The 142,493-nt window shown below is 46.7% G+C and overlaps 9 protein-coding genes and 1 non-coding gene across 13 annotated transcripts; 6 read left to right on the top strand and 4 right to left on the bottom strand.

Moving 5' to 3' along the window:
• LOC8058752 (flavin-containing monooxygenase FMO GS-OX-like 2) lies at positions 46,486-62,422 on the top strand. Its single transcript, XM_021451423.1, has 7 exons — positions 46,486-47,035; positions 47,756-47,826; positions 47,927-48,079; positions 48,271-48,353; positions 61,497-61,632; positions 61,768-61,941; positions 62,058-62,422. The coding sequence occupies exons 1-7, from the start codon at positions 46,486-46,488 to the stop codon at positions 62,235-62,237; spliced, it is 1,347 nt and encodes a 448-aa protein (XP_021307098.1). The 3' UTR covers positions 62,238-62,422.
• LOC8058751 (respiratory burst oxidase homolog protein F) lies at positions 64,747-83,226 on the bottom strand. Its single transcript, XM_002464917.2, has 14 exons — positions 82,467-83,226; positions 68,348-68,462; positions 68,218-68,266; positions 68,027-68,137; positions 67,467-67,847; positions 66,957-67,343; positions 66,777-66,872; positions 66,560-66,675; positions 66,319-66,421; positions 66,011-66,178; positions 65,794-65,925; positions 65,575-65,703; positions 65,387-65,465; positions 64,747-65,054 (listed from the first exon to the last, which is right to left on the bottom strand). Exons 1-14 carry the CDS (start codon positions 83,002-83,004, stop codon positions 64,945-64,947), a joined length of 2,514 nt encoding a protein of 837 aa, XP_002464962.2. The 5' UTR covers positions 83,005-83,226; the 3' UTR covers positions 64,747-64,944.
• On the top strand, positions 74,181-79,119 carry LOC8058750. Of its 2 annotated transcripts, XM_021451424.1 has the most exons (4): positions 76,450-76,989; positions 77,309-77,390; positions 77,500-78,183; positions 78,282-79,119. In XM_021451424.1, the coding sequence occupies exons 1-4, from the start codon at positions 76,894-76,896 to the stop codon at positions 78,500-78,502; spliced, it is 1,083 nt and encodes a 360-aa protein (XP_021307099.1). In that variant the 5' UTR covers positions 76,450-76,893; the 3' UTR covers positions 78,503-79,119. The 2 variants fall into 2 exon arrangements, with proteins under 2 accessions (XP_002467523.1, XP_021307099.1); XM_002467478.2 differs by adding an exon at positions 74,181-74,866 and having other exon boundaries at positions 75,962-77,390; positions 77,500-78,481.
• LOC8058107 (probable xyloglucan galactosyltransferase GT19) lies at positions 84,311-86,064 on the top strand. Its single transcript, XM_002467477.2, has one exon. It carries the CDS (start codon positions 84,519-84,521, stop codon positions 85,869-85,871), a length of 1,353 nt encoding a protein of 450 aa, XP_002467522.1. The 5' UTR covers positions 84,311-84,518; the 3' UTR covers positions 85,872-86,064.
• Positions 87,094-87,164, top strand: TRNAG-GCC. The gene has a single exon. It is a non-coding gene; the product is annotated as a tRNA-Gly (tRNA).
• LOC8058749 (flavin-containing monooxygenase FMO GS-OX-like 2) lies at positions 87,223-89,590 on the bottom strand. Of its 2 annotated transcripts, none has more exons than XM_021451422.1 (7): positions 88,942-89,590; positions 88,662-88,732; positions 88,432-88,584; positions 88,225-88,322; positions 87,986-88,121; positions 87,710-87,883; positions 87,223-87,593 (listed from the first exon to the last, which is right to left on the bottom strand). In XM_021451422.1, exons 1-7 carry the CDS (start codon positions 89,480-89,482, stop codon positions 87,414-87,416), a joined length of 1,353 nt encoding a protein of 450 aa, XP_021307097.1. In that variant the 5' UTR covers positions 89,483-89,590; the 3' UTR covers positions 87,223-87,413. The 2 variants fall into 2 exon arrangements, with proteins under 2 accessions (XP_021307097.1, XP_002464961.1); XM_002464916.2 differs by having other exon boundaries at positions 88,240-88,322; positions 88,942-89,587.
• Positions 104,436-107,996, top strand: LOC8058748. 2 transcript variants are annotated; one of them, XM_021451670.1, is made up of 5 exons: positions 104,436-104,899; positions 104,990-105,085; positions 105,217-105,306; positions 105,388-105,712; positions 106,589-107,996. In XM_021451670.1, exons 3-5 carry the CDS (start codon positions 105,217-105,219, stop codon positions 107,722-107,724), a joined length of 1,551 nt encoding a protein of 516 aa, XP_021307345.1. In that variant the 5' UTR covers positions 104,436-104,899; positions 104,990-105,085; the 3' UTR covers positions 107,725-107,996. The 2 variants fall into 2 exon arrangements, with proteins under 2 accessions (XP_021307345.1, XP_002467521.2); XM_002467476.2 differs by lacking the exon at positions 104,990-105,085.
• LOC8058747 (translation initiation factor IF-2) lies at positions 113,513-114,862 on the bottom strand. Its single transcript, XM_002464915.2, has one exon. The coding sequence runs from the start codon at positions 114,758-114,760 to the stop codon at positions 113,798-113,800; it is 963 nt and encodes a 320-aa protein (XP_002464960.2). The 5' UTR covers positions 114,761-114,862; the 3' UTR covers positions 113,513-113,797.
• On the top strand, positions 128,102-134,981 carry LOC8058105 (oxysterol-binding protein-related protein 1B). The gene is made up of 10 exons (XM_021451159.1): positions 128,102-128,811; positions 129,919-130,272; positions 130,689-130,776; positions 131,356-131,783; positions 132,349-132,504; positions 132,705-132,872; positions 133,674-133,814; positions 133,888-134,124; positions 134,215-134,328; positions 134,523-134,981. The coding sequence occupies exons 1-10, from the start codon at positions 128,431-128,433 to the stop codon at positions 134,718-134,720; spliced, it is 2,265 nt and encodes a 754-aa protein (XP_021306834.1). The 5' UTR covers positions 128,102-128,430; the 3' UTR covers positions 134,721-134,981.
• LOC8058104 (protein NRT1/ PTR FAMILY 6.3) lies at positions 137,001-141,375 on the bottom strand. Its single transcript, XM_002464914.2, has 4 exons — positions 141,055-141,375; positions 140,679-140,896; positions 140,001-140,581; positions 137,001-138,144 (listed from the first exon to the last, which is right to left on the bottom strand). Exons 1-4 carry the CDS (start codon positions 141,176-141,178, stop codon positions 137,280-137,282), a joined length of 1,788 nt encoding a protein of 595 aa, XP_002464959.1. The 5' UTR covers positions 141,179-141,375; the 3' UTR covers positions 137,001-137,279.

The raw sequence follows: 142,493 nt of genomic DNA, 5'->3' as shown, positions 1-142,493 counted from the left end.
GGGCATAGGCTGGTCAGTAGCAATGTTAGCGCATATGAAGTTTTTTCGGTCAAGGCTAGTTTTATAAGATTACCTAGACTAGTTCCGTTGATAGCCTCTATTTGCATGTGGAGAAGTTGGTCTAGGATGTCCTTCCTCTCTCTCGCCACTGTCTCAACTGCTAAGGTCGTTGCCTCCAAGCCAGAAAACAAGTTTCGCTTCGTTAGTGGAGTAGCCTTTTTAGCTTTGGCTCCATAAACAGCACCACAAGTGGAGCTGAAGCTATTTTAGAAAAATATTTAGCTAAACAACTTCTCATGGAAGATAAAAGGGTGAAATATCCATAATACCTTTCTCTATTTTTTTCTTTTTTCTCTTTTCTCTTCCATTATGTATTTCTATCGTCCCTCCCCCTTATCATCTTCTTCATCTAGCCACCTTGTGTTTCCCTATACCACTCTATTGCCCCGCCCCATCCATCATTTCATTGTCAACTCCACCCCACCCCATGCCCCCAACACTCCACCCTACCTAGCCTTCCGACTTTGCCCTAGCACCTCGGTCAAAATCCTGCTATTGTGTCTGTCCCACACACATGGCAAAGGGGTATTTTAGGGCTAGCCCACAAGTAAGGATGACAAAGTCGAGAAAAGTCTTATTTTTCAACTCCTCTAGCTTCGGTAAATCTCTCTCGGTGCGACTTCAAGAGCTTCGTTCATAGAGCCATTTGACGTGCCCTGTTGGCAAAATATAGTGTAGAATTGCTCCTAAAGCTACCAGACAATCTCTACCAAACGGGGCCTAAGTGTGTTGTCCATGTGATGCGCGTCCACTTCTATGCACATGCTATGACTCAATTACATGCAATACTCCTCTCATCAACAACAGTTGAATCAACAAGCTCCCGAACAACTGATTTATCAAGCTAGATCATGTTTGACATGCCACTGTCGTGTTATCTAAAAGGCAGAAGAGGAGATAAGCCTTTTAGCACATTAATCTTAATATGCCATCATAGGTCCCACATACTTTCTCTTTCCCACCTTTCCTTCCCTCCTCATCTTATCTATACTAACAACACCGAGGCACCACTGCCCTTTGTGCGTGAGATTCTGATGCACGCTCTGACCAATCTGCGCTAACAATCGCTGTGAGCACACTAACACTTTGTGCCCCTTACGGTAGGGCACCATCGACGTGCGAGTGAGTGCTATCCACCCCTCTCCGTCCCACTAGGACACTACACAACACTCCATGCCCCTATGCCATGCAACTGTGGACATGCGCGTGAGTGCTCCCTGGCCCTCTCTCTTCACACCGAGACACTGCCACAACTTGTGTCGAGGAATCACCCACACTAGTGTTAGCTTGCTATCGCATGCTCGCTCCAAGCCCCCTTGCCTGGCCGCAGCCACCATGCGGGTGAGCGCTTTATGCTCCCACACTACGCTTGACTCCAAGCCCTAACCGCGATGCGTGCGGACGCTTAACGCTCCTGCTCTAGGCCACTTGATTCTAGACTACCAGTCGCACCATTAGACACTTCGATCACTTCCCTTTCTTGTCCACCGATTTCTCCAAGTTGTCACGATCCATCACTCCACCTCCATGCCCTCCCCAAGAGCCGCTAGATGTGATGACAAGTTTTCATAGAGGACCGTACTTCTATGTATAGTCGGCTATAACAATGAAAATGAAAGAGGCCGGCAATGAGTAAGACTCATAAGTTTCTCATATTTTGTTCAAGCTCGCCCTATGGGATGAAGAGGTAGCTCTTGTGTTTCTTCTTTCGTTTAGTAGTTGGATTCGCATCAATCCACATGTCTTGGGATAGATTGGAGTGAAACTTGAATTAACACATGTGGTTTGAGGTGAATCCAATAATATTCAAACAATAATGTCTAAGAAAAATAATGCTGAAGTGTGTGTCGATGTGGAAGTGGAACCGTTGAGGTGCCTAAACAGTTAGTTACTAGATTGAAGCAGCACGGCCTAGCCTAGCTCGTTGTTGTTGTTGGTTCACACCGTAGAGGAGTCCAGGGAGGACGAACCGAAGCACTCACAAGATTGATGTGAATCGAACAGCTAGGAGACAGATGCGCGTGCCTGTGCCTGTCGTTGTGCTCGTGCAGGGTTTGGTGGTAACCGCCAGAAAGTGCAGCACGTGCACGTCGCGAAATACAAGTGTCCGGCGCGCGGCGTGCTATTGTTTGCATTGCCGGCGAGTTGCAAATTCACGGAGCCTGCCAGCGCTTTCGTACGTACGGATACATTTGCTTCCAGCTTTTGATTCCCTGCCAGCTTGAGACAGGAATGGAATGCACGTTCGTGAACCGGACGGACCACAGGAATCGCGCGCGTCATAGGGATGCAGATCTGCTCAGCAGCATAGCATCTCGTCGTGGTTTGGTGGCAATGGTCAAGGGGCGCGGATCGGAGAAGATACCGTACGGGCATCAAAATATTTCTCCGCAGATCCACGGGCTCGCCGGCAGTCAGCAGCTTGTCTGTCGCTGACAGGCCCCGGGCGACTAGTCAGCACGCGCACGTCGTCGTGGTCTTTGGCGGTTTTGTCGGTGCGAGTACCGCACCGGGCGTCCGGGCGTCTGCGACGCGTGCGTACGTGGCGCTGACGGTGAAAGCCAAGCCGCGGGCGGATGCGGCAGCCCCAGCGGCGCAGCCCCCACCCCAACAACAACAAAAAAAGGTCAGCGGCCGGGGTGGGCGGCGCGCACAAGTCACCGCAAGCTCCGGCTCAGCGGGCGGCGGTGGTACTCTGGAGCTATGACACGTACTCCTATGAATTACGTGTGGGTCTGCCTGATTTTTTATTTTTCTCAGCGAGATGTGAGTCCAGGTCAAGCGAGAGCCGGCAATCCACGCGGGGACGGGACGGGACGGGACGGGCGGGGCGGGCCAGTCCATCCCAGAATTTACGACGAAATCAAGGAAGAACTGGGGCCTTGTTTAGTTCCAAAAAATTTTACAAAATTTTTCAGATTCTCCGTCACATCGAATCTTTAGACACATGCATGAAGTACTAAATATAGATAAAAATAAAAACTAATTGCACAGTTTGATCGGAATTGACGAGACAAATCTTTTGAGTCTAGTTAGTCCATGTTTGGACAATATTTGTCAAATACAAACGAAAAAGCTACCGTATCCATTTTGCAAAATATTTTAGAACTAGAGCAATGTGGGGCGCGAGAATTTCTGCGGAAGCTTCAGCCCGCCGAATCCAGCGACGTCGTGGTCTCGTGGATGGATCGTAAGACGTCGTCTGTGGCACGAAGCATACCTCTCTCTCTCTCTCTCTAAAAATTCTGTTTATTATATTAGGAGAAACATGAAGTATAGACTCAGGCTTTGTCGGTGCCGTGTTTGACAACTTGATTTGCTTCATTTGTTTGTTTATTATATGAATGTTTCATACTTTGACAGAGATCGATACAGGTAGGACGCGACGCTGCATGACTTGACCTCCAAGAAAGACAGGACGACAACTTTATTAAAAAAACTAAGGCCCCTGATATAAAATTATGCTGGTGGGGTTTACTAGTTGACAGTCCCTCCTCTTTTACAAATCACACGTAGTTTTGTCCTAAAAATCAAACATTACCGTCTTTAGCAATTTTTTTTTAAAAAAAACATTATAGATTCAAAGGATAGGAATTTTATATATATATGAAAATATTTCTTATCGTAAATCTAAAAACATAAGCCTTATGCCATGAATCTCTATAAGTTTTGAAATATATGATGGTAAAAGCAACATATGTTTGACTTAAGACGAACCAGCAAAGATAACACGAAATGTAAAAGCGGAGCGAGTAATCATAATTTATCATTGTTTACGATTTACCACGTCTAAAGTTAGACAAGTTTGATTAACTTCTTGGTGCTGTTGAGGCCTTGTTTAGTTTACCCCGAAATCCAAAAAGTTTTCAAGATTTTCTGTCACATCGAATCTTGCGGCACATGCATAAAACATTAAATATAAACGAAAACAAAAACTAATCACACAGTTTGACGGTAAATCGCGAGACGAATCTTTTGACCCTAGTTAGTCTATGACTGGACAATATTTACCACAAACAAACGAAAGTGCTACAATAGCGAAATCCAAAATTTTTTCACATCTAAACAAAGCCTGAGTCGTTAGTGTGGCAAGATTCTCTTTCATTGAATGAGGCTCCGTATTTTACTACTCTTGTTGCCTCTAGACGGACGGAGTATAGTAACACCGTTAAATAATTAGGCATTTTTCAGATTAAAATTAAGATTAATACCAGAGCATAAACCATGACATATAGATGAAAAAGATTAAACATGTAGATTATACTAGCATGACAGATCAATACAGATACGACACTAGCATAACAAGACGACATACACCATAGCATAGACATGATAGATTCAGAACGCGTTGCAGATATATCAAACAATATGACTGATGTGATTTAATAACGTGTATAATACCTGCCGGTTGTAGGCGTAGTAGATGTTCGTGGTGTTTTCACGATGTCCTCAAAGTTGACGTCGAAATCATTATAGCTGGCAAACTCTGGTACCGCTAAGGCCTTGTTTAGGCCTTGTTCAGTTCGCAAAAACTTGTGAAAAACGACACTGTAGCACTTTCGTTTTTATTTGACAAACATTGTCCAATTATAGAGTAATTAGGCTCAAAAGATTCATCTCGCGGTTTACAGATGAACTGTGCAAATAGTTTTTGTTTTTATGTATATTTAATGCTCCATGCATGTACCGCAAGATTCGATGTGACGGGGAATCTTGAAAAATTTTGCGAACTAAACAAGGCCTTACTTCCTCAAATATTTTACAAAAAGTTTCAGATTGCTCGTCACATCGAATCTTACGATACATGTATAAAGCATTAAATATAGGTAAAAAATAACTAAGGCCTAGTTTAGTTACCTAAAAATTTTGCAAAATTTTTCAGATTCTCCGTCACATCGAATCTTTATCCGTATACATGGAGTATTAAATATAGACGAAAATAAAAACTAATTGCACAGTTTGGTCGGAATTGACGAGACGAATCTTTTAAGCCTAGTTAGTTCATAATTAAACAATATTTGTCAAATACAAACAAAAATGCTACTATTCATATTTTGCAAAATTTTTTAGAAGTAAACAAGGCCTAATTACATAGTTTGCATATAATTTATGAGACGAATCTTTTGAGCCTAGTTAGCTTACAATTGAACAAAATTTATCAAATACAAACAAAAGTGTTACTATTCACATTTTGTAAAATTTTTTGCAAGTAAAAACAAGGCCTAAGTACGCGTACGATGCCTTATGCCGGTGGCGTGTTTGACAACTTGATTAGCTTCATTTGATGTTTATTATATGAATGTTCCATACTTTGACAGAGATCGATATAGGTAGGACGCGACGCTGCATGACTTGACCTCCAAGAAAGACAGGACGACAAGTAAGAAAAACTAAGGCCCCCTGATATAAAACTAGGCTGGCGTTTACTAGTTAACAGTCCCTCCTCTTTTACAGATCACACGTAAGTTGTCCTAAAAATCAAACATTATTACCGTCTTTAGCCATTTAAAAAAATCATTATAGATTCAGAGGGATAGGAATTATATTTATATATATACACTAGTAAAAGTGCCCGTGCGTTGCAACGGAAAAAAAATAATTTTAACATCAATAATAAAATCATAAATTATCAAAAAAGTTTTTATTAACAATGTAAATGCTATAATCTTGAATAAACTTGTATTGAATCAATTAGGACTTTTAGTAAGAGATAAACACTAACTACGGCAGATCTAGTATTGAATCAATTAGGACTTTAAACCTAGACAATACTAAAACCTGGATAGTACTTTGGAGTAGTGTGCAGGCCGTGTCGCGTGCGATGGATGAACGTCAATTTCTTAGTTTTTCTAGTCTATGGATGGATCAGATTCAAATTTGGTGGTTCAGTTCAGCTGCAGACACAGTCTGCACACTTTGGATGAGCAATAACATGATCCAACGCTTATGGTGGCTGGAGCCATAGGCGATCAAAATTCATCAACGGATTCACCGTGGCACACATGGACATGGTATATTCTGTTATGCAAAAATCTCAATAGACACCGATCAATCTATATGTCCTTTCTGGAGTCTTGATAACGAAGACTTCGGAGAAGAGTTCTGCACTAAGATTCGATCGCTTGTTGACAAGAACACAACCAAAAGTTACGACTTTTGCAATTCAGAACGCCCTATTTCAAATCAAATCTCTTGAAAGATGCAGGTGAACCAATAGATTGACTCCAGGACGACAGTTTCTATATGTACGTGCTCAGAATGTTGAGCAAGGACACTCTGGTGTTGACCAACGCTTGGAACACCTTCTCGCCACTGCCGTCGTCGATGTTGGTAATGTAGCGCTCCAAGTTCTTGTGCCGCTCGAACGCCGCCTTCCGCACCCTCTCCTGGGGATTCATGCGCGTCTCGGACCGGAGCTGCACGGTGGAAGCCTCGTCCTCGTCGTCGCCCCTGCCGTTATGCTTCTCGGCGAACCGCCACTTGGCACGCGACATCCAGCGCACGAGGTCAGCCACCCACCATATGCGGTGGCGGCGGTGACCCACGGCATGGAGGCGACCTCGACGACGTGGGCGGCGACGGCGGAGTTGGAGAGCGAGGAGAGGCCCGAGAAGACAGTCGTCGGACGCCACGATGATGGTGCCGTCGGCGAGCACGGCCGTCAGCGCCACGGTGTTCGCAGGGAGGCCATCGGGGAGCGGCGCGTGAGGCTTGGCGGCTGTGGCGTGCAAAGGCAGCCGTGAGGCGTGGGAGGTCGCGCGTGCGACGCGGACGCCAGCCTGGCCAGGTCACTGCGGCAGCGCGGGTCTCGCCTCGAGCGCACGAGCGTGACCAGAGCCTGGCGGAACCGCGGAAGCGTCCGTGCCAGATGAAAATTGGACAACTTGCGTCTAAATCAATATGGAGTAGGAGTCCTAATATAGGTGTCGAGGGTATCGGTAAGGGGTACCCTCAGCGATGCGCATTATGAGATTGCCCGTACGAAGGTTGGGACCCTCAATTCGACGCTTTAATCTTACGTACGCGCCGCCATCGACGGTCGCAGCCTCGAAGACGGAAATAGCGTCGAGCGAATCGGTCAGGGCTCGAGCGACGACTACCGTCGAAAACGGAAGCGGGCTCGAGCGAACCGAGAGGCGTCGAGCGCCAGGACACTGTCCGCCGCCTGACGCGCGCACGCGGGCGTGAGCATTAAATGCATCTGACGCTTCCCACCTAACACACGGGTCACGGAAGGCGTGATAGGGAACAAGCTTCTGTCCCATCGTTCTTTTTGCAGCCTTCCCACCGAACGACCCAGGGCGTGTCAGGACGCAGGAAACAAGGATGGAACGTCTAATCGGGACCCCCTCGAGACACCCAAGGTCAGCGCTCCAGATATCAGCATATTACGCGGCGCCCGACCCTCGACCGAACAAGGTTCCTTCCCAGGGACAAGTTGGGCGTCGACTGACAACACCACAGCTGCCCCGCCGGATCCGCCACCATACCATACGAGCATGCGACCTCAGAACCAGCACAAGGCGGCTGGCAGGGCAGCACGCAGGAGCACGCGTAATCATCACCAGGCTATCAAGATGGGACGGCTCGAGGCCATGCCGTACGGAAGCCTCGAGTAGGTCAGCGCTCCATGTGGCTATCGATCCCTACTCTAACATCTACGCATGTACCCTGTGTCTCTCCTTGGAGCTATAAAAGGAGAGACTCAGGAATAGAAGGGAGGGAGATCACAACACAAGAACACACATACACGTAGTAGAGCTATACACTTCATACCACGCTTGTATTCACCCCTGTACAAGCACTTAGGTGCAAGATAATACAAACTCTCTCCCCCCGCTGGACGTAGGGCCTTCTCTTGCCCGAACCAGGATAAATCTCTGTGTCTTCTTGCATCACCATCCGGAAAGGGGAGCACGCATACAAATTTACTCGTTGGTGTGACCCCCCGGGGTAAAAACACCGACAGTTGGCGCGCCAGGTAGGGGTCCTGCGTGTTTTTCACCGATTTCCCACCACTTTCCGGATGGCTACTCTTGCCTCGCCGCTTCCGCGCTCCACGGTGATTTGGTTTGGGAGTCTCGAGTTCGTGTCTACGGGCTCCGGCTACGACATGATCTTGCTCTCAGTCAAAGGACCAGGAGGAGTCCGCGTTACGCCAGCACGGTTGAAGGCTCCGAGACGCCCTCACCACCACGCCTCCCCGCCTAAGAAGAGGCGCGGGCAGCACCGCCGCGGCCCCTCTGCTTCAGCACGACCAACAACTCGTGCAAGGCAGGATGTGGACCACGGGTCGGCAACACCGTGTGACCGAGCAACAAGCACGACGGCTCAGCACCGCGCGACGACGGGGGGAGACGCGTCTCGCGCGCCCTCCCCCACCGCAGCTAGGCTACTTCCACACGGGTTGTTCTCTCCAAGGGCGGCACTGCCGTTCGGGTTGGATAACGCCGCGGCGTCGCTCGCCAAGGCGACATGCCCAAACGCCCAGACGTACGTAGAAAGACCAATGGTCCTCCCACGTAGCTCTGAAGCACGACGGCCGGCGTCCGAGGTGCCGGACCTTTCCCGAGTACGAGGCCTCCGCCGTCTAGGCCCCGGACGATACTCGATCACCTCCCTCAGGCAACGATTGCTGGAGGAAGGACGTGGGTGTTTCCATGCCGCCGAACCGGACTCCGACTCCGAGACAGACAGCTATGACCCTACGAGGGAATGCTATCACGTCGACGGGGCGGCAGAAACCACCGACGAGGCACGGGATGCTGCTGCGGGTGGTCGAGCCCCCGCGGCGCAAGAAGACCCCAGGACGCCTGGGAACGACGGACGGCTCGACCCTCTTCCTCAGGAAGATAGAACTGCGCAGCTCGCGCAGCTGCGGGAGCTCAAGATGAAGCTCGACGAAGATCGCGAGCGCCTCGTCCTGCTCGAGCAGATCCTCGAACAAGACCTGCCCTACCCGCCGGGCGGAAGTGTCCGCAGACGCGCTCGAGAGGTACATCGACAGATCGTCGGTGACGCAGAGGCGGAGCAACCTGTCAGCCGTTTCCCTCGAGCAGGGCAGAATGTAGTGGCAGCGACGATGCTACTACGTAACATGCCAGAACCATCAAATTCCCAGGCCCGACGCATTCGAGATGAAGTTCAAACATTGCTCCAGGTGGCAGCAGTTCAACAAGCCAAGAGTTCGGCATCTCGACGACGAGGAGCTGCCACAGAGAAGCGCGACGAACAGCCTCTAATCGAAGAGGAGGTGTCAGTCCAGCAACAACCTCCCCCTCGAGGTAGAAAGACCGCTCTCATCCTCCCTGCCGACAATCAACGTCGACACGACGCGCGACACGACATCAAAGAAAATAGACGCCGCCGGCACGGAGACGCGGAAGAACGTGGTTATAGCGCGCACCGCGGTGGGAGGTACGACAGCGATGAGGACCGGGTGGCCCCCGAGCCACCGGGCCCGCGGGTGTTCAGCAGGGCGATTCGCAGCACGCCCCTGCCTAGTCCATTTCGACCCCCAACCAGCATCGCGAAGTACAATGGAGAAACCAAGCCAGAGCTATGGCTGGCCGATTTCAGGCTGGCTTGTCAGCTAGGAGGCGCTCGAGGGGATGATCGAGCCATCATCAGACAGCTACCCCTTTTCCTCTCCGACACCGCCCGTCGATGGCTCGAGGAACTCCCTGCCAATCAGATTCACAACTGGGTTGATCTGGTCAGAGTCTTCGAGGGTAATTTCAAAGGGACCTACATACGGCCAGGGAACTCGTGGGACCTCAGCAAATGCAAGCAGAAGTCAGGAGAGACTCTTCGGGAGTACGCTCGACGTTTCTCGAAGCAGCGCACCGAGTTGCCACACATCCCCGACCACGACGTCATCTTGGCGTTTGTCTCGGGCACCACCAGTCGAGACTTGGTGCGGGAATTAGGCCGCAATCGACCTCAGACCGTCGACGAGCTGATGGACGTAGTAGCTAACTACGCGGCAGGGGAGGAGGCAGTCGGCGCCTTCTTCAGCTCAGAAGGAAGAAAAGGCAAGCAGCCCGTCAATGAAGGTGGAACTTCCAGCCGAGGCCTCAAGAAAAATAAAAAGAAGCAGAAAGTGCGGCAGTTCCACCAGGAAGATTCAGGTGACGACCTCGTCGCCGCCATGGATCGAAAGAAGCCGCGAGGCCCTCCGGAGGGAGGCATCTTTGACAAGATGTTGGAGGAGCCGTGCCCTTACCATAAGGGAGGCGCCAACCACAAACTCAAGGACTGTCGTATGCTGAGAAAGCATTTCGACGGTCAGGGGTTCAAAAAAGATGCGCGTGATGACTCCAAGAAGGAGAAGGCTGGCGGCAAGGAGGACAACAAAGATGACGACGGCTTCCCCGCCGTCCACGACTGCTACATGATCTATGGCGGGCCTTCGACTCAGTTGACCGCGAGGCAGCGCAAAAGGGAGCGTCGCGAAGTCTTTACAGCAAGAATGGCGGTGCCCCAGTACCTTAGCTGGTCGAGCACTCCCATCACTTTCGACCGAGAAGACCACCCTGACAAGGTAGTCGCCCCAGGCGTCTACCCGCTCGTCGTCGACCCCATCATCATCAACACCCGACTCTCGAAAGTGCTAATGGATGGTGGCAAGCCTCAACATCATCTACCTCGAGACCCTCGACCTCCTCGGCATCGATAGAGGACGCCTCCAGCCGAGCGCCGGCGGTTTCCATGGCGTCGTACCAGGGAAAAAGGCACTGCCAGTAGGTCGAATCGACCTACCGGTCTGCTTCGGCACGGCGGCCAACTTCAGGAAGGAGACCCTCACCTTTGAGGTGGTTGGGTTCCGAGGCACGTACCACGCCATCATTGGGCGCCCGGGCTACGCCAAGTTCATGGCTATACCCAACTACACATACTTGAAGCTGAAGATGCCTGGTCCCAAAGGCGTCATCACTGTCAGTTCCTCCTTCGAGCACGCGTACGAGTGCGACGTCGAGTGCGTCGAGTACGGGGAGGCGGTCGAGAGCTCCACCGAGCTCGTTGCAAAGCTCGAGGCCATGGCCGCTGAGGCTCCAGAGCCCAAACGTCATGCGGGCAGCTTCGAGGCGGCGGAAGGAACTAAGAAGATCCCGCTCGACCCCAACAACTCCGACGGCAAGGTGCTGACGATCAGCACCGACCTCGACCCCAAATAGGAAGCCGTGCTCGTCGACTTTCTCCGTGCAAATGCTGATATGTTTGCATGGAGTCCCTCGGACATGCCAGGCATACCGAGGGAAGTCGCCGAGCACTCCTTGGAGATTCGAGCCGGTTCCAAGCCAGTGAAGCAGCGGTTGCGCCGATTCGACGAGGAAAAGCGCAAGATCATCGGCGAGGAAGTCCACAAGCTTTTGACGGCCGGATTCATCAAGGAGGTTCATCATCCTGACTGGTTAGCGAACCCTGTATTAGTTAAGAAAAAGAATGGGAAAATGAGGATGTGTGTCGATTATACTAGTTTGAATAAAGCATGTCCAAAAGTTCCCTTTCCATTACCACGCATTGATCAGATTGTCGATTCTACCGCAGGATGTGAAACCCTTTCTTTCCTTGATGCATATTCCGGCTACCATCAAATAAAAATGAAGGAGTCCGACCAGCTCGCGACCTCTTTCATCACGCCTTTTGGGATGTATTGCTACGTGACCATGCCATTCGGGCTTCGAAACGCCGGAGCCACGTATCAACGTTGCATGCTCCACGTTTTCGGCAAACACATAGGGTCGACGGTCGAAGCCTACGTCGACGACATTGTCGTCAAGTCAAAGCGACGAGGAGACCTGATCCAGGACCTCGAGATTGCCTTTAGCTGTCTACGCATCAGCCAGATCAAGCTCAATCCCGAGAAGTGCGTTTTCGGTGTACCTCGAGGCATGCTCCTAGGCTATATCGTTTCGCAGCGCGGCATCGAGGCCAACCCCGAGAAAGTCTCGGCCATCACGAGAATGGGGCCGATCCGAGACGTCAAGGGTGTATAGAAAGTCACGGGGTGCCTGGCGGCTCTGAGCCGTTTCATCTCGAGGCTAGGAGAAAAGGCATTACCATTATATCGACTCCTAAAGAAGGTCGAGCGCTTTTCTTGGACCCCCGAGGCCGAGGAAGCACTCGAAAAACTGAAAAAGACGCTGACCTCGGCACCAGTCCTGGTTCCACCTCAACCTGCGGAGCCGCTACTCCTCTACGTCGCGTCGACGGCCCAGGTCGTCAGCGCGGCGGTGGTGGTCGAAAGACAAGAGGAGGGTCACGCGCTGCCGGTCCAAAGGCCAGTCTATTTCGTCAGCGAGGTGCTTTCGGAGACCAAGGCGCGTTACCCCCAAATCCAGAAGCTGATCTACGCCGTAATCCTTGCCCGCCGCAAACTGCAACATTACTTCCTTGGTCATCCTATCACGGTGGTCTCTTCTTTCCCCTTGGGCGAGATAATCCAGAGCAAGGAGGCCACGGGAAGAATAGCTAAGTGGTCGGTCGAGCTCATGAGCGAGACTCTCACTTACGCGCCTCGAAAGGCCATCAAATCGCAAGCCCTGGTAGACTTCGTCGCGGAATGGACGGACTCCCAGCTTCCCCCAACTCAGGTCCAGGCGGAGCTGTGGACAATGTATTTCGACGGGTCACTCATGAAAACTGGGGCCGGGGCCGGCCTACTGTTCATCTCACCCTTGGGCGTCCACATGAGGTACATAATCAGGATTCATTTCGCCGCATCTAACAATGTCGCAGAATATGAGGCCCTCGTCAACGGTCTCAAGATCGCTATCGAGTTAGGAGTCCGACGCCTCGACGTCCGAGGCGACTCCCAACTCGTCATCGACCAGGTAATGAAAACCTCGAGTTGCCATGACCCAAAAATGGAAGCATACTGCAAGGAGGTGCGTCGACTCGAAGACAAATTCCACGGCCTCGAGCTTGTCCATGTCGCTCGACGCTACAACGAGGCAGCCGACGAACTCGCCAAGATTGCATCTACCAGAGGCACAGTGCCGCCTGATGCATTCTCGAAGGATCTTCACGAGCCATCCGTCGACCTAGGCACGGGGGCTGGCGTCGACACCACCATCGCCCGACCAACCAATGCTGTCGATGCGCTCTTGATGGAGGAAGAGGTGATGGAAATAGAACGACGACCGGGTCGACCTTTCGATTGGCGCACACCGTTCCTCGACTGCCTTATCCGCGGTGAGTTGCCAGAAGACAGGACAGAAGCTCATCGTATCGCTCGACGGGTCAAATCATATGTGATCTATGGTGAAGACAACGAGCTATATCGACGGAGCCCGACGGGGGTCTTACAACGTTGCATCACCATAGAGGAAGGCCGAAAACTCCTCGACGACCTGCACTCGGGGGCTTGTGGCCACCACGCCGCCCCACGGACCCTTGTAGGAAACGCTTTTCGGCAAGGCTTTTACTGGCCAACGGCCGTGGCGGATGCCGTCGAGCTCATACGCTCGTGTCATGGGTGCCAATTCTACGCCAAACAGACGCACCTGCCCGCCCACGCTCTCCAGATGATCCCCATCACCTGGCCGTTTGCAGTGTGGGGGCTCGATTTAGTAGGACCCCTACAGAAGGCGAAAGGAGGGTATACCCATTTGCTGGTGGCTATCGACAAGTTCTCCAAATGGATCGAGGCTCGACCCATCACCAACATCCGCTCCGAGCAGGCCGTCCTTTTCTTCTCCGACATCATCCATCGGTTTGGGATCCCCAATGTCATCATCACCGACAACGGCACCCAGTTCACTGGCAGAAAGTTCTTGGATTTCTGCGATCAGCATCACATCCGTGTGAACTGGTCCGCAGTAGCCCACCCTCGAACTAACAGCCAGGTCGAGCGTGCCAACGGCATGATTTTGCAAGGACTCAAGCCAAGGATCTACAATCGATTGAAGAAATTCGGCAAGAAATGGGTCGAGGAGCTTTCCTCAGTCCTATGGAGCCTAAGGACAACGCCAAGCAGGGCCACCAAATACACCCCGTTCTTCATGGTCTACGGCTCTGAGGCTATCCTCCCCACAGACCTCGAGTATGGGTCACCTCGACTCAAGGCTTACAACGAGCAATCGAACAAAGAAACTCAAGAAAACGCGATCGACCAACTCGAGGAGGCTCGAGACATGGCCCTCCTCAATTCTGCTAGATATCAGCAGAGACTCCAACGCTACCACGACAAGCACGTGCGCAAGAGGGACCTCAACGTAGGCGACCTTGTCCTACGACGCCGGCAAAGCAACCAAGGACGCCACAAGCTGACCCCACCTTGGGAAGGCCCGTATGTGGTGGCCGAGGTCCTTAAGCCAGGAACGTACAAATTGGCGGACGAAAAGGGGGCAGTCTTCACCAACGCATGGAACATCGAACAGCTACGTCGATTCTACCCCTAGAAGTCCTAGACTTACGATCCTACATTTTGTACGAAGACTTTGTAAATGAACGCATGAATAAATAAAGTCTTTCCCTCGAGCGGCTTCTTTCTGTACCAAAAATAGTTACGAGTTATAGTCTCGACGTCAAAAGGGGATGCCGACCATGACCCATCATAGTCCGCACCCCCTCGGGGGCTACCAGAGGGACGACCCCTCCCCAAGCGTCGAAAAAGCCAAGAAATTTTCTTTTCTTGCTTGGTAAACCTTGCACGGTTCGAGTAGCCAAGGCACCTCGAGCCCCTCAAAGGCCAAGGGATAATGAGCCGGAAAACTCCCACGCCCCTAGGCTGCGGAAATCGAGTTGTTTCTGACGAAGGATCGAGCAAGGGATACAAACGTAGGAATAAAGAGAAACAAAGGAACCTCGAGCGGAAAGACAAATAAGCAGTTAACAATTACGAAAAGATACTATATCATGTAACAGCAAAATTAATAAAGTATCGTACAAGGGGCCTCAAGCGCCCTGAGCAGGCTCGCAGGCCTCAGTCAACGGCACGATCCTCACCGCCCTCACCTCCGCCCGAGCTAGCCTCAGGAGGGAGCACCTCAGGCTCGAAGAGCTTGGCCAACCTTTCCCCAGGAGCCTCCGCGTCGTCGATCAAGGCATGGAGCCTCTCCTCGTTCTCCGCGTCGGTCTTGGAGATGTCGGTGACGAAGCCATGGGACACCACCTCCATGTCGTAGGAGAAGCCTGAGCAGACAACCGCCATCGCCCGCTTCACCCCGATGTGGAGGGCATCCCGCACCCGATCTCGCAGCGTTGCGCCTATGTAGCACAACTGGTCGATCAGGGCGTCGCCTCGAGCGTCCTCCCTCGACTCATCCATAGGCTCGACCTCCCAAGAGGTCGAGAGATCGCTTATCGCCGTCCGCACTCGACGGTTCAAAGCAACCTCAGCCTCGAGATGAGCCTTGGCGTTGCGAGCCTCGGCTTGGGCGGCCAGGAGTTCGTCCTTGAGCCCTATAAATACCAATACAAAGAAGCTTTAGGAAAAACTCAAGCACACCTCGAAAAGGAAATTCGACAAAGGGAACATACCTTTGATGCTCTCCTCTAGAGCCGTGTTCTCGCCAACCAATCTGGTGTTGGCACGCTCGATCTCTCTGTTGGAGCGCGCCAGCTCAGTATTGGCGACGCGGAGATCTTCGATCACCCTGCCAGCCTGAGCGACGGCTCCACTCTTCTCCAGCAGTTCTCCCTTCAGACGCTCGACGTCGTCAGAGAGACTGCGGGATCGAGCTCGCTCCATCTCGAGGTCTTCGAGGGCTTTCTTCTTTGCGTCCTCGGCGGCACCCCTGGCGACCTCATTGTCCACGTACGCCACCTTCATCTTCTGGAAGGTATCGCGGAGGGAGTCCAGGTCGGTTTGGAGAAGGCCCTTCTCCTTGTCCAGGTCCGCGATGATGCTCTTGTGGGACAGGGCCTCCTCCCGGGCTCTGGACGCGGCCTCCTCGACCGTAAGAGCCCGCTCCCGTAGCCGCACCGCCTCCTCCTCCGCCTTCTTCGAGACCTCTCGGGCCTCGGCCAAAGCAGCCTCCCTCACCTTCTTCTCCTCCTCGAGTGCTATAAGATCTTTGTAAGCTTTAAGCAGCTTTTCCTGCGACTCGAGGAGTTGATCCTTGAGGAGGGGAAGCTGCTCCCATCCGCCCCTCGTGGCATGTATGAAGCTAGACTTGATGCGAGAGGTCTCTTTCATATCCTGCGAATCAGGGGTCAGGGGGATTAGAACACAGAAACCCGAAAGCACCACAAAGATTGGAGCTCGAGAAACACTTACAAAATAAGCTGGCCCAAGCCCGTTGTTGATGACGTCCGATAGGAGCCCCACCACGTGTTTCATCCAAAGGCGGAGCTCCTCGACGTGCTCCCACTTCTCGACTTCCTTCTTGTCATCGAGGAAGATATTGGGCTCGGACGGGTCGCTGGAAGCTCGGATACGAATCCGATCGGGGCACCAGTTCTCCATCTCCCGATCGGCCCGCACCTTGATGCCGCGGAGAAAGTTCTCGACGGTCTCGAGGGAACCCCCGTGGCGCAAGAACAGGTCGGCGAGGCAAGGGAACCGGCCGTCGTCGTCCACCGTCTTCCACGTACCGTCCTTGCTCCCAGACGACCCGATCTCATCCTCCTCAGAGGGAAAGCGGTCCTCCCATGCTCGACGCTCCCGGAGGAACCCTGGGGCGATCCCGTCCATGCCGTAGAGTGTCCTCTTGATCTCGGACTCGGGGTCGGTGGGGGTGCGCATCATGCAGGCGAGCGCCACCACTCCGTCCGCTCGCCCCGACTCTGCCCGGATCGCGGCAGGCGCCCCCGGGAGGAGCCACGCTGGGGTGGGAGGTCCGTACACCGGCAAATTTCCCTCTTGATCGCCGGGCTCTTGCGACGCCAGTGGCGCCGGTTCGGCCAAAATTTGAGGTGGGGGCTCGAGTGGCTCGTCCTCTTGGCCCCCCAGCTGCTGTTGCTGCCCCAGCTGCTGCTGCCGCTCCTCCTGCTGATGCTGCAGCTGCTCCTCCGGCTGGGGTCGCTGCTGCTGCTGCTCCAGCGACGGCTGCGTCGCCTCGCGCTCCCGCCCCTCCTCCTCCGCCATCTTCCTTTGCGCCTCGAGAGCTCGAAGGCTTGCGGGCCAGGGAGTTCGTCCCGCGACGTTGGGAGTCGACGCTTCTTCCTCCATAGGTCGAGCGCCCCCAGACGCTTCGTAGCCATCAGACGTATCGCTGATGGTGATGGGTTCCCCCTCGACCCCCAATCGAGAGGGCTCGGGGGCTCCCTCTGACGCTCGCGTCTGGGGGGCCGCATCATGAGTCGGTGGTGGCGGAGTAGGCGCGGGACGAGGTGAAGCCGTCTCGACGCCGGCTGGAGGTTGGGTGCTTGACGAGCCTACAAAACAAATGGTAAGGGCCAGACGTTATGATAACCGACGTAAGAATATCGTGACACCCAGGAATTAGCTACGAACCTGGTTCCGTGGAGGCGGCACCCGTTCTGAGCCTCTTGGCCATCGATGGTTGGGCCTGCTCGAGGGTCCGTTTCAGCCTAAGGAAAAGTCGGCATGTGAGGAAAGGTGAAAGAATGGGGGGACAAAGACCGCAACAACAAAAGAGCTTACCCCACGGGCAGAACGGCTCGCCTTCTGCCACCCCGACCAGCGGGCCTCGAGCCACACCGCGTCGGGGCGCTAGGCCCCTCGAGGGCAGAAACTGGCCTAGGTACGTCGGTCCCCGCCTGGCGGGCGCCGGGACTCGCGCTCCTACGGCCGGCGTCTCCTTTCTCAGAGGCCGCGGCGCGACCGCGAGTTAGCGGCCCCGACGCCTGGGACCTAGCCGGACCGCTCTCCCTGGGCGCCGGGGGAGGGCACGGTGCGTCTTGGCCCGCCTTGAGCGCGGAAGGAGCGTCGGCCCGGGGACGACGAGATCCGCTCGGACCCTCCTCCGGCGCCTCCGTCCGGGGGGCGTCGACGTCACCTCGAGGCGGGCCCTCGAGGATCCGATCGAGGCGCGACGCCATCCCCTCGGAGTCGTCGCTATCCTCGTCGTCGTCATCGTCATCGTTGGGGGATTCTTCCTCAGGTTCCCCCCTCTGCCTGGATTTGGCTCGACGCGCCTCTAATGCTTGGCGGTCGAGGTTCTTCTTCTTCGCTCCCTTCTTTACGGAGTCCTTGGCAGACTTCAGCTTTTCGGCGGATTGGCGCCGTTTGTCGCGATCGACCTCGTCCTCCTTTACCGGAGGCCTCGAGGACCGGACATCAATTCGACCCTGCCAAAACTAAGGTAGACTTAGAAAAAAGAGAGGGAATAAGGGAAACCCAGAATCGAGGATGTGCGTAAGAAGAAAGCGTACCAGATCGATCGAGCCTGCGTCAGGTCTCATGGGGAAGCCGTTGACATGCTCCGGCTTAAAATCACCGGCAATTGCGGCCCTGACTCGGGCCGCGACTTCGTCGTCCGCCGGAGGCTCGCTGGACATCCGACATGCCTCGAGGTCCCGAGACGAGACGCCAGGGCCCATCTCGTCCATCCTCAACGGTCGTGACATCAGAGGGAGAACTCTCCGATGATGGACGGCCGAGAGGACGAGGGCGGCGGTCAAACCTTCCTGGCGAAGCTTCTTCAGGGCGTCGAGGAGAGGGTCGAGCCGAGGCTGATGAGCTTGGACGACGCCGTACGTCCAGTCCGCTGGACGCTCCAAGATCAGACGGCCCGAGTAAGAAGGCAGGAGGTTGTCGTCGTTCCGCAGGTAGAACCATTGGGAGTCCCAGCCGGCGTGGTTGGTCGACAACCCTACCGGGATGTACTCCCGCGGCCGGTCCGTCTTCCCCGTCTTCTGCACCAGATTAAGGCAACCCGCCCGCACGGGCTTCCTTACGCCCGTGGTTCCGGTGGAGGCGTGAAACAACTCGCCCCTGTAGAGGTGGAGCCACAGCTCCCAGTGCGGCATCATCCCCAGGAAGCCCTCACACACGGCGGCGAAGACCGCCGCTACGGTGATGGCGTTCGGAGAGAAGTGCTGGAGCTCCACCCCATAATGGAAGCAGAGGGCTCGCATGAAGCGGCTTGGAGGCGCGCCCAGACCGTGGCGGTGAAACTTGGCGAACGACACCACGTAGCCCTCGGGCGGCTGAGGCACCCTGTGGCTCGCCGGCGGCGCGATCCACTCTGGCGACGACAGCGAGGTGCGGCGGCGCAGCAGTCCCTCCTTCTCAAGCTCCAACAGCCGGCGCTCCGTCATCGACGACGGGCGCCAGTCGTCGGCGGTGACGAGTCTTACAGGCATCTCGGCTAAAGGGACGGTGGGTTCGCTACAGCTCGAGGGGGCGTATGCGCGTGAGAAGGCAAGAAGGCAAAGGCAGCGAAGGAACAAGAGCGAGAAGGCGGAAGGGAGAGGAACGGCGGTGCCGCGACGGCGTATTTATAGGCAGCTGTCCGCCAACGGACAGATCCGAGAAGTAAGGTAACTCCCCCCATAAATGCGCCGCCTGACAGTCCTCTCTCTCTCCTCACAGGCCGGACTCTCCGAATTCCTCGCCGATACGGTGTCGTAACGTCATCCGCCTAAAAAGGCGCGCCCAACGGGCAGAAAGGCGAACCGCCACGGCCGCTTCCTCCCCTCGCAAGCCAAGGGACGTAACCACAAAAGTCTCGAGAGGTCGATGGCTGGCCCGCCGAAAGGGTTCGACAGCCGATCTCGAGCGCCAGAGTCAGGGATCCCCAGCGAGCGGTCGAAGATCGAGGCCTGCCTCGAGGACTCGCTGGCGATGTTCAAGGTAGGGTCGAGACAGTCGAGAGGAATCCCCCCGACGGGAGGCATCGAGCCGCCGGTCTCTATCGAATGAGACCGGTATCCCCGACCACGTCGACCCTGCTTTAGGAGGACGCCTCCGGGCTACAGCTGACCCCCTCGAAAGGGGCACAGGTTCTCACTTGAACTACCCGCTAGGAGCTCAATTTGGGGTGGAAGACGCTCGCTCTATCGAGAGTACGTCGAAACCCCCGGGCAAAAACGAGCCAGTCAGAACCTTCCACCACTGGTGTCGAAAGCGTTTCTGCGAATTAGATAACATAACCCTCGAAGGAGTCAAAAACTCCTCCGAGGGCTCGGGGGCTACCCCCGCGGGGTCGCTCGCGCGCCCCCACGAAAATTCGACCGTAAATCAAAACCTCCATTCGAGCGCTAGCGCTCAAATGGAGGCTCGGGGGCTACTGTCGAGGGTATCGGTAAGGGGTACCCTCAGCGATGCGCATTATGAGATTGCCCGTACGAAGGTTGGGACCCTCAATTCGACGCTTTAATCTTACGTACGCGCCGCCATCGACGGTCGCAGCCTCGAAGACGGAAATAGCGTCGAGCGAATCGGTCAGGGCTCGAGCGACGACTACCGTCGAAAACGGAAGCGGGCTCGAGCGAACCGAGAGGCGTCGAGCGCCAGGACACTGTCCGCCGCCTGACGCGCGCACGCGGGCGTGAGCATTAAATGCATCTGACGCTTCCCACCTAACACACGGGTCACGGAAGGCGTGATAGGGAACAAGCTTCTGTCCCATCGTTCTTTTTGCAGCCTTCCCACCGAACGACCCAGGGCGTGTCAGGACGCAGGAAACAAGGATGGAACGTCTAATCGGGACCCCCTCGAGACACCCAAGGTCAGCGCTCCAGATATCAGCATATTACGCGGCGCCCGACCCTCGACCGAACAAGGTTCCTTCCCAGGGACAAGTTGGGCGTCGACTGACAACACCACAGCTGCCCTGCCGGATCCGCCACCATACCATACGAGCATGCGACCTCAGAACCAGCACAAGGCGGCTGGCAGGGCAGCACGCAGGAGCACGCGTAATCATCACCAGGCTATCAAGATGGGACGGCTCGAGGCCATGCCGTACGGAAGCCTCGAGTAGGTCAGCGCTCCATGTGGCTATCGATCCCTACTCTAACATCTACGCATGTACCCTGTGTCTCTCCTTGGAGCTATAAAAGGAGAGACTCAGGAATAGAAGGGAGGGAGATCACAACACAAGAACACACATACACGTAGTAGAGCTATACACTTCATACCACGCTTGTATTCACCCCTGTACAAGCACTTAGGTGCAAGATAATACAAACTCTCTCCCCCCGCTGGACGTAGGGCCTTCTCTTGCCCGAACCAGGATAAATCTCTGTGTCTTCTTGCATCACCATCCGGAAAGGGGAGCACGCATACAAATTTACTCGTTGGTGTGACCCCCCGGGGTAAAAACACCGACAATAGGCGAGACCCGCACCCACTTCACGCGTGTATCTCCACTTCGCGCAGGCGCCGCACGATGTTGTCGTGTCGACAGCGAGCCCACCAACCGCTGCCGGTGGCGCGAGCGAGGACTTCAACGAGTTGGACATCTGGAGCGCGTTCGAGCCTCCCGAGCCGGCGAGGGCGGGCTAGTTTCTAGCCGCGCGGAAGACGTCGCCGGTGAAGCTGGCCCGAACGGCAGGGCCGCGCACGGGGTCGCTGACAGATGAAGATCCCGGACTGGTCCAAGATCTTGGGTAGTGAGTACCGATCTAGCTACCACTACGGTGCAGGAGGCGTCGCGGACTGGTCGGAGCTTGACGACAACGAGGACTCTGTGGACTGGGTGCCACCCCACGAGCTGGTGGTGGGGCGCCGCTGAGCCGTGTCGCTGTCGCTGAACGGGGTCGTCGGCAAGATGCTTAAGGTTCGGGACGCGGTGTGGAAGGAGACCACCAGGTAAACAAAAAAAGACAAGAGGGACATATGACAACACTATATGGAGACGGAGACGGTAAAGAAAAAAGTTAGCGTGGGTGACCGATAGAATAGTGGGCAGACTGAAATTTTTACAATTAAATATTAGAGATAGATAAATATAAATATAAACATATTTAAATATAATTTGGAAGGGCAGACTAAAAATATCCAGACAAAAAAAACTGAAATTTTACCTCTTTATTATTAGAAGACGGGGATGCGATCAAATTAATCCGAATTTGAACAGTACAAATGTGTTATCCCCGGGATCGTGAGGACGGGAATGGTTGTCTGTTCCCCGTCCCCGTTCCCTGCTCCCCACCCGGCTACACGTTCTAAAGTGAGCGGATGCACGGTGAATCAAGCGAAGGCCTGTCTAAGGCCCATCTGCAACTGGTCGTGTATATATATTGCAAGCAACCCTAAAAATCATCACTTCCCAATCCTATCCACACATAAGCCGCCGCCGCCGCTAGCTTCACGAGCTGCCAGCCAACTACTCTGTTTCTCTTCCTGGGACATTTTTGCGTGAGAGTTGAGGGGCAGGGCAAGGGCCTCAGCAGCGTCGGCGGACTGTGCTCGCACGCCATACTCGTATCTCAAGCTCTCTGCATGGCCTACAGTGTGCTCCTTGCAGGGTGCTCCATCTTGCAGCTGCTCTCGGAGTCGCAGATGTTGACGGTCCTTAAGTATCAAATTTAATTATCAAATAAACAAAGAAAAGGATCCAAATGAAATCAACATCTAGACTTAGGGTTTTATCTGACAGAATTCCACGAGTTTTGGTGTTTGTCTATTTCTGCAGGGGTTATCAGGAAATAAAGAAGAAAGGCCCACATGTCGGGATTACATAGAGATATCAACGCACTGCGCAATTTTCTACCATCTAGAAGACTCCAGAAGCCACGGGAAGGAAGCGGAGGCCGAACGGGGCCAGGCCCAGGGCGCCCGCCCTGGTGACCTGGGCGCCCGCCCCCTGTTGGATGCCAATCAGGACTCTCTTCGCACGGGATGTTCCACCGACCTATTGGATCAAGGAAAACATAGTACCACCTCGCCTACCGACCCAAAAACGCATAGAGGAGGAGGACTATATAAGGAGACCCCCTGGCCCCTGGAGGAGACAAGAAATTATCATAGAGATTGAGGGGTGCCCTCGAAGGAAAACCTCTTCTCTAAATAATATTTATTTTTAGGCTTAGCAACCAATGTAAAGTAGAAATACATCTTCTAGTTTCTACTAGATTGAGAGAGATAGAGTGGAGGTGTGGATCGGAGGAAGGCCGGCCTGTCGGTGTCTACTCCGAGTTGTACCTGCGGGATCAAGTCTCCTAACCCGAGGCTTGCTTCTAAGATTCTTCAGTAATTTGACTTCTAATTCTAGTAAGTTCTTGTTTTATTGTTCTTTGGTTTATGAGTTTACTTTAATCCTCTTCCGGTTGAGTACTAGAGTAATCACTTGCTAGCGTAAACGTGGTGTTTAGGCTAGGGTACTCATAGATATTCCCTGACTAGCTGGACCGTGGTAGTAGCGAGGAACGTGACATTTCCGAGTTACCTTTGTATCCCATATCTTGTTAGCAGGACGGGTAGGGTTTATAGGTGCGGGTCGAACATCCTTTGTGTTGTCTAGATTCCGTGAGCCTCCCCAATAGAACAGTAGATCATCCTTACCAAGGTTAGAACGAGACTACGGTTGCAGTCTTCTCTATACATCACTCACATCGAGAAACATTCTTTGTAGCCTAAAGGGACAGTAGCAATAGATTTGGTTAGTCAGATGCACCCTTTCTCCCAGTGGTAAAAATATAAATATGATAACTCTGGATAACCTCCCGGGTGAAATGCTCACCGATATTTGTGCGCTTGCGGATCATTTCCTTATTGCGTTACCAAATATCAACAAGCATTTCTGGCGCCGTTGCCGGGGAGAAAGACGGTTTGCTGAGATAACTTTGAGTCTTGCTATTATCTTGTATTATACTTTTATACTTTTATTCTTTTATCTTTTTATATTTATGGATAACTTAAATTCCATACCTATTATTGAATTCTTTGCACCTTCGGAGACCAGCCATAGACCATGGGAGTCAACACGTCCTGCCCCTAATTATGATCTGTGTCCGGAGTTGATTGCAATAGGTCAAAACCAACCCTTTTCTATAGCCGAGGTCCTATCTTTTAATCAAGAAGATAATGCACTTTTAGCTACACCTAGGGAATCTGTTAATCTTTCTATAAATTCTGGTTTAGACCTAGCCCTACAAGACCATGTTTTTCCTAGATATTTTTACATTGGTCTTAATCATATAACCTTTGGTAGAGTCTTTCTTTCTTTAATTTATTAGTAAAGGAAGGTATGTCTTCATTCGTGGATATCCTTCTTGTACTAGTCTTCATAAAAATATCCTAGAGACAGAGAAGGAATCATCTCCCAGAAGAGGAAAGGAAGTTTCAATAGCCGATTTCCAAACATTTCAATCCCATAATTCGGCTATCCAACCCATCCTTGAGATTAATAATTTCCACTATGCTCTTTCTCTTGAACCTCCCGATAATCCTATGAATCTCTCTAGACATCCCATGCATAAGAAGGAGGATCGAGAAGAGCAACATCGATGGTTAGAGGGCATTAAAAATCCATGTGCTATCACCATTGAATGGATAGATAAAACAAACTTGAGAGACAATCCTAGAGGAATTTTAAGCATTCATGAAGAATCATCCTTGGAGTTTGAGAATGAGAGAAACAACAGTGAGCATGGAAGTTATTTCATAAATACCTCATCAAGTCCTTGCTCATATAAAACATCTCCCCAATCAATCGGTCTCTCCATCATCACCACATTTGAGATCTCCAACCCCCTCTTCCTTTTTATTTATAAAAACTTTAAAACGGCGGTTGTCGATGCATATGTCTATAATAAATATTGCAGATCTCGTTGAGTTGATCTTGATATAGGTCAGCGTTGGACGGGAAACCACTTCGCCGACATAAATTAATGGTTTCCCAAGGACAAGCTTAGCGTCCTTAAACAAGCACTTATCAGATCGTAACATGAACTTCTAATTATTTGCAACATTGCCTTGTGTATTGAGCATATGAGATAATTGTAGAAATATTCCTTCGGGTATTCTTGCCACTAACCTTTCCAGGATTGGAGCAAGAAGATCGGATGAATGACAAGCGCAAGGTATGCCCAACCAATCAACATGCAACATTGAATTAAATTCATCCAATCTTGAATTTTGCAAAAATTCAAGCTTGGGGGAGTACTTCACATAAAAACATCCTTTGCCATGTTGCTATGTTGGTTGTCCTTACCTTTGAGACATGCTCAATTTGTTAAATACTAATCACACTACTTCATCTCCACTTAAGTAGATCTTTATAAGCCATCATGCTACCTTTGTTTATCCTAGTAAGTGTTAGTTTGGAAGTACTGTACATACTTCTATTGGCTTTTTAAATTAAGCGTGGTGCTTAGGTTAAATAGCCTCCCTTAATCTGATTAGACATGGAGTCTAGTTTGGTTACTGAACTAAAAACTGCTTGAGTAGGCATTGGTATATTTTGTCGGACTAACCCCTGCAGGAAAACTTTCAATATCAACCTGGGAAGTCCTGAGATAAACTCACATTGGAGACAAGGAGAGGGACACATGAAGTTTAACAATTTACACGAGGAAGACGTAGCTCATAAGAGATGATCCATGGAGGGTGCCACAAACACGATGCACAACCGCTAAGAAAGGAAAGCTTCTACAAGGTGATACTGTACCGCCACTCTTCAAGTAAGGTAACATTCTAAGGTACTTGACTATCACTTTTATAAGCTTCTCCTTGGTTCTAGCATTCACATAAATAAAGAGACAAACATGTATGATTTATAACTCTAAATTAACCAACCCAATTAATTCAACATGATTAGTCCTTTAATCTTTGTTCTTAGTACTACCTTCGTGATCCTACACTCCTAATCATATAAGCTAAAATGTTGCACATTCAATCTTTGGAAGATATAAACAAAACATAAATATAGATAGATTATCTTTCCATTAGGTTGAGCTATATGATCTGACAAATGTTTCAAATCCTACACTCATGATCCTATCAACTTTGTCTTGCTCACTATGCTTAAGGTTAGAGAAGAACAAATACACTTTTGGTTCTGTTGGTGTTTTCCACCAACAGGGCCCATGCACTTGATCTCTGCCTTGTCTCTATGAACAGGTACACTTCAAACAAAACATGGAGGAGTTTTACAACTCCCAGATTCCACCAAGTGAAGAACCGGGATCTACGAGCACAAAACACAATGGAGATCGGACACTTAGTTTTCCAAAGGAAATATTGAAGAACCTCTGTGTCCGAGTTGGTACCTTGTACGCTCCAGCAAACTTCATGGTGATAGAGACTGGTACTGAGGAGAGGGCACCCATCATCTTAGGGAGGACATTCCTAAACACCAGAGCTGTCATCTACGCTAATGCTGCCAAGATCAGTCTCTACATCAAGGGGAAGGAGGAGACTTTTCTTCAAAAACAAGACTACACAAACTTCAGAGCAATCCTGACATGAACCAAGGAAGAGGACCAACAGGAGGAACAGGAACAAGCAAATGTGGACCGAGTCAGCTCAAGGAGGTCAAGATCGTCGACTCAAGTCACCTTTCTTGATCAAGAAGGACGACCCTGGTGTTCCAAGCATTGAATGCACAAACAATGGATACTCTTTTCAGAAGACACTCTACGACACCGGATCTGACGTCAACATAATGACCGCAGTCACTTATCAGCTCCTGCATGGAACCATGCTCCTACAACCAACATACATTCGGCTCCAGGTAATTTTCAGGTCATTAACATGGGAGAAGACGAGTATGATACACCCACCATCCTTGGGAGACCGTTCCTCAACACTATCAAAGCAATCATCTACATTGGAACCGGAGATGTCCACATGCACTTCCCCTCTGGGAAGGTACGCCACTACTTTAATGATTCTAACTATATAGTTGAAGATTTTAAGCAGGTCAGGACAAGAAGAAGACAACGCAACCACAACCAGAGGAGGCAAATCATCAAGGACGGATGGGTAGACTACGAAGGAGAAGTAATAAGGTCTGAAGACATATAGCTTGAACAGAACTGTCCTGAGGAGACCGTTAGCGCCGAGTCAGGTGTGGAGAGAGAAGATAGTTATACACGAAGAGGAGGCGCCACCGAAATCACCGACTACGCCACCTAGCGAATCCCAGGACGACTGAGAAAATGGAGAGTCCCGTTCGGAGGACTTAAAAACACCGAACGCCTTGCCAAGAGGTAAACTTGGTAGTTATCCTTTTCCTTTCAATTATTCAATTATAGTTTGCTTAGTTAATCAGGTTCATGCTATCTTGAAAAGAAAATAAAAATGTTAAAAAAATAGTAAGCCCCATGTGAGTATGCTCATGGCATAAAACCCATAAGTACATTCACTGTGGTGGCATAAAAATAAAATAAATAAGTTTTCATCTTACAATAAAAATATAAAAATAATAAGTGCATGATCCTGCTAAATAAGTAACATTTATTGAGGAGGCTCAACATGATAAAGGCTAGATATTTATGCTAACACTTAACCAGTTCCACAAAGCTTTGTTGTCTATTTGAGCTCCACATAATTCAAGGATCAAAGAAGACTAGCAGACGGAGGACATCCTAATCGCTGTCAGGGTGCTGCCGACTTTCAAATACACCTCCATCACCTGCTAGCTACATGAGAAGAAATTACGTCAAAATCCAGCTTGGGGGAGAGCACCCACATTTATCCAGCTAAGTATTTCTACTCGCGTTTATACTTTACTCAAATGATAAAAGATGTATAATCATGAAAACCCAAATAAAAATTTTGTGCTTTTATATATATATATATATATATATATATTTGCTTAGTTTGCTAAATAAATAAATAAATAAAGTTTGCTATGAACACTCATGATAAACTCTCACATGGAAATGATGAATGGTTGCTCTGCCATGACTAGTTCTTAAAATTGAAATCTCTCTCAAGTTTAGGCATGACTGTTATGAAGTAAGATTTGCTCTAAACCTGAACTTGTAGGAAGAGTACTTGATCTAAAGTCTAAGTTGTTAACGGATATGATATGGGAAGGTTGAGCTGCTGTTTATTTGTTCCTAGAGATGCTAGAATTCTGGAGAATTTTATCTTTGAAAAATCTTTAAAATAACACATGATGAGCTCCTATATGATGAGAGTTTAAATTCCTACCACAGCCGTATATACATGCTTGCTAGACTTTGAGCCACATATTTACTTTTTACTGCTTATGAGCATTGAGTGTGGTCAAGCTGTGTAGACCCTTAGGAGCTTGTCATGTGATTAAAATCAAGATTCACTTGCACGTTCACTCATACATGCTACTTCTACTCCGAAAGTACCATCCACATATATCCACTCATTTCCATCTCCACATTCACCCGAAATTATTCTACTCCTAATCCGGGAGAGAATAGCCAAAAATATTTTCCAATCTCTGTTATTCCCTGTGAAATAAATGCTCCAGTTATTTTGGTTACTACCACTTGCTACATTATTTCAGGAGATGAGTGCTCTAAAAAAAAGAAAGAAAAAAAAAGAGAGAAGAAAAAAAAATACGAGGAAATAAAAAGGGGCAAGTGCCCGGAACCTCGAAGAAAAAGAAAAAAGTGAGACGAGAGGTAAAAATGGACAAGTGTCCGACAGTAGAATTAGAGGTACAAGATACCCACCTGAGAGGAAAGAAAAAGAAAATATAGAGCATCTCATTATCCTCAAAAAGCTTCAAAGTGCAAGAAAGGTATGTATCCCCTCAAAAGAGCAAAAGTAGAATTAGACTTTCACCACTATTATCACCATCATCACCATACGCCATTCATTCGCCACACATGCACATCTTGATTTGACTTATTGACTTGTTTCTCTGGATCCATGGTTTGACTATGCAATAAATGTCTTGTAAGTATGTATTAGCTGTCTCCCACCTATGAGCTCCAGATATCAGAACCTTATTAGAGTAGGGTGAGAGAGAAGGCAATATCACTATGCCTCATACCAAAAATACCACATACTTTGAGAGAAGACATGTACCATTACTGCCTTGGTAAGGATCCAGAAATACCACAAAAGAGAGATCTGAGAGAGTCATATAAGGAATCTCTGAGTTTTATTTGAAAAATCTGCAAAAACCCCAGAGCTATAGCTGATCAAGAATAAGAGACATGGCGCTTGACTTGACCGTTCTATCTTTTAACTGCTCAAGACACAAGTGACGGTTACAAGCCCCATGGTGAAAGGTAAAATGAGTAAGTTTTAAGTCTTAACAGTTTATTCTAACTCAGAGATGAGATCTTGCTTGAATGCGTGTGTACTTTTAAGGCATGAAACCACTGCAGAAACTCTTGAGTTCATCCTTGATCAGGGACGAGCAAGAGGTAAGCTTGGGGGAGTTTGTTGACGGTCCTTAAGTATCAAATTTAATTATCAAATAAACAAAGAAAAGGATCCAAATGAAATCAACATCTAGACTTAGGGTTTTATCTGACAGAATTCCACGAGTTTTGGTGTTTGTCTATTTCTGCAGGGGGTTATCAGGAAATAAAGAAGAAAGGCCCACATGTCGGGATTACATAGAGATATCAACGCACTGCGCAATTTTCTACCATCTAGAAGACTCCAGAAGCCACGGGAAGGAAGCGGAGGCCGAACGGGGCCAGGCCCAGGGCGCCCGCCCTGGTGACCTGGGCGCCCGCCCCCTGTTGGATGCCAATCAGGACTCTCTTCGCACAGGATGTTCCACCGACCTATTGGATCAAGGAAAACATAGTACCACCTCGCCTACCGACCCAAAAACGCATAGAGGAGGAGGACTATATAAGGAGACCCCCCTGGCCCCTGGAGGAGACAAGAAATTATCATAGAGATTGAGGGGTGCCCTCGAAGGAAAACCTCTTCTCTAAATAATATTTCTTTTTAGGCTTAGCAACCAATGTAAAGTAGAAATAGATCTTCTAGTTTCTACTAGATTGAGAGAGATAGAGTGGAGGTGTGGATCGGAGGAAGGCCGGCCTGTCGGTGTCTACTCCGAGTTGTACCTGCGGGATCAAGTCTCCTAACCCGAGGCTTGCTTCTAAGATTCTTCAGTAATTCGACTTCTAATTCTAGTAAGTTCTTGTTTTATTGTTCTTTGGTTTATGAGTTTACTTTAATCCTCTTCCGGTTGAGTACTAGAGTAATCACTTGCTAGCGTAAACGTGGTGTTTAGGCTAGGGTACTCATAGATATCCCCTGACTAGCTGGACCGTGGTAGTAGCGAGGAACGTGACATTTCCGAGTTACCTTTGTATCCCATATCTTGTTAGCAGGACGGGTAGGGTTTATAGGTGCGGGTCGAACATCCTTTGTGTTGTCTAGATTCCGTGAGCCTCCCCAATAGAATAGTAGATCATCCTTACCAAGGTTAGAACGAGACTACGGTTGCAGTCTTCTCTATACATCACTCACATCGAGAAACATTCTTTGTAGCCTAAAGGGATAGTAGCAATAGATTTGGTTAGTCAGATGCACCCTTTCTCCCAGTGGTAAAAATATAAATACGATAACTCTGGATAACCTCCCGGGTGAAATGCTCACCGATATCCGTGCGCTTGCGGATCATTTCCTTATTGCGTTACCAAATATCAACAGCAGACCACGGACGTAATCTCCAATGTCAACGGATCTACTGCTAACCAAGTCCTAGCCCTTTTCTCTGTATTTTCTTTGGATTTGTGAGAACGTGACTAATGCTTGTTGCCTGATACAGTGAATTATTCGTGCTCTGATTTGCCCATTTGCTTTTTCGTATGTTGCCTGATAAAGTGAATTGTTCATGCTCCGATTTGCTTCTCCCTTACGTTTTTGGTGATTCACATGTTTCTTAAGTTGTGTCCATCGGCTTGTTCGGTTGCCCAAACCCGCGATACAGAGGAACGTATAGGAGTACAACATTAAAATAAAGGGGCATTTGGTTACCGGACATGCAAAGTGGCGCGCATTAGCTGAAAGACACTTTTTCATGTAACACTCACCACCAAAACAGTTGCCATTTGTAAACCATAAAGCCAATGGCTATGAAATTTTAACAGCAACAAGATATGATAGTTATCTACAAATCATCTAATACTCACTTCCGTAGAAAATCTTGTTAAGGACATGATATCATGTCCACCAGCAACCTTAACAGCCATGATTTGCTGGTGGACATGATTTCGTGTCCTTAACGGGATTTTCTATGGAAGTGAGTATTAGATGATTTGTAGATAACTATCGTATCTTGTTGCTGTTAAAATTTCATAGCCGTTGGCCTTATGGTTTACAAATGGCAATTGTTTTGGTGGTGAGTGTTACATGAAAAAGTGTCTTCCAGCAATGGTCACCACTTTGCATGTCCGGTAGCCATTTTTCCCTAAAATAAATGAATCCTACATGGATACAGGAGGAGCGGTGGCCGTGTGTGGGGCAATTGGACAAGTATAAATATGCCAGACCAAAAAAAATCCAGACAAAAGCCGGTACAGGCAAGATGCCAGACGAAGGCGGACAGCGCGAGCGAACAGAAAAAAGGCAGAAAAAAAGCAGACTATATATATATATATATATATATATATATATATATATATATATATATATATATTTCTCGTAATAAATCTAAAAATATAAGCCTTATGCAGTGAATCTATATTTTTTTTGAAATCAATAATGGTAAAAATATATATGTTTGACTTAAGGCAAACTGGAGCAAATAATCACAATTTATTATCATTTACGATTTACCACGTCTATAACGTTAGGCAAGTTTGATTAACTTCTGGTGCATTGTTATGTGGTAAGATTCCTTTTCATTGAATGAGGCTCCGTATTTTACTACTCTAGCTGCCTGTAAACGGGAACCGGGTACGGAGTATTTTACTACTCTTTTTTTTTTTTGAAACTGTATTTTACTACTCTTGCCAGTAGAGGACTAGAGTGACATATACATAAAGGATGACAACGGGAACCCATAATGATACGGAGTAGGTACAAAACTCAAACCCTGTGAGCACACACTTATGAACGAAGGGTCTGTTTAGATCTAAAATTATTTTAAATTTAGACAGTGTAACATTTTTGTTTATATTTGATAGATATTATTGTTCAACCAGGGTCTAACTATGGTATTAAAATATTCATCTCACAAATTATAGATAAACTGTATAATTAATTATTTTTTATTTATATTTAATGTTTCATGCATGTGCTGCAAGATTCAATGTGATAAAGAATATTGTAAAATTTTGAAATTTAAAAGACATCTAAACAGGGCCTATACATATGCCCAATACGGATTTCTACCTGCAGCTGTAATTTGTACAGTTTGACATCATCCCTAGCTAGGTATCATCTTACGGCGCTGGATCGACCTGAGACACTGCAAAATCACGCGATGGCGATCTCACAAACTTCAAACTCAAAAGCAGTTTTATTAAGAGAAACATACAAGATGGAGTGAACTAAACAAGATGGAGTGTCGAAAAGTAAACTTTGGTTTTTCGATGTGCCAGTGTCGACGACTCCCGAGACCTTGGCCTTGTTTAGTTCACCCCGAAATTTAAAAAAAAAATTAAAATTTTTCGTCACATCGAATCTTGCGGCACATGCATGAAGCATTAAATATAGACGAAAACAAAAACTAATTACACAGTTTGTCTGTAAATCACGAGACGAATCTTTTGATTCTAGTTAGTTCATGATTAGACAATATTTATAAAATAAAAAGGAAAGTGCTACAGTAACGAAATTCGAAATTTTTTCGGAACTAGACAAGGCCCAGTGTCGAAAAGGCATTTTTTGGCCTTGGCCACGGCGCGTATACCGGCCGGCCGGTCGCCAGGACCGACCGCCACCGGACGGAGCGCGGAGATCCTTCAAAAATAGCAAGGTCGACCCGGCGCACATGCCTCCGATCCAAACGAGGGGCGGGGCGCTCGACTCGATCTGCTTCAATGCTTATACTAGTACACTATACTACTCTTGGTGCTGTGCTTGTGGTTGGTCTCCGTTCCCGGCGAATTAGGAACAACTGACATGCGCGCATCGTGCATGGCGATGATCTCGCTGAGTAGCCTGATGATAAAGTAACTAAAACCTCGTGGGCGGCTCATGATAGTGGCAATTCAATAATGCTTCGTCCTTGCCAGTGCCATCCTTTCCTTCGTTACCGTATCGTTGCCGTTGGCCGTTGCCCCCGGCCAAGCGCCGGCCACTACTGTCGGACCCCCCAAAAAAAAAAATACTGTGGATGCTGTACGTACTTCACTAGTATTTCGGCTACTGGACCCTGCCGTGCCCACTGCTAACTGATATGGCCTTGTTTAGTTGCTAAAAAATTTGCATTTTTTTTTCAGATTTCTCGTCACATCGAATCTTTAGACACATACATAAAGTATTAAATATAGACAAAAATAAAAATTAATTATACAGTTTGGTCGGAATTGACGAGACGAATCTTTAAGCCTAGTTAGTCTATAATTAGACAATATTTATTAAATACAAACAAAAATGCTACAGTATCGATTTCTAAGACCATAGTCGGGTACATGCGAAAGTTACTCTGCGTGTCCTTCAAAAACATAAGTACAAGCAGTAATGCCTTCAACCTGAATCAACCAGGTCCTTCAATTCCAGCAAACCAGGTTGTTTATATTATGGCACACGAGCGCGCGTGGGCACGTATATTGTTACTGCTCCATCTATTTAAAATTATAAATCAATTTTTTTAACTTTTCTTGAAATATAAATTTTACTTTGTATCTAGATGTTCGTATAGCAAAAGTTATGTAAGTAGAAAAGTTAGAACTACTTATAAATTAGAATGAAGGGAGTACAACTGGCTAGAGTTAGAACCCTAAAAGACATGATCTTTTCCGAGGGATATCCTTAGAATACATAATCATTAGATAATAATATTGTTTAACCTATAACTAATAATAGAATTACTTATCAATCTGCATGCTTTTCTTTATTTATTCTTAATTAACATAATTGACATAGTCGATACTCTGTAGTCACTATTTAGTTTTACAATAAACTTATAAACTATCTATAGTTTTTTTTTGATATATCCAAAATTTCCTTTGTAAGACATATATTTTGAATATGCATCGCTAAAACCTTAGCTTAAACTATATATGGTGGCTTCTGTTGAGGCTGTATTTTATTACATCATGATTCTATATTTCTATTTTATTTTTTAATCTTATTAGTTACTACCGAGTTTTTTATTCTTATTATGAACTCTCCTTTTGTATTTTATTGAAAATAAATATTTTAGCCGTAGATTGCACTATATAAGTACTACAATGCGGTAACCAAAATCTACATAACGTAATTTAGAATCAGTGGTAGAACTTGAAGTGAGATAGCAATACTACTCTCCAAAGAATATTAATATTTAAGCCTTATAATCACTGTTTACTCTAAAATGATCTCTAAAAAATAGACAGTTACAGTCACCTTTATTTTACATTTTAACCTTCCCTACTCAAAATTTTTGCATTATTAATATTGTACTACATTAGCTAAGACCTATTTGGATGTGTCTGTTAAAGTTTATTACTCGTCACATCGAATGTTTGGACACATGCATAGAGTACTAAATATAGACTATTTATTAAATTAAAAACACAGCTAGAGAGTTATTTGCGAGATAAATCTTTTGAACCTAATTAATCCATAATTAGACACTAATTATCAAATAAAACGAAAATGCTACCGTACCTGTTATAAACTTTAACAACCTCGAACAAACACCCCTAATTGTCTCTATCCGGCTAGCGTACTTGTTTTGGCCGATTCGTGTTGCATGTGTTGCGTTGGTCGGTTGAACGGCCGGACTGGTGAATTGACGCCGACTTGCGGTGTCTAGCTGATGTGGCTCCTGGCGTAGCAGGACCGCCGCTTTCCATTGGATTGGACGTCTCAGCACGCCGGTCTTTCCTTAGGCCTTGTTTAGTTCCGAAAAATTTTGGAAAATGAACACTGTAGCATTTTCGTTTGTATTTGACAAATATTGTCCAATCATAGACTAACTAGACTCAAAAGATTCGTCTCGTCAATTTCGACCAAACTGTGCAATTAGTTTTTATTTTCGTCTATATTTAATACTCCATGCATGCGTCTAAAGATTCGATGTGACGAAGAATGTGAAAAATTTTACAAAATTTTTCGGGAAGTAAACAAGGCCTTACTTTTCTCCACCAGGCACCAGCGGCCTTGATTAACAGAAGCCCAAGCTCCTTTTTTTTAAAATAAACCAGATAGAGGATTTATTCAATTGTTGTTTATCTTATATACATTTAATAAAACAAGAGAAGAACACAAAATAACAACAGCAGTCCACAAAAAATGGCAGAGCATCATCAACAACCACATACCGTTTATAATGCAGGAATTCTCACAGAAAACAGTAAAAAAAATTCACGCACTACAAAAGTGATATATATATATATATATATATATATATATATATATATATATATATATATATATATATATATATATATATATAGAACTATTTCTCTGTAGCTAGCTATAGAATAAAGATATTCTATAGCCAGGCCGTCCGACCGAGCGAGTAACCTGTTATGTGCACCAAAATCATCTGACTAGCATATGTATCTCTCAGCTGCATACGTCCCTCCCCTTCATTACTAATTAATACACTCGAGCATATATATATATATATATATGGTTAACAGCAGCCGGCCGAATCCATGCATGGGCTATGGTGGATATATATCGCGAGTTCACGACGCGGCCGAACGAAGCACCGTACGGCCGCCGGGCCGGCGCGTCGGACGGCCGGTGGGATGGCGAGGAAAATTTTAAGTAACGTGGTTTGATTGACATTCTCCTCCTCCCTCTCCGGCCAACTGAACGGACGGTGCAGTGCAGGTAGCTGGCACCGAGAACGCGCGAGCCACTGGCTACTTTTTATTTCCGCACGTTGCGCCGCCTGATCACCTGATGCCGCGCGCGCGCGCGGTAGTTGCATTGCCGGCGTCAGCACGCACGAATTGATGAACCATTCGTACGTAAAGTAAAGAAGCTCGTTTGCGGCATGCAATATGCAAGGAACGCAGTACGTGACACACACGATTTGTAAGACTTTGTTTTTCGTTTTTTAGAACCCGTGCCTTCCAAACTTAATGGTTCGACCAAAACCAGTTGCGTCCTGCATGCGCTGGAAAGGATCCAAGCTGTGTCACGATGGGTCAGCACAGCACTATTTCAGAGCCATGGTTCCAACTTCCAAGCTAGCTAGCTGGTGATGGAGTATGAGTACACTACAAAAGCAAGCTACGTCAGAGCTGCTAGCTGTGTATGTACTCCTACTACACATGGGTCTTGTTTAGTTCCGAAAAGATTTCGGATTTCGATACTGTAGCACTTTCGTTTGTTTGTGACAAATCTCCTACAACTAAAAAGACTAAAGAGAGGACAACGTCTTGGTGCGACATTTGACCCTCGCGGTTTCGTCCCGCCTCCTGCGACGGAAACCGCGCTCCCGCATCAGGCCCGGCTCTCTCTTCCGCCAAAAAAAAGAAACAAAATCGCGCTCCCGCATCCTGCCTCCCGGAGCCCCACCTCACGGGCGCCGCCTCGCTGGTCTGCAGGTGGTGGACGCGCCTCGCGGGCCGCCGCCTCGCCGTGCGGGACTGGGCCTTCGTCGCGCACCGCCTGCCCTACCGCTTCCTCGACGTGGCCGACCTCGACCTGTTCCCGGCCTCCATCGCCGCGCCCACCGCCGCGGTGCCACACGCCTCCCCGCTCCTCACCTGCGGCGCCGTCTCGCTAACCCTAGACGCCAGCGCCGACCCGCCGCTCGGCGCCTGCCGTTTCGTCGACAACGACGCGCTCGACCGGGGGCTCGCCGCCGTCGCCGCGAGCTTCCCCAACCTCCGCCGTCTCTCGGCCACCACCGCCTCCTCTGAGTCCGACGGGCTCATGGCCATCGCCGGCGGGTGCCCGACGCTGCAGGAGCTCGAGCTCCACCGCTGCACCGACCTCGCCCTCCGCCCGGTCTCCGCCTTCGCGCACCTCCAGATCCTCCGCATTGTCGCGGCAGCACCCGCGCTCTATGGCCCCTCCCAGATCCTACTCGGCGCCCCCTCCCAGATCCTGCTCGATGCAGATCGCTAGCATGTGGAGGCTAAAGATCTCAAAAAGAGGAGGCCCATGGATGCAGACGGTGAGTGAGTTCCATGGCCGGCAGGTGTGGGAGTTCGACCCTGACGCCGGCACCGACGAGTAGCGCCGTGGAGCTGCTTCGCCGGGAGTTCACGGAGAACCGCTTCTGGAGGAGGGAATCGCAGGATCTACTCATGCGCATGCAGGTAATAGATAAGACGATATCTCTTAGTCATGCGAGAGCTGATTTGCTTGGTCTTACCATAAACTTGATTCAGTGATGTTTTCTTTTTTTGTATTTTTATTTAATGCAGGTGTTGGTTTTGATATGCTCATAGAGATGCTAAAGTATATCTGCCCTGCAATAGTTGTTCAGATATGCATCACAGTGCAGAGCAAGAATCTCCCTGATGGAGTGTTTTGGCTAGATGGCATGGGCAAGCAGGACCTAAGATGATTAACATCGATGTTGCCTCTTGCCTCGACGTGAGTAAATGTTTTCTCCTATAAAACTTATATGCTTATCAAATATCGAATATCATCATCTACTCACTACATACTGAAATCCCTTGGTTTATGTTTGGTTGCAGAGGAACTGACCATTAAGAACGCTTTACTGAACGTAGCAACAGAAGTATGTTCAGTTCCATTTGGAGAGAGAGGTCATGCTTATGGGGGAAGAGCTCATGATGCTTAAGAAGTATGTTCAGTTTCATTTGTGAAGTATTTGGCTTACAATTCTCTTAAAATAGAAGCAACACTTGCTGGTCAATTATTATTTTTTTGCATTTTCATGCATGCATTGGTGAAATAATATCAGTAATGTATATACATTTATTTTCCTCTTACTTTCTTTTTTGACTGAATGACTACTTGAGTTTTAAGTCCTATCTAAATACCGAGCTGGGGTCACTGTGCCAATTCTAAAACATGCAATAAAGCTATTATGTGCTTCACATTATTGTAGTATCTTTTCAGACGTGACCATACTACCAGGGAGCCGGAACGCCGCCACCAAGGTCCGCTACCATGCCGCCATCGAGGATCAATGCCAAGCCATCGCTCATGGATCCCGGTTCTCGCCGACCACTAGCATCCACGTCGATGTCCCCCTGGTGTGCTAATCCCTTCTCTTCCCTTCCTGTTTTGCAAAACCGAGCACCTAAACCCAACCTATGTTATTCTTTAGATTACAATTAAGTATATTTGTCTAGAGCAAACCGACCTATGTAACAGCAGCTCGTAGAGCTAAATAACAGTTCCAAGTTCAGTACTGGTGCGTTAGCTAATTTTTTTTTCTCATGCAGTTACTAAATCCATTCAACCCTGGATAGGATGGCATCACCGTGAACTTTATTTGTGGATAGCATGACACGGAGATGCGGCAGAACTTATTTGTGGATTTACTAGCGCACGAAAGAAATGGATATCGAAGATTTTTTCCTGCCGATATTAAACATTATCTTGGTCGTATCACGAAAAGGTCTATGAAGTAGAATTTGTGAACCTATAACGTCGTGTTCTCCGTGACTGTGTTTGATTTCACGAACTTTGCTTCTTTAAGTTAAATGTAACTTTATAGTTGGTATTTAAGTTTTATTATAATATTATTATCTTATTGTGCGATTCATATATTTTAAATAAAAAATGTTAGCTATCCCGTAGCAACGCACGGGCACGCTACCTAGTATTATCTAATTATGGACTAACTAGGATCAAAAGATTCGTCTCGTGATTTACAGATAAACTGTGTAATTAGTTTTTGCTTTCGTCTATATTTAATACTTCGTGCATGTGCCGCAAGATTCGATGTGACGGGAATCTTGAAAACTTTTTGAGGTGAACTAAACAAGGCCATGGCCATTCGAGCTCGAGCGTGAACGATTTCTAGGTGCACTGTGCGCGCACCAGACAGCTGGCAGCTGCACACGCTACAGTACTCGCCGAGCATGCCACTGTTCAGCGCCGTCAGATCTGACGTGTCGCCAGATCACCGTCGTGCTCGCGTGCAGCTAGGGGGCTACCAGAATGCACGTTCCGGCCGGCAGACTTGCGGTGCAGGCGTCGCGCTGGACGTGACTGGACTCGTCGTCCTGTTGCGTACGACACTACATAACGTGTGAGACTGTGAGTACATGTACATTGAGCTTGTTTAGTTTCAAAAAATTTTGCAAAACAGACACTGTAGCATTTTGTTTGTATTTGACAAATATTGTCCAATTATGCACTAACTAGGCTCAAAAGATTCGTCTCGTCAATTTCGACCAAACTATGCAATTAGTTTTTATTTTCGTCTATATTTAATAATACATACACGCGTCTAAAGATTCGATGTGACGAGAAATCTGAAAAATTTTATAAAATTTTTTGGGAACTAAACAAGGCCCATGTATGGGCCAGTGGAAGTTGCAGCTACGGCATTCTATGTCCTCCCAGTCCCAGCTGGCAGGTTGATGCATGCATGATGCCCGACCGAAATCGGACGCCGAAAGCGAGAGAGGACGCACGGTGAGCCAGGCAATCTTGCGGGTTAAAGCAAACACGCCCACGGGCCACGGGCCTCGGCCCACCACCACCATTGATGCTTCCTAGCATGGGAAGCCGAAAAAATTGTAAAGGTGGTCATGCTTGGAACAGTCTCTGAATATTATTTGTAGAGGCGAGTAGGCGACTCAATTATCTATGTATAAATAGTAGGCCCCTTGTTTCTTCTTAGGATTTTTATAGAGATGATTCTACAAATCTAATATAGACATGGCTCGAGAACTTAGCCATCTCTAAAAATAGATTTATAGAGACGATTGTTGTTACCAGCCGCCTCTAGAAAAATAGCAGAGGCGGCTATGCACTAGTCTCTATAAATCGCTGATTTGTAGAGGCAAGAAACTAAAGACGGTTGGTATCCTAGCCGTCTCTAGAGTGAAAATCTATAGTAGTGCAAGCCATGCTTGGAGCGCTAGTTACACCACAGTAAAGATAGCATTCCACGGTGATTTTCTCATGACAGGAAAACTATTCATCACTAAATCATAGTCACTGCACTCAATTCATAGTGTTTTGCAGGGGTCTCATAGCTTAATGATAATGTGGTACTTGTCATCGAGACCACAATCGTCATAAACTATTCTTCTGTCTTGTTTGTGAAAAACTTCATGAAAATGTTTTTTTACCATAACCTTCATGAAAAATGTTGGTTCTTTATAGTTTTTTTCGCTGATTTTCTTTTAAAAAATTGCTTATACTATCCTCGTAAGCATGACCCACATGTCATGTTGGGTCCCATTATATTGTCACTTGTTATGCAGTTCGACATGCGTTTTAACCAATGATTTTTTAAGAAAAATGTTGAAGGCGCACCCATATGTTAATATATATTTATCAGTATGTTAGAAAGGTTCCAAGGCACTTGCTCCCTCTATTTTGTAATATAGCGCATTCTGGTATTTGAAAGTTGTACTGAAAATAAGGGATTATAGGGACAAAAACAATTTTCCAAGGCACTTGCTCCCTCTTTTCTTTTATTTCTCCCTTCCCTCGTCAGTTTCAGTGTGGCCTGCTCTTTCTTTTTTTTTTTTTGGGGGGGGGGGGGGGGGGGGGGGGCCTTAGCTCGTTCGCAGCCTCCTATGCGAATTTGCCGCCGAGGCCCATTATCCGTTACTAATAGAAAACCTCAATCCGAGCCTGCCTACGTCACAGTTTTGGACTACAGCCCAATTGTTTCCCTGCTGACAAAAATGAATCAAAATACAAGTCTATAGCAGGATCGAACAGTGACCAATTTTTGGACTCACAAGAGGCAAAACCAAAGGTTGATTATAGTTGACACAATTTTATAATCTATCCCTAATACTTAATTGTGAAAATTTCAGTCTGCCTACTATTTTTCTGTCCGCCACCGACCGGTTATTTCCATGGTTTGGGTCAACCGATTTTTGGGCCTTTCGATTTTGGGCTTGATTGGGCGCTGAGAGCTGATTGTCGGCCGTCCGATTTGGACACGGTTCGGCGCTCAGCTGATTGACAACACGCATGTAGGCGTGCTCGACCGGCTGTCGACGGTACTCTGCCGCGGCACAACCATGTGCGGACAACGAGATAGCTAGCAGTCTGGCACTGGGCGCCCTGCTCCTCCTCGAGGGTGGGTACACTTGCACGCGGATGCGAATGTGACGATGGCACAACTCGTTCACGGATGTAGCTGCAGGAGCTCGACCTTCGCAGGCTCCTTGTAAAAAAAAAGACGTTCGCACGCAAGTGCGGCTGCCCGACGTGGTGCATATGAGCATGTAATCCCAGCTCGTAATGGTGACCAGAGGCCTCGTGCTGCCACACACCAGCGATGGAGCTCTGCCCTCAGTTCTCCTCTTCCTCTGATGTCTGATTTTTTTTCTAAAATTTGTGCATAATTTGTAAATATTTTGACATATATTTCTATGGTATCTGAAATCCATAGAAATAATTTGTAAAGAAAGATTTGGTATATATTTGTATTATCCTCAAATTACACCACTATGTCCAATAAATTACACCAAAAAAGTCATTATAAATACAATAATAAGTCAGTGTAAATATAGCTAAAAGATAGTTTAAGTATATGAAAAAAATTCAGTTGACAAGAGAGGCTAAAACAACTGAATGTCATCTAGATAGATCTTTTTTTTACCGTCTCCATATAGTGTTGTTATATGTCCTTTTTGTCTAATTTTTTTTGTTTACCTGGTGGTCTGCTTCCACACCGCGTCTCGGACCTTGAGCGTCCCGTTAACGACCCCATTCAGCGATAGCGACGCGGCGCGGCGGCGCCCTACCACCAGCTCCACGGAGTCCTCGTCGTCGTCGAGCTCTGACCAGTCACCCCCCGCCTCCTCTGCCAAATCTATATCTATATCTCTATTATATATATATAGGTAATAGAGATATAAATATAGATTTGATAGTTTTTTCTTCCGTTGCAACGCACGGGCATTTTTGCTAGTTTAATACATGATAAAAAAGATGCCACGAAAATTTAAGTCCATGGAATCTCCTTCTGATCTATAATTAAAAGTTTTATCCGGCCTACCTTCTCCATACAAACTCAAAATGAGATATTTTTTTTTCTAAAATTTTGTAAACCACACTCTATCATAGTGGTGCTTATCTGGTTCTTTTTTGTTGTCTCGATTGTTCCTGTGCTTGGGACTTGAATGGGTCCAATTGTCTAGCATGACTTCAATAAATACTTCCTCTGTCCCAAAATAAGTGATGTTTTTTTACTTTCAGACATCTTCTTTGACCTTTCATCTTATTTAATTTTTTGTATAAATATTATCTATTTTATGACTTATTTCATCATTAGATATACTTCAACAATGATTTATTTATTTTATAATTTATACAAAAATTTTGAATAAGACGAATGGTCTAATAAAATTTCTGAAAGTAAAAAAACGTCACTTATTTTGGATGGAGGGAGTACTAGTCAACCTGGTGCACTCTTGCCTTGGTTTATTTTGAGAAAACAAAATCCTTCCAACATACCTAAAAGGTTCATGGAGAAAATAAAAATGGGGGGTAATCCTTTGCGCCAAGTGGTGTTCATTTTAGAGGAAAAAATACAATTACCCCTTACTAGTTATGCTTATGCCCATGGATTGCCATGGGCAAAACTAAGATCCCGCTATATCATATATTCGTCACAATATCGGCACACTAACCCTATCTATACCCCTTAGGTTTCGTTCCAGGGCTTAAGTGGTCGTGACATCTATTTGTTTTATCTCATCAAAAAACAAGGGAAAATAACATCATATTCATCATAAATAAAATGAATTATGCTAGATATTTCATACATTGTTGCTGCACAAGGATTGCATGTAGAATGGTAAAGTTTATTTTTTTACATGAAAATTTAATATAACATCGTGTAAATGAGATGTTCCATGATTATTTTTATTATTTACATAGTACTTATGAGATCTTATATGGTATATTTTAGATTGTTTAAATAGTATCTATGTGATGTTTTTTTTTAAAAAAATCCTCTACAACATGGCTTTTTTCTCCCTTATGCTTTGTTCTATATTACATTGATGTTTCATATTATGTTATTTATTTATTTATCTTTCATTATTCACGTAATATTTTGGCTCCAAGGTATATTTTAGATTGTTCGAGCAATATTCGTGTGATGTCTTTTTTATTGCCCTCTATTACATGCCTTTTTTCCTTTGTAATATGTATGTGTTCTCTTATGTTTTATTCTATCTTTTATTAATCTTATCTTTCTATTTAAGCTTTATTATTTTATTTGTAATTATTTGCCCCTATTTTACTAATATTATAATATCATTCCATGAATCTAATATTTTTATTCTTCTAAATCTAGAATATTGTTCTTTCAAACATAGAACATTTTTATTATGAAGGTAGAATATTGTTTTCAAAACTTAGAACATTTCCTCTACTCTATAAAAGAGAATGTTCTACCTTAATGAGGTAAATGTTTTGAAGGATTTCTCATAAGAAACACTATGGTGCCATCATGATTTTTGTTGGATGCCTAGTTTGTAAATTACGAATTTAAGTGTTAAAAATATTTTTCAAATGGTGATATGAGAAAATTTAGACCCACTTGCAACGTGTGCCCTGAGAGGATGGAAACTGATCGGCACAGTGCAGGAGGCCAACCTAGCCAGACGCTAAGAGCAAGTTCAATAAGCATGGTTATAAGCCAAATTAAGTTTGGCAATAGATTAGCATAACAGATAAGGCATAAAAATAATCGAGTCTCTTCTCTTAGGCCCTGTTTAGTTCCCCACCCAAAAATTTTTCATCCATCCAATCGAATCTTTGGACACATGCATGGAATATTAAATGTAGATAAAAAAATAAACTAATTACACAGTTTAGTTGAGAATCGCGAGACGAATCTTTTAAGCCTAGTTACTCCATGATTAGCCTTAAGTGCTACAGTAACCCACATATGCTAATGACAGATTAATTATGCTTAATAAATTTGTCTTGCAGTTTCCTGACGAGCTATGTAATTTGTTTTTTTATTAGTTTCTAAAAACCCCTCCCGACATATCCGATGTGACACGCAAAAAATTTTCGTTCCCAATCTAAACAGGCCCTTAGTCTAAATACAAATATTTTATTCTATATGAGACCCACTCACTTTCTTTCTCAATGTTAGCTATAAAAGAAGAAGCTATGGTATATTATTGTACCTACACTAAGAGCCCTTGTTAAACTGTTTATGAAACATGCAGGCAGACCACACCCCGGCCCGCCACTACTGCAGGGAAGCTGGTTTCATACGGTTGTCAAGGGCAACTAGTGATGGCCAAGGCATATGTCCGAAAATTTGCATTTTTGATGTGCTAATCCCAGTGATGGGTAAAGAACCATTGCAGATAATACGTTATAAGAATCGAGCTCTATTACCATCCGTCTCTGATAATTTAGGTTACAGACAGCTGTCTAATCTAACAACCTTGGCAATTATGAAGCATCCAACAACGAGTAAAATTATAAACAGTCTCAGTTTTTGTATAATTGTGATGGGTGAGACGGATACATCACCGTCTCAGTTATGAAGCATCTAGCGACGGATAAAATTATGAACTGTCTCAATTCTTTTATAATTGAGATGGGTGAGTATCCATCTCAGTTATACATATAACACATGACGATTACATCACCCGTCATCTTTGTATTGCTCTGTATTAGTGGGCCTCGCTCATGGAACTGTGTAGGCAGACCACCAACAATAAGAGTCCGCTGCTTATGGCCGACCACTAACCCGAACCGGCCTCACCATGCGCGCCTTGCCAGCGTCCTTGATGCCATGCACTGTTCCGATGTCGGCCAACTTCCTGTACTCCACTATGGCGTAGAAGTGTGGAACATGTCTTCCGCCTCCAACCACCATCCTGCGTGCCTACCACACAGCAGGTAGATTTTTTGCTCTTAAGGGCACATGCTCTCATTCTCTCATCCACTGGATTCGCTTTGAGAAGTGTGCAAAAAAAACATATATTTTAAAGTAGTTTCGCATTGAGATATGTGTTTACACATTTTCTAAAGCCAATCCAATGACTATGAGAGTTCGCATTGAGATATGTGTTTACACATTTTTTAAAGCGAATCCAATAAGTGGGAGAGTGATGACACCTTTAGCCACCACGCAGTCCCAGGCTGGCACCACGTCCGCTTGCTGCATGGCCTCCAGGCTGCCCTGCACCTTCCATGGTCTCGTCCACTATATATATTTTGTGATGATTGTGTTGTGCCACGCCAACGTCGGGCATCAGCGCGTTGTAGGAGACGACGACGTCCGACCAGAGCCCCCCCGGCCCCCGCGCATGACGCGCGGATCAGCTCCCTGACCTCCTCCAAGCTAGGCGTCGGTTGCGGCGCTAGACCTTGGTGCCATCGGCGTTTGGCGTCTCGCATGCCCAGGATCCGACTGGGGTCCCGATAATAAACACTCGAGCAGGCGACACGCGACAACCCTATGTGTAAGCCTACTTCATCATCAACACCAACCCCTATGCCGGCCGGACCACCCTTCACTCATGGAACTGTGTAGGCAGACCACCAACAATAAGAGCCCGCTGCTTATGGCCGACCACTAACCCGAACCGGCCTCACCATGCGCGCCTTGCCAGCGTCCTTGATGCCATGCATTGTTCTGATGTCGGCCAACTTCGAGTACTCCACTATGGCGTAGAAGTGTAGAACACGTCTTCCGCCTCCAACCACCATCCTGCGTGCCTACCACGCAGCAGGCAAATTTTTTGAACCTTAAGGGCACATGCTCTCACTTTCTCATCCACTAGATTCGCTTTGAGAAGTGTAAAAACACATATTTTAAAGTAGTTTTGCATTCAGATATGTGTTTACACATATTTTTAAAGTCAATCCAATGAGTGTGAGAGTTCGCATTGAGATATGTGTTTACACATTGTTTAAAGCGAATTCAATAAGTGGGAGAGTGATGACACCTTTAGCCACCACGTAGTCCCAGGCTAGCACCACGTCCGCTTCCTGCATGGCCTTCAGGCTGCCCTGCACCTTCCATGGTCTCGTCCACTATATATATTTTGTGATGATTGTGTTGTGCCACGCCAACGCCGGGCATCAGCGCGTTGTAGGAGACGACGACGACGTCCGGCCGGAGCCCGTCCTCCCCGGCCCCCGCGCATGACGCGCGGATCAGCTCCCTGACCTCCTCTAAACTAGGCGCCGGTTGCGGCGCTAGACCTCGGTGCCATCGGCGTTCGGCGTCTCGCATGCCCAGGATATGACTGGGGTCCCGATAATAAACACTCGAGCAGGCGACACACGACAACCCTATGTGTAAAGCCTACTTCATCACCAACAGTCCAACACCAACCCCTATGCCGGCCGGACCACCCTCAGCTCAAAGGCTCAGACCACCGCACCCGCCACTCGCGTCGTTCCAATTCCCAACAATGCCCACTCCACTGCTGCTCCCCATGCCGTCGACGGCTCCCCTCCGATTCGCCGTCGTCGGGGCGGGCGCGGCGGGCCTGGCGGCCTCCCGCGAGCTACGCCGCGAGGGCCACACGCCCGTCGTCTTCGAGCGCGCCGCCGCCGTTGGAGGTACCTGGCTCTACACGCCCCCCGCCCCGCTCGGCGCCGCGGCGACTCATAAGAACAGCGGCTCCAGCAGCCTCTACGCATCGCTCCGCACCAACGTGCCACGCGAGGCCATGGGGTTCCTCGACTTCCCCTTCGCCGCCGCGGGCTGTCGCTGTCAGGACCCCCGCAGGTTCCCCGGACACGAGGAGGTCCTCCGGTACCTGGAGGCGTTCGCGCGGCGGTTCGATCTGCTCCGCCTCGTCCGCTTCGAGACGGAGGTGGTCAGGGTGCGGAGGGGGAGCGACGACGGGAGGTGGGCGGTGACGTCTAGGAAGCTTGGAGAGAAGGGGAGCGGCGCCGGCGAAGACGACCAGGAGGAGTTCTACGACGCCGTCGTGGTTTGCAATGGCCACTACACGGCGCCACGCATCGCCGATATTCTCGGTAATATATATATCGCCACAATGCTTAACAGTTCGATCACACGGCCGGAGCACAGCTAGCAGTGCTTCCAAGCCGACTACGCCGGCCGGCCCCGTGCATGGTCTCCGTTGCCGGCCACCTTCGTGGACCGGCCGGTGATCTGCTGCCCGGAAACGAGTCGGCAAATAAAGCACAGCTGAGGAAGGCCGGCCCTGGCCTCGACGACTCCATCATCCACCATCCTTTAACGACGTCCGCAGCTCGCGCGCCGAGATAATAGATAGCTCGTTCACAAGATGCATAAAACGCTACAGTATTGCAGGACGCGCGTTTAGACTTTTATAGACCGCTCTTTTCACACTCCTCCTAACGCTACAGTGTGTTTGGATCATCCATGAAAAGCGACAGAGATATTAAGGGCCTGATGCCTTCAAAATTCCAAAAGTAATTTAAAAAATTTTTCATCACATCGAATATTACGGCACATACATAGAACATTAGATATGGATAAGAAATAACTAACTGTACAATTTAACTGTAAATCACGAAACAAATCTTTTAAGTCTAATTTAGTCCACGACATTGTTTGTCAAATACAAATGATAGTTCTATAGTATTTTAAAATAAAAAGATTTTGAATCTAAACACACACTAATTAAATTGTAACAAGTTCACCGTTTGTCCAGTTTCTACTTATTGGGTATGTAATCAGTTCGTTCTTACACTTTGGAACTTCGGCAGGAGTAGATGCTTGGCCAGGTAAGCAGATGCATAGCTACAGTTACCGTGTGCCGGAGCCATTTCTCGACCAAGTGTGTGCTTCTCCTCTCGGTGATGACGTATATATGCTGCCGTTATGCATTCACATATATATGGTTAACACGAAGACTATGTGCTGCAATGAAATGAAAGGTAGTGATCATAGTCGGAGCCTCGGCAAGTGCATTTGACATTTCAAGAGACATCGCATGCGTAGCGAAAGAGGTCCATGTCGCCGATAGATCAGCACCACCTCCCACATGTGAGAAGCAGCCTGGCTACGATAATCTGTGGCTTCATTCCATGGTAATCCAGCTTCATTTTATATATCCTGGCGAATCACTCCCTCTTTCAAATTATAAAATGTTTTGTTTTTTTCTACCTGAAATATCTTATATATATAGTAGTTTGTACGTAATAGACTGGGTAGCTTATATATCTAACGAGAAGCTATATCCTATACTACCATGCATTGTTGGAAAACTAATGCTCTGCAGGTTGACCACGCACGGGAGGATGGAAGTGTGGTGTTCCGAGATGGCAGCTCAATCAGAGCTGATGTCATCATGCACTGCACTGGGTACAGTGATTAGTATCCCTAGAATCCTATTTACTATGTTGCAAACAAAAAAAATAAAAGCACGGATGCCATCTTAGGGCCTGTTTAGATTTGAATTTTTTTCTCAAAGAGAAAAAATTTTGTGAAATTGGGGCCTCGAAACTAAACGGGGCCAAAAAATTTTGGAGCTGCAACTGTGCACGCACTTCCACAGAAGCTTACCAATGACAACTGCAAATGCATGCAGCCCAAGTTGTGTCAGAAATTTTTTTACCAAACTAGACACCTAAAATTTTTCGCGTGTTCTGACCACAAAAATTTTTACCACTTTGGCCAAAAAATTTCAAATCTAAACAGGCCTTTAGTATTTAATAATGGAGGTCAAAACGAGTCTCTACGTTAATTCTAACCTCACGAGACGTGCTATAAGGTCAGTCTCAATGCATAGTTTCATAGCACAGTTACCAAGACTATAAACTAGGTAACCGAGCCACATGAGTTTCATGGAGATGAAACTTCTCTCTCATCTGATGAAACTCCTTTATTTAATGACCTTGTCAAGTCAGCAATTTTGCTTAGCGCAAGTATTATGGCCTTGTTTAGTTCCCACAAAAATTTGCAAAAATTTTCACATTCTATGTCACATCGAATCTTTAGACGCATGCATGAAGTATTAAATATAGACGAAAATAAAAACTAATTGCACAGTTTGGTCGGAATTGACGAGACGAATCTTTTGAGCCTAGTTAGTCTATAATTAGACAATATTTGTCAAATACAAACGAAAGTGCTACAGTGTCGATTTCCCAAAAAATTTCGGAACTAAACAAGGCCTATAGCAGGCTGTAAGCCGGCTAAATGTTGAGGTGGAGGAGAGAGAAGATAAGAGAGAGTAAAAGTGGGTTGTAAGCTTACAGCCGGCTCAGACACAAAAACCAAAAAACTCTATGAGACAGACAAGTGGACCATGTATTAATAGTGATGAGCTAACCATTATAGAAGTGGGCTGCAAGAAGGCTGTAAAGAAACCTTACAGCCAGCAGCTGGCTGTATTATTATCCTTGCTCTTACGTGGCACCCTGTTTAATGTGCATGACACTCTCATGAAATGCATTGAGACTGGCCTAAAAAACAAATCCTAAGGATTCTCATAATAATAATAGTAATAGTAATAGTAATAGTAATAGTAATAGTAATAGTAATAGTAATAGTAATAGTAATAGTAATAGTAATAGTAATACTAATACTAATACTTTAAGCATATCCTCTAATCATTATCGCTATTAATAAAATTAGATCTATTTTTCTTTATAAAAAATACCTACCTCTGTTATTATGAAGATACATGAAGCAAATGTCTAAATTTGTATCTAAACTGCCCACCTCTTCCATATGAAATATAATTTAAAATAAGCCCCTAATTTTATATCTTTTCTTACTATTACTAAACAGAGACCCAAACCATATTAATCGCGGTGAGACGCGCTAGGAAAAAAAGAGATAAATCCTAAAAATAATTGCAATAATCATAAACATATATGACCTTTAATCTGGTATACTCTAATGATCTCTGCTAATAATAGCCATTAGATGTCGTGTTATAAAAAATGGCCACTTCTACCCATTATGAAAATACATAAAGTAACCTCTATATTTGATTTCTTTAAACTACCCGTATCTGCCATTACGAAAGATAACTTAAAATAACCTACTATTTGTTTATCAAAATTGCCCACTCTACCATTATGAAACATAATTTGAAATGATCTAATGGTTTCATATCTAAATTATCCACATATGTTATCATGAAAGATAACACAAAGTAACCCGCTGTTGACACTAGCTAACACCACTTAGATACTAGGTTGTCATCCCCAGCATGGTGCCAGAGTGTACAAAGGTATTTATAAATGTAAAGGCTTTCTAGAAAATAATTTATTCTATTCGCAAGCGCACAGATAAAACACCTCATTGTAGCATTTCACCAGGATAAGTATTCCAGGTATCGTTATTTATAATTTTGCTTAAGAGAACAAAAGAGATGAAATTAAGATGAGGACAAAATCTATCAAGGCATAGACTAGAGATAAACTTGCAAGAACATGATTACTAATGAGAAACTCGTCACACAGTCACTTACTTTAGCAGGGGGTAAACCATAAAGATAATAATAATGAATTATAAGTTTCAAGGGTAAATAACACAGCGATTAGAAAATAGACTACTCCTCATATATGTATGTGACGTCGGATTAGCTAGAGAATGGATTCTAAGTTATCTACTATCTACTAAGTCATAATCTACTCTAGTTATCTACAAGATCATATATAGCATAAAAGACTCTTCATTCATGTATAAGGAACATTGCTAAAGTAAATCAGAGCATCGCAAGACTTACTCCGCAATACAAATTCTGCCTGTCCTATCAGCGGAGGGTGGACTATATAAGAATCAACTAAGCTGTCACTATCGCGAACTACCACACGACTCGGCCAATAGGATACATTTGCATATAAATAACATCTAAGCACCACGCTCACATGTGATCTATCACCTAACTCCCTCGCGTCAAGAGCTAAGCGCTTTGCAAACTTATACATAAACTCATTATCAATCATAACTAATCAAATATAGAACTAGAGCAAACTAAGAGCATAATAAATAGAGACATAATGCAATTAGAACAAAGAATTAGAGAAAGATATGAATAATATCAATCTTTATTACCGAAGATCCAAATCCAGAGCGTAGTGCTCTACTTCTCTAATCGCTATCTAATCAAACCTCTAAACTTGAAGGATTAGGGAGTAGCTAATTCTAATTCTCTGTGGGAGAGAAGCTCTAAAACCCTAACTTTGATGGCTACCTCTGATAATGATTTCTCCTCTCTCCCCCAGGGGTGGAGAGGCCTTGGTTATATAGTCCTTTCAAGTGAATGTGGGCCGTTGGATCAAACCGACATTGATTGTATGGTTTAGATTCATCCTTTAGGTCGGTGGAGCGTAGTCCCGAAAGAGAGTCCTAATTGGACTCTAACCCTGGGCGGGTGCCCAAGGGGGGTGGGCGGGCGCCCTGCCCCCGAGCCCGATCGTGTTCTCGTTCGTTCCCGTAGCTTCTGGACTCTTCTAGATTGAGGAAAATTGCGCGGCACGTAATTATCTCGTTGTAAACATGACATGTGGGCCTTCTCTCCATATTCTCTGATAACCCCCTGCAGAAATAGATAAACACCAAAGCTCGTGGAATTCTGTCAGGTAAAACCCTAATTCTAGATGTTTGATGCATATTGATCCTTTTTCATGTTTATTTAATTATTAATTTTAGTACTTAAGGACCGTCAACAAACTCCCGCAAGCTTACCCTTTGCTCGTCCCTGAGCAAACAGCTAAACTCAGATGGATTAGGAGTTGCTTCGTTGTTTTCTTTCCTGACAGGCACACATGCTTTTATAAAATTCTTCCAGATTAGATTGAAGTGTTATGGAGCTTAGTACCTGCACTTAAGTCTTAAGTAATCTAAAAACAAAATAGTTAAGTCAAGCACTATTCCTCCTGTATATACTTCACCTTTGTTCTAGAGTTTTTTTATAAGTTTTCAAAATAAAACTCAAAGTTCCCAGCAATGATTTTCTCAAGTCTCTCTATATGTGGTATTTGTGGATCCTTACCAAAATGTCACTTACCTATAGCTAATGGAATATTTAAGTTGAGCTCATAGGAGTGAAAAACAGCTCATACATATGTTGTCTAATCGAGCCATGGATCCTAAAGAAACTCAGCATATAATTAAATCAAAATGTGCATGTGTGATGGTGTAAATGATAGTAATGGTAAAAATGTATAAGTGATAATAAAACTTACTTCTCATTGCTCCTCATATTGCTATCTCTCCTCTTCTTTTTGATCTTTGCTTTGGGAGAACATGGGCTATCTTTTTCTTCTCTTTTTTTCAGGTGGGTAGTAGATACCCCTAATTCTACTATCGGACACTTGTCCATTTTTTTCCGCTCAAGTGGGTATCTTTGTACCCCTAATTCTACTCCGAACACTTGTCCATTTTTACCTCTCATCTCACTCTTTTTCTTTCTTTTCTGAGGATCCGGGTACTTGCCCCTTTTTATTTCCTCGCATATTTTTGCATAACCCATGCCTCTTCTGCATTGAATCTTTTAGAGAGAGAATAACAACATTTGGGACAGTGAGTGATAATATATATATTATTATTATTTTTTTAGCAATTTTAATGAATGGTGGTGGGTGGTGTAGTAGATGTGTGCAAGTGAATATCTTAATTTAACCACATGAAAGCTCCTAAGGGTCTACACAGCTCGATCAAACTCAATGTGAATAGTAAAAGATGGTATAACAAGTATGGCTGTGGTAGGAATTTTGTTATGCTAGGAACTCATCATGTGATTTGTAAGTTTCCAAAATAATTCTCCACAAATTAGTGTAGTAGAAACAAGATAAATAGCAGCTCAAACTTTATATCATGCATTTCTCTTACCTAGACTTTAGTTTTATGCTTCCCAAAGATAGTAATTTCAGTTTTAGTAATTCCTGGAAGATCTCTAATATAGAAGCTAGGTACTTGTAAGTAAGCAAACAGAGCAACTATTCATCATTTCCATCATGCATTTTTTTGGTCTTTTTATCTTTCTAGAGATTAACACTTATCAGATAAATAAAGCACACTTATCTACACACTCTTTTTATTTTGTTTTCATGTTTATAAAATGCAGTAAATTAAAGCAAAAAAATATTTATTAGATTTTCTAAGTTTTTCTTTTTAAGTAAAATACTAAAACAGAAAAGAATAAATAAGAAGAGCAAATAAAAACTTACTTGATAAATTGGGGAGGAACTCCCCCAAGCTGGATGTTGATGTCAGTCTTACCCGATGTTCCAGAACCGCATCATGGTTGTGATGTTGTCGTTCATTCTTGTTGTATCTTGTCTCAGCTCTTGTGCTGCAGTGGCCTGGTCCTGGTTCTATTTTTGTTGCTCTTCCAGGAGTCGTCCATGTTCTGCTTGCGTGTTCTGGATGTCGAGGAGAGTGTTGTCGGTACGGGTGAAGAAAGTGCCGGCCTCTTGGTAGTAGTCGTTCGTGAAAGCGTAGGAGGCGTCGGAGTATTGTCCTGCATCAAATTGGGGCGGAGGTCTGGATCCTGAAGCTCCATATGGATCAGTGTAGTACCTGCCCGTATGGAAAGGCGGGTTTGTCCACTGGTGATCTTGGCTCTCCGGCCATGTCTCTTCTGTTGGCTCTTGTGGTTGCGCATGTCGAACCCATGGGTCTCAAAGGACTCGGGGGTTGTAGTCGCAATAATGCAGGTGTGCTGCTTCTTCTGGTCCGGGATCAGCTCCATACCATATGCGTTCTCGATGGGTGGTCATCCTTTCAGATGCCACTCGTTGTGGAGCTCTCTGATTCACCGGTGTTGCTGCAATCTCAATCAAAAAATTTTGAACAACGTAGAGGCCAAGGTTCGGGTTAGGTAACCAAATCTTGCCTTTATCATCATATAGCATATACATTATGTTCCCCTCTTTCTTTAACATCTGAGCTTGTCTAAATGTGTCATAGCCATGATAAATTCTTAACTCATCTATGAATTCCAACGATGAGTTTTCTAGTAAGTGAAGATTAGAGGCTAGACGAGTGATAAGTGAAGTACATCCTACTGGTCCCTGAAGACTGGGTACACTAAGCCAATGAGAAACTAAAAGTGTAACAGGTGAAGTGGGTACTTTATTAATAGCAGCATATAAAAGTTGCAAATCTCCTACTCTTACTTTCCTAATGTCATCACGATAGAAAATATTGTACCCAAGCCATTTGTGAAACATCCTAAGAGTGGAGTGTTCCATGTCACTGGTTCGGACTTGACTATAAAAATTATCTCTAGATATTTCTCTCCAAAACTGGTGTCTCTCAAAGTTAGGTAGGTCGGAGTCAATGTTCAAGATGCATCTTGAAGAGAAACCAAGATGGTTGCTTAGTTCTCTCCAAGATAACATAATCTCCTGTTTGAACATCCGAAAAACAATTCCCCCCTCATAGTATTGTAAAGTGCAAAGAAATTCAAGGGTGAGAAGACGAGAACCCAGCTCAGTTATATTCCAAAAATTTGTCCAACCTATCATCTGGAAAATTAAGTCGAATTCAGTGTCCATACCTGTTTCTTGTAGTAAGATTGAATCAAGAGTAGGGGTGTGAATGAAATATTTGTTCTTCAGTTGCTGGTAGACTTCCTTTTCCCTTCGGGTCTTCAGTCCTAGGTCTCCTATCTTGAGGAGGACCTTGACTGGCTGATTAGATGAAGATGACGGAGCTTGTATGGGTGTCGGGTCGATGCTCATCTCTGATGGGTGTGAGGAGTGTCGGGATGAACTCCTTGTACCTATGTTCTTGAGAGCCTTCCCTGCGTTCTTCACCTTCTTAAACATCCTGTAAACAAAAGTTGGCAAAAACACAACTAGTGGAAAATGTGAGAGAAAATGTTAGTGGTCAGCTGTCCGGAATGTCAGTAGTCCAGGGGTTAGTCGTTCAAGACAAGTTTTTATTTTGGCAGAACCTCCCCCTAAACAACTTTTACTTCCGCTTGGACAGCGGGATCACTACTTACTAGGTGAAACTCACTCTCTCACTCAAAAACTACCAACTTCTTTCTTCCACTCTTCTCTTCCTATCTACTCTCTTCTCACTTCACTACAAGAGCTCCTTCTCTGGAAACTGAAACTTGCGTGGTTTTCTGGAATGCTTGTGTGAAGAAGATGGAGGTAGAAGGTGGCTATTTATAGGAGGAAGAGGGGGCAGGGCGGGCGCCCTTGGTAGGTGGGCGGGCACCCACTTGTGGTGCCCATCCTGGCTGCCCTTTCTCCACTCCTTTCTCTACTTAATTCTCACGCAAAAATAATGGATCAATGGTGGTGGTTGGCCGGTGGAAAAAGTGCTGGTGAGTGGAGTTATGTTGGTGGATCAAATAATGTGATGGGATGTGTGTGAGGTGTGGTGTATGACATGTAGGACCCAAGGAATGTGGGTCATGCTTCTAGAAGGTTGCTATAATTAAATATAATGCAGGAAAATCTATGAGAATTGAAACTTATTTGAAATGATAATGAAAAATATTTTTGTACCTCCACAATAATTAATAAATATGGGTTGTTACACACTATAAATATTATTTATATGGGGCTTTTTATTATTGTAATAATGCTATGAATATATATGACTAATGCAAGAATTAATTATGCAAGAATTTAAATATGAGAAAATTAATAATGCGGAGAAATACCGATTTACCTCCCGGTGAGGGTTTGGGATTTTTAGGTCCCCCAAGCTAGACCTCCAAATCTTTTAATCTTCTGAATTACCTTCCTCCGGAGATGGTGTCTCCAGTGGTTCTTCATGAACTTCGTTCACTGTAGAGTCTCTCTCTGGTCTGGGTTTGAATGTGAAGTGTTCTTCTTGTCCATTTATGTTGAACTTGATTTCTCCCTTCCCGACATCAATGTGGGCATTGGCAGTGCTCAGAAATGACCTTCCAAGGATGATGGACACTTTTGAGTCAGGACTCATGTCCAGTACTACGAAGTCTACTAGCACTAGGAAATCTCTGATCTTGACTGGAATGTTCTCGGCAATACCCAGTGGGTGTCAAACCGATTGATCCGCTAGTTGTAGGCACATTGATGTTGGTTCTAGGGTCGCATGCTCAAGCTTTTTGTAGACTGATGCTGGCATCACACTGACACTTGCTCCAAGATCACAAAGTGCATTGTTGAAGTGTTGGTTTCCGATCGAGCAATCAATAGTGGGGCATCCTGGATCCTTCTCCTTCCTTGGTGGTATATTGAGGATGGCCGCACTACATTCTTCTGTCAGGTTGATAACCTCAGTGGTGGGCAGTGGTCTCTTCTTGTTAAGAATATCTCTGATGTACTTTGCATATGTAGGTACCTGTATGGCATCCAGCAGAGGTATGTTGACATGTAATTTCTGAATGACCTCTACAAACTTACCAAACTACTCATCCGACTGCAGTCCTCCGTTTCTTCTAGGAAATGGCAAATAGTTGGTGTCGTAAAAATCTTTCCTCATTTCTCCAGTTCTTGGTGGTTGTAGCAGATCTTCTGCTTCAACTGGGCTTTCTTCTTCTATCACTGCTGGTTGCACTGGTGCTGATGTTCTTTGTTTCTCTTTTGGGTATGGGGGATCTCTGGTGGCTTTGCCTCCTCTAGTAGTTATGTTCTTTACCTGCTCAATGTTAGTAGCAACAGGCAGTGCAGTAGCTAACTTTATTAATTTAAGCTCTACCCTTTTATTAAGAGTGTTTCGCTCATCAAAGGCAGTTAATAGAAAATCCATTTTATTGTGTATATCTTTTAGAGATAATTCATTTGTATCTAGCCTTTGTTTAACTTCATCATTAATTTTTGTTTGTTGAGCAATTATCTCTTTTAATGAAAGTTGCTTGAAAGTATTACCTGAATTCATACCTTTGCTATTGGGTTGACTCGAGGTAGGCTGATATTTGTATGTTGTCTCAATGACCCTTTGATCTTCTTTGAACTTGGCCCTCTGGTCAATCCAATGGAGCAAATTTTCTATCTTAGTTGATAATGCATTTACTTCTTCTGGTATTTCTTCAATTTGATGACATTGTTGAGCTTCATCTTGGAACCAGCTTTGGTTTTCTGCTATCTTATCCAAAAGTATCTCTGCTTTTCTAGTTGTAAGCTCCAAGAATGATCCTTTAGCAGATGCAACTAGGCACTCACGAGCCTTCTGGGTTAATCCATGGTAAAAGGTCTGCATAAGTAACCATGTGGCCATTCCATGGTGAGGACAATCTGATATGTATCCTTGAAAACGCTCCCATGCTTCTGAAATGGTTTCTGTCTTCTGCTGTTGGAAACTGACAATATTTCCTCTTAAGGCAGTTGTTTTGCCTATAGGGAAAAACCAGCTTTCAGTGGAAAGGCACATGAAGATGCTAGTACACTGAAAGGATCAAGATGCCCAAGAGGGGGGGGGGTGAATTGGGCTTCTCTAAAAATTTAAGCAACCTATAAGCTCCAATTCAACCCCTTGTGCCTAGTGTGACCTAGAGAGAGCTACCGGATAAAAGTCTTGCAACCTAGTTCCAATCCTATTCTAGCATGGCAATTCTAAGAATGTAAAAGCACAAAGTAGATGCTAGAAAGTAAAGGAGTAGTGGAAGAGAGTGCTCGGCGATGTTTTGCCGAGGTATCGGAGAGTCGCCACTCTCCACTAGTCCTCGTTGGAGCACCCGCGCAAGGGTCTTGCTCCCCCTTGGTCCGCGCAAGGACCAAGTGCTCTCTACGGGCTGATTCTTCGACACTCCATCGCGGTGAATCGCCCAAAACCGCTCACAAGCTTGACACGAGCGACCCACAAGAACTCCGGGCGGTCTTCGTGCCTCCAATCACCACCGAACCGTCTAGGTGATGGCGATCACCAAGAGTAACAAGCAAAGAACTCTCACTTGACCCAAACAAGGCTCTAGAGAGTGGTGGATGCACACTTGACTCTTGGAACTCACTAGAGAAGGATTCTCTCAAGAAATCACTCAAATCTCAATCCTCTCTAGGCTCTTTCAACTCTCTTGCTGCACAACAAGTTTCTCTGATGTTCAAATGGGCAAGAGAGCTCTCATGGACGAGGTGGAAGAGTATAAATACTATCCACGAACTCCAAAGGTCGGCCAACCGTTTTCCACTGAAAACGGGGTCACCGGACGCACATTATGTTGCACCGGACGCACTGCACCGAGCGTCCGGTGCTTCATAACGGCTAACTGTACTTCTCTCTGACAGGTCACCGGACGCTAACTTCCAGCGTCCGGTGCACCGTCCGTTGCTTGGGGAAACTTTACAAGCTCCCTGCGCATGGGACCGGACGCTACCCGGTGCGTCCGGTGCTAGCGTCCGGTGCTCAGGGGAACTTTGCAAGCTCCCTGGGTATGGGACCGGACGCTACCCGGTGTGTCCGGTGCTAGCGTCCGGTGCCTAACCCTAAGCACCACACTGTTCTAACGGCTAGGGACCTCACCGGACGCACTCACAGAGCGTCCGGTGCAGCGTCCGGTGCCCCTTTGGGCACCCAAACTTCGTCGAAACGCGATCGCTCCAAACCGAAGTTTGTTCCTCTCGATCTAAGGACTATCTCAGAGCTGCCTAGTGCTAGGTTTACCAAGTGTGCACCACACCTAAACCTAAAGCCTTGCCTAAGTCAAGCTACTAGATCAAAGCCCCTCTTAATAGTACGGTCAAAGGAAAACAAAGTCCTAAACTACTCTAAGTGCCCTTCTTCACCATATGGCACTTAGACCTAGTCTAGTCTTGACGATGTCTAACCATCCTTTGAAAACCGAAACGATTTCCACTATTAAGTAGGCATGTACGTCCCTGTCCATCGAGTACCTATATACCATGACCTTACCTATGATTTTGCCTCTGCAAAACACACGTTAGTCATAGTAATCAATAATGTCATTAATCACCGAAATCACTAGGGGCCTAGATGCTCTTTCATACACACTTGCAAAATTTCTTAGAAATTGGAAGCACAATCCACATCAACGGAGTTGACAAAGACGTCATACTGCTTCGTCTTTTTCCATTCTCACTAGAAGGAAAAGCGAGGAAGTGGTTCTACACTCATCAAGATAACATCAACAACTGGACGAACTTGTCAGATAAAAGACTCTTCATTCATGTATAAGGAACATTGCTAAAGTAAATCAGAGCATCGCAAGACTTACTCCGCAATACAAATTCTGCCTGTCCTATCAGCGGAGGGTGGACTATATAAGAATCAACGAAGCTGTCACTATCGCGAACTACCACACGACCCGACCAATAGGATACATTTGCACATAAATAACATCTAAGCACCACGCTCACATGTGATCTATCACCTAACTCCCTCGCGTCAAGAGCTAAGCGCTTTGCAAACTTATACATAAACTCATTATCAATCATAACTAATCAAATATAGAACTAGAGCAAACTAAGAGCATAATAAATAGAGACATAATGCAATTAGAACAAAGAATTAGAGAAAGATATGAATAATACCAATCTTTATTACCGAAGATCCGAATCCAGAGCGTAGTGCTCTACTTCTCTAATTGCTATCTAATCAAACCTCTAAACTTGAAGGATTAGGGAGTAGCTAATTCTAATTCTCTGTGGGAGAGAAGCTATAAACCCTAACTTTGATGGCTACCTCTGATAATGATTTCTCCTCTTCTCCTCTCTCCCCCAGGGATGGAGAGGCCTTGGTTATATAGTCCTTTCAAGTGAATGTGGGCCGTTGGATCAAACCGACATTGATTGTATGGTTTAGATTCATCCTTTAGGTCGGTGGAGCGTAGTCCCGAAAGAGAGTCCTAATTGGACTCTAACCCTAGGCGGGCGCCCAAGGGGGGTGGGCGGGCGCCCTGCCCCCGAGCCCGATCGTGTTCTCGTTCGTTCCCGTGGCTTCTGGACTCTTCTGGATTGAGGAAAATTGCGCGGCACGTAATTATCTCGTTGTAAACATGACATGTGGGCCTTCTCTCCATATTCTCTGATAACCCCCTGCAGAAATAGATAAACACCAAAGCTCGTGAAATTCTGTTAGATAAAACCCTAATTCTAGATGTTTGATGCATATTGATCCTTTTCCATGTTTATTTAATTATTAATTTTAGTACTTAAGGACCGTCAACACTCCCTATATTTGCATTCTGTTTACACACATATGTCATTTTTTTACCGAATTAGTAGGGGAATCCCCAATCTATTTTTTAAAATTAAATGAAAGTATGATGTTTACATTTACATGTTGAAAGTAACACCTTTAATTTAAAGTAATTTAATTTGTATCTAAACCATTGACCCATTCTGAAAAAAATAAACAAACAAAAATCTCCCATTGACATATAAGTACAAATATAAGATAGTATATAAATAAATTAATGTCGATCAAATATGCCATATATTTCTTTATTACACATCCTACACCACTACATTGAAAGTAAGCAAAATATATGCCGCCTCTATTAAAAAAAATACTATATGCCACCATGTAGACCAAGTACATATGCATTGATGATGTTAAATGATGTTTATTTTAATCGCTATCAAGCGTGCAAAAATGTTCCCTTGACAAACCACACATCAATGAGGCTGATAATTTATTTTAAGTTACATTAGTACTCCATGAACAATTGCTTAACATATGGTTGAAAACTTGTGATAACTAATAAGATCAAAAGTTGAAAGCCACTATATAAATTCATGATGACACATAAAGGGATGTAACAACTAGGTTCCAACTAAATACATATCGCACTAGAAATAAAAATAAGACACCCTAGAAACTCTAACTAGAGGTCTTTAATTGAGCCTCTACATCAATTTAGATGTTTCATCAATCATGAAAATTATTCCTTAATGACTCATATATGAATGATACAACAAACTGTCTAAAGCTATATTCAAGACACATAATTTATATATATATTAATTTTAGATAAATTTATTTTAACCAAAACATTTGACAAATCATATTGATAGTACAATTGTAAATCATTATATTTTATAGTAAAGCAATATTAAATAAATATGATTCTTTGATAAGGAAATGCAAACATCTTGAGATCTTGAGAAAAATCGAGGAAGGTTATTGGAGACCAAAGGCTGCTATCATTTCCTGGTTTTTAATATTTCTTTGGAGTAGGTAGTGATCATAAGGCACAAATTATGCTCTTAAGGTTAGCACCGATATGCATCTTAGATCTCACTTGAAGCTTTACCATTGATCTCGAACAATGTGATGTCAGTTTAAATGGCCATTTATGTTATCACGCTATAGTTAAGAGTGCAGTTTGTAACCTAGTTTTAGCAAACTACAAAAGGAGAGTTAATAAAGATGCAATAAGCACAAGAGTTCCAACTTAACCCAAGGATTGAAAAAACTATAGCAACTAATAATATCAAGATTTGAAAATCAAAATCTAGATTCATAACGATATAAGACTATGTCTTTTAAATTCCTAGCCTGTGTGGGAGCACTTTGTTAATGAATAGTGTTGTGCTAATTTCGCTGAATCTGATAATGTGCTTCTTGCATTTATGTGTTGCCTAGCTACCTCTTTGACTTCCCTTTCCTTGGAGATGACAGCACTATCACTGTGGATGACAACCATGTCAATCCACTATACAAGCATGTTTTCCCACCGGAAGTGGCACCTCAACTGTCCTTCATTGGATTGCCATTGAAGGTCAGTTTTTCTGCAAAATGTCATTCCCCACCGGTTTACACATGCATGCACGCACACAGGCACATGCGCTCGTGCACACACGCACACATTTTGTGGTGCTCTCTAAGATCTGAAACCTTAATTTGTTCCAACCAGGCTATTCCTTTTCCACTAGTTGAACTCCAAAGTAAGTGGGTTGCTGGAGTTCTATCTGGATGGATCAAGCTTCCATCTAAAGAAGAAATGATGGAAGATGTGAAAGCTTTTTATTCAAAACTGGAAGCACGTGGATGGCCTAAGAGATACACACATAACTTATCACATTGTCAGGTAGATGTCTATGAATACTTGGTTAAACTCTGTGACATGATCACTATCCTGAGTTCTATTGACATTTCATAGTGTACATTTGAATTTTGGGTCATACGCATGTTTTATATATGTAGTTTGAGTATGATGATTGGCTTGCTGAGCAATGTGGCCATCCACCGATCGAAGAATGGAGGAAGCAGATGTTCACTATTAATTTAAAGAACAAGATAGCTCGTCCTGAGAGTTTTCGTGATGAGTGGGATGACTATCATCTAGTGGCCGAAGCAAATGAAGATTTCAAGAAATTCTTGTAAAATCTTTTCCACTAATGTAAAGACCCTAAGAAGGCATTGTCTGGGTTCTTGAGCTCTCCCTGTCAGAGAAAGACAAAGAGCACGCATCACTAGTAAAATTGAAGATTGTTGGAGTGTCTAGTTGATTCGACCATCTCAAGTCTAGTGCTCACATTGGAGCCTACCTTGAGGATTAGTCCTAAGTTTGTGGGCTTTAGAGTAAGAGAGAGAGAGGAGCGACACTTCTAGCACTCGCCTCAACATGGATTAAGTGATCGACAAGTCAATAAACCACAGAAAAACATTATATGTCATTCTCTACTTTGTGGTTTACATATCTCAACACTAGCTTCTCACTAGTACTAATCTTGTGCTTGTGTAGTTGCTCTTCTGCTAATGTAGTTGCTTACTAGTATAGCTTGTAGTTAGCATTTAGCGTTTGCTCACCACTATGAGTATGTGTAGAGGAGCTCCCTGTGCTTCCCACCAGCTCAACACCCTAGTTGGTTACTAGTTTACTCTTTTGTTAGGGTGCTAGGAAATGGTTAGAGAGGTCTAGTCATAGCTAGATCATTACTTCACTTCCACAATTAAATTGCCTAGTCTTTACAATTAAGTTTTAGAAATAACTATTCACCCCCTCTAGTCGACCGCCTTGGTCCTACAAGGCATTTAAAGAGCATGTTGCAAGGAGCTTGATGTAAAGTATGTATGGTCGATATGTGTGGATATTGCCTTTAGAACTGCATACGGACGATGTATTCTATTTGTATTGTACTTAAAATAGTTTGGTCTTAGAGTGTTTTTAGGCTAGAAAGCTTCTCTTTAAACAGGGCAGGATATGCTACGAACAAAACTAACTCACTATGGGTTCACTAGGAAATCAGGCTAAGCCTAGGTATAATGTTGGCTAAGGCGCTTTTGTCCAGTTCAAGTAGGAACCAAAGATTTGTAAAGAATTTGAGTTGCAATAATCTATAAATGATCTACAAACTACATAAGACCAACCCTACCAAATATAAAGGCCAATACTGATTTAGGGCACCCACTCGATCAAAAATAAAATTAATCTACCATTTATTATCTTTAGTTTCTACCTTAGAACAAGAACCAAGAATCAATCTTGTTTCAAGGGTGTTTTAGGTAGCTTGCCGACCTTAGAACAACCCTAGATGCCCCTTTTGATAGTAGGGTTGGCACTTTTATACTGAGAACCAACAATCTGAATCGAATTATGTTGAACTGAGTCAAATTCTCAGTTTTTAACTTTAGCTTCACTTCCTGGTTCTTCAAACCTCGATTCTTGGCTATAGTTTTGGTTTTAACCCAAACTAATCCGAGGAACCGTTTAGACCAAGGGATGTGATGACCACCGAACCAACATGGCAACAACCTGTCGACGCATCCCCGTCCCTATGGTGGGTGCATGGAGTGGCTACAGGCGGCGGTGGGTGCATGGAGGAGTGGCAAGAGGGCAGTGACGCGCACACAGGGGGAGACGCTAGAAGGCGTGGGTGTTGGCATGGCTCATAGTCATAGGTGGGAGGCGCGACGCCCAATGGCTCAGCGAGATCTTTTACTATACAAGTCCGCACCATCTACTCTAGCCTCTCATTTTGCCATGTCACCTGTTATTTTTCACCGTACAACCTTTATCACACCGTCAAAAAGCGGACAATACAACTACCCTTTCTAGAGCCTTGGTTCCTGCGCCGCATGAGCTGATCCTGAGGATCCCACCTCCCTTCGACGTGCAGGGGCACCGAAAACCGAGAGCAGGGCGAGTGCCCCCGCTCCCTTCTCATTTTCCGTGTCCCGTAACCCTCCTTTTCTCCACATCGCGTAGTAGTGGTTGTGCTGCACCAGCAGAGGAAGGAAGATGAGATATGATGGATATACACGACATGAGGACCTAGCAGCGGCAGCCCGGTGGCGCATGCCGCGCACCTCCACCATGCGGCGGCCTTGCCCCGACTCACTCACCAGCATGGAGCTTCGCCCAGACACCAAGCTTGGCACTGGCAGTTGGCACATCACCCAAGTGGCTTACCTGCTCGGCCCAACACCTTCGGGGGCCACTCTTCTCGGTTTAGTTTTAACCCAAAAACTATAGTATAAAACAAAAACCGAATAAGTTAGTTTCTAGTTCTGAAAAACAGACCGCCTCTTTATTGTTGAAAACAGAAGTTTCTAGAAACTGATCAAAAGAAACCGAACTTTCAGTTTAAATCAATTGCCCAGTCGTACCTGACAGGCTCCATCCAAAGACACATTCTTAGGCTTTCCCATAGACTGAAAAAACTGGGTTGGCTGGGTTTTGATTATCAAGCAATTGGTCCATGCTAGCACCTGTGGTGTGCGTCCAATCTTTACATCGACATCTAGTTAATTTGTTACATATAATTTTTGAATCATTGGGAGTAGCTAGCATGCAAATGATTGGATGAAAGCAAAAGAGGAGGAAATCAACCTAATTCCGAGGACTAAGGCAAGTATGACTTGTACATCATCAGGGCATGCAGACTTTGACTTCGTTTCAAATGACAATTTGCTGGTTTAATCACAGGTCGTGGCTCATCATCAGTGCCACATTTGCCAAAAATGTATTCTAGCAGGCACATGCTTTTTAGAAGACAGAATCTTCAGTGCCACTTTCTGTTGAGACGTGTTCTTGCAATTGACAATCCTATACAAATCTAGAGCTGATCTATCTGTGCTAATTCTGTTATTAGAAATGTTCCTTGTGGAACACAAATCTCGTGAATGTTCTCATATTCACTTTGTGGCAGAGCTTCTCCAGTTGTCTTCCCAAATCGTCTGGACCACAGTAGAAAACCCCTGTCAATGCATTCAAGCTCAATTTAGGAGGAACACAGAAGCAAATGTTTCTTCTTATAAGCTTCTTTTGCTAGGTTGCCCTAATACAGATTACAGAATAAGAAAATTGCTGAGTGGGTAGGAGCAAATTTCTGCAGCTCCTTGGGACATGAAGATGAATGAGAATATTGGCATGTAACGGACTAGCAATTATACTTGAAACGTTACGGCCAAACAAAGTCACTAAATAGATAAAGAATGCACTTTATTTGCCTTCCTCATCTCTAAGTTTCATTCCATTTTCAGGCAGGGAAATACTTAGTTTCTAGGCATGAACAAGACAGTACTCTTACCTATCCTCTCCCCGATATGCCTTCTTGCAAGACCATGGAGCACTCTAGGCCAGTTTGGCCTCGAAAAGTGCGTACGAACCTACAAATTGAACAACTCTGTTTAACGTTCCACATTCTACAATCAAAGATATTAGGCGCATATATGACACTTGTCATGCGTAGTTGCCTTGGAAAGTAGATACACTTACCGGAGTTTTAGAGATGATATCAATGCCATGGCGTGCAAAATGAAGTGCTTGAATCACACTTATTAGCATCGACCGCTTATCACCTTCTTGGTAGACACTTGTCAGATAGTTATACATTTCTATCACACCCTACAAGCACATGAGTGATGTGGTCACATGGAGTACTATTTCTGAAGAAGATATGGTCGCTGTTTAATTAAAGTGGTTATAAAAGTGAACCTGCTTGCTATCTAGAACTGAAACCTCTTTCATGATATCCCTGAACCACTCAAAGGATCCCTGCTCTCTTGTCACCCAATAAAAGTAGGCCTTCTTCAGTCGGTCGGAGTGATAATTTAGGCTGCCATGTCCCTGAGATAGTTCAGATAATAAATATGATAAATCTTCAGCTGATAGAAGTATATGAAATTACATACCATGCAGGTGCAGTCATTACCTTATCTAATCCATTGGCAATGTCTTTAAGAACACTTATGAAAGGCGTTGCTCCTATTCCAAGCCCAATTAACAAGATAATTTCATATTTGGAGTGATCCTGTGATGCTGCACCGTAGGGACCATCAAATAATATTTTGGGCAGGCTGGAGTTGCTGGAAAGCAGTGCCTACAAACCTCAAAACATATATTTTAAGTATCACTGTAAACTTGCAAATAATAGCATTATGAATAATTATTGTTTCAAGAGTGTCTGAGAAAAAAAAATAGTTGTTTCATTGAAGAGTGGGTAAAGAACTGGTGCTTTACCTGTTGGAAGACATTATACATTTGGTAGCTCCAATCACCAAGAGATCTTATGTGGATGCTCAAGTGATCATCATCTGGAGCAGATGTAAGGGAAAATGGGTGCCTGAGACAGTTTGATAAAGTAAATCTAGAATTAGTAGAGGTAAGAAGGATGCATTTCATTCAAGTGACAGCAGGAAATTAACTAAACATTGGTGCAGCACACAGTGACTATATAATCAGTAGCGATCTATCTTCTCACCATTCAAACTTTGATACTTCTGGACATTGGACAAATACATACATTCCACTTCGATATTGAAAACCTGGAGGCTTTGTCACCTTGAGGGCAAGTACCTTCCCTGGATAAGTTGTTGCCTGTAAAGGAACAGAAAACGAAAAAACAAAACTAAGATTGAATTGACATAACAGCTCATATTTTCATTGAAAAAAATAGTATTTGTTGCAGATTATCACACATTGAGGATCTTGACATCAAACACCATAGATCTGACCATCCTGTAGAATCGTTCTCCAACGTAGATCACCACAGGAATTGCGACATACATCCATGTCTGATACATGCATTTTTGTGGCAATCAGAGGGGCATAAGCATACTGAGCTTGATTTATTTATTTAATGAGCAGTATTATATTACCGTCTTCTCTGCGACATCCTTTGCTAGGAAGAGGAACATGGAATGCACGATGAGGAGAACATAGACGGCAATGAACACATGGTGTGAGTACCAGAAGGAATTGAACCCAGCAAACTGTCTGACAAGAGGCGGCAGCGTTCCTGGATTCCTTCTCCAAGGACTACTAGCAAGCAAGAATGCGATCAACATTAGGACCACCATTGCTATACCAGTTATCCCCTCGGTTGATGCCACTATCTCCAGGTAGGATGGCTGGTGGTACCCAAAGTCAGAAGCAATTGTACGTCCAAAGAAGGTCTTTTCTGCTCTTGCAATCCTTGGGAAGTCACATGCCAGGTGGATGCCTCCATGAAGGATTATACCGATCACAATACCCGCCGCAACAAGCTAAATTAAAAGATGAGCGTTAAACTCAGATCATCAGACCAGTAAAGCATGACACAACACAGTTGAAAAAGGATTACACACACACACACACACACACACACACACACACACACACACACACACCTTGTGGAAGTTAATGTTGTCATTAAATGGGATGGCCGAGTTGATAACACGGCTTCTCCTGAGCCAAGTGACTGTGTTGCGGCAAACAGGTAGGAGCACAATGGCCATGTTGAGCTTGAGTGTCTCTGCGGCCCCCTTGGCCGTCGACAGGCAGTACCCCATTACCTCAAAAGCCAACCGCTGTCTATACTGCATGAACTTCCATGTGAAGAGTGCAGCACATGCCATGAGCCACAAGAAAACCACAAATATACGCCTCCATTGAGCTTGGAAGAAGACTATGGTTGCAGTTAGTATCTGTTGGCTGCATTTTATTGGCAATGGTATTGCCCAGCAAGTTGGTTGGAGATCCCTTGACAGGCCCTTCCTCATGACATTCATCTGTAAATTGAATTTGAAGACACACGTCTTAATTTGCTATCACCAAATTCCAAACTTTTGTATATGCCATCAATTGTATTTACTAACATGGGGTTCCGTACCGACATAATGATGATAGTAGCATAATTATACATGGTTATGCATGAAGAACTGTTTGTTTTAAATTACTAGGAAGTCACCTGAATGACTCCTTGGCCTGTCTGGAGCTCTTCTAGGATCAAGTTTGTGTATTCAGTGGCCTCATCTTGGTTTAATGTGAGCTTGTTCAGAGAGGCACTGAACATAATTGCCTGGTAAATTACAAGCACATATGGAGACGTGTTAGGCTCACAACAATAACAAGTAAATTTTCATCATAGATGACTTCTACCTGCTTAATATGCTTTTCTGTGATTCTGCTAGTTGAGTTTCTGTCGCAGCTGCAAAGATATGCTTGTGTAAACATTTCTGGTTGATCAGCGTACTGTAAAGAGTTGGGGATCACAGTTCAGGAAGAATACCTATCCATTGCTATTCTGATGCCATGACTAGGAGATCGACCGATCGACCTACTGGAGTTGATATTTAGATTGACCGGGAGAGGATATACGGATGAACTGTTAGATTCACTCTCACCTACAGAAGCAAGTAAATTGTTTGAATGAAGATCCAGGCCTTGTTTAGTTCCGAAAAGATTTCGGATTTCGGTACTATAGCACTTTCGTTTGTTTGTGACAAATATTATCCAATTATGGACTAACTAGGATCAAAAGATTCGTCTCGCGATTTCCAGGTAAACTGTGTAATTAGTTTTTGCTTTCATTTATATTTAATGCTTCATGCATGTGCCGCAAGATTCGATGTGACGGGAATCTTAAAAACTTTTTGCTTTTTGGGTGAACTAAACAAGGCGCCAGTAAAAACAGGCGGCTGCGTACTCTCTTCCCGTGCCCCCTGCTCCACGCCTCCACCTACCCCCGCCGGAGAGATGTCCGCTGCCCCAGCTAGACCCAGCAGTAGCCGCCACTTCCTCGATCAAAGGTCAGTCCCTAGTGGCGCTCGTCGTCGTCAACGGCGAGGAGAGGGATGGCGCGGCGACAGGGACTAGGGACTAGGGAGAGGGGGCAGAACCGCAGAAGCCGGCGACTCGCCGTGCTTGACCCTAGCGACGGCAGCAGCAATCTTGGTCCCACGCAACATCAAGGCTGGGGATTTCGGGTCGGTGACCGCAGGCTCTAGCCGCACCCACCGGCCACCGCGGACACCTACGCCCTCGCCGCCTCTATCCATGACGAACAACGGCTAGTCGTCCGTGGGTCGGCGGTGCTCGAGCCGCCAGTGACGAGCACTACCACAAACTTCTTCTTCTTTTTTACAGAAGAGTCAAAAACGGTTTTGACTTTTAAAAATTATTTAAAGTCATAAAAATAAATTTTAATATGGTCTAAGGTCTGTTTGGTTGACACTAGTAAAGTTTAATCCCATCACATCGAATATTTGGACATATGTATGGAGTATTAAATATAAACTATTTACAAAATTAAAAACACAGAGTAATTTGCGAGACGAATCTTTTAAGTCTAATTAGTCCATAATTGCAACTAACTACCAAATAAAACAAAAGTTTATACCTATTAAACTTTAACACTCTTAACCAAACACCTCCTAATACCTATAGCACTGAGGACTAGTGGACCACGCAAGTTTAGCCACGAGAATTTGAACGCACGGATCCATTTTCTTCTACCACCACAATATAGTCACTTATGGATATTTATATGATTATGTAATTTTGTATTAATACGTATGAATTTCATAACTAATATTTTAACTCAAAAACGATCTGTCCACATCAAGGCTTATGTAAAAAATTAAAAAAATATGAGAACTTAATGTATAAATTTGGGTTCGTAAATGATCTAAAATAACATCGACTCTAAAGTTTTAGATCTCATGGAACGCTACAATTTTGATATAACTATTGTCTTCGTCTAACTCTTTTTAAAAAGATTATTTTTTTAACGTTATGAGTTTATATGTGTTATAGCTATTTTTAAGGGTGCTTCTAGTGGTTGACTTCGTCATCCATCCTTGAAAAATGATTTCTAAAGGATGCCGCTTAGAAGTCATATACGGTTGACATAAGCAAATGTCTCCGAAAATTATTCCTGGAGGTAATTCTCTAAGTCCCAAATATAAAATCTCTCCAAAAGCATATCCCGAGTAGTAATACTCCCCCATTTATTTATCAGAGTTATCTTACCGAAAAAAATTCTCAAAAAATTAGAGTAATCTAAGCTAGGGACCACTATTTTCATCTTTTACCAAGCACATGCGGCTCCTCTCGCTTGTCTAATTAATTTAACCGTCTGCATATAGTTCCATTCATTGGCCGAATTAATTTTTCCTTAGTCACTGCGCACGACTCTATAAGAACTATGGAGTAATCAAGAAAGAGGTATGGGGCAGCCCCATTATCCACTCTTTGCCTGTGTTGAGATTACTTTTGGCAGCATTAAGAGCCATCATCCAGTGGAGAATCCAGCCAGAGAAATGACGCAGGGTGAATTTTTACTATGAAACTTTAAGTAACCAACGACAACATCCACGTTAAGGCCATAAAACAGCCAATAAGAATCAACGTTACTTTTTAATATCAGAATTATCAATAATACATGTTTTTATGGAGAAATACAATATAGAACCTGTCAATTTTGAAGCTATTGTTTGAACAACTTAGGGTATTTACAATGCAGACTTTATCATAGAGTCTAAAGTTATTTATTACCTCGAACAATATGGATTTAGAGTCTAAATAAGACTTGAAGTCTTATTTTTTTCTACCTCTTTCTTCAATAAATATGTTTACATATCAGCAAAATACCATAAAATAATATGTAATTAATTGTCTTAGACTCTGTGACAGAGTCTTGTATTGTGAGTGTCCTTAGATCAACCACAATAAATATAGACTAAGCAGTTCGCTTTTGTGTCAATGGACAAAACGAGAGCCTAGGCACGGGTGGGGCAGCCAGCTGCGAGCCACGCCACTGTGGGAAGCAAGCGGCCGCAAGAGCTCTGATCGGCCAGGGCTCTAGGGCAGTGGGGCCTGGTCACTGAGCACCCAGGGAATGGCCAAACGAGATACGAGGATGGTGAGGGCGACTCGGCGAGTGCGAGCAGTGAAGCCACGATGTCGCGTCGTTCTCTGTTTGCGTTAGGAGCTAGAACCATGGAGCGGCACAACAGGTGAGTGCTGCCACCTAGGTACTTGGCGCATGCCCTAGTCCTTAGGACTGCCTAAGTCTGTTGGGCTTGGGCATTGGAAATGGTCGTGGCCTATGATGCTCTTTAGTCTCCACTTTTGAATAGTCAAACTGAACCAAAGCAAGCAACCAGCGTCACCGTTGTATTCAACCTCGTCGCACCCGAGTGCTCGGCCACAGGGACCTAGGGCGGCCGCCCTAGCTCGCTCCACTGGTGGTTCCGCCACTGCCATCATCTACGTTCCTTTGAACAAAAAAAGAGCCATAATCTACCTGAGCAAACTCGTTTTTGTTGAGGATTAATTATTAAGATGATACTGTTTAATGAAAGCCAATTTTATATAAAACGGACATAGAAAGAAGCCCTTTACTCAAGGAGTTAAGGGCATTTGCATAAGCACGTCTTTTATGTGGATATCCTACTATTTATTATATTAATTTGTCTTAAATTTCTATAATAATATATGTATTCGTGGATGGAGTGAGTAGCTCATTTTTATTTTTTGTGTGTAAAAGTACGTCTAAAGAAAGACAAAAAAGGGTCAAAGCAAATAGAATACAAACTTATAAAAAAAGAGGCTCTCTGTCAAAAGAACTAACCAGCGTTAAAGGATGTTTGGTCGGGGGTGATAAAATTTAACAAACGGACCTTTTTGAGTAGTGTTCAATTATAGACTAATTAGGCTCAAAAGATTCGTCTCTCAAATTATTCTCTAGTTATTGTTTTAGTTTTGTAAATAATATATATTTAGTACTTCATGCATGTGTTCAAACATTCAATTTGATGGGTGATAAAAATAATCCCAACAGCGAACCCAAAAAAACATATTCTTCCACATCTCCTGCCTTCGCCTTCCCTCCCGCGCTCGCACAAGCATGAGGCTGGCCGGATCCCACCGCGTGCCGTCTAACCGCTACTGCTCGCCTCCCTCCCCGCCTCGCATCATCGGACGTCGGGTCCACCTCGCCATTGTCCCTGCGCGTTCGGCGAGGTCCCTCCCATACACGGCCTTCTAGATCCCGCCGTGCGCCGTCCAACCGCAGTCGCTCGCCTCCCTCCCTACCCTGTCGTCGTCGTCCTGGGGTAGAACTACCGTCATCGGGTCAACCTCCCTCCCCGCCTCGTTATCGTCAGTTCCACCTCCCTTTCCCTCTTCGCCATTGTCGGATGTCAGGCCCACCTCGTCGTCGTTCCCTGTGCAGCCAACGAGGTCCCTCCCACTATGAGATCGCCTCGCTGAGCCGGCCAAGCCCCACCGCGTCGTCGCATGCCCACCTTGCTCCGCCAGAGAATGCATCGAGAGAGAGGAGATGCATTTTTGCATTCCGTCGCGGCTCGTATTAAAAATGGGGGAGTCATATGCGTCTTCCATCGGAGCTTGGATTTGGATAGGAAAACCACTATACATGACACATTTTGGGTGTGTTTTGTTTCCTAGCTAATTTGTAGCTTGGCTAGAATCTTGGCCTAGGTAGCTTTAGCCTGTTCGCATCAAGCCAACCTCTGTTTGTTTGGTTGTTTGTACTGTATCAACATGACTAGTCTCAGTCTCTCAGAATATGTTTGGTTGCTTAGTTTATTTTGATATAGTCACCTCTTCTCTAAATTGGAAAGGTTATCCCTTTGGGTGATATTTGGATAGTGAGTAGGATTGAGAAATGGATATATGTTAGGTTATTCAGTAGTGGGTTAAGGATCAGAAAATTAGCGTTATTGTGTTGGGTTAAGGTTTGGGTTTAAGTGGGCCCCATATTCTTTCAATGAAAAAAAAGAAAACAAAGGCTATTGCCTGGCCTTATCCATTACCCTGCTCATAGCTAGGCGGGGACAGGTAAGCAGACAGACCATGCACCAATCAAGCTATATGGAAGTAATTGATTGTGTTTGATTTCACGAGCTCCTCATCGGCCTACACTGCAAGGCGAGCGCGGGAGTGAGATGGGAGCTGAGCAGGTCTGGTGAGCGCGGGGTGTGCGATGGGAAGTGAGGAGAAGCGGAGCAGATGCATGAGCGATGCAACGACGCGAGCTGGTGGTGTTGTGGCCGGGTGGCGGCAAGTAAATGGATGCAACATCGTGAGCTGATGCATCGGTGATGCAGCGACGAGGATGAGGACCGCGACACGGCTGTGCCTGCCTGCTGCCCCCGCCTCCCCATCTACCACGCCCACGCCGTGCCTGCCAACTACTGCGTGGCCGTGGCGGAGCCGTAAGTCGGCACAAGTCAGCACACTCTCTTCGTCTCCATCAGCGGACCGAGCCGCCGTTGTGGAGAGCGCGAGGTGATGCGCAGGCGAGCGGTCCATACTCCAGAGGAACATCGGCGGGGACGGTGCACGGGTGACTGCAAGGGACGTGAGTGGAACAGCAAAAAATGACCCTCCCTACGTTCTTCTAGAGCCTTCAAAGTTGCTAATCTGGGCCTAGCTAGAGACTATCAAACACCCGAGAGGTGACTTGCTAGAGCCTGATTGAGAGTTAGATTGAGAGTTAGGCATACAACTAAACAGACTCTTGTGTTTGGGTCATGTTTTGGGTAAGCTGTTGAAGATATTCTTATATGGACATCCTTCTATTTATTGTATCTTAAAATTTCTATAATAATACATGTATTTATGGATGGAGTGAGTAGCTCATTTTCTTTTTTATGTGTAAAAAAGTCTAAAGAAAGCAAAAAAGAGAGGGAAAGCAAATAGAAAACAAACTTATCTCCCACAACTAAAAAGAACAAAACGTGGATACTTTTTTGTGCGATAAAATTTTGGTTCGTCCGTCTGTCTACTTACGGTCCCGCGACTCCGTGCTCTGTGCGCCGATAGGTGGGACGTGCAATCACCCCCAATCACCGGCAATCACTCTGCATAGCACGCGCCAGCCTGGGTACTTTTTAACCGCAAACCAAACCGAACCGAATTATCGGTTTATTCGGTTTTCAGTTTCGATTTCGGTTTTTGGTTCTGCATTGTTCGGTGTTCGGTTTCGGCCGAACAAACCGAGATATATGAAACAGACCAGAAATGCACAGCACTCCGTCGCTACCCACTTCCCAGACCCCAGCCCGCCAGCCCACCAAGGCCCATCAAGGCATCAGCCAATTCCTGCGAATCTCCAAGGCCCCACGCCCCACCCCATCCGTCCGGCCATCCGCTGCCCATCCCGCCGCCCGGCAACACGGCAGCACCAAAACGAAACCCTAAATCCTCGTCCTCGTCCAGGCGACAGGCAAGGCCGCGGCACCCAGCACCGCGTCGGCGGACGGCCCAGCACGGCAGCATCTCCGCGCGCCATGGCCTCATCCCGGAACCCCGATGCACTGGCGGCGCCGGCGCTGACTCCGGCGCCCGCGGCGGTGGCGCAGGCCCAAAACCCTAGCATTGCCCCCGGCGACCCGCCGTCGCCGGAGATGGAGACCACGGCGGAGGCTCTCACGCGGGAGGAGGTCCTCCGGCGGCGCCGGCGCCGCGCGGCCCGGCTAGCCGGTGTATACCGCCGGCTCTACTGGGCCATGGCCGAGGAGGTGCGCGCGCGGCACCGGCAGTACGTCTGGGACCTCGCCCGGAGCCCACTGGAGGCAGAGCAGCCGCCAGCCCCTCCCGGGGTGCCCATCCCGGCGGCTGGGGAGCCGCCGAGGCCGGCGCCGGTGCCGAGGAGGAAGAAGTGCGGATTCACAGGGTGCAAGGTGCGGGCCATGGCCACGACCCGCTTCTGCCACTCCCACGTCCTCTCCGATCCCAAACAGCTGCTGTACAAGCCCTGCGCGTACATCACTAAGAGGTTCGTCTCTTCTCCCTACACTACAAGTGATTTGGAAGAAGGTATTCGTGGATCTTGGTCTGATTAGGGTTACTGATTCCGTCGCCTTTGCTAGTCTGGATCTGGCCAGCTAGTCATTCAGGTTTATTGTTTCTGAAAGGGGATGCAACCTCTATATCTCCGTTGTGGGTTGAATTGCCATGCTTCTCTGGAGAAATCTTTGAGATGACCCCCCATTTGTGCGTTTTTGTATATGTTAATGACTGATTGAGACAGATGGGGCCATTAAAGATGCTACTGTATTTGTGGTGTTTTATGTGTCATTTTGTGATTTTATTTCGAGGGAATGTGCTTTTTGAATTTCATTCAATAGTGCTAAATAGGATGTGTAGGCTCCAGATCAGTTGTTCCATATGGACACTCTGACACGTCCCTCGTATCTGTTCATTGCTGCATAGACAAGTGTTTTCATTGTAGGTGTTGCCTAAATTTGTTCAAGTTGTGCAGCATAAATTTGTGTGCTTGTCTTTTCAGTTCTAGCTTATCTCTTATGGATAGCTGATGTTGCATTTCATAGAGTTCTCCCAGTGCACTATACGAACCTTACTTTTAATAGCAAGCTATTTTATAATTTAGCAGAGTTGGATCGATCAGTTTCAGCAAATAATGTAATGACACAAGCAAATAATGTATATGGTTGTTTTTCTCTGTCTAAGTGAGTGATACATGTTTGCTAATGAAATATGATTTCCTATCATCATCATCATCATCAAGTTCCATCTAAAATAGGTTGTGATTTTGAGTAAGCACCTCAAATTGGACGTGCTTTAATGTGGTTGTATACTTCATTCAGATTTTACTGTTTGTGGGTTTTTATTTGCATCGCTTAACCTAATTATAATTTGAAAGCTCTGTTTCAAAGGCGTCCCCTAGGCGTCCATGCATACCCAGCTTGCCTTGGGGGGGGGGGAGGGTCTTATTATGCCTTTCTGCTTATTTTTACTTAGACCACCAATAGCATAGTAATTTTTTGATATAAGTTACTAATTCATGAAGTTTTCTTCGCCTTAATTGATTTTATCATGAATGTTCTAACTCTTGCCCCTGTTTTTCCAGTGGGCTACAGGGTGGGCTTGTCACCTGTGGTAGGCCAATCATAAAGTCTGCAGCTCCCTCCCTCTGTAATATTCACTTGCAAAGATGTCAGAAAAGCATTGCACAAGCTTATAGGAAGGTTGGCTTTAACCCACCCCTTACAGGCAAGGTCACCCCAAAGTTTAGTGTTTTGGTTGCTGAATGTGTTCGTCAGATCCAAGACAAAAGGAGAAAATCACTGAAACCTACAGCACGACAGAAATGTCCTAAAGATGGAAATGTTGACTGAACCATACCTCGATGTACATGTGTGCACAAACTTCATGAGATTATTGTTCTGAGGTTTATACAAAGCAATGATAACGTACTCTGCCAGATTACTACAGTCAGTCCTGGTTGAATGATATGAATAATGGAAGCTTGCATGGTATGCATGAGTTGAAGGTTTAAGTGTCATTGGAAGAATGGATGTCATGGGAATTGTTGTCAGTAGCATAGTTGAAATGAAAATTGAATGAACAAGCTCGTGGGAGAATCAAGTATCAACTGCGAGAGTGTGCAGCGTGCAGTAATAGAATCTTGAGGAGTTCTATGTTCTATTATTTAGCAGGCAGTCTTTTATCATGAGTTTTTGTGAGTTGCTGAACATGCAGCAAGACTGCATGGTTGATATGGTGGTGTGTTGAACATCATCGGCTTGTTGGTAGTATTATGCAGCCTGCATGAGAACTGGTGATTGCCAGCATCAAACCTACCTACATGGGCTCATATGAAAAACTTGACCACTCCTAGGATATCACTGTTCACATGTTGATATTCCATTTTGGAGTTACACAGATCCAAATTGCAACCCGTATAGGTAGCTCGGAGGGAAATTGCGCATATTCTGGAGGAAACAGTTGCCAAATTGAGATTCAGTACAGGCGCTTATTGTGTGCTTTGCAGAGAGATGTATGAATGCAAGATTTGTACTTCCATGGCTAATGGACTTTGCACAATATGAGATGCTACTTACTGAGAATGTCGCGCATCATGCACCAAAGTTAGAGGTTATGAGGATACTGCAGTACACATTTATGTTTATAGAATTTCATGGTGTTGCACAAATAATTACCCTTTGTGGCTTTATGGATTGTAGCTGATAAAAAATTAAAATCTCGCTACAATGTATAGGTGTATTAGATTATTTGGTTGCAGTTAAATGGCTGTAAGAACTCAGGTCTGATAAGGGCTAAGGCGACATAAGAGCATTTTTCCAGACATCATATTTTTGCTGTTTCCTGTTAGATGTTGCAATATGTAAATCAGTGAATGGCATTTGAGTTTACTTCTTGCAGTTAAATCAGTGATGTTGCAATATGCCCACAGACCCGCACCCGTGGAGGAGTACGCCATGGCGGAGCAGGCAGAGGCACAAGTCCGCTGGCTGCGCCTGCACTAACAAATCGAGGTGAGTTCTCATGCACACACTTGAATGGACACTTTTTGGTGCGATAAAATTTTGGTTCGTCCGTCTGCCTACCTGCGGTTCTGTGACTCCGTGCTCCATGCGCCGGCAGGTGGGACGTGCAATCACCCCCAATCACTGGCAATCACTCTGCATCGCACGCGCGACTCTCCTTTCTCCCCAATTGTCACGCAGGTGGGCTCCAAACTCGCGCCGCCAGCCGGCGTCCACAACCACATCCGCCTCCACGGCCTGCACCCCACCGCCTCCGTCCGACTCGCTCTAAGTCGCAGGCTGCAAGGAATTGGCCTTCCTCAGACGTCGCCAGGCTTCAACGCAGCCACCGTTCGACATCCGCAACCGGCCGTGTCTCCGCGATCTCCCTCGCTGGTCATCGAGTCCGAGGCTCCACGTGCCCCATCCCTCCTATGGCATTGTCTCCTCAAAACCTCAGGCAGGCAGCGGCAGCTACATGGAAACCCTAGCCACCGCCGCACTCCAGTCATCGTCATGCACAGGCCCAAGGGGAGCAGCGGCAAGTCCACGTTCTCCCTCCAGTTGGTGCGGGGGCGTCCTGCACTCCTGCCTCCTGGAGCACCGGTCGCTGCAGGTCCCCAAGGCGCCTCTTGGGCCACCAAGCCAGCCCCGCCGGCAACTAAGGCCGCCTCGCATGGCCACTGCCGGTCGTCCACGCCACTGCAGGCCCGCCCTCGTGGAGGAGTACGGCCTTCGGTGACAATGAGGCGAAGAACAGGTCACAGTAGAGCGATACCGACGAGCCCGAGGCCAAGCGCTGGTACAAAAGCCCCAGATTTCGCTACTCATTCAATCACAAGTTGAGCCGTATTTTCTTGTTTCTGGAGCTCATATACATGTATCTGCCTGATCTGGAAGGAGGACGGTGCATCTGTGCCCAGATGGACAGCGATGCACGCTCTCCTTCGATTTGGCGCCTGTGCAGAACTGCAGATGGGTTACTGCTATTTGTCTCTTTACGAGTTGATTGTCAATATGTGTTTGCACTTACTTCTGCACTACCTACTTATAAAAATGCTCAATCTCTGTTAATTCACATCAATGCGTTTTTAACTGAAGTAATTTTTTTATTAATTTGATGAATTTGGGTTTAAATTTACACTGCAGGATGGAATTTATGCAAGTTAACATATTCTCTTTAGCATGTTTCAGAGCAAAATGATGACCATGAGACAGGATATTCGATTGATTGGCCATGAAATTTGACATGACTGGAAAAATAAAAATCTAGCTGGTCCGTAGATCTGAGCAAACGATATGAATAATTACTTTCCTACAACATATATAGATGATCTCTTTGTGTACATGTTCATGCCCTGGGCATTGAGATATAGAAGGTATGACTGGCAGTTTGCTTATTCTCCTTATGAATACATACGTCGGTTTATTTCCAATTGTGTCAACAAGGGTGTCATTCTGCTTTTATTTTTCCATGGGTCTCATTCAGCTTCTAATTTTCCATGAAATTAGCTTTTAGCGCTATGCCGCTATGGTCATCTTATATGTCTTATGTATCTTTAGCATGTTTTTATGCATGGTTATGAGATGAACTTGTCCCGATTTCACATTGGACATGGGGTGCTCAATTATGTTAGTGCCAATTCCAGCTTTGTCTTAGATAGAAGCATTCATTTTATTTTATTTTTCTAATTACTGTTCAATATTCTTCCTAGCTTACGTGTTCCAAATAGATCAACCTATTCTGCTGTGAATTTATCCTTTTTAAATTTTGCACGAAAATTGCCTTCTGTTTAAATGACGCACAGCTTGACCAGTATTGTTGAGTCCATAGCATGGCAACACGACAGATTGATGGTGATGGAGGGACCCGTTTCATTTTGCCATGGACGTCTGCGATTGCCTTCCAAACTCTATCCTGCTGGCTTTTGGAAGAGCGGAGATCTTGGAGTTGTTTTGCAGTAGTATGAATCCTCACTATGCAGCAAAGTGCCGTGTTGCAGCTGCAGTCCACTATGCATCAAAGTGTCGTGTTGCAGCTGCAGCCTACTCGATCCACTCCCTCCGGTGGGTCCCAAACCATTAATGCTTATGGGTTGGATTTGAGATATTATTATGTGCTCGAACTATTATTCAAACTCAGGGATTCCCAAAGGCATCGCTCTATTGCGACCCATTCTTCGCCTCATTGTCACCGAAGGCTGTAGTCCTCCACGATCTCTGCTCTTTGCTGCATAGTAGAGCCGGCAGTATACACTGGCTAGCTGGGCCGCGCGGCGCTGGCATCGCCGGATGACCTCCTCCCGCGTGAGGGCCTCCGCCGTGGTCTCCATCTTTGGTGACGGCGGGTCGTCGGGGTCAATGCTAGGGTTTTGGGCATGCGCCTCCAGCGCCACCGCCGCGGGCGTCGGAGTTAGCGCCGGCGCCGCCAGTGCATTGGGGTTCCGATATGAGGCCATGGCGCGCGGAGATTCGTATAGGCAGGGGCGCAATTTGGGGGTGGTTTCTTCGGATGTAGGGGATGGATTCTTTGTGGCTTGGTGGAGGGGTGAATGCTTCGACAGCCGACGATATGAGATCCACGTGAGGTGGGGTGTCGAAGTAAAAATTAGGCCTTGTTTAGTAAAAAAAATATGCAATTTTTTTCAAACTTTTTATCACATCAAATCTTACACACGTGCATGGAACATTCAATATAGATAAAAAATAACTAATTACATAGTTTGTCTTAGAATATGTTTTGTTGTTTGGTTTATTTTGATACAGTTACCTCTTCTCTGAATTAGAAAGGTTATCTCTTTGGATGATATTTGGATAGTGAGGAGGATTGAGAAATGGATATATGCTAGGTTATATAGTAGTGGGTTAACGGTAATGATATAGACAGGGTGTCTGAACGCGTCGAACGCCCCACCTACTCTTTCGGTGCCATCCACTTTTCACGATATCTGTCTACTCGTTTCCTCTCTCCTTCAGTCTTTCTTCTCCGCTTGTATCGCCTCGTTCTCTCTGTCACTCCCCTTGCTCTTTCCACCGCTCCGCCTCGCTTGTTTTATGTTGCTCTTCTGCGCCGTCATCGGGACACAGAGGCAGCATGCCTATGCACCCGTTAACTCGAAGCGCGCCCCACGCTGCCTGTGCAGACTTTTCTCATATTCTCTCGCGCCACCGCGCTCTCCACGTACCCACCAGAGAGGAGGACGACGACGGCGGCTCCGGCGAGGTAGGTGACACATGGATGTGGATCTAAGGCCTTCTTTCTTCTCTGGATCTAGATCTGAGGCCTTTTTCCTCTTCTAGATCTGCATTTGAGCCCTCCCCCTAACTCCTTCCTCATCATCCCCTGCTGCTCCTCCTCTCCCGTTTGGATCTAAGAGATGTGGTGGCGTCTAAGGTTCCAGTGAACTCTTGATGTTCAGCTCTCGTGTTCGTCGAAATGGTTTTTTTCCAGTGTTGCAACAGGCGATTTGGGAATGTTGCAGTGGTATTTTTTCTGTTGCAAAATAGAAAATTCTTTTTCTGATGTTTCGTTAGTAATGCTTTGAGATGTTTACAGTTGTTGCAACATCATTTTTTCGATGTTGCAGTGGATGTTTTTTAATGTTGCAGATAGATTTTTTTTATGTTGCAGTGCATACTTTTCGGTTGTTGTATTATATGTTTTTTGATGTTGCAATAGCTTTTTTTTTTGTATCAGCAGTTTTTTTTATTGTTGTAGCAAATTTTTTCGTTTGTCGCATTAGATGTTTTCCAATGTTGAAATAGCTTTTTTTCGTTTGTTGCAGCTGCTGGACGGGCCGTGGGCTATGGGGTACGACCTAGTGGTGGACGGAGATGCTGGGGGTCGACGAGGTTGACGGTGGGCAGATCTGTGCGCGTGGGGGGCAGGGGCGTGTCCCTGGCGTGGCGAGTGGGAAAAGGACCGGTTTTCTTTCTTCCTATAGGGCGGCGAAGGTGCTGGAGGGTCGGCGAGATTGAGGACGGGCGGATATGTGCGCGTGGGGGGGGGGGGGGAGGGGAGGGGGAGGGGGTGCAGGGGCGTATCCTCGTCATAGTGAGCGGGGGAAAGGGTTTGCTTCCTTTCTTCTTCGTATAGAGGCGGACAAGATCGGATTTGCATCTCTACTTTTTTTTTCCTATCCATGCGGAGGGTGGGTGGAGGCGTGTATAAAGAATCAGCGTCTGTAGCGCCCGGATCGGACGTCCGGGCGCTAGCAGTACCGTTTTTTTCCTATCCATGCGGAGGGTGGGTGGAGCGTGTATAAAGAATCAGCGTCCGGACAGTAGCGCCCGGATCGGACGTTCGGGCGCTAGCAGTACCGGTGGGTTAAGGATCAAGAAATTAGCGCTATTGTGTTGGGTTAAGGTTTGGGTTTAAGTGGGCCTCATATTCTTTTGATGAAAAAAAAGAAAGCAAAGACCGTTGCCTGGCCTTATCCATTACCCTGCTCATAGCTAGGCGGGGACAGGTGAGCAGACAGACCATGCTCCAATCAAGCGGACCGAGTGTTGTTGTGGAGAGCACGAGGTGATGCGCAGGCGAGTGGTCCATACTCCAGAGGAACACCGGCGGGGATGGTGCACGGGTGACTGCGAGGGACGTGAGCGGAATAGGGACAAGAGCTCAGCCAAGCTTGGTCAGTAAAAAATGGCCACTCCCTGCGTTCTTCTAGAGCCAGGAGAGAGCCTTCAAAGTGGCCCAGTCCTTGCGTTCTTCTAGAGCCAGGAGAGAGCCTTCAAAGTGGCTAATCTGGGCCGAGCTAGAGACTAAAACAGGTAACCAAACAGCTAAGAGGTGACTTGCTAGAGCCTGATTGAGAGTTAGGCATACAACCAAACAGACTCTTGTGTTTGTATCATGTTTTGGGTAAGCTGTTGGAGATATTCTTATATGGATATCATAGTATTTATTGTATTAATTTGTCTTAAAATTTCTATAATAATACATGTATTCATGGATGGAGTGAGTATCTCATTTTCTTTTTTTATGTGTAAAAAAAGTCTAAAGAAACAAAAAAAAGGGAGGGAAAGCAAATAGAATACGAACTTAAAAAAAAGCTGTCCTGCGCGGTCAAAAGAACTAACCAGCGTTACTCCTCCGCGACCTCGACGCGAAATGATGAAGCACTCCTCCCTCCAAAGCACTCCACCTCAGCTCCCCCGTGCTGTCGCGCTCGATGAACTCCTCCATCGACCTCAGCGACTGCGCTCGCAGCAGCCTTGACCTCCCGGCGGCTTCCACATCCAGCTCACCGTCGTCGCTGCACGCATGGAAAGACGTGCTGCGCGACCACACGGCCGCCGGCGACGTCGTCGTCGTCGTGGAGTAGTCATCGTCGTAGACGTAGTAGTCGTCGTTCCCCTGGAAGAGCACCTGGATCTCAATGTCCGATGAACTCCCAGAACTCGTCGACGACGGGCAGGCGCTCAGGGACGCTGCCACCGCGTCGCCGTCGCCAACAACAACGTTGGACACGAACTGTATGGAAGGACTGCGGGCCGCCGGCCAGACTGGAACTGGAGAAGTGCCTGAAAATCCAGGCTCTGACAGCGGTGACGAACTTGGTTGCATGGCAGGGTTCTTTGAGCTAGAGCTGGGTTCATGGGAATGGGAGGATGCCATTATGATTTGGAATGCATACGATGTGCAGGGAAGCTCACACAGTTTCTAGCAATGGTTGATGTGTCTGTGCTACTTTTAAGGGTTTAGATTTGTGCAAGAGTACAAGAGCAGGGCTGGTCATTGTGCAGTGGTGGTGTGGTTGGATTATTTGGTAGGCCGGGAGAGGGTGTGCGATGGTGAGGCGAGGTGGAGTTAGGAATTGACTCGTGATCATGCGTATGTGATAGCTTTTGGTTGGCCCAAGCTTATCATTGGATCGTCCCATGTCAAGGGGCATGGCAGCTAGGATCATGATGTGCTGATGATTGTTGATCTGTGAATGAATGAATTAGCGTTCTCCGTGCGGGCTCAGACTGGTTCAGAGCTCGGTGGGTCGTCATTCTAGCCTAAATGCCTAATGCATCCATCACGCGAACGATAAAATGTGCATGCTTGACATACAAATCTGTAAGAACCCTGGTGCTTCAATTAAGTAGGGGCTATGCAGAAACAATGGGTCGGTCAAAAGCTGGTTTCAGCTGTGGGTTTTAAAACCAACACTACACCGTAGATTTTATCCGTCCCTACCACCCTACCGACCCATTTCTAGGGATTACCCTTGAAAAATCATTTTTGGAGGTACCTGTTTATTTAAAAACAACAAACCTTGAAGACCGATTGAAAAATGTTCTTCTAGTTGAACTATAGTCAAGTTCATCTTCTCAAACTTCAAAATGGGACAAAGTCCTCAATTAACTCTCAAAATTGTTTAATTACCTCACTGTCTTAGTTAGAAATAGTTTCCAAGATAGATTTATCTTTTCAATTAAAAGTTTTGATAAACGCATGAAAAGGAATTCTAAACCTTAAAAAATATTTCTAAGCTTCTAATAATTTCGAGGAAAAATCTAGATATAGATTGGGACACATAAAACCAAATAAGATATGTAGAACTCATGAAAATATTTGTAGATGCTTCTGAAATTGGATTGAGCTCTTGAAAATGAACAAATATCCTAAAGCATTCTAGTCAATCAATGTCTAATTGCATTTTAAAAAGCTTTTCACAACAAAAAACATGAGATGCAACCACCATAATTTTTTTCAACATTAAGGCAATCGACATGACTGTATGTAGAACATGTTAAACAACAACGGTGTCCATGGTAAGGGGTTGTTTGGTTAGAGGTGTTAAAGTTTAGCTCTTTCGTTTTATTTGATAATTAATGTCCAATTATAGATTAATTAGACTTAAAAGATTTATCTTGTAAATTACTCTCTAGCTGTATTTTTAATTTAAAAAATAGTTTATTTATAGTACTTCATGCATGTGTCTAAATATTCCATGTGATGGGTGTTAAAAAGAAAAAGAAAAACAGGAGCAACCAAACATGCCCTTAGCCACATGGACTTGGGCTAAGATTTGCAAAGCCTCTAGCGAAAGGCCTATGGTGAAATCTACGCCATCGATCCACAAACTTGGTTTCATTCCGTAATTCTCTCTCTTCAATCCCCCTGTCGGTCCGAATCCAAAAATGGTTAATCCCCTCTTCATCTTCCTCCCCCTCCTCAGCGTCGCCGCCGGCACCGACGGGCCGGACCCATGCGTAGGCCGGCGGATCCACATCCGCAGCCTGCCTCCGCGCTTCAACACCGACCTCCTCCGCCACTGCGGGGCCGACGCCTTCCCGCTCGCCGACCCGTCCGCGGCGGCCACCTCGACCCCGCCCTGCGAGTCGCTCGCCAACCACGGGCTCGGGCCTCGCACTCACCCACGCAGCCGGTCTTGGTACCGCACCGACGCGCGGCTTCTGGAGGCCTTCTTCCACCGCCGCATCCTGGAGCGGGACTGCCTCGCCGACGACCCGGCCGACGCCGACGCCGTGTTCCTGCCCTACTACGCGGCTCTCGACGCCCTGCCGTACGTGCTCGATCCGGGCCTGCTCGACGAATCCGCGCGGCACGGCGTGGCGCTGGCGGAGTTCCTGTCGCGGGACCAGGCACGGATCCTGTCTCGCCGGCACGGGCATGACCATTTCCTGGTGGTCGCGGGGTCCGCGTGGGACTACGCGCAGTCGCCGAGCGTGGAGCCGAGGCTATGGGGCTCGACGTCGCTGCTGCGGCTGCCGGAGCTGGCCAACTTCACGTTCCTGACCCTGGAGTCCCGCACGTGGCCGTGGCAGGAGCACGCGATCCCGCACCCGACGTCCTTCCACCCGTCCTCCCTCGGCCACCTCCGCGCCTGGCTCGCCCGCGCGCGCCGTTCGCGTCGCGCCACGCTGATGCTCTTCGCGGGCGGCGCCTCCCGCCCGTCCCGGCCCAACATCCGGGGCTCCATCCTCTCCGAGTGCGCCAACCGCACCGACGCGTGCGTCGTCGTCGACTGCTCCGGCGGCAAATGCGCGCACGACCCGGTCCGGTACATGCGCCCCATGCTGCGGTCCAAGTTCTGCCTGCAGCCGCCGGGGGACACGCCGACGCGGCGCTCCACGTTCGACGCCATCCTCGCCGGGTGCGTGCCCGTGTTCTTCGAGGACCTCGCGGCGCGGAGGCAGTACGGGTGGCACCTGCCCCCAGTGCGGTACGACGAGTTCTCGGTGCACATACCCAAGGAGGCCGTGGTGTTCGGCGGCGTCCGAATCGTCGAGGCGCTGGAGGCCGTGCCGGAGGAAGAGGTGCGGAGGATGCGGCGGCGCGTGCTGGAGATGGCGCCGAGGGTGGTGTACCGGCGGCACGGGAGCACGCCTGAGCTGAGGGAGGCCGTGAAGGACGCCGTCGACCTCGCCGTGGATGGCGTGCTGCAGAGGATCCGGAGGCGGACGCGTGCACTGGAGGACGGACTGCCGGAGAGGATTTACGCGCAAGAGGAGGATAGCGTCGACATATAGGATCAGGAACATCCTCTTCGGCTGCACTGCATCAGGACATTATTATGATGATGCTGTGTTCCAGGTCCAAGAATGAAACAGAGTGTGTACATGTTGCTGTTGTATTGGAGAAATGAGATTTGTGTTCCCTGTAATTTGTACTAGTTCTATGAGGCCTTGTTTAGTTTCCAAAAAATTTCAAGATTCTCCATCACATCGAATCTTGCGACACATGTATAGAGCATTAAATATAGATAAAAACCAAAACTAATTGCACAGTTTGCATGTAAACCATGAGATGAATCTTTTGAACTTAGTTAGTCCATAATTGGATAATATTGATCAAATAAAAATGAAAGTGCTACAGTACCGAAAATTTTGGGAACTGAATAAGGCCTGAGTTAGTATGGAGCAAAGTTGCTGTCTTCCTCTGATGAATGGCATTTTGTACAGTCTATACCTCGATTCACCCAAAGGAGCCATGAAATGAAATCATTTTTGAACCATGAATGGCAAGAACGAAATAAAATGAAACATCCAGCATCAGGAAACACATATTCACCTTTTACAGAATGAAAGAGTCCAGTTCTGTCGTTGCAAATAATGTTGAGATGATGATAGATGGCATTGCCATTGTGCGCGTGCTCTGTGTTCACTTAATTGTACAGCTGATGACTTTGTTATTGGCGCATCAGAGCTTAATTGGCACATGATTTAGTTGAACTAGATGAATTCTCCGCGCGTTGCTGCGGGATTTTCTTAACAATAAATCATTATACACATAGCACTACTATGCGGTATTTAGTCTATTATGTATATACACATATGAATTTGACTTGCATGTATTTTATGTATTAGATCTAGTAAAAAATTACTAAGCTAATAAAATAAAAACTAATATTTGGTTACATTATAGAGGAATTAATTGGTAATGAAACAAATAATGTATGTACATGACTTGTATGTGAATATTAAAGATTTAAAGTATTTCACATGATATAGATGACATGTTTATTTTTTATAATTAATATGGAATGACATGGACTTAGTGGAGAATGATGTAGACATATTGCATGAAGAGATAAAATACTCAGTGGATCACTTAGTGGAGAATGATGTGGACACCTTGCATGAAGAGAGAATTCATCTAGTGGGGTTTAGTTTTATAAAAGTTATAGGCAGCTAAGTAGAGATAATGATAATTACATGATTATTATTAATAATATAAAGGAAAGACACAAAAGCACCAGTGGTCTAGTGGTAGAATAGTACCCTGCCACGGTACAGACCCGGGTTCGATTCCCGGCTGGTGCAAAACTTATTTTGTTTTCTTTTTGTAACCTTTTTTTTTTTTTTTTGCTTATGTTGTTTGTTGATGACCAATCCACAGTTTACTACAAGATTGTTTGCTCTCTGATACACACATCGATCGAATGATCAATGAAATGCTAACCCAGAAGTGTGGCCAATCCACATCACTTAACTTATTAAATGATTATGCATATTGCAGTTGAGATCGGCCCCAGGCATGTCAAAAAAACATGGGATGAGAATAGTAAGATTTTACAAGAATTTCTTGAAGTATTCATTTGCTTCGGCCACCAGATGCTCGTCATCCCATTCATCACGGTAGCTCTCAGGACGAGCTGCCTTGTTCATTGCATTAACAGCATACATCTGTTTCCTCCATTCTTCGATTGGTGGATAGCCACATTGCTCAGCGAGCCAATCATCATACTCAAACTGCACATAAAGATATGCATATATATTCAAATGTATCAACAGTGAAATCTTAATACAAAACGATTGTGGTCAGGTAACAAAGCTTAACTAAGTATTGACAGACATCTCTAGGCTACCTGATGGTTTGAAAAGTTATGTGTGTATCTCTTAGGCCATCCAAGTGCTTCTAGTTTCAAATAGAAAGCTTTCACATCTTCCATCATCTTGTCTTTAGATGGAAGTTTGACCCGTCCTGATAGAACTCTAGCAACCCACTTACTTTGGAGTTCAAAAAGTGGAAAGGGAATAACCTGGAAAGAACAGGGGTTGTTGGAATGTTTAAGATCTTAGAGCTTCACAGGGTAAGTTACAGGTGCATCTCAACTGGGGCAGCAATTTGCAGCAAAACTGACCTTCCAAGGCAATCCGATGAAGGACAGATGAGGTGCCACTTCGGGTGGGAAAATATGCTTGTATAGTGGATCGACACGGTTGTCATCCACAGTGATAGTGCTGTCATCTCCAAGGAATGGAAAGTCATACAGGTAGCTAGGCAACATACAAATGCAAGAAGCACATTATCAGATTAAGGTATTAAGGCAAATTAGCACAAAATGTCATGTTTTTGTAGGAAATGGGATGGCAGTGATACTGCAAATCGCTATACCCAGTGCAGTGCATGATGACATCAGCTTTGATTGAGCTGCCATCCTGGAACACCACAGTGCCATCCTCCTGCGCATGGTCAATCTGCAGCCCCCCCAGCATTAGATTTGCCACGATACTATAATACTGTGGCAGCTCCTCCGGTAGATAAAAGCTATCATATCTTGATTCACCAGGATAAAAGATAGTTTACCATGGAATGAAGCCACAGATTATCATAGCCAGGCTCCTTCTTACAGGTGGAAGCTGGTGCTGATCTATCAGCAATATGGACCTCTTCCGCCATGCTTGCGATGTCTCGAGAAATGTCAAATGCACTTGCCGAGGCCCCAATTACGATCACTACCTATCGTTTACAACATATAGTCTTCGTTAACCATGGGAATGCATAATGGGAGCATACATCACTGGGAGGAAACACACTTGATCAAGGAATGGCTCCGGCACACGGTAATTGTGGCTATGCATTTGCTTTCCTGGCCAAGCATCGACCCCTGCCGAAGTTTGAAAGTGTAAGAATTGATCACTGAAGGTAAAGAGCATCTGGAATTTGCAATGGCTGTAAATTGTCCAAACATTGCAAGCACGCACAGGAAGAGAGAGCCGTGGAGTTACAGGTCAGGCACTTTATTCCAGAACCTATCCGTGCTTAAGTAGCTCCAATTAACGCGATCACAGATAGATTGCGTAGTGCCGAAATTACCGGGAATGACGGCGATGCGTGGCTCCGTGTAGTGACCATTGCAAACCACGACGGCGTCGTAGAACTCCTCCTGGCCGCTCCCTTTCTCCCCGAGCTTCCTCGACGTCACCGCCCACCTCCCGCCGCCGCCGTCCTCCCGCCTCACACTGAGCACCTCCGTCTCGAAGCGGACGAGCCGGAGCAGATCGAACCGCCGCGCGAACGCCTCCAAGTAGCGGAGCACCTCCTCGTGCCCCGGGAACCTGCGGGGGTCTCGGGGGGAGCCCGCGGCCGCGGCGCCAGCGGCGAAGGGGAAGTCGAGGAAGCCCATGGTCTCGCGTGGCAGGTTGGTGCGGAGCGACGCGTAGAGGCTGGAGTGCGTCGCCGCGGCGCCGAGCGGGTCGGAGGACGTGGCGGGCGGCGTGTAGAGCCAGGTTCCCCCGACGGCGGCGGCGCGCTCGAAGACGACGGGCGCATGCCCCTCGCGGCGTAGCTCGCGGGCCGCCACCAGGCCCGCCGCGCCCGCGCCGACGACGGCGAGGCGGAGGGAAGCCGACGGCATGGAGGGCGGGCCGCGGGGCCAGTGGGCAGCGGAGAGCCGTGTGCAGTTTGGGATGTGTTGGAACTTGGAACGAGTGGTGGGCGTACGGGGGAGGGGTTGGTGTGTTTGTTTCCCTCCTCCTTGGCTAGTTGGCTTGTTGCCTTCCTGAGGACGTCGTCACGGCAGTATCGCCGGCCACCAGTCGGCGAGACGATTGCGTGAACGAACGAAGCGTAGTGCCTAGCGCCCGTCTCGTGCCACGTCTGCTTTGGCGTTGTTCCAACCATCGCCATCGGAAGAATCCCCGCACCGCACCCGTACTGTAGCCAGCCCAGCAACGACGTTCCAGAGCGCAGATTGGCCATTGTATGGGCTATGCCGAAACAGGAAACACTCTGGGCCAACACGAAGAGCCATTGTAGAGCAAAACGCCCGCGAGAAAGCAAACAAAACTTTGCGGTAGCTAACTAGAAAACGGTTTTTTAGCTAAATTTTCTAAGTCTCGGAGCATCTCCAAGGGCCTCTCCAAATCAGTTTTGTATTTGGTAATTTACAAAAAACCACAAAAAGGGGGCTTCAATGGTTTTGCAAATGAGTTTTGTATTTGTGCAAACTTTACAAATCTTCCTCCCAACTTGGCATTTATGCAGAGGACTCTGGGTTTGGCAAAATAGAGTATGCCAAGTGAGTTTTGCAAAGGCACTTGGAATATGCATCTTTTTAGGCTTTGCATTTTGTTTTGAGACTTTGCAAATAACCTCAAATGCAAAACTGATTTAGAGAGGCCCTTGGAGATGCTCTCATTAAGAGTGTGTTTGGTAAATATTCAAATTTTTTATTAATTTTTTTCGGATTCAGAATCTCGATGAATGTTTTAGACTATGAATCAAAATCATTTGACTGGGCTAGTTTTAGCAGCCGATTTTGGCTGCCTGAGATATAAATCATGATTTTTCTTTCATAACTCATCTGATCTTGTGGAAAACCTGTAAGTTACATAGGAATAAGTTTCTTACTGATATAAGACAACACCCTCTATTTATATGAGAAAGTCATGGCCAATTGACGAATCGATTTAGACAATCAACAAAAAAAAACTTATATACTTTACTTTTTATCTTTTACCTAAAGCTTTTCAAACTTCTTTGTCATCTAGCACTTCTCTTGACCAGATTTGCTGGCATTTTAGGTGACCTTGTTGTATGTCTCCCCTCACAGGTCTTTCCGAGAAGCGTTCACGAATATTTCGGCCAAAGAACGAGCGCCAAATCGGCCTTACCATTTAGTCCTACATCGCTGCATGTATCAAATGTGTGCAACTCGTGTGATCTAGCCCTTCTAGTATGTGACCAAAACTCGTATCAACACACTTTTCGATGACTTCACTAGAGAAGAAAGCAAATCAATCTCCTAAGATGGCCGACGGTACGAAGGATGACCCTACAAATTGAGCAATTCCAAGCACAACTACTATGATGGCCAACGGTACGAAGGATGACCCTACAAATTGAGCAATTCCAAGCACAACGTAAAAGCCTTCGGCCCATTAGCTTCCTGAGGTGGTTCGATGCTAGAGAGAGAGAGCGATGGCCCAAGCTACTACTGATCTAGTATGCTCTAGCATGTGTTCGAGGTGGATCGGCAAGGAGTTCTCAAGAAGATCAAAAGAGCTAGCTTTGAAGCTTTTCATCTGAGGTAAAGATTGATCAATCACCCTTAGATCTAGTATTCCACATGATGAATGCTAAGATGAATTTCGATGAAGCAAAAAACTTCCTAAGACACCGTTATGCACGAAAATCTTAGCAAAGAAACTAAAATTCTTAGTTTTTCTTTGAGATGTTTGGCTTTTCGAGAAACAAATGAGTTATGTATCACCTAGCCAACAAAAAATATCCAATTTAGCGACCGAAAATAATAAGCCAACTTAGGGGGTTTACTACTATCTTACTGATGGGTACTTTCACGCAGTCGTCGGTTTCCACCACACGAGTAGATACCAATACAACAACAATGCATGTATCTTTTGCTCATAATATGGCATTGCCAAACCCTCCTAAGACTCCATTAAAGCTAGAGTTATAAGCTAATAGTATGTGAGTACTTTTCACAAATCAGCAATCTGGCTCCATGGGATGAAGCTCTAAGCGATTTAAGGAAGATTTGCATGTTGCTAGAGGAAATGTTGGGTGTATATTTTGAAACGGTTGGGAATACCTATTCCAAAAAGATATCCTTCATATTTTGATTACATTAAAGCTTTTTATGGTTGAAAAGTGTCTAAGTTTTACAAATTTAGTGCTGAAGATAATAAAATCACAATGGAGCACATTAGCATGTCACTTGCACAATTGGATGAAGCTAGAACCATGGAGCATATGAGGATTCACATTTTTTATTATTATCTCTTAGGCCTTGTTTAGTTCGCAAAAATTTTCAATTTTCCCCGTCACATCGAATCTTTGGTCGTATACATGGAGCATTAAATATAGACGAAAATAAAAACTAACTGCACAGTTTACCTGTAATTTGTGAGATGAATCTTTTGAGCCTAGTTACTCCGTGATTGGACAATGTTTGTCAAATAAAAACGAAATGATACAGTAGCCAAAAACAAAAAATTTTGCGAACTAAACAAGGCCTTACTAGTGCTCCTTTTTTGTGGTTTTCATCTTTACAACCTTGTTGTATTGGTTCTTGGGTAAAGTTAAGACAAAAAATTCCATGAGCATTTTTACAATGGAACTATTGAGCTTAAATTGCCTAATTTGACATTGGTTAAGCAAGAATGTGATGAATCTATCCTTGATTATATTAAAAGATCAAGATATACTAAAACTGATGATTTAATTTGAATTTTTTTATAAAAAATCACTAGTAGGAATGTGCACATATATACGATGAATTTCTTGTAATGACTAAAAAAGATCATTGGTACCGATTTGTCATGAACTTGTTGGTAAGTTGTGGGGCTACTTTATGTAAAATAAGCTAGTAGCCATCTAAATGGGGATCCCGCGAGAAACAGGGACGATCAATGGTCTATCGTCCGTGTCCGCATCTCTTACCAGACCTAACAAGGAAATGGTTCCATTCATTCCCGTGGGGTAAAAAATATCCCCATTTCCATCCTCCAATGGGATAATTCTCAGATCCCATTACCATTCCTAACCCCCAAACTATTTTATAAACATTATTACTTAATTATTATTTTTTTAAAAGTTAGGGGTAGTAATTGTGTGCGGGCATAATTTCATTTTGTAGCATACAAATTTATTCTTGAGGCAATGGTATGGAATGATAATACCTAGCGAACACTTAGAGCCTTTTGATACTAATGCGTGCAATGCTGGCTTTAGAACTCTTTCCTAGCTCCAACTTCAACTCTTTTGGAAGAATCCTTCTAAATGTTTTGTTGAAAGAGCTGTTTTCAGTTAAAAAAAATAGGGGACCGGAGGAGCCCTTCAAGATGAATCGTGCCAAAACCCCCCTATGCAGGGGCGAAGCTAGCATCAAAGTAATGGTGTTGGACCGCTAAAGGAAAATACCAAATGTACTTATTATATGTGGTGAATATTAGCTAGTTTATTGATAAAACTTTTGTGCACCCAGGTTCCAGTGCACCGGGCAAAATGATGGGGCCACTGCCCCTAAGCCAATTATCTTTTGGTTTCATCGGCGTGTCTGAGCTGGAGCCGGACTGACGACTGAGTATGCCAAACAAGATTTTAATAATCATTGAAATTTCTAAGAGGGTGTAGATATTATAATATTTTTGTTTTATTTGATAATTATTATCTAATCATAGACTAAATAGACTTAAAAGATTCGTCTATTAAATTACTCTCTAACTATGTTTTTAGTTTTATAAATAGTCTATATTTAGTACTTTATGCATGTGTCTAAACATTCGATGTGACGGCGGTACACTTTAACTCATGAAAAACACCCCCTAACTCTCTTTTTGCAAGACATATACGTTTGTCTTCAGATACAAGTAGATTGGTAGATGCATTTCCAAATTGTAATAAAACATAATAATTCAAGAAAACTTGTAGGTTAGTTGATGCAAAATCCGTGCTTCCGAATCCTCCGTGCATTCATTAATTAATTAGTCCGCCCATGACCGTATTTGTTGGGTACCATAATAAGGGATACCCAAATCAGAGTAACGAAAAACGAGAAGGAACATACTAATTACAATCATCAGGGCCTCGGACGCAAGTTCCGACTCGCCCGACCCCTCAGGGCCTCGGACGCAAGTTCCGACTCGCCCGACCCCTCAGGGCCTCGGACGCAAGTTCTGACTCGCCCGACCCCACAGGGCCTCGGACGCAAGTTCTGACTCGCCCGACCCCACAGGGCCTCGGACGCCAGTTCCGACTCGCCCGGTCCCGTCCAAGCTCGGGCACCGGGCCCCACTCCACCTGGTCAACAAGACTTCCCCCGACGTGACGGATGTGACGGCCCCCATGACGCGGCAGGGCATGGAGACGACTGTTCCAACCGCCCCAGTCAATGTGGCCTTACCTCTGTCACTATACACCCTTACCCCTGTTCACTGTAGCACATTATCGCACAGTAGAAAGGGAATGGGCGAGGTAAAGCCGCACCACTGTTTGTGGTCATTTCCCACTGTTGACAGGATATGCAGCAGTGACCGGTGATCCGACCCCCGCGACCCCTACAGGACTCGGTAACCCTCTACAGGAGCAGCCATGCCGTCGACCATCCCCCAAGGACGAGATGGACAGGCCTCAACAGGGTCGGACTGTGTTTTCACCCCTCAAATAAGAGAAATCTACTCATGTAAATACCTGGCCTCCCCTTGAGACTATAAAAGGGGAGCCAGGGTTCACAACTGAGGGACAGGTCCAGAACACGCACACAACACTCTTTCGCAGAGCAGCAGCCCGCACTCTGTCCACACCAAGCCGAGACCTGGGACTTAGCCCTCTCTCGCAACCAGCTTGTACCCCCTACTACAAGCACCTTTGGGTGCAAGGTTATACAGAATCCACCACTACACTGGACGTAGGGCTTCCTTAGCCCGAACCAGTATAAACCCTCTGTGTCTCACTTGCATCACCATCCAAGCTTGGTCAGTCACGCAGATTTATACTTGTTAGTGCCTAGACCGCGAGTTTAGACGCCGACAGTTGGCGCGCCAGGTAGGGGCCTTCTGCGTGACGCTCTCCAGTCCCTGCTGGGGAGGTTTGGATGGCAGACGGATTTCACCCGCTCCGTCGCGGCACCATCATGATGTTTGGGAGTTTGGAGTTCATGTCCCTCGGTTCCGGCTACGACATGATCCTCCTCCCGCCACGTGACAACGTCGAACCTAGCCCCGAGCCGATCCCACCACACTCAGGGCGTGGGAGACGTTCGGGACACCATGCGGGGGGCCCACGGAGGGGGCGTCAAAGATCTAGGATCTCCGACCCCACCACTGAGGTCAAGGTCCGTCCGGTCTTCCCCCCGCATGTTCCTCATCAGGTCGCCCGCTCCTCCGGTCCAGCCGGCGCTAGAGGAAGGGCTCGCGGGGCATCAAGCTCCGCTCCTAGGATCAACAGAGGGTCATCGCGGCCCCCCGTCCCACCCCGTTCAAAGGGGAAGGCACGGCCCGCGCCCGTCCCCCGTAAGGGGGACAAAGGGGCCTCGACGTCCCGTCCTCCTCCACCAGCGGATGACGTAGCAGCAGCGGCACCTCCCGAGTTACCTTTCGGGCTCAGGAACGCCGCCGCTACCTACGCCTCTTCCGTAAGCACTTCATTAAGTGCGTACGCGGAACTTCCCGGGCACCACTTAAGGTCTACACTGGACCTCGTCTCCACACCGCCCGTCTCATCCTACCCAGAGGACCTCACCTCGGGCAACCGCTGTAGCCGACGCCACAGAAATCGTAAGGACCTGTGAGGGATGCCAGTTTTACGCTCGGCAGATACATCAGCCCGCCCAGGCCTTGCAAACGATCCCCATTACCTGGCCTTTCGCCGTCTGGGGCCTCGACCTAGTCGGGCCCCTGCAGAAAGCGCCCGGGGGCTTCACCCACGTGCTTGTCGCAATCGACAAGTTCTCCAAGTGGATCGAGGTCCGACCCATCACAAGGATCAAGGCCGAACAAGCGGTACTATTCTTCACGGATATCGTCCATCGATTCGGAGTGCCAAACTCCATAATCACCGACAACGGCACACAGTTCACCGGACGAAAATTCCTACAGTTCTGTGACAGACACCACATACGTGTGGACTGGGCGGCAGTTGCTCACCCCAAGACCAATGGTCAGGTCGAGCGCGCCAATGGCATGATCCTCCAGGGCTTGAAGCCCAGGATCTTCAACCGCCTGAACAAGTTTGGCAAAAGGTGGCTCAAACAGCTACCGGCCGTCGTCTGGAGTCTGAGAACCTCCCGAAGCCGAGCCACGGGCTTCACCCCGTTCTTCATGGTCTATGGGTCGGAAGCCATCCTCCCCACCGACCTGGAGTACGGGTCTCCAAGGGTACAAGCCTACGACGAAAACAGCGGCAAGACGTTCCAAGAAGACGCGCTGGACCAGCTCGACGAAGCCAGGGACGTAGCCCTCCTGCACTCCGCCAAGTACCAGCAGGCCCTCCGCCGATACCATGCGCGGCGGATCCGAGGCCGAGCATTTCAAGTCGGCGACTTGGTGCTAAGGCTCAGACAAAGCAACAAGGGTCGTCACAAGTTCACACCTCGCTGGGAAGGACCCTACGTCATCGCCAAAATCCTCCGACCCGGGACCTACAAGCTCGCCAATGAAGCAGGGGAGGTCTTCAAAAACGCATGGAACATAGAACAGCTACGCCGCTTTTTCCCTTAGAACTTTTGTAAAAATTTCTCATTTGTTCGTCACCTTGGAAGAATAAATGAAAAATTAAGTCATATGGTCCTTTTCTATCAGGGAGCCTCGGACCTGCCCAGCAGAGTCCGAGCCTCCCTCGGGGGCTACATAGGGGGGAACCCCCGTGTCAACTCCAAATCTTTTTTCTTTTTTCGTGCAAGTCAAAAGAACCCCGACCCAAGGTCTTCCCCCTTTTTTCTCTTAGAAAGTTTCAAGAAAACCAGAAATTCGCCCCACAAATCTTAAGGCATGGGCCCTAGGAAAGGTCAGCGCTCACGAGCAAAAGACCGCTCCTACTCACCTTAGATTCGGGGGATAATTCGGACTTCTAAAAACTACTAAGGGAAAAAAGGAAAAGGACTTAGGCTTGGGGTTTCTGGCTATCGCAAGTAGCTTACCCGACCTCGCGCTGCCGAGGTCGGATCGGCATAAGGAAAAAGAAAATAAGACATTCACGAAAAAAGATCAAAGAGCAATTACACAAATATCTACATTCAACATTAAACGTTGTATAATACAAGGCCTACTGGCCCCAACACCCAAAAAAAAGAAAAACTAAGAATTCTATGGCCTACTCAGGTCCTTGACCCCCGAGGGGGGAAGCTCCGCCTCATCATCAAAAAAGGCAGCCAAGGCGTCTCCAGGGACAGTCGCGGCGTCATCGAGCCTCTGCACCTCGTCCTGGGTTTCTACTTCGTCGTCAGGGAGGACGTAGCCCTCACAAACCGCCGGCAAGTCAATGCCGGCCTAGTGAGAGCTCACCACTGCCAAGGCCTTCTTTACCCCGGTATGGAGCGCCTCCCTCATCTTCTCCCCAGCCCGGGAGTAAAGGGCCTCGACCCGACTCCGCAGCGACGACCCCGACACCGAAACCCCGAGCCCCTCACACGCCGAGGTGACCACGGCTTCAAGAGCCGAGCGGTCCGAAGCCTCAGCGTCGAGGGACTTTTGCGGGGCCTCGGCAGTAGAAGTCGCCTCGACCACCTTCCTCTCCAAATCTGATCGAAAAACAGAACAAGAAACAGGAAGTCAGGAAAAGCTGACTCAAAAAATATAAAGGGGGTCCAGGGTAAAGGGCGCAAGTCTTACCCTCGGCACGCTTCTCGTGCTCCGCCGAGCTCTGATGCTAGCGGGCCACCTCGCTTAGAGCCCCGGACAGGTCGGTCTGAGCTTGGTTCAAGGCAAGGTCTTTTTCGGCGAGCAAAGCTTCAAGCCGAGCGACCTCACCCTTGTACCCCTCAGCTGCCGCTTTCTGCGCCTCGGACTCTTGCGTGAGGGCCCCGATCCTCTCCTCCAGGGGGGCGACCTTGTCTCGGGCCTCCCGAGCCTCGGTGGCCAGTGCTGAGCACTTCTGCCGAAGGTCGGCAGAAATCTCGCACTCCTTCGCGAGCTCTCCCTCGGCCGCCTCCCTGGCAGCCCTCTCCTTCTCAAAGGACGCCCAAGCATCCTTCTCCCGACGGAGAAATACCGATTTCTCCTGGGAGGTAGCCTTGAGCGCCTGCAAGATCAGAGGTCACACAGGGGGATAGTACCGCAAGGGTAAGCACAAAACTATTTTATAACACGGATAAAAACCTTACCTGAGCCAAATTATACATATCGCGACCCACGAGCTGGGTAGCTCGGTTGAGGGCCTCGACGCCGGCGCGCCCACACGCATCCAGGCCCTGCCAGAGATAATCCTCTGACGGGTCATCCAGAACGAATCTGGCTCCTCCCTCGGCATCGCCAAGGTTGGGCCAGATCATGGGACTCTTGCCCCATCCAGCTTCTTCCTCCCTCCCCACCGCAGGGGCCTCGGGCGCCGCACTGGACGCCACGAGGGCTCGGCTTTCCTCAGCATGCGCAGGCCGGGCCGCACCTCCGAGGTCAGCGTCCTTCGGCCCTTGGGGCTTCGGTGCCCCCGCGTCTTGCCCCTGGTGGCGCCCCGCCTCTGCGTAGCCTGGAGGCGGTGGCGACGCATGCCGAGCCGACCCAGGAGTCGACTGAGCCCCCCTCTTCACAGCCTTTAGGGGGGCCAGCTCCACCGAAGGAGCTTTTTGCTTACGGCTAGGGGAACAAAGTCAAGTCAGAAGAAAGAGAAAAACAAAAAATCGACAGAAGAATCAGGAGTCCCATCTTTACCTCGCCCGGGGAGCAGATTTCCTATAGGAGCCCGGGGCTCCTTGCGAGTCCCCCACAGCGCCAGGAGCCGGCGGACGAACCCCCGCCTCGACTGCCGACGTCGCAGGGGGCGCTGGGATGGCCTCGACCTGCGACACCTCCGCGGGGGTACCGGCTCCCGTCCCGGATATTGGGATGGGCTCGGCCGGACCCTCCGGCGCTACAGACTGAGGGGTCTCCTCCGCCTCGGCCTCCGACGCCTTCTCCCCCTCTTGGAGGCCCACGGGGGCCGAATCTTCACTAGGGGCGCCGCCCTCGTCGTCCACAACGATTTGGGGGACGGGCTGCCCGCCCCCTGGAGTCTGGGTCCCCTCGCGGGTCTCCGACCCACCTCGGGCCTTTGACCCCTCCGGGGCCTCGATCCCCCCGGCAGGAGGGACTGCGTCGTCCTCCTCCATCAGCTCGTCGAGCCAGTCGACGTCGCCGCCCCCGCCCTCTATCTCCGAGACTGAAGTCTCAGGAGACGGGGGCGGGGCCACCCCTGCCTTCTCGGCTTCACGGCGGTTCTTGGAGGCGACCTCCCGTTTCTCCGCCCTTCGCGCCGCCTTAGCTTTTTTGTCTTCCTTGACCTTCTTTTGTTCTTCGTTCCGGGCTCGATTCTTGGCCTGGATCTCCTTGTCCTCTGGGACAGGGGGTGGGGAGTCCTTGACGGCCCCGATCCCCTACGGAGCAGGAAGATCAACGAGGAGTCAAGCGAAAGAAGAAACGAAAGCAAAAGATCAAAATAAAGAACACCTTCTCACCAAAGAGATATAGCCCTTTTCAGGGCGCATCGGCACCACCCGGGAGTTCTTCATCTCCGGGTGCGTGGTCTTCTCGACCCGGGCGGCGATGTCCGAAGCCGATATTGGCTCGGCTAACATCCTCGTCCCTGCCCAAGGGACGTCCCGGGTCATTTCGAACATTGGCACCCGGCGCTGCGCCAGCGGAAGCAGGCTCCTCTTGTGGAACGCCGTTGCCACCGTGGCCGCAGTAACTCGGGCCTCTCGCAGCTTCTGAAGCCCCGCAAGAAGCGGGGCGAGCCTTTTCTGCTCCTCGGCCGGAGCGCCCCACGCCCACTTCTGGGGGGCCTCTGTCACCATCTTTCCGGAGTACTTCGGCAGAAGACCACCGTCATTCCGGAGGTAGAACCACGCGCTCTGCCACCCCAGGTTTGACGATGGCATCGTGGTCCAAATGTACAGTCCGGACCGTTGCTGGCGAAGCTGCAGCGTGCAGCCGCCGGCCCGCAGGGGGATCTTCTCCTTCCCCACATAGCGGGCCGACATGTCCGCCTTGAAGAGGTGAAGCCAGAGGTTCCAATTGACAGGAACCCCCATGAACCCCTCGCAAATCGTGGTGAAGACGGCGGCCTGCATCACCGAGTTTGGGTTCAGGTTGTGCAGCTCCACCTCGTAGTAGTGGAGGATGCCCCTGATCAGGCGGCCGGCCGAAACCCCGAACCCCCGATCTAGGAACGACAGGAAGCACACCACATAGCCCGGAGGCGGGTTTGGCTCCCTGTCGTTCGCCGAGGGAACGATCCATTCCGGGAACCCGACGTCCTTGAGAGGACGAAGAATCCCGGCCCTCACGCGCGCCTCCAGCGCGGACTTGGTCACGTTGCTGGGCGGCCACGCCTCGACGCCGGCCATGGCTCTGGGAGGAAGAAGGAGGCCTGTGCGATGGAGGTAGAAGAGACGGCGGCAGAAGAAGGGGCAGGAGGCAAAGTTTTTGTGGCGCAAGAGCAAGAGGAAAGAAACCAAAACCCCAGCGGCCGCTTTTATAGAAGGGAGCGAGCCACGACCACGCCCCTGCGAGGAAGGCCAAGAGAGAGAGAAAGAGAGCAACCGTCGCCCACTCAGGTGAAAAACTCGAAGCGCCAACTCCCTCCGATTCCCGCGCCCGCCGCACGCACGCATTAAATTCGCAGGCGAAACGTCCCGTCCAAACCGGGGCGAGACGGCACAGCCGTTTCGAGTCCCCACGCACCGCGCCTCAAAAGGAGCGCCCTGAAAAGTTATGACAGGGCAGTTCCTTCCAAGAGACGCGGCGCCCGACCCCCCGCTGGCTAAGCATCGCATGGAGGTCTCTGTCGGGCGTCAGACTCCGTCTCGCCCGACCCCAACACGAAAGAACGGGTCTAAAGAAAACCTTTTAAGGCCCAAAATCCCCAGGCCATGGCCACCTACGTTCCAGAGGTTTCGAGACTGACCTGCGACACAGGTTCGAACAGTCGCCTCAGGATAACTGAGTGAGGGATGACTGGAGATGAGCACGATAGAGGCCAAGGTCCGAACCCTACAGGGAGTCGGCGCATCTTTGCAAGTCATATCCGAGACCCATGCGGGTGTCACGAGAGTGGGATCCCATCGAGGGAGGCATCGAGCCCTCGGGACCTAACGAACGGTTCCGACATCCACCGTGACTACCCTCGGGTACCTTTTGAGATGTGCCCATAAGGCCACTAGCCGACCCCTATCGAACGGGACTCGGACATCCACTCGGATCTACCCGCCTGCAGCTCCCGGGAAGTGTCGTCACTCGCCCACCGAGGGTAGGACGGCACGACCCACCCCTCCTCCGAGTGAAAGGAAGAATGAGGGACGGAATTACAAGACGAGAAAGAACCTGATCGACCCTCGCGGGGAAAGGGCTCGGGGGCTTCCTCGCACCATGGGAACAGACACTACGTGTAAAGAACACGCAAACTATCCCATAAAACACTCCAGACTAAAGATGTCAAGGGGTAAAAGCCTTTGAAGGAATAACACCATTCCCCCAAAAGGCTCGGGGGCTACACCCGGCGGGTGCGCTCACGCGCACCCCCCCCGGCAACAGTAAAAGGCTCCGAGTCGACTACGGTCCACGGGGAAAGAACCCCTAAAGAGGTGACCTCACCCCTTCAGAGGCTCGGGGGCTACTGTTGGGTACCATAATAAGGGATACCCAAATCAGAGTAACGAAAAACGCGAAGGAACATACTAATTACAATCATCAGGGCCTCGGACGCAAGTTCCGACTCGCCCGACCCCTCAGGGCCTCGGACGCAAGTTCCGACTCGCCCGACCCCTCAGGGCCTCGGACGCAAGTTCCGACTCGCCCGACCCCTCAGGGCCTCGGACGCAAGTTCCGACTCGCCCGACCCCACAGGGCCTCGGACGCCAGTTCCGACTCGCCCGGTCCCGTCCAGGCTCGGGCACCGGGCCCCACTCCACCTGGTCAATAAGACTTCCCCCGACGTGACGGATGTGACGGCCCCCATGACGCGGTAGGGCAAGGAGACGACTGTTCCAACCGCCTCAGTCAATGTGGCCTTACCTCTGTCACTATACACCCTTACCCCTGTTCACTGTAGCACATTATCGCACAGTAGAAAGGGAATGGGCGAGGTAAAGCCGCACCACTGTTTGTGGTCATTTCCCACTGTTGACAGGATATGCAGCAGTGACCGGTGATCCGACCCCCGCGACCCCTACAGGACTCGGTAACCCTCTACAAGAGCAGCCATGCCGTCGACCATCCCCCAAGGACGAGATGGACAGGCCTCAACAGGGTCGGACTGTGTTTTCACCCCTCAAATAAGAGAAATCTACTCATGTAAATACCTGGCCTCCCCTTGAGACTATAAAAGGGGAGCCAGGGTTCACAACTGGGGGACAGGTCCAGAACACGCACACAACACTCTTTCGCAGAGCAGCAGCCCGCACTCTGTCCACACCAAGCCGAGACCTGGGACTTAGCCCTCTCTCGCAACCAGCTTGTACCCCCTACTACAAGCACCTTTGGGTGCAAGGTTATACAGAATCCACCACTACACTGGACGTAAGGCTTCCTTAGCCCGAACCAGTATAAACCCTCTGTGTCTCACTTGCATCACCATCCAAGCTTGGTCAGTCACGCAGATTTATACTTGTTAGTGCCTAGACCGCGAGTTTAGACGCCGACAGTATTGTTGGTTGATGTCACGTGCATCTGTCCACCGTGGCTCCCTAAGTCCATCAGTAGTATTATCACTGGCAGGTGGTGCCATTGGATCATGTTTACTCTACACCTGTTCCAGTCAAGGTAGAGGAGGTTCTATACCAGTGTTCTATACTAAAATGTCAGTGGTTGGATTATTAAAAATAAAAAGAATTCAAATCCAATAGCTCTGTGGTCTGTAGGCTAAACTAGTCAAGATTCAAACTATGCATAACGCACGTCCTGCTAAAATTCTAATGTGTCATTTTCGTTTGGTGCAAATGCAACAAGCACGACTCAGTGCACTTTGTCTATGCTCTGTAGTCTTTTTTCTGAGACTCAGTACAAACGTATATGCTTATATTTATAGACATATACTTAGTCTATGATCGTATTCCTAGATATGAGACTGAACTAGATTGATAAATGTTGATACGAGCACATTCGAAAAACTGAACTAGATTGATAAATGTTGAGATTGACAAAGTCACTGAACTATATGTTCTCGCATTCAATGATGACTAGCTCACTAGACTTAGTCATGCTAGACAGTACATATTTATATGCCGATGGACACAAAAATTAAAATACTTTTCGGTCAAAACACGAGATCTTGTATAGGTAGCTACATATACAACACAATGTAAAAAAAAACAATTATGTTATCGGAACAATTTGCTTACAGAACAACCATATACCAAGACATTACATAGTACGTTTATATTTATACTATCTTAGACTGTGTTGCATAAAGTCTAATATAAACTAAAACTAATACGAGCAACAATCACACATATTATTTTCTTGCCCCTTTAAGCCACCCCTTTTCTTTTATGATACACTTTTTGTAGCTGTCAATGATACAACATTTGACCTACCTTTTGTCAGAGATGAAACGAACCCACTAACCAGGTAAGATAACAATGCACGTGGTATGGATTCTGGCCCTGATGGGCAGATTACTTGTGGCCCCTTTTTTTTTGGCGGGTAGAATAATTGTGGCCTTGTGAGGTCGACAGCCGCTTGGAACGACCGGCCAGCCTGAACTGTTCTTTAAACTTGTACTGTAATAAATAGAAGGAGCCAACTAAACAACGGTTACCTCTGAACCAAATGATTTTATATAGGAGATATAGATACATAACCGATCATCTAGGTATTAACCATAGAGATGGACCGATGTGATTAGGCGAATGTGTGAAGTTTGAGATACTTCCTTCGTCCTAAAATAAATAGTATTCATATTTTTTAAGAAAATTTGACCGATCATATCTTATAACGTCATCTATTTTGAGATAAAAGTAGTATAGATTATGCAACCCATCTGAAATTCTGAGTGGACTGGGTCCGGTGGTCGACTAAGATAGAAATTAAACTTGGAAGTCAAGCCTTCGTTTCGAGCATAGAAAGTTCCTCGGTTTCTATGTACTGCAGTAAATCTTTTTATGTGAGTAGTACGTGACACTTCGTAGTTTATTTCTGCTATATATATTAAAATAAAAATAAAAAAGGACGTTGGACCCGGTTCTGTGGATCTTAGGTCGTCTACTTGGTGAAGCAACGGGAGCTCAGTCAGGAACACGAGGGGCTTTTTGGGCAAAGCAAGCATCCCGCCCCCCTAAAATTTGTTCAGATAGTACAAAACCATTCCGGTATTCCTCTATGCCAGCCTTTCCTGTCCTGTCCTCAGCCACTTGATTATTTCTGCTGCTGCTGCTTTTCTTTTGTACCGCGTACCATGTAGGAGTAGGAGTATTTGCTACAGTGGACCATACCCATCAGCCATCGCTATCAGTGTTGAAGCTGCAAATCCAAAGAAGCAAATAAATAACTCTAACTACAAATATCTCGATGACGAATTATATTAATTATTAAGATAAAAAAACTAGTTGATGACAAAGATTATGAACTGTAGTGACTTTCGGGACGCAGATTTGAGCCAGATTTATCCATGGGCTATCCATGGCTAGTTAAGATTTATTTATATCCGCACACGTATTTCCAATCCAAATACTAGTAACAACCAACAACACCTACTTTCTTGTCCGGAATTGTGATTCTTGACCACAAAGTGGCAGACTTGACACATCTCCGTCTCCGTCTCCGTCCCCAACCCCACCTCGCTCGCTCCTTCCATGCATATGCAGCTGCAGCCAGCAGTCACAGCTAAGCAGAGCCCAAGAAAGATTGGACTAACGAGAGGAGAGGTATCAAATCCCTATCTCCATCCCCATCTCGGCCACTACCCATGCTGCATCAGTAAAAATCATAGCAGGTGAAAAAAAAAGGCATGTGAGCCGAGAGAGAAACAGGAAAGGAGGAGGAAGAAAAAAGAAGCCGCAGGGGCTGCTGGGCTGACGCTACGGACAGCCGCCTGCAGCACCAGTATCCAGCCGCGAAAGAATTGGGAAGATCCGAGACCGAGTTCGACGAGGGGAGGCGCGACAAAGAAATATCGCCACGGAAAGGTTTCCTTCCCCCCCCCCCCCCCCCCCCCCTGTTTATTATGCGCAATAATCCTCTCTTTTTATGGTCTTCCTGTTTGTCTTGTATATTAGAGCCTTTTCCTGTTGCTTCGGTAGCTAAGAAGTGGTTGTTGTTCTTCACGGGGACAACAGAAAAGATAGGGAAATTTGGTTAATTGTCCAATTAAGGTTGGTTTCTTGTTTATGGTTATAATATAAGGTGATGCGTTAGGGTTAACAGCTTCGGTCTGTGAAATTGGATTGTGAGGTTACTTTGGTTTTCCAGCGAACATGAATGTGATGTGATATCTTTTTTGCAGATGCAGGATCTGAACAGGTTCTATGCTTCTTTCTGGAAGCAATCTAGCAGTGCACTTAGTAGCCTGCGCTCTGCTCATGAGCATAAGCTGGTGAGGGGAATAGCTAGATCTTTTTCTCCCATGTAAGTTAGTCTAAATTTATCTTGCTAAAGAAGGTTTTTCGGTGCCCAGATGAATTTGTGTTCGAGGCACAATCAAACCCAAGAAGTTTCCACCAATTCCAATAAACGGAAATCATTGTCTCAAATTGTGGACCTGAATTCAGATGTTAGGACTTCAGTTAGGAGAAAATCTGATGCTTATCACGAACTGATTGACTTGGAGAAGCCATCAATTTCTGGTGATGCGATGGAAGCTATTGGTCGCTCTGGCCTTGGCAACCTTGCCAACCAAAATGGCAAGTCACAGGATGGTTCATGCTGCATTTCACCAGAGAACACCTCACTTGCAGAGTCTCAGTTGTGCAGAGACTGGAACAGATCACGTGTAAGCGCTGGTGAGTCTCTGTTTAACATTTGCATCTTGTGCTAACATGTTTAAGAACTACTTGGATGCAAGCGTCTTGCTATATCTTGTATGACCTTTTTTATGATTGCTCATGCATATGTGTCTATAATTTGAGCCTTTGATGAAAAAAACTGTAGTGTTCAATTAATGCATGCTTGACCAAGAGGATGCTATTGCCGCACTGTTTGTTCACTGTCATCTGACAGTTACATAAATAGCTAAAAGTTGTTATGTATCTGCTATCAGTAATTGGGTTTTGAAGAATGAGATCAATGTCATTTGACTAGTTAGATGAGTTTTTTTCTCGGGAGATCTGCATATCAGTATATTAATGAGAGAGGGAAATATTTTACAATCTTTCACAGAAAGGAAAAACTTCTATGTTACGGCAATGTGGTCTTCTCAATTCTATCCATGTTTGCATTAAAATATTTTCTGCATTTTTAAGGAAGTTTGTTGCTAGCAAGCTCTACTGGGCCTATTTCGATGCAAAGTTTAGTTTAGGACAGGTCAAGAACCTGGATGGCATATTTGTTGCTCTAATATACCTCTAGATCTATGTCTACTAACTAAAATTTATAAACTTCTATGTCAATAATTCATTTGAGAGTTCCAAGTTCTGCAAATCCGTATATTCCCATTGTAGGACCATTCATGCTTTAGAGCTTTAGTTGGTATATTAGACATGTCATGAATTCGACATGTCCAAGACCACAATGAGATTATTGGAACATTTTCAGGTTATATGCTCCTTACTTTATTCTCGTATGTGATGCATGCTTCGTTCATTGCAAGCTAAATCATAATCCAACAAGATGGCTTGCACATAGAGCTTCATGACTATTCTAACCATATGCATTTCCAGGTTCAGTTGGTTCTAGTGACACTCCAGATTGCCAGTCCCCTATCAAAACAAGTAACACTGAAGCAAGACATTCACTATTTGACCTGAATGTTCCTCAAGAAGAAAGCCTTCTTATGCCTTCTACTTCGTTTCCTTCTTCCTCGACGTACTGTGCAAATTTTTCAGACAACCCTAGAGAAGCTTCTGAAAAAGAATGTGTCTCTGGTTCTGGTATTGGATCAATGAAACGATCTTCCATCACAGTGATCACGCCCAACTCAGTTGCAGATAGTTCAAGGAATGTGGTAACTGAATCCTCAGTTCAGCAGAAGTTCCTTTTTGACCTGAATGTGTCACCTGAAAGCACTGACATGCCATCAGAAATCAGCGATTATAGAGATAAGGTTGTAAATAATGATGTAAGTAAAGGAGCAGCCCCCGATCATTCTTTCTCGACGGAAAATAGCCTGCATGCAGAAACTTCCGCCACACATGTGGTTCTTGGAAATGATCATATGCTGGCACACAAGGATGACAATCATGTGCTTCTCACAGCCCCAACAACTAATGGTATCAATAAGGTTCAGTCGCCAGTGTCTGGAACCATTAACAAGGAATCTTTTATCTCTGGAAATCTTGTGGATAATAATTTCCATCCACACAATGGAGCATCAAATATTCAGGAGTTAAGCATGCTTCAAGATAAGGTCGATGATGATGGCACAACAGCTGATATTGCAGCTAGAACCCTTCTTTCCATTTTTCAGCACAGTTCTGAATGCATGGCTCATTGCTTTGGAAGCAGCAATCAGACAGCAGCTCAGAACATGAACGATGAGCCTCAGCCTTCACTGGACTCATTCGAGAAAATCGTGTTGAATTCAGAGGAGATCAAAGATGACGGCCAATCCATCAATGTGTCACCGCCCTATAATGAAGGACCAGCATGTGGGATCAAGCTAAAGAGAGGGAGGGGTATGAGAAATTTTCAGAGGGAGATAATTCCTGGGCTTCTTCTAGGGAGGCAAGAGATATGCGAGGACTTGGAAGTTATAGGTTATGAGCCAAAGAAAACTCGATCCAGGAAAACCCGCAAGGGTCCAGGTGCATCCTCGACTCGACCAAGGCCGCGCAAACGTGGAGCTGTCAAGCACTGAGCAAGAGCATCTGCATTCCGTGGCAGGGTGCCATAAGGCAGGCAATTCAGAACAGGAGAGTTCATTCTAACCATGTGAATATTCGTGTGTATCAATCCTAGCTTAGTTTCAAACTCTGGTTTGCTAGTGACCATTTAATTGGGGATATTCTTTCCTTTCCCTTTTTTCCCTCTTATTATATCTTTGATGAAGTGATCAGGCTGTTAGATTCAAGCCTTTTGCCTTTATATATTTGAAAGTTTAGCAATGAAGACGCATTCATATTGCCACAATGGTCAGCCTCGAAATTCTAGACTTAGATCAGAGTCGATGAAGGCAAAATGGCTGTATCCTGATGATAGCCTAGCATTTTCATCTTGAGTTAGACTGCCTTGGATTAGTGCGGAAATGTATACTTCCCCGTGTCAAATTGTTTTTTTGCCTCTTGATTACTGCATCTCTGCAACAGTCAGCCCTCACTTCAATTCAGGCGATCGGACTGGTTTCACCGACCTGTGAATCAAAGAAATCTCTGTCTGTTAGTACAATTTTACGACCATACTGATGGGTCCTAATACTGGTCCCAAATTTGCTGTCCTTTTGCGCAGCATTAACAATGACCCACTTCGAAATTTCACCAGAAAAAAAAACAGTGCCTTGATCTCCTCTCCAGGTCGCCTGATCTTACGACGACGTCTCGTCTCCATTGATGAGCAAGAGGCCATGTGGAAGTACAGGCAGGATAATAATGCCCGGTGTCACGAGACATCGATCAGGGATCGCCGGCGAGCTCGGGGGAGGAGTACTGCACCCACTGAACTGTTAAACTGTGTCGAGTAGAGAGAGGCTTCATGAAAACCAAAAAGTTTTCAAGATTTCTCGTCACATCGAATCTTGTGGCATATGCATGAAACATTAAATATAGACGAAAACAAAAACTAATTACACAGTTTAGCTGTAAATCACGAGACGAATCTTTTGATCCTAGTTAGTCCATGATTAGATAATATTTGTCACAAACAAACGAAAGTGCTACAGTACCGAAAACTTTTCACTTTTCGGAACTAAACAAGGCCAGAGTTGATGGCGCATGCAGTTATTTAACGCCATGAACATGAACAGACATTGCGTGGTAGGGTAGGTAGGTACTCAAGCAAGTGAAGGTGACCTACTGTAGGGCTACTGCTTGCTATACTAGTACGATGATGATCCAAAGTTGCTGAACCTCCAACCGGTGAAGTATGAGTGGATTCTCTCTGGGAGCGATCTGGTCGGTGCATGAGGTTCGATTCGATGCTGGGTGGGCGACATTTGGGGCTGTGGTTGAATCGATTACCCCTTAACCTGAGGCCTGAAAAACTGAGATCTCTTTCATTCTCCCCACCATGCATGATGACCTGAGAGCTAGTAGCTGTAGTAGTGGACTACTACTACTGCTACTGTTATTACTCCATCTCCATGAGAGACCATGCATGATCCAGGCGACGCCGTACTAATCTGCTCCATGATCCTCGCATCCGCCATCAGTCCATCATCACCTATATCTCCGGCAATAAAAAGGGCCCGGAGGGACATGGTCGGCGGCAAAAGCCCAGCTGCTGCATGATTGGCGCGGGCGCTAGATTTTACTGCCGTCGCCAGAGGGACACGGCACTCTGGCATGCATGCAAATGCATTCTCTTCTCAGCTCTCCACTCTCCACCGATCATCATCATTCAGAGGGACGCAGATGAGCAGAGGGCCGTATCGTGCTCGTACGTCGTACTACCCGGTCAAGCCGTCAAGGGAGGGGATGGGGTGGGGGGATCTTGACAAGACCAACACGAATTTATCATTCAGAGATGCTAGCGCAGCGCACTGTTGCTCACTGAAACGCAGGCAAGTTTATGCCCGGCCGTGCTAGCTGCTGATTGCTGTTCATCGGCTCATCGCTGCGCTTCATGCAACCTGCGCAAGGAATAACTCGCGTGGGCCCCGAGGTCCAGAGAGAGCCGGCCCTGGGTACTGGATGTAGATCTGATGTGCCTTCAACACTCTTTCCATGTGTACGTTGCTTGTTGAGCCTTCAGCGTTCATGTTTGACCATGTGAGGATGAACAGTGATTTCAGTGAAGCAATAACGACTCCTGCCTTGCCTTGTTTAGTTCCGAAAACTTTTTGGTTTTTGGGATCGTAGCATTTTCGTTTTTATTTGACAAACATTGTCTAGTCATAGAGTAACTAGGTTTAAAAGATTCATCTCGCGGTTTACAGATAAACTGTGCAATTAGTTTTTATTTTCGTCTATATTTAGTACTCCATGCATGTGCCGCATATTTAATGTGACGGAGAATCTTGAAAAGTTTTTTTTTAACTCAACACTCGCTGAGGCAGCAGGAGTCTAAAGTGGTTGGTTAGCACTGACAGTTGATTATTCAGTTCTGAGCGTTGGCGTCACCTGGAAGCATGACAATATTTAACAACAGCTACCAGAGGTGACGAGATGCAGGCACGGCGATATGCATCGCATGTTGTGGTGTTCCCAGCCGGGTAGCCGGGCTCAGGACAGTCAGATAGCGCGGAGTAAATGAGTGCCGTCGCTCACTTGCTTGCATTTGGATGGTTGGAGAGGGGAGAAAAATATATAAAGAACTAGTTGATCATTGTTCATTCATCAGTCGTTCAGCATAGGATCTTGGGTCTTGTTTAGTTCCCAAAAATTTTGTAAAATTTTTCAGATTCCCTGTCACATCGAATCTTTATACCTATGCATGAAGTATTAAATACATATGAAAATAAAAACTAATTGTATAATTTGGTCGGAATTGATGAGACGAATCTTTTGAGCCTAGTTAATCTATAATTAGATAATATTTGTCAAATATAAACGAAAGTGCTACTATTTTTATTTTGCAAATTTTTTTGAAAGTAAACAAGGCCTTGATCTCCTGCTGTCAGAGAGCTCTTGCGGTTCCCAAAGAGAAGAATTCGAGAAGAATTCAGGCGTCTGCTCTCGGTGGAATGCCGCTGCGAAAATTCAGGGAAAGTGTGGTCGCGGCGAGAACGTAATAAGGTTCCGCCGTTCCGGTGAGCACAAGCATCCCCGGTGGTAGATGCGCGGCAAGGCAACAAGTGAAAAAGCAGCCCCGCCTCGCAGTGATTCTCGCTCGTCGCCACCCATGCTCAACGAATCTGAGGCAGCAACAACACACAGAGAGGAGGAAACGTCGCTGTGATGTTTGTTGCCGATGCGATGTGATGTTTACCCGATGATGATTGGTGCTTACGGAGACGACAGTGGTCCAGTGCACACTGCACAGCCACAGCCTCACACTACTATCCTTGTCCGGTCAGGTGCTTCCGCAAGAGACATGGTAACATGCCAATTGCCAATAGGCGATAGCTCTCAGGGCCCCTCCCTGGTGGGGGCCCAGTGTCAGCCATCCAGATGTATGGTATGGTATGCCATGTTAGCCAGATCTACACAGTCGTCGCTTCTGGAGGAGGAGATACATAATCAGTTAATCACGCAGCTAGTAATTTGTACACTACTGTTCAACACATGTCAGTCAACCTGTGATGAACATGTGGGATCCTTTTGCCTTTGTGGATAAGCATACCACCATGCGTGCGTGCGTGAACAAAGAACACGTTCATAGCTGTGCACAAACACACCCACACCAATGGAACGAGACATCTAACGCTTCGGATAGTTCAGCTCGCAGACGTGGTTTCGCAGCACAAGAGGGCATAACACACAGCTCACTCTGATGCTACGCAAGTGTACCATACCACCAGTGTGCACATCAGCACATGTGGATGCACGGGAAAAAAAAAGACATGAGCAGACCGAAAGAGAGGCAGAGAACTGCTCCTAAACTCTGGTTATTACGGACTTTGATTATCGAGGTCATAGTGGGTTTATAGTCAAGCTAATGCTGATGTAAATGAGAGAAGAGAGGAGAGAGATGATAGCTTGGCTCTTAAAGCACCAAATTAGCCACGGATGCATACGTAGTGGTGGGTTTAAATAATAAGTGTTGTGAGAAGAAATATGAAAGAAAAGATGTTTTAGAGACAAGTATGAGATAACTTACTGTATAACTTAGCTTTAATCACTTATCTTATAGCCAAGCACTTGGTTCTATTCTTGACCTTGCTCGGGCACTCACAATGCAAGACTCTATCAAAGAATCTAAGACAATTAATTATATATTATTTATGATATTTTGTTGATGTGGTAGCATATTTATTAAAGAAAAAAGGTTGAAAAAATAAGACTCCAAGTCTTATTTAGACTCTAAGTCCATATTGTTCGAGGTAATAAATAACTTTAGACTCTATGATATTTAAAGTATGCATTGTGAGTGCCCTAAGACCAGTGTCAGTGGGGGTTTCACCAGGATGTCATGCACATTTATTAGAGCGTCATGACAGCAAAACTGCACTTTTTGCATGAAACGAAGAGGAGAGAGAAGGAAGTAGTTTCACCATGGTGAAACCCAGCGGGTGTTGTTTCCCACGCGGTAAAGCGGGATGAAATCCTCATTTAGGGCTAAATCATTTTACTATCTTGTATGTGATCCAATCCTTTTGCAGTAATTAAATGCTTTGCTTAGCCTTGAAAACAACAAAATGAAATACTTCATTGCTGGGGTAATTTTATAGATGGTTTTATTTTAATTTTGATAACGTATTGTCATGAGTCTGACCCTAAGGACTATGGATATGGAGACGACCGTCGGACATTGAAACGGACACAGGAAAATGGACTGTGTGGCATGCGTTGTTGTCGCTCGACGAGAGCCTTTGGACCCAAGCAAAGCAAAGCAAGCGCCGAGCAGGCAGGCAGCGGTTGCCCGATTGGGCACTGCTGCATGCTTAATGAAGTTCTACCTCGCATTTACTTCACATTAACCATCCCGGACGCCTTTGCCCGGTTTGCAGTTGCCACCGAACGGAACACAGAACACCTCCACCCGTATTCTTCAATGAAAACGCCATTGAAAAAAGACAAGCAGCTACTAGCTCACTCGCAAAAGCGAGAGCCAACGAAGAAGACGAAGGGGCGAGACAGACAGACAGAGCGAGCAACGCCCTGCCCTGCTGCGATTTCTTTCTTTCTGATTCTGATCACTGAAGAAAGGAAAAGGAAAAGCGACAAGGACAGCGCAGGACAAGAGCAGCTAGCAAGCAAAGCATGGGAGTGAGGTAGCAGCAGGCAGGACAGCGCCATGACAAAGGGCCCGAACAGGCGAGGAGCATGGAGGAGCTCGTCTAGTACCGTCCAACACGAGCCCCGGCAACGGGCAACCCCTTCGCCTGTCTTCCCAAGACGTTGCCAACTCCCATCCTAACAAATCGCGTGTGACAGAAACCTCTTGGCGCTGCAAAATCATGATTCCAAGTCCCCACCAAGCAGGGCTCCCCAGCCATTGTTAGTACACGGAAGGAAACAAAGGAAGCCATTGATGGACGGAGCAAGGAAACGAACGAGTGGCGACGGCGAGAGGAAGAAGAGAACACGGGCGCTGCGCCAAAAACACTTTAAACCCGCGGCGACAAATCTCTGTCTCTGCGCTAGAACAGACGAACCGTGAATCTCGCTCGCTGTCACGGGGAGCCGTCCGGGCGATCGGAGCCGTGCACGCGGGGGACACGCACGGCCGTGATTCCAGAGGCTGATCTGGGACTGCTCACTGGTCTTCTGGTGTCCTCTGCAAAGTGCACAAGAGCAGAAGCAAAGAAGGCCAAGGTACATGTACTACTACTATACAATGCATGCAGAGCAGAGCGATGCAACTGCAAAGACAAAGAGACGAGACGGGAGTTCTGGAGCTGTTTGAATGGACAGCCGAAAGCAAAATGTTTCTATACCATTCCGAGATTCAAACCCAACAAAAACGAAGAAAAAAAAGCAGCGGTTTTTGTACTGATTTTTACACGCTCGGCAGAATGGCTCCTCCATTCCTGTTGCTACCACACCTGACACTCCGGAAAAGCAGAGAGTCCCAAAACAAATGCTAGCGATTAGCGTGGCGATTAACGATGTGGGTTAACGGTCACGGTGGTTGGTCGATCGGTTAGTGCGATCCGGAGTCGTCGGCGGCGGCGGCTAGACCTTGTAGATGATGAGGAAGCAGGGGAGCACGGCGCGGCTGTCGAGGACCACCAGCTCGCCGTTGCCCATGTCCACGGAGTCATAGGCGGGTTCGGCGTGGCCGTGGCGCGGGGACGGGTGGTGGTTGGCGGGGCAGACGCGGCCGGCGATGACGCGGCACACCAGCATCGCCCTCCGACCCGCGGTGGTGGCGCCGCCCCCGCTGCTGCTGGCGTGCGCGGCGCCGCTGCAGGCGAACGTGCGCACGGCGGAGACCGAGGCGCCGAGGCGGCAGGTGGCGACGCCCGCGCCGAACACCCCGCCGGGCGCGTCGGCGGGGGCGCGGCACTGGAACCGCATCATCTCGTTGCCGTCGGCGCCGCACCGCGCCGCGGCGCCGTGCGCGCGCGCCGCCGCCCTCGCCTCCTCGAACCGCGCCACGGCCCGCGACGCGCTGTGCACGCGGAACAGCGCCTCCACCGACGGCTCCGGCGCGCCCGCGTCTGCTGCGCCTCCTCCTCCTCCTCCTCCTCCTCCTCCTCCCCGCCACCCGGACGCGAAGATGAGCTCCACGACACGCCGCGACGAGTGGCCCTCGGGAAGCTCCGCCATCGTGAGGAACGCCGAGCTCACGGGCGGGCCCGGCGCCGGCGACGGCATGAACAGCGCCCCGGCTGCCGCCGCCTCCGCGTCCTTCGCCTTCGCCTTCGCCATCGGCTTGGGCTTCTTCTTGGGCCGTGGCCGCGGCTCCCGCGCTTCCCTCCGCCTCTCCCTCTCCCGCTCCCTCCCCATCTTCTTCCTCCTGGCCTGCTGCGCGTACGCCACGGCGTCCATCACGTCCGCCGCCGCCGCCGTGGCGCAAGAGAAGGGCGGCGGCTGCTGCGGCGGCGGCTTCTTGGCCGGGGACGGCGCGATGGCGGCGTCGGTGACGGCGTAGGACGACCTACAGCTGAGCGAGCGCACCCACGCCGTCGCCATTGTCCGGCGCCGCGGCAGCAGCTCCAGCTCCGCTCCTGTGGTTGTCCTTGGCCTTGGAGGGTGGGTGGTGGTGGCCGCAGACGGACGGCTGGCTGGCTGGCTGGCTCGTCTCCGGGTGTTATTATGGCTGGCTGCGGATTTATTCACAGCCCTGCCGGTGGGGCGCCGTGTGTCGCTGACAATACTGTTACCCCGCACTTGTTGCACCGCCTCACGAGACTACCCCGCCGCCAGTGACAGGTGGGGACAGCATTTTGGGTCCAGGATGTCAGTGACAGTAGTCGGCAGTGATGGGAGTAGCTCCGGTTTGACACGGCAGGGTTCGTGCTGGATTTGGAATTTGGATGTGATTTGGTTAACCTTTTTTGAAATTTGGTTCCATTTGGGATCATGATTTGGGCCTTGTTTAGTTCGCAAAAATTTTCAAGATTCCCCGTCACATCGAATCTTTGGTCGCATGCATGGAGCATTAAATATAGATAAAAATAAAACCGAATTATACAGTTTACCTGTAATTTGTGAGATGAATCTTTTGAGCCTAGTTACTTCATGATTGGACAATGTTTGTCAAATAAAAACGAAAGTGCTACAGTAGCCAAAAACCAAAGTTTTTGCCAACTAAACAAGGCCCAAGGGTTTAGGGTTTAGGGACCCCATTTGGGGGTGGACAGGTTGAGATCAGGCTGTGGGGTGGGAATGATCATTCGGATTTGGAGCCTCTGCATCTGCATCTGCCCCCTGCATGCCTCCCTGCTGCCCTCCTCCCAGAATCCGTCCCCCACCACTTTCGCTGCTGGTTTTTGTCTCTTTTTTAGCCTTTCTTTATCCCTTTTATGATTTCTGCTCTTTTTTAGAGGAGTCATGGTGCAAGATCTGCAGCATGGATCAGTGAGTGCCTTCTCTCCTTTTTTTCTTCTTTTTTTTTCTGCGACTGTGGCGTACAGTTCGTGCGGTTTGATGTGGCACGCGTCGGTGAATTTTGTCGGCGTGTATATACATGCATGTCTGATTTCTTAGGTGTCTACAAACAAAAGAGACGTATCTTTTGTGTTTTTGGGCACCCCTTTCGATCGGTCTTGCTAGTGGACCCCTCTGTCGTGCTATTGCCGCTGGAAGAACTTGAGTGAAATGAAAGGAAATAAACTTTTGAATTTCAAACTGTTGTGGAGCGGGGCACAAAAGCGCAACAACTACCAGGAATTTATGTATTCTCTGCTGCATCAGTTACTGTGAATTCAAACGGCAATTCATTGTGTGTTCGTTGTTGGCGTTTTTTTGTTCGGCGTGGTTTTGTTGCATCAACACGTGCGTCTTCTAGCCCGGGGCGCATATAAATCGTGTGGTATACTGTACACGTCCATCGAATATTCTTGTGCGCTATAGCTTGTGCATATGGAGTGATTCCAAGCTGACCGAGAGGAAATTAACAGGCACATTTTAGGCATGGTTCGTCGTTCAACTCCTAGAGCTGCATGCGCGGCAGAATGTCAGCGCAACTGCAAAGGGCACAAGAAGAATGATTCGACGGTTTAGCACGTGTGGTGTGGTGGTCTGTGGACGCTGACCAACTCAAAAACTAATCCCGGGAAACCGTCGTTTTGTTCCGGGAACATTCGCAGCCGCAGCCAGCCAGCCACCACGCTACTACACGTACACAGTACGCGCGCAGGCGCAGTAGTTCAAGACGACAACATCTGACAAGATTGCTTGCAAGCAAACTAGCAAGTAAATCTCACTGCATTTTGTTAATCCCATAAGATCAGTATGGTATCAGTTGATGCAGATCAGATTCCTCTCAAACTCGTTTTTTTATTGACATTGCGCCAACCGCAGAGAGAGAGAGAGAGAGAGAGAGATCAGTACATGATCGGTACTCTCGATCAGAAGTGAAAAAAAAATGGGTATCGGTGGCTCGCGTAGTTGACAAATGTATGTGTAGCTTCCATGCATGTGTAACGTGTTGCATCAGAAATAACACTCCTCCTAAACTGTTGGCAAAAACTTCCCTTGCACAAGAAGAGACAAAAGCCTGGAATCTCTGATCCGATGGACGACAGCCTAACGCAGACAGGCAACGCAAATACTGTCTCCTCCTAGCTACCATCGCATTCGAGCTAGCAGACATACGCTTATAATATACGTACGTATTCGGTATGCTTTAATTAATTTCCTGATTAGCTGAACGATCATCACATTCTGTTTGCGTGATCTTGCTAACGTTTCCCAACAACAACGAATACAGTAAAAAGATGTTCGTGTTATGTGAAACGTCGAATTAACACGTGCCGCATGCGCAGGGAGAAGAGCGAGGAGAATCCTCTGCCTTCTTGCTGCATTGTTGATTAACAAATCGATGGACTTCCCCGATGATAGGTAGCTAGTGATTGATTTTTTTCTTCTTGTCCATGCTGTGCATGCAGCTGCTTTCACGAACTTTGAGGGATTCATATCCATGGCAATGCCAATGCAAAGCTTCTCAATGCTTTCGCCGACCTTCATGCATGCCGGCCGGCCGGGCGACGACGGCGAGCCATCATTCCGGGCGCGCACGGCAGAGAGGCGCCCATCGCAATCTGTCAGAGCCTTACGGGTGATGATGGCGTAACGTCGTATCGACCTGCAGCGTCCCCAAATCCATGCGTCCATCGCCATCATCCGCCTCTCGATCCATTGTTGCCCCCAAAAACCGATCATTGCGGCATCAGGGAGGGGGGTTCAAGTCGGATCCGCGTCCAACTCAGCATGCATTTGAAAACAGAAACAATGCAGTGCATGCACCTCTCGGTACGTGTCTCCATCGTTGCTGCTTTCAGGCATTGACGCCCATGCCTGATGCCTCTCTGAAACTGAAAGGGACGCCCCAACTCGCAGCGACACAGCACGCACCACGCACACCTAACGTGATCACTTTGATCAATTCGGGCCGGGGTTGAGAGCCACTTCAGAACACGTTTAGTGTCTAGTCAGACTGTCAGAGCAAATACTAGATTATTAGCAACTGATGGTGTTGATAGCAAGGCCTATAGCTAGCTAGACAGAGTCTTGTACACATATATATTGCTGCTCCTTATTAGTACTTGCCCGGAAGATATGGCAATTGTCCGATGCACAAGGGAAGCAAGGCAGAGCAGTGTACTGGCCACCTAACCAGTGTTACCAAGCTGGGAAGTGATTGGTTGGGAGATCAGAGAGACAGACAGAGAGGGGAAAATATATATGCACGCATGAAGTGTTAGATGAGCATGCTGCAGTTGCATCCAACAACCAACTCGATCAGTCACAGGACGATGCCAGCCAATTTTTAGCGTTCTGCGACGACACTTCACAAGCTATACATGCATGGTGGTTCTACACGCACGCGCCCCTTTGCTTTTGCTTGGCATCCAAGAGATTAAACTAGGAGCTGTACCAGACTATAGCAGCAGCAGCAACTGATGCATAGTATATACTAGATCGATCAGCTTCCATTCCATTCCATGCATATATAGAGTAGTAGATAGAGTATAGAATGGACGCTGTCACTGTGCTTCCAAGTCTTCTGGTAGTTGCACTGGGTGCCCTCCCGGTCGTCTGCTGTGTGTGTGATCGACAAGGTGGCTTTACTTTCAGTTTCAGTTGGAGGCAACAACACACCAAAATGCAGACAAGCAAAGAAAATTGGAACGACCTTTGCTTTAGAGCAAAATTGTGTTTTTTTTTTTTTGAAGAGGTGGTTGTTGAATGGACTCGATCGCGTCGTCGATTGGTCAGGTAAATGGAAGACAAGACGCACCCATCCGTCGCTGGTAAACGGCAAGTGCTTCCTTGCTTTGCTTGTTTCTCTACGGTATAGGGAGTCGGTAGATAATATGGGGCGGTGATCGAAAGGAACAAGGGCCTTGTTTAGTTCCGAAAAGTGAAAAGTTTTCGGTACTGTAGAACTTTCGTTTGTTTGTGACAAATATTATCTAATCATAGACTAACTAGAATCAAAAGATTCGTCTCGTGATTTACAACTAAACTGTGTAATTAGTTTTTGTTTTCGTCTATATTTAATGTTTCATGCATATGTCACAAGATTCGATGTGACGGAGAATCTTAAAATTTTTTTGGTTTTCAGAGTGAACTAAACAAGACCAAGAACAAAGGAGCAGCAGGGAAGAAGGCTGGCAGCTCCATGCCCGCCGATCGATCTCTCCATCCACTACTACCACTAGTGGTAGTGCGTTGCAGTCCGTAGTCGTACAATGGCAGAAGCATGCAGGCGGCGGCCACCAGAGTCAGAGAGGTCGGGAAAGGCCAACGGGAAAGGCACCAACTTTTGCATTTTTGGCAGAAGCAGGGAGCAAAGGCTAGAGGGCGGCAGATGGGATGGGATGGGAATATTCAAAGAACGATAAATAAATTTACAAAAGTGCGTGCCGGGTTGATAGAGAGATGGCAACAAAAGCAGCGCCAATGAGAGGCAGTGGCGAGGCGACCCAGCAAGTGAACGACGGAGTCTTCGGGAGAGTAGCAATAGCAAGCAACCCCGCAGTGGAATTTCCAGCGTGCAATGAAGTGGTAGCGGGGCCAGGCTAGGGGGCGACGCCACATTGCCACTGAGGCCTGGTTTAGTTTCAAATTTTTTTTTGCAAAATAAAAATAGTAGTACTTTCATTTGTATTTGACAAATATTATACAATTATAAATTAACTAGGCTCAAAAGATTCGTCTCGTCAATTCCGACCAAACTGTGGAATTAGTTTTTATTTTCGTCTATATTTAATACTCCAGGCATGCGTCTAAAGATTTGATGTGACGGGGAATCTGAAAAATTTTGCAAAATTTTTTGGGAACTAGTTTCTAGAAAATTTTGCAAAATTTTTTAGATTCCCCATCACATCGAATCTTTAGGCACATGCATGAAGTATTAAATATAGACAAAAATAAAAACTAATGGCACAGTTTAGTCGAAATTGACGAGACGAATCTTTTGAGCCTAGTTATTTTATGATTGGACAATATTTATCAAATATAAACGAAAGTGTTACGGTATCGATTTTCTAAAAATTTTTGAAACTAAACAAGGCCTAAACAAGGCCCGAAGGTAAAGATGGGCGTGGAATTTCGTGCCAGTGTCTCGTTTTGGAGAAAAACTGCAGATGCATAGTACAGTGGAACATGGGATGGGTACGGGTTTTTGGTTTGGGTACGGTAGCGCAGGCAGCGATTTCTGAGGAGGGCAGGACGGGCGATCGACCGCCGTCGGTGGCGCGGGGGGCCTCGTCCCGCCGGCACGCGTACGAATGAACCCGGTGGCATGGTGATGGTGCAACTGCCTCCTTCCTGCCTTGGAGTCCGTGGTGACCAACTTTTGGAGAGTGTTTTTCCGCTGGCTGGCCCGGCCCGGTGTGCACCTAAAGTTGCCTGCTGCATTTGGCCAAAAAGGAAGAGAAGCAAATATGCTTGCACGTTGTTAATGGCGTGCTTTTATACTAGCACGGACGTCTTTGTCAAGTGGGGTAATTCTACAGACATATTGTATGCGTTTTAGTTGAGTACGGAGTACCATATCGCCATGGACCGTACTACGTGGCTATGTGCATTACTCTGCGGACTTAGGAGGCTCGACCTCCTCTTTCTCGTGCGCATCTGACCATACATTAGAGGCATGTTTTGATGGTGGCGTCGGAAACATGCCTGCCCTTGCCAGCTAGGGTTAGATCTAGAATAAAAGATTAGGGAGCTATATAGTCCTCAAAGCAATGGTGTATCTAGGATTTTAATTTAGATGGTCTAGTTTAATATATATTTTTGTTAACAATATAGTCTCATTTGACACATCAATAAACATCTTCAAAAAAAATTACGATACACGGAGGATCTAGAACCAATGAAACAAAAAATAGTGATTTCAATGAATCCAGATTCATTTTAAGGGAAATAAAACTGGCTTGCTCTACTGCATGAAGTAGATGAAACCAAAGTCTAATAGAGCTCTACCAAACAAGACCTAATGTAGTATGTCATTGTACAATTATATAATATATAATTTACTAAAAATATAAGATATATACATTTAAAAAGTGTTACAAGTATTTTGAAATAAGTAATAAACTCTAAAATCACTTGAAATAACTTACCATCTAAATACTTATGCACTTTGCTCAATCAAAGCAATAGCAGTAAAAATTGTTAGAGTGCCTCTAGGACCTCCATAGAATCAGCGGCGATAGAGGGGCTTGAGCCTCCTTCGCTGCTCCACCACTAGATCCGTTCTTCTGCCCACCACTAGATCCGTCCCTGTCGGTAGCGATCTTAGGACATCGCTGTTGGTAACGATCTCAGGCATCCGATTTTAGACGTCTAGAGCTAGCTGAACATAGGCTCCTAGTTCAGGACGACAACCAAACACACCCTAGGGACCTGTTTACTTGATGCTTGCCACATGCAACGTTGTATCTATGCAAAAATTTTGAACCCAGGCTAACAAAATCTAACGGATGAGAATTGTTGCTTGGATCAGTAGACACATTTTCCATCTTTAAAACAAACAACCGCTCTAGGTCTATTTCAGTAGTGGAGACATAAATTTTTAGAAGCTGGGGCGATTCTTGTTATGTAAAAAGTATTGAGCTAGCAAATTATAGCGTTATTTTTTAATACAAATGAAATTTCTTTTGAACTTCATTGTTGAGCTCGACTGACCACGTAGGGTGGCTGTGTGCAGTGGCTCCGCCACACGCGCTGCTCTATTTTAGATGCATGCTGTCCTAGCAACTTATCTAGACTCGATAACATCCTCATGATCCATCTTTTTAAAATTTTGGCCCTTTTTTGTAGAGCTTTAGCTAGCAGAGCTTCATCACAATTCATACACTGCATCTACTGTAGGTTGAGGCACTTGAAGCTTCAAAACATTGATACCGGTTTTAACGTCTATCTAGTTTATTTTTGTTCAAATGGTTCACAGGTGCATGCTACAATAGATAAATAATATCGCTATAGTAAATTTGTCCGAGAAGCTAAAGTCATTTTAGGTTGTGCCAAAGAAGTCATTTTAGGTTGTGTCAGTCTTGTTCGTTTGACTGATAAGCCATGACAGAAAGTACCGATGTTTTATTTGTTGTGAGAGAAAAACACTGCTCAATGACTGACAAATTCGACTGATAAGCTCAAACGAACAGGCTTAGGAAGAAACGTTTCTCTCAGAATCACTTGCTGAAATTGAATGTGGTAGAATAGACCAAAGTGTTGTTGATATATGATGTAGTTTTCTAGAGAAGCTACATACACATTTACAACGGCGAATTATGTATACCAGGTTTTTATTGTATTTCTTTTATTTTTCTGCAGGAAAATGACTAAATATGTATTTGGCATTCCTATTGTATTTTTTTTTGTTTTCGATGGGAAAGGGCTGAAGTATGTATACTGGTATTCTATTGTATTTCTTGTTTTATTTCTCTATAGAAAAATGGCCAAAAAAATGTATACTGGTATTTCTATTGTATTTTTTGTTTTATTTCTCTACGTGGAAACAACCAGGGTTTCATAGGTGTCGCTTTGCTTGCCTTCGTCGAGAAGAACACAACACGGCGCACGGAGCACTACTACAGAAAGAGGCCTTTGGATGATTGCCAAAATCGCCAATAGTCTCGATAGTTTTGGTCTGTGGGACTAAAGACACATTTAGTCTCGGCCCGTAATTAATATGGATCGAGACTAAAGAGTCCCACCCAACGGCTACTGCGCAGAGCTGTTGGGGTAGAACCGCCAGCGCCCAACGATGTGCCTCCATGGCTAATAAGAAAGCATGCAATATGTTTCTCATGCGAAACCAGGTTTGAGTCGATTCCTCCTCGTAGTGTAAAAAGCTGAATCATTTCTCCCATATCGTCCCTAGGTATAAATATATATATATTTATGTTTGGCCGCAATTCTTGCGTTTCAATCTAGGATTGGAGCCACCAGCGTTGTAACGTCCCGCCTCCACAAGGCCAGGTCCGCTTACATCTGGCAGCTTTTCTAGGATATAGTCAGTCTCCACAGACCAACACTAGTCTTTTTCTGCACACTTTGTCCTCACACGTGCGCACCCGGGAACTACTTTCCGGTCCCTAAATTTCTCTAGGCCAAGCACGCTTAACTTTAGAGTTCTTTGGAGATGTTCTTCTAGAAAAGAAGTTGCAACTTGTTTGTATGAGTCTTCTATTAATCCTATTAACCCTTAGGCCAGATGTTATAAGCGTGCCAAACACTGAAACAGACCTTAAGGGCCTGTTCGATTCCTCAGGAACCATCGCCTAAAACAAATTTGTTATTTGTTGATTTGTTATGAGAGAAAAACACTTGATGGATTCGACAGATAAGCTCAAACGAACAAACTCTTAAGTTGTCTCCAACAATGCCACCTAAACGCAAAATTCATCCTTCACAGTGCAAATAGGTCTCAAAAACACCGTCCAACGAAAGACGCAAACACAACACACATTTTGGGGAAAGGACAAACTGTGACGCATATTTGCATCGTCTCTCTCCAAGAACGCAAAAATCTTTGTCGCCCATAGTGTTGGGCCCATAGCGGCAGGGCGTGGCTGGCTCGGCAAGCGACCTCGCGGGGAGCACCTCTGGAGCAGTCGGCCTTGGCTGCCTTGCAGGGAGGGATCGCCGAAGGGAAGTAAGGAGGGAAGCCACACAAAGGAGGGAGCTCACCGGAGAAAGGGAGGGAGGGAGGCCGCATAAGGGAAGGACCTCGTCGTCTGTCTAGTGAGGCGGGCTCGATGATGATGGCGAGGCGGGGAGGGAGGGAAAAAGGCGCTGCCAGATCTACCGCAGACGCATGGGCGGGGGCGCTTAGCAGCGCGCGCCTCAGAGATGGAGACGCGGGGACCTCGACGCTTGGTGGCTCGATGGGGAGGCCGGCGGGGAGGGAGGGAGGGGAGGCGGGCCTGCTGGGGGGATCGATGAAGAGGGAGGGAATAGGAGGCGGTGCTGGCGAGAGGAGGAAAGGAAGACGACGATATGTTTGCGTCAGCTGTTAGAGAATGGGGATTATGGGTCATGAGCTTTTTGTATTGTGCACAATGCAAATTGGTAAATGGGTCATGTGTTTGGGTGTTGGAGACAGTCTTAGACTGGATTGCTTATCTAATTTGTATAAGCTTCCTCAACTAGAATGGTTCTTGCGCTCTATTCCAGACGAGCCTGAATTGATATGCTTCCTGGGCATTAGCTTCCAGACCCCGGATATAAAACAAATACATCGTAAGACCGTTGATTCAGTTTGCTAATTTAAAAAAGACTATGTTATTAAGCTCAACTAAAATGGTGAACGTTGATGCTGGCTTTGATGAAAATGATGGTTGCGACATTGTTGATTCTATTACAAAAGATTGCTCGGTTGGTGTTTTAGCAGCAGGCCATAGTTTTATACCAAATCTTGTTGGAGCGCCGATGGCGAAGGCTTATACGATGAAATATGCATTGATGCTAGTTTAACATATAGGGTGCAACCGATTAATTATCTAATCGGATTTGTATGGAAGCGGTACAAATTATGAAGAATGAAGGTTTTCTCAGCGAATTTGGCAACTACAATATATGATAATTGTAATATTATATGGAGTGGTTTTCAAGATATATCGATTGAACGTTATAGCAGGGAGGCAAGGTGGCTCACAATCTAGCCAGAAGAGCTCAAAAATATAAAGGCAATCCCAATGTAAGAAACTATATATAGTTTCTATACATATTAATTTCTATAGACACTACATATAGAAATCATGATCCCAATAGATAGTTTCTACAGAATAATTTTTTATCCAATCATATTCATTCTTTGAAATTATGGTTTCTAACTTAGACCTGGTTTATATGATTTTATAACTGCATTGCTCACATCAGCAAAACACTTACGTAGCAGTATAATTAATGTCCATAGATTTGTGCATTGAAAGTCCCCTAAGTAAAATTATACTTTGGTCGATAAGCTCCTAGCTTTAATTTAGATGTAAATGAATAAAGTTTAGCAAATTGCTTAAAGAAAAGCTCAATTAAATGCCTGCTAAGGGAGTCATTGGCAAGGTACTTTATTCGATCTTTGTCCGGATTCACATAGTTCAGGAAAGGCATTTAGTTTAGGGTCCTAGCCCTTAGACCTTTTTTTTGAGACCTTGCAGCCAACCGGCCCAGAAAGTAAGTGGCAGACATGGGTACACATTCTATGAGGCCCAAATCTTATCCCAAAGCCCTGAAAGGCAACACAAAGGGTCCAAAGGGCCCCTAACCGTAGTGCTCCCACACCACTAGCCCAGTGAATAGCCTGCCGTTTGTTCTGGTCGAGCAAGCTGGCCCATATAGTACATCAGACGGTGAATGAAAGGTTGAAAAACGAAAGGAAAAATTGATGCGGACTGACGACCTTGTCGGACGTCAATGTCTGAGATGGAGGAGCAACTATCCCACTTTTCGTACACAACGTAGAATGGGTTAGTGGATTTTATTTATCACCTTTTAAGACTTTTACATATTTGAAACAGTACATGTAAGTTCCATTCACATGAAACTCATTTTATTTTATAATTTGTTTATCATCTCAAAAAATACAATTCTCACACTTCGAGAAAGTCCAATAGTTTAAACTTTAACTAAAATTATACTAAAAAATATTAACACCCATGAAACAAAGTAAATATCAATGAATTAGTTATAGAACAATATTTTCATAATAAAGACATAAATGTTAATGCTATTTATTACTTGGTACAACTTGAGCGAATTCAACCGGCACGATGCCTGTAATTGCATTCTTTCCTGAATAGAGAGTACTGTATTAATTTGTTTTATTGGTCATAAAACTTACACTGAGACTAGATTTATAGATCGTGATCTCTAAAATTAGACGCCCGAAAACAAACGTGTGGCGCCAAATAACCATCTCAGCCCTAGACACCCAAAATCAAATGTGTGAAACTGAACAGGGCTGCCTTGGACACAACCAAATAACCCCTCACTCCTCCATCCCAGAGTAATGAGATGTATAAATCTAGTCTTGTTCATGTCGAGACATTTTAAAAAAGTTAATTGTACATTTTGGCCTTGTTTAGTTGGGAAGTAAAAACTTTTTGAATGTCACATCGAATGTTTTATAAAATGTTGGAGAAGAGTATTTGGATATTAATAAAAAACTAATTACATAACTCGTCTGAAAACCGTTAGACGAATTTATTAAATCTAATTAATCTGTCATTAGTATATATAAGTTACTGTAGCACTTAAAGCTAGTCATGGACTAATTAGGTTTAAAAGATTCGTCTCGCAATTTTCAATTAAACTGTGTAATATATATATATATATATATATATATATATATATATATATATATATATATGCGTCTAAATATTCTAGGTGAAAACCTTTTGGATTGGAAACTAAACAAGACCTTTATGATGAACATAATAACATTTATTGCCATTAGTATTTTGTATATGTTTCTGGTCAAACTAATTTGTTGAGAATCGACATGTGTAATTATTTGTTCTGGACGGACGCTTTAATTGGTTTGGTTGCGTGACAACTCGTCGTTCCGGTCAGCAGCCGGTCAGGGAGCTTCTTCACACCCTGGAAACTTACCGACGCGGCAAAGCATCAGCAGCAGCAACGACGACGACGACGGAACACGAGTCACACGGGATGGAACGGGACGATGGGAAGATTAGGATGCTGCTCCCCTGCCCTGCCCGTGTAAAGCGAGGCAGCAACCACCGCAAGCGTGTACGTCGCGGGCGGGAGCAAGGTTTGCTAGATTCCCTCTTTGCTCATCAGCCAGACCCGCCAGTCCACCTCAGTCCTCAGCTCGGCTCCGGCGCTCCGGCGCTCCGGCGCTGGCGAGCACGTTTTCCTTGGACCATTGGACGGATATATGCATGGTGTCGTGGCGGCCGCGCAGCCATGGCTGGAATTTGGCTCCGCCCACACTGCTGCCGCGCGACCCATGCATGCATGTACGTGTACGTGAGATGGGGACGTCTCGTTTGTCTGGGCCGGCGGTTCTGGTGGGCGGACGCGTGATCAGGTCAGGTCTTCTCTCGCTCGTTTATAGTTTGGCCCCGCTAGATTCGCGCGTTCGTGGCTGCGACGTGCCGTCGTCATCACGCCGATGCTCCACTTTCGACCCAAGGTTCTTCCTTGCCAAGGTTCTCTAATATACTAAGGCTTTAGTTCGTAAAAAATTTCAAGATTTTTCGTCACATCGAATCTTTAGTCGTATGCATGGAGCATTAAATATAAACAAAAATAAAAACTAATTGTATAGTTTACCTGTAATTTGTGAGATAAATCTTTTGAGCCTAGTTACTCTGTGATTGGACAATGTTTGTCAAATAAAAATAAAAATGCTACACTAGCCAAAAACCAAAAATTTTGCAAACTAAACCTTGTTTAAATGTGAAAAGATTTTAGATTTCGCTACTGTAGCATTTTCGTTTGTTTGTGGCAAATATTGTTCAATTATGGACTTACTAGAATCAAAAGATTCGTCTCGCGATTTACAGTTAAACTGTGCAATTAGTTTTTATTTTCATCTATATTTAATGCTTTATATATATGTGCCGAAAGATTCGATGTGACAGAAAATCTTAAAAACTTTTTAATTTTTCGGGTGAACTAAACAAGGTCTAAAAACACTCCCAGGCCCTAGCAGCATACAGTAGTGGTAGGCAAAGGACCATATATATATATATATAGTCCATATCGACCAGGGATGCCTCCTTTTCCTATCTCTATATATACTGCTGTAGCATAGTATCGTGTCCATTTCGATGCATGCAAGTTGCACGTTTTCTTCTCACTCACAGCCTCACAGGCATACAAGCATATTCCTGTCGGATCATTTTATTTCCCGCCGCGCTCACCTCTACGATTCTACAACTTTTGGATGGAAATAAATAAATGGGTTTTTTTTTTTAGAACAGTGGACACCAATGTGGTAGAGAGCCAACTGTCAGGTCGGCCCCGCTGGCCAGCCAGCGTGCCTACAGCCAGTCAGAGGAGGACATTATGCCCAGCTGCACTGCACTGCACTGCACCGAAATTACTCACCCACCATCGACATGCCCGTCCGTTCCACTGACCCCAAGCAAGCCCAAGCGCGCACGGCACGAGCACGGGTCCTGCCACTGCCACTGCCACTGCCACGCGGGTCCCGACCAGCCAGCGAACGGACCCCTACAACAAGGCGCGTCCGGCCGGCCGGCCGGCCGAACCACCCCGCATCCACCGACACGCGGGGCCACCGCGACGGGCACGCACGAGCCGGCCAGGCAGGCACTGTGCGCTGTGGCGCGGGGCAGGAGCAGGAGCAGGCCGCGCCGCGCCGGCGTTCATCAGTTCCCAACTGTTTTGCGGATGCGCCGAGCCGGAGGCGGAGGCGTTAAGCGCAAGGCTGCCAGCATAAAGCCCCCCTGGCGCCCGCCCGCCCGCCGCATCAGAGCCTCCTCCTCCCTCCGCGAGCGAGTCCACGTCCCGTCTTCCTCGCTCCACTCGCCCACCCAAGCCGGGCCGAATCCGCCGCTCGAATAGAGTAATCCGAGGAGCCAGCCAAATGGTGGCCGCGTGAGTGAGGGACGGCGGGCGGGCGGAGATCGGGCGGGCGGCCGGCCGGTGGGTGGGTAGGGGGGGAGACTAACTAAGGGCAGGGCCGCGCCGCGATGCGCGCGTGGGAGATGCACCCGCTCTGCTGCCTCGCCGGGGAGTGGCCGTCCTCGGGCGGCGGCGGCGGCGGGCTCGCGCCCGGCGACCGCTCCCTGCCGCCGGCGGAGGAGGACGCGGACGCGGCGGGGGAGGCGCCGGCGGTGGCCGGGGTGCTGTACAAGTGGACCAACATCGGCAAGGGGTGGCGCCCGCGCTGGTTCGCGATCCGCGGCGGCGTGCTCGCCTACTCGAAGATCCGGCGCCGCGTGGCGGCGGAGCCGCATCCCGCCTCCGAGGCCGCCGCCGGCGGCGGCGGCGGCGTCAGGCTGATCGGGGTGGCGCGTGGCGGCGCCGGCGGGGGCGCAGGGGAGCGCCCCATCGGATTCGTGCCTCTCAAGGTGATCGATCGCCTCGCGCTCGTTTCCTCTCCTTCTCGTTTCGATTCGTTGTCTGATTTCTCCTTTTTTTTTTGTTTTTTTTGGTTCGCCCTGAATGATCTCGTCATTGTTTAGAGCAACGACGCATTGTTAGTGTCTCGATTTATCCTCAAAACTGTGAAACATTGAGCATAATCATTCGTTAAATAGTGCTAGTACTAGGCATTTCATAGCGCAAATCGTTCGTAGTATAATACCCCACTCAAACGAACAGAACTTCAAAAGCTCTGCTACAAATTTGTGGAGCTGGTCTGCTCCAATCCCTCCCTTTTCCGCGTCACGTCGGATCGGAACAGTCCATGTCCAACAGACGAGCACAGGCGCAACTCCAGTCTCCAGCTGTAAAGTTCCCTCGTGCCGTACAATCGTCACGATGTGCGGCGGGGATCGCTTGCAAACACACTCGCACTCATCACGCTCACGCTCGTTGTAAAGGAACGATCGAAAGTTACTAGTACGTACACTACTACAAGCAATTGCTAACCCCTGTCGGAATAAAGCATGCCTTGTTTTGATTGGAGCTCGCCTTTTACAGCGTCAGCTCAATGTGTAGTACTACTGTTCAGTGTGAAAGAACAGTCTTTGCATCGACTTGCAACAGTGGCATTCTTGTCCCGTGCTACGGAGGGGAGGGGCCGGCGAGATGTTTACAGGTGGGGGCAACCGCGGGCTCCCAGCTGGATCTTGTTCAAACGCCCTGGTGTCTTGGCGCCTCCGTTTTGTGTCGCATTGGGAGTCCATGGGTTGGTGGGAATGTGAGACCGTACGGATCACTCTGTCCGTAGCGAACTAAAGGGGCTGGGAGCTTTTCATCTTTTTCCCGGCTCCTGAACGGTCCCTCGCCTGCTGGCTCTGCTTCAGTCAATGAGCTATAAAGCTACTTGTCTTTTTTTCTATCTGTTTCTTTAGCTGGAGGAAGCAGTGATTAATGGAATAGTGGGGGTTGAACTGCAAGAGTGCAAGTGTAGATATCATCACTTCTTGGATGACACAATTCAAAGTTTCAGTTACTTGCCTGCTTCTGAATAGTCTGGTTGCTGATTAACCATTCTCTTTTCCTGTTTGTAGATATCATCATTTAGTGAAAGTAAATCAGATGATAAACGGTTTTATATAATTACTCCGACCAAAACACTTCAACTGAGGACTGGTTGTGCTAAGGACCGGGCGACTTGGATTGAAGCGCTTGTCTCTGCAAGAAGCGAATATTCTTTTAATGGGGATTTATCGGGTGATCAGAATGATGCATCATTTTCCACAGAAAAGCTCAGAAATCGCTTGCATGCAGAAGGCATTGGTGAGGCCGTTATTAAAGACTGTGAGCAGATTATTCATTCAGAATTTTCGCAGTACCAAACACAGATGAAGCAGCGTTGCGAAGAGTATTTAAGCTTTATTGGCAGTCTTCCACGGGAAGTTGAGGTAATGTTTTCTTGTAATTCAATAGGTAAAATAAGCTATTTATAGAGTTGCAGTTCATATGACAATATCTTATTGGTTATACCATGGCATAAAAACTAATGTTGGTTTTCCTTAGAATTGTATACCTGAGTGTCATTATTTTCTCTCGGATTGGGTGCTGGATGTGCCTATAATTTATGGATTACTTGCTGTATATTCAGCAGGTTACAATCATGTTATATGTTTTTTTGCCAACTGTAATTTGATCAACACTCCTTGTATTTAGAAGATAGACCATACCAATTCTAGTTTACTAGTCAGATGTACTGTCACATGTTAACTAGAAAGGTTATTTGGACTGTGATTGTAAGTTGAATAATAAATTGGTGGGAGTGCGACGCTGTCCACTGACCAGAGAACTTTTTCTGTTCATGCAGGTAGTTAATTCAGTAGATTCAACTGTCCCTGAGAAGCCACAGCTGGAGCTGTTCAAGCATGACTGCTCCAGCTCTGGAAAATGTAGTGGTACTTGATGTTCCTCTTGTTGCTCCTTTTTTCTTTGATTTTTTCTGTCTAGTCATTTTAAAAGTTTTCTTGGTAATAGTGACGTAACCTTTTTCCTAGCCATGATAAGGCTTTCGTTGGTGATGTAATATCCATTCCGTACCTCCATATAACTGTGTCTCTTCATTGTGCAAATTTACTGGACCACTTTTTCAGGAGTCATGTTTCAGTACATTGTTTCTTTCCTAGCTTCATTTGATCATGTGAATGGAATTTGAGTATAGCGAATAGTTTTCTTTCATTCCACCTGTAAAGATGTAGCATAGAAGCTCCCTGGGCTATAAATATCTATGACATGTCAATATTCAACATGATGATAGATGCTCGGCATTTGAGTTGTTGCCAGTAATTTATATCTGATCACTTGCACTTCTTCCTTTTTCTCCCTTGTATTGCCTGAATATCAAATGGTTTAAATTCCTGGAATAGGCAGTGCCCAAGCATTATTATGGCTTCCTTGATGCACTTTCGCTTGCAGCCATTTCCCTTTGCATGTGATCTGAAATATGCTTACTATCCCTACTTTTGTTTTCTCATCAGAATATAGCAACACAGAATCTTCTGATGATGTTGGCAAACAAGAGATTAGTGAACTATCAGATGGAGATGAATTTCATTTCTATGACACAAGGCAAAGTTTCAGTGAATTTGCTACTAGTCCTGCTGACCCGAGAAAGGGATGCTTAAATAACGGAAATGAAGATCATAAATCTGTTGAACCACTCTCTGCTCACAAGGCCGAGAAATGTATGCTGTCACATTCAAAAAGGCGCTCACAGTTGCCTGAACCAATAGAAAAGGAGAAAGGAGTTAGCCTTTGGTCAATGATCAAAGACAATGTTGGAAAGGATCTAACAAGAGTCTGCCTTCCTGTTTACTTTAATGAGCCTTTATCTTCTCTCCAGAAGTGCTTTGAAGAGTTGGAGTACTCTTATTTGTTGGACCGTGCATATGAATGTGGTTTAAGGGTATGCCTGTTTCTCTACCTTCCTGTTTTCCTCGACCCAAACACCTACATTGAACAACTTAAACCTGCTGGAAATTGCTGTTTGGGGGGGGGGGGGGGGATGATCCAATAGAAGGAATAGGCAGGCCCTGGCTAACACAATGGCCGGCATGAACTAAAAATTCTTTTGGACCCAAGGGCATAGGATAAATATTTTAAATCAGAAAATTTGCACTGCCTGGATATTGGAGTCAATCTTTTGGCTGATGGGAGTTATCCTTCAATTCAGTCAGTATTTGTTTTCTAAAAAAACAAATAAACCATGTGGCATCCCCTTAGCTTTGTCTTAAAATAGTTACTGGAACTTAAGTGGCCAGAAAGATCGCTGAACCAGTTCACAAGAAGGTACTCACATTTTGTGAGCACCTAGGTTTGAGCCTGGGTGGGTGGCCTCCTCGATGGGAGGCTCTACCAACCAAGTTATCAATCAGTTCTCAGACTAATGGTGTTTGGTGTTTGTTATTTATCTATAAATAAATTGATAGATTGATTTGACTGTATCATAATAATTTTGCTTCTGCGTTCAGGGGAATGGTCTGATGAGAATTCTTTATGTTGCTGCATTTGCGGTATCTGGATATGCGTCCACAGATTCTCGCCCATGCAAACCTTTTAATCCATTGCTTGGGGAAACTTACGAAGCTGATTACCCTGAAAAGGGGATCCGTTTCTTCTCTGAGAAGGTCAGTTCGGTACCCAACACATATAAGTTTAGCTAATGCTCAATTATTGTTTGGTCACTTAACAAACCATACTGAATATAGGCCTGAAAGAGGAATCACTAAGAACATCATGTACAGGGATCCAGCACTGGAGTATTACTAAAGTTCTGTTATATATGAGAACACACTTGACTAAATGTGCTTGTTTATTCTTGCACCAGGTCAGTCATCATCCTATGGTCGTGGCATGTCACTGTGAGGGGAAAGGATGGAAATTTTGGGGAGACAGCAATCTAAAGAGCAAATTCTGGGGACAATCCATTCAACTGGATCCTAATGGTGTGCTAACTTTAGAGTTTGATGATGGAGAAACTTTCCAATGGAGCAAGGTATAAGTTCCTTCTCATTGGATAATACTCATTATTTCCTTTGTTTGATTGACAACTATGTAGCTATTGTCCCTCCAGTCTATCCTCTCCACTGGTTTCATGACACATCCCAGTTTGATTTCAACATATTTGGATATTGTGATTTATTGATTACTAGAAAATGATTGCCTTAGAGATGCTGGTCTGGACCTACCAAATCAGAGACGGGTCAGCCCATTTTACCTAAAGACTCTAGCTTCGGCTGGCTCAATGTGCATCATGGGTTGGTCAAATATTTTTCAGAAAAAAAGGAAGTGAGAAATTTGTAGCGGCTCCTAGTTAAATGTAAATAAATAAATTGGCTGGTAATCTAACAACATTTGCAAGATTTTAAATTCATAACATATGTGCACAACATTACAAGCAGTGTGCTTAAAAACAAAAGCAAAAGAAAAAAATTGATTTCAAATATATCACATAGGCTCCTGCCGCATGGGGGTGAAGTGGAGTTAGGAAGGCGGCACGTTGAGCAGATTGGCCTTGGGTGTCATGGACAGGTGGTCGCACGAGGGCTGACCCATCTTACCCATTGGGTCAATAGTTCTGGCTTTGTTGGCCCATTTTTTTTTTTTTTTTTTTGTATATTTGTGGTTGATCCTTGCGGCCCATTCCCCTGCTCTTGTGGGTTAGGCCAACTACCCAATGGGTGACCCAAACCATCTCTGGATGGCCTGTCTGCATATCTACACTTTGAGATCTGCAAGAGATAGTAAATGCTTGTTGAATATTATGCTTAAATGTTTTTTTTCTTTTACTTGTCAGGTTACAACAACAATAAACAACCTTATCCTTGGTCGAGTATATTGCCATCACCATGGCACAATGAACATAAGTGGGAATAGACGATATTCATGCAAGTTGACGTTTAAAGAGCAGTCTTTCCTTGATCGGAATCCTCGCCAGGTAAAGAAAGGCAAAAAAAAAAGGTGCAATCGTCCATTAATATGGGTTGTGCTAATATATAGCTCTATGGAAGGTTCAAGGAGTCGTCAAGGATGCTGATGGAAGCAAGGTTGCAACATTGATGGGGAAGTGGGATGAAAGTGTGCATTGTATCATCAACAATGATGCCTCGAAGGCGAACTCCCATGGTTCACATCAGAGTTCTGGTGCCACTTTGCTATGGGAGAAAAACGAGCCTCCAGTCAATCCTACTCGGTACAACTTGTCCGCATTTGCAATAACATTAAATGAGTTAACACCAGAGCTCAAGGTACACATGGAACATACATATAACCCATCATTTAAGTTCTGTTAGCTCTTAACCTAAAAGGCTAAGGCACATTTTTACTCTCTTGTTAAGGAGAAGCTGCCACCAACGGATTCAAGGCTGAGACCAGATCAACGGCACCTGGAGAATGGGGAGTACGAGAAGGCCAATGCTGAAAAACTGCGTCTTGAGACACGGCAGCGGATGGTTGTACCCATTTTGAATTGCTCTACTTCTTTTCATGAAAGCTACATCATGATCACTGATTGACTCCATTTCTATGTTGTTTGAGTACTGCCCTGCACCTTGAGATCTTGCATGCACGTGGTGGACTGAATTCCATCATTTGATGTTTGATGCTTTTTTGCCCTAACTGATGTCTTGTATGTCTTCCTCTGCAGGCAAGGAAGATGCAGGAGAGTGGCTGGAAACCAAGATGGTTCCAAAGGGACAGGGAGGATGGAACATACCGCTATGTTGGAGGTTACTGGGAAGCAAGGGAGCAGAGAACATGGGTTGGCTGCAATGACATATTTGGTAACTTGTCTAGCAGCCAAAAGCTGCCACCATCCGCTCTCTACACTAGCTCAAGTATATAGGGGTAATGCCGTAAGGGCATATTCAGTAGGTGTTGACATCGATTACTCACTTCTGGTACATAATCGAGAGGGGTTTCTCTCGTTTCTGTTGTGTTAAGCTGTGAGCTAACATGCTTTCCTCTTGTCAATTGTCACATTGAAACCAAGGACATTCAAGCATAACCCAACCTTTTGTCGATACTAGGACACTTATGAGAAATCTTGCTAACATTATTGTTAAAAGAATTGTCAATGTACTATTTTCTTCTTTGCATTCCACAAGGACGTGTTTGCATGTTTGGTGCTTATATTGTCACGTGCTTTTGGGTGTTTATCTCACTTTGGTGATGCTGCTCAAGGTTGCCTTATGGTCGCTAGTCGAGTAAGGATGATGATAATGATGGGTCTCTGAAGTAATTTCGTACTGTTCAAATAGCTAAGGCCTTGTTTAGTTCCAAAATTTGTTGGGAAATCGACACTATAGCATTTTCGTTTGTATTTGACAAATATTGTCTAATCATGGATTAACTAGACTCAAAAGATTCGTTTTGTCAATTCCGACTAAACTGTGCAATTAGTTTTTATTTTCGTCTATATTTAATATTCTATGCATGTGTCTAAAGATTCGATGTGACAGGGAATCTGAAAATTTTTGTAATTTTTTTTGAAAACTAAACAAGGCCTAAGAAAGAGAAGGCTCGTGGTTGGAGACTTAGAGTTTGAAATGTAGTCTCAACTTGTTGATCTACTAGTTCATTTTATATTAGGTTCAGATGAGCTGGATAGCTTATGGCTTTTTTTTCCTGGCTTCTGATCATCTGATGCTATCAGGGTGTCATCTTTGATAGAATCAGAACGGCTCAGCTTTCGGCAGTCGTCAATCCTCTCTTCGGTCTCAAAAATATAAGTATCCGTAGTGGGCGTGAGAGGTAAATAAATGGGTTCCGTGAGGGTTATATAAATGGGTTCTTCGAAGGAAAGAATTACTTCTACCAAAAAAGGACATCCTCATCCTCCTTTATACACCTTTCAATTGGGCCGAATCGAATCAGGCCTTAGCCAGCCCAAAAGAGATGAGGTACTCACCTCTCCATGGAATCATTGAACTCAAATAGGGAAAAGTCCATAGTATTTCTCTTAATTTTTGTAAAAGCCTATTTTTCTTCTCTATAAACTCTAGAATTGGGTAAACCACCTCTGTGAATTTTTAAAATCGTTCGTTTTACCTCACTTACTGGATACAAGCGGTTTTCAAAGATGGTTTTATCTTTTTCTTATTTATTTATTTTGGCTAAATCTTTAAAAAATCAAATCCCAAAAAATCATAAAAAAGAGAATCTAATTTTCTTAGACTCTACATGAGTAGATATATACGGTAAATATATAATATGTTATAATTTAGTAATTTTTTAATTATATCTTTAGATCTAAGTTTTTCAATAATTAATTTATAGCTGCAGTTAATAAATGCACCTTTCAATCGGGCTAAATCCAGTTAGGTCTAAGCCAACCCAAAAGGGATGAGCGAATCATTCAAATTTGATCAAATAAATGTGATCGAGTGTGGCCTTGTTTAGTTCACCCAAAAAACAAAAAACTTTTCAAGATCTTCCGTCACATCGAATCTAGCGGTACATGCATGGAGCATTAAATATAGATGAAGACAAAAACTAATTGTATAGTTTGTCTGTGAATCGTGAGACAAATCTTTTAAGCCTAGTTACTCTATGATTGGACAATGTTTGTCAAATAAAAATAAAAATGCTACAGTGTCAAAAATCCAAAATCTTTTTAGATCTAAACAAGGCCTGTGTAGACCTGCTAGTGTTAAAGTTGAAATGTATTTAATGGATTGGATTCTCAAGTAGGTATACATGCACAGGTGAGAATGGGTTTATATTTTCTTTGAATTGGTTTACTTTGGGTTTAATAGAAAATTGGGTTGAAAAATCTTAGATTTTGTTTGGGTTTGAATGGATTGAACCCATGGATTGGTGTTTACACATGCAAAGCTCCTTTGCAATGGTTGCCAAAGTGCCGTTGGTACTTTCATTTTTTTCTATTTTAAGACCACTTATTTGAGGAAAAAATATATAATTAATTTTGTTTATTGAGGTAAACTGGTAATTCTCCTTCGGCTGTTTGCTAGCCCATGGATTCACCCTCACGTTTTTTTTTCAAGATTCTGAAGCCTCAACCGGCGCAGAGCTATCGACAAGCAAATTCAATGTAAAAAAAAATCATACAATTCTTTCGGCCCATCAAACATTTTTCCCATCACCCTTGCGATTGTAGTACAAATAGATTACCAAGCGCAGCAACGCTAGCTGCCATTCATTTCAAGAAGCAGAATACAACGTACATCACTACGTATTTGGCACTTATTAAGCCGTATATTTCTATCTACATTTCTTGTACCCTTTACGTACACGTTAATTAGCTCCACCTGCGTGCCAAAATACATCACGCATACCCCCCACCGAATTCACGCCAAAACAAGTCATCAAACACATAAATAAAAGAAGAAGAAGAAAAAAAAAAGAGAGATGCATGCTTGCAGGGTTGTGGTAGCAGCATGTATCAGTGGCCGACGGCAATAGACTCCTCGTCGGCGAGCTCGATGCCGGCGTCGGCCAGGCGCTTCTCCTTGTAGACGTAGCCCCTGGCGGCGAACGTGAAGATGACGAGGTTGATGGCGCTGATCACGGCGAGCAGCCAGTAGAAGTAGTCGAGCCTCCCGTCGTCGAGGTTGTCGGCGAGCCAACCGCCGCGGCCGCCATGGCGGCCCGTGACCTTGTGCACGATGGTGACGAGCAGCGTGCTGAAGAAGAACCCGAGCGCGCAGGTGCTGAGGAAGAGGCCCGTGCTCATGGTCTTCATGCCCTTGGGGCACTCCCGCAGGAAGAACGCGAGCTGGCCCATGTACGTGAATGCCTCGCCGGCGCCGACGAGCACGAACTGCGGCATGAGGAGGAACACCGAGAGCGTGACCCCGTGCTCGGCGGAGGCGGCCGTCTGGCGGTGGCGCTCGACGAGCGCCGCCACGGCCATGCCGGCGACGGAGAGGAAGAGGCCGACGAAGACGCGCTGCAGCGGGGTGAGGCCGTGCGGGTTCCCCGTGACGCGGCGGGCCAACGGCGCGACGAGGCGGTCGTAGACGGGCACGGTGAGGAGGATGGAGCCGATGAGGAAGACGGTGAGGGAGCCCGCGGGGATGTGGAAGCCCGACGAGCCGCCGATGGCGCGGTCCATGACCTCGGCCTGCGCCACCGAGAAGGTGGTCATCTGCGCGTGGATGGTCCAGAACATGATGGTGGTGGCCCAGATGGGCAGCATCCGCACCACCTGCTTCACCTCCTCCACGTCCGTCCGGGTGCACAGCGCCCACTTGCTCGCCGCCGAGTCGCCGCCGGTGCCGTCGATGATGGCCGCGTGGTCGAGGAACCTGCGTCATCCGATCCGTTTCACGATAAGTCATCTGTGTGTACTGTATAGTCAATTGCTGTACTACGTGGAGAGCACATCATTTTCAACGCCAAATTAATTAATTATCATTGGTAATTACAATCGCGAATACTAAACTTGAAGTCTGGAACAGAGCCTTTCTCAGTTGAGGGCTACCATACCACTTGGCTGCCAGGTGAGGTGACCAAAATTATTGTCGATTCGACCTACGGAGAGGGCGATACGGGCGACTTCAAAACGCAAGGAGCTTTGCTGCAACAGTGCATGGTAACTGCTGCTCAACTATGCGTCGCGCGTGGTTGCACAGCAGACATGTGACCCGGCAGACAAATCGGCAGTCCTGCCGGCGCCGCGACCCGTGGCCGCCTGTGCGGCACGGGGCGGCGGGGATGCACAGGCACCCGCCAAAGTCCCAGAACTGGGCAGCTGCCGGCTGGCTACCTCAGCTTTCCTGGTTGTTCTCCACAGGACGAATTAAGCATTTGTTGGGGGGACTAAAAAAACGAAGCTTTAGAATGGCCGATCGGCCACTGAAGCAACGCTTGTGCAGGGGTGCATGCATCTATGTGATGGAGAGGCGTTACCCTCGCCCAGTGCTCAACTCCCCCTGAATAAACCTTTCTTCAGAGGGGCAGCTAATTACAAGTCGTATTAGTAGTACAATCAGTTGCGAGGTTAAGTAAAAAATGACCGAGGTCGTGTATGCTGCTGTCGCTCGCTCGGTGCATGCATCTGCCTAATCTTCAACGTTGTGCAGCTCAAGCAGGTATGGTGATGCATGGAGTGACGCTACCTAGCTGGGGGTGAGAGTAGGTGTCTGAAAAGCTATAGTAGTTCCTCATTTGTTTGTGGTGGGCTCTGGCTCAGCACAGCAGCTGGTTTATCTGTTTGGCCACAATGGTTTCTATGGTTTTTCATCCATACAGTATTTATCATCATTTTTTCGCTCCCACATGTCAAGCAGATAGATCTACTAGTAGTATATGTTAAGACGTTGAGAGGTTTGGGTTGCTGTCATGATGCGGTGCAAGCACGACAGTACGAGACAGAGGTGTCGTCACATGTACTGTGGACGGTGCATGCAAGTGGCGATCCTCCCGTGGCGATTGGAGATTGCCAATGGGCAAATGGCCTGCCTGCCTCACTGTATCGCTCCACACTCGCAAGTCACGTCGCGCCTACTATACCTCCTGTGTTCATTGGTGATTGGTCCACACCCACACGTACATTTGATCATCCATTTCTTTCCTTTACGTGCAGCCAGCACACTCCTGGGCAGCTGCTGGCTCATTGGCCACTTGTACACTACTACCATGCATCGCCCTTGGCAAAAAATTGAAAAATGATAGGACTACTACCAGTAATAGTATAGTTTTGTCAGTCCCAGCGTACTATGCTATGGGATACCGTGACGCTGCAGTACCAGGCACGGAGGGCAGCAGTGATCTTGTGACAAACACACATGGACGTGGGCTGCTGTGGCCTGGCTATACTATGCACGGGGGTGAGCATCTGCGTACTGCACAGCACAGGGTTGAAAACTTCAGAATTATTTGGCGTGCCAAGATTATTTGGTCCACCAATAATGGGCTCAACTCCTTCGTTCCCCAGATATTCATGTCGCAATTTGCCTCAAACCTTCCCTTCCTCTACTAGTGTGCCTTGTGTGGTGTACTACTACAATAGTATTAGGACGATGATTTACCCGTCTCCTAGCTAGTAATTAATAACTCCTAGCTAGCTAGCGATATCGAGTAATCAGCAAAGTAAATAATTAAAGTTAAGGAGACGGAAGGTTGGTCATCATCATTCAACAGTACTGGTTCTTGTTATTACCTGCATTCCTTGCTGTGTGGCAGCTTCTCCTTCCCCTTGACGTCGGCGCCGGCGGCGAGCGCAGCGTCCACGTCGTAGAGCAAGTCCGGGTCAGACGGCAGCGGCAGCCTGCGCTTGGTCCACGCGGCGGCGGTGACGGCGGCCACCTGGGTGAGCGGGCTCCCCACCAGCTTCTTGAACCTGTACCTCCTGGTGCCGAGCAGGAAGACAGCCAGGCCGCAGAGGATGCCGACGGCGCAGACGCCGTAGCCCCATCGCCGCCCCACGTTGTCTTGCACGTACACCAGCGCCGTGACGGCCAGCAGCGCGCCGATGCTGACGAAGAAGTAGAACCAGTTGAAGAAGCGCAGCATCTTGCTCCGCTCGCCGTCGTGGGACTCGTCGAACTGGTCGGAGCCGAACCCCGACACGCTGGACTTGAGCCCGCCGGTGCCCAGCGCCGTCAGGTAGAGGCCTAGGTACAGCACCCCGAGCTGCGTCCCGGTGGCCGGCACGCAGTCGGCGCTCGCCCCCCTGGCGTCACCGCACGGCGGTGGCCGTAGACCGGGAGCCGCCGTTGAGATCGTCAGGATCATCACGCCCTGCGTGTGTGTGTGCATCCAATTATTAGCCAGTAGTGAGAGTGGCACCGGCGGCCGGCGAGCGGCGAGAAATAATCGAAGAAGGTACGCTACGCACCGTGGCCTGGACGGCGGTGAAGACGGCGATGGTGAGGTAGCGGCCGAGGTAGGTGTCGGCGACGAAGCCGCCGAGGAGGCAGAGCATGAAGGAGGCGCCGATGAAGTTGGTGACGGTGTTGGCGGCGGAGGCATTGCCGAGGTGCATGGTGCCGGTCATGTACGGCACCAGGTTCACCGCGATGCCCAGCGTCGTCATCCGCTCGAACAGCTCAACGCCTGTGCAATTTCTCATCAGGGAAACCATGCAATCAACAAGTTGTCAAGACTCAGGACCACACGCGCACATGCAGATGCACGTACACATCATGGCAAGTCAGATGCGCCGCGGCCGTGGACGCTAAATGGAGTAGGCAAGTAAGGTCAGGTCAGGTTACCTAGGATCATGGCGGCGCAGGCCCAGCCGCCGGTGGTGGCGCGGCTGGCGGGGCGGCCCTTGTAGTCCCAGGCGTCCGTCAGGGCCTTGCCATCCGAGGCAGTATCCGGCAGAACGGAGGCCATCTCGCACCTCTATTTCTCAGCAGATGGACAAACAAGCCGGCAACGAGGAGGCTCGAGCTCCCAGAGGGCAGAGAGGCTGGTGGGCGGGCTCGTCGGAGCACGAACGACGATGCTTGCTGCAAGCCTGCGCTGCCGGGGGCGGGTTTTTATAGGCGACGGCGCGTGGTGGTGGTGGTGGTGTGGGGATCTTTGCGTCGGGATTCGGGCTACCCCGGATCTGAGAGATCCTCCTCCCGGGCTCCCACCTTAAATTTGCAACCTCCTTTACCAGCAGCAGCTAGGCTAGGCGAGCTTAGGTGGGAAATTTGATTGATTAAAAATAGTAAACCCGTGAGCCATACGGGGGAATCAGTATCTCCATTCTCCCCCTGGTCATTCCGCTCCAATGACTCTGGCACTGCCTAGTTTATTGCGAAATAATTGATGTTGGGGAACAGCTGCATCATTCCTCCTGGTAGCGTCGAAGGTTATCCTTCACCCAAGGAACCTCCGACGCCTGAAGCGTCGAAGGATATCCTTCACTGGAAAATACTAATGTTGACGACTCGTCTGGTCGTGCTAAGTGTGTGCAGGGACTGAGACACCGGCGGAGGCCCACAAGCAAGGAAAGGGGGGAACCTCCGACCTTCCCGGGTCCGAGGATGGCGAGAACGCGGCCAGGCCGAAGACCTCCGACTCGACTAGGCTAAGGAGGAACCCCCGGGGTGGCCGGGACGAGCAACCTCCGGCCCGGCCAGGCTGAGGAACCTCCGACACCGAAGTGTCGGAGGATCCGCGATTGGGCGGAGGATCCAAGCCTCCGACCAACTGAAGCCCCAGACAGAGGATAAACGAAGGGCTTGCAATGTGAAATTACACAGGTGACTTAGGGTCAGTAGACTGTGGTGTAAGAATATGCTGGAATATCCTCCCACCGTCACGGGGTATTTATGTAAATGTCGTTAGGTCGGTTTCCGGGCCCTATATAAGGGGCGCAATGCCGTCGTTAATGAAAAAAGAAAAGAGAGAGCATTCACTGTTTTCACCTACTGTTGAGCCTGCTGTCCGTTGGTGCCCAATCCTCTCACGGCACCGAGTGAGAAGGTTCACGATTCACCGTACTGCTGGGGAGTGCGGAGAGCATTTTCCCAACATTGGCGCCCACCGTGGGGCCCGAAGTATAACCTGCGATGGCTGGAAAGAGAGCAAGCACCACAAGACCTCGGGCAGAGCCCTCCAGGAGAGGAAGGCCGAGGAGGGCTGTGCGGAGCACGTACGCGACCGTGGAGGGAGAAGGTTCTGAGGGCGAGCAGCCAGAGAACGAGCAGCCGGAAAC

The sequence above is a fragment of the Sorghum bicolor genome, chromosome 1 (genome assembly GCF_000003195.3).
Source record: "Sorghum bicolor cultivar BTx623 chromosome 1, Sorghum_bicolor_NCBIv3, whole genome shotgun sequence".
Classification (NCBI taxonomy): domain Eukaryota; kingdom Viridiplantae; phylum Streptophyta; class Magnoliopsida; order Poales; family Poaceae; genus Sorghum; species Sorghum bicolor.
Note: the sequence above shows the minus strand (reverse complement) of the source record. Positions and strands in the feature narration are given on the sequence as shown.

Coding starts and splice junctions, on each gene's coding strand:
- LOC8058104 (XM_002464914.2), bottom strand. CDS start 141,178: ATGGCCTCCGTTCTGCCGGATACTGCCTCGGATGGCAAGGCCCTGACG. Junction 140,897..141,054: donor CTGCGCCGCCATGATCCTAG/GTAACCTGACCT, acceptor GAAATTGCACAG/GCGTTGAGCTGTTCGAGCGG. Junction 140,582..140,678: donor TCACCGCCGTCCAGGCCACG/GTGCGTAGCGTA, acceptor ACACACACGCAG/GGCGTGATGATCCTGACGAT.
- LOC8058751 (XM_002464917.2), bottom strand. CDS start 83,004: ATGGCATCCTCCCATTCCCATGAACCCAGCTCTAGCTCAAAGAACCCT. Junction 65,926..66,010: donor TTGCCAATGGATTAGATAAG/GTAATGACTGCA, acceptor GAACTATCTCAG/GGACATGGCAGCCTAAATTA. Junction 65,466..65,574: donor ATATCATCTCTAAAACTCCG/GTAAGTGTATCT, acceptor TTCAATTTGTAG/GTTCGTACGCACTTTTCGAG.
- LOC8058747 (XM_002464915.2), bottom strand. CDS start 114,760: ATGGCGACGGCGTGGGTGCGCTCGCTCAGCTGTAGGTCGTCCTACGCC.
- LOC8058748 (XM_002467476.2), top strand. CDS start 105,217: ATGCAGGATCTGAACAGGTTCTATGCTTCTTTCTGGAAGCAATCTAGC. Junction 105,307..105,387: donor CTGCTCATGAGCATAAGCTG/GTGAGGGGAATA, acceptor TTCGGTGCCCAG/ATGAATTTGTGTTCGAGGCA. Junction 105,713..106,588: donor CAGATCACGTGTAAGCGCTG/GTGAGTCTCTGT, acceptor ATGCATTTCCAG/GTTCAGTTGGTTCTAGTGAC.
- LOC8058749 (XM_021451422.1), bottom strand. CDS start 89,482: ATGCCGTCGGCTTCCCTCCGCCTCGCCGTCGTCGGCGCGGGCGCGGCG. Junction 88,323..88,431: donor ATCTGTGGCTTCATTCCATG/GTAAACTATCTT, acceptor GGGGGGCTGCAG/ATTGACCATGCGCAGGAGGA. Junction 87,884..87,985: donor TCATCGGATTGCCTTGGAAG/GTCAGTTTTGCT, acceptor TGTTCTTTCCAG/GTTATTCCCTTTCCACTTTT.
- LOC8058750 (XM_021451424.1), top strand. CDS start 76,894: ATGAATGCAAGATTTGTACTTCCATGGCTAATGGACTTTGCACAATAT. Junction 76,990..77,308: donor ATCATGCACCAAAGTTAGAG/GTTATGAGGATA, acceptor ATATGCCCACAG/ACCCGCACCCGTGGAGGAGT. Junction 77,391..77,499: donor GCCTGCACTAACAAATCGAG/GTGAGTTCTCAT, acceptor ATGCGCCGGCAG/GTGGGACGTGCAATCACCCC.
- LOC8058752 (XM_021451423.1), top strand. CDS start 46,486: ATGCCGTCGACGGCTCCCCTCCGATTCGCCGTCGTCGGGGCGGGCGCG. Junction 48,354..61,496: donor GTCATCATGCACTGCACTGG/GTACAGTGATTA, acceptor TGTGTTGCCTAG/CTACCTCTTTGACTTCCCTT. Junction 61,942..62,057: donor ATAACTTATCACATTGTCAG/GTAGATGTCTAT, acceptor TTATATATGTAG/TTTGAGTATGATGATTGGCT.
- LOC8058107 (XM_002467477.2), top strand. CDS start 84,519: ATGGTTAATCCCCTCTTCATCTTCCTCCCCCTCCTCAGCGTCGCCGCC.
- LOC8058105 (XM_021451159.1), top strand. CDS start 128,431: ATGCGCGCGTGGGAGATGCACCCGCTCTGCTGCCTCGCCGGGGAGTGG. Junction 130,777..131,355: donor CAGCTCTGGAAAATGTAGTG/GTACTTGATGTT, acceptor TTTTCTCATCAG/AATATAGCAACACAGAATCT. Junction 132,873..133,673: donor AAACTTTCCAATGGAGCAAG/GTATAAGTTCCT, acceptor TTTACTTGTCAG/GTTACAACAACAATAAACAA.